The sequence below is a fragment of the Spermophilus citellus genome (assembly GCF_964194105.1).
Source record: "Spermophilus citellus genome assembly, chromosome: X".
Taxonomy (NCBI): domain Eukaryota; kingdom Metazoa; phylum Chordata; class Mammalia; order Rodentia; family Sciuridae; genus Spermophilus; species Spermophilus citellus.
The window spans coordinates 104,503,661-104,647,839 of NC_138190.1; the positions used below are offsets into that span (position 1 = coordinate 104,503,661).

Below are 144,179 nucleotides of genomic sequence, written 5' to 3' on the forward strand. Positions count from 1 at the left end.
CGCCGTAGGCAGAGGGCTGAAAATGCCAAGTTCCAAATGTTGGCCCAGGTCATTCAGAGAAGGTCATCACCACGCCATCCTAATAAGACACCCCCTGGAGCTTGCTTCAAATGTGGTAAGGAGGGACATTGGGCCAAGGATTGTCCTTCGCCAAGGACACCTTCCACCCCCTGCCCAAAGTGCCACCAAAGGGGACACTGGGGGGTGGACTGCCCAACAACCCGGAAGGGAGGTTGGTCAGCCGCCCGGCAACCCCAGCCTCTCCTGGGCTTGGCAGAGGAGGATTGACGGAGCCCTGGCCTTCCCTCCCGACTATTACCATCAAGAAGCAAGAGCCTAGGGTCACCTTCCTGGTGGATGGACGCTTCATTACCTTCCTCTTAGATACTGGTGCCACTTTTTCGGTCTTGAGGGAGTATTGGGGTCCTACCACACCCTCAAAAACTCCTATTGTCGGGGTAGGAGGTAAACAGATTTTCCCTTGAAAAACCCCTCCCTTATCATGTTATATGCAGGGATCCCTTTTGTCCTTCACACACTCCTTTCTCGTTATGAGCCATTGCCCCACTCCCCTTCTGGGAAGGGACATACTCTCACTATTGAAAGTCACCATTCACATATCACCCCACACTTCTCCCACCTCTCATTTCCTCATGATGTTCCTAGGGACAGATACACCTCCTTCACACACTCTTCCACAACTATCTAAACCAGTTAACCCTGAGGTTTGGGACACAACTACACCCTCTATAGCTAAATGCATTCCTATTCATATTGTCTTACGGCATCCTTCAAGATATATTAGTCAACCACAATATCCACTCACAACCACAGCCCTCCTCGGATTAGAACCCATCATCCAAGATTTATTACGAAAGGGATATCTTAGGCCTACACACTCTCCTTTCAACACCCCCATTCTGGCAGTTAAGAAACCTAACGGGTCCTACAGGCTGGTTCAAGACCTTCGCCTTGTCAACTCCTCTGTGATCCCTATCCACCCGCTAGTGCCCAACCCTTACACCCTCCTCTCTCAGATCCCTGCCACTACTACCCACTTCTCGGGCCTAGATTTGAAAGATGCATTATTTTCTATTCCCTTGTCCTCAGAATCTCAGGATATCTTTGCTTTTACGTGGACTGACCCTCACACCTGCCATTCTCGTCAGCTTACCTGGACTGTCCTCCCACAGGGATTCAGGGATAGTCCCCATCTCTTTGGCCAAGTTCTTGCCCAGGACCTCACATCCTTTCATCCCACCTGTCCTGACTCTACTCTCCTTCAATATGTCTATGACCTTCTTCTATGTAGTCCCTCTTGGGAACACTCTCAATCCCACACCGCCCAGCTTCTTAATTTCCTAGCAGACAAGGGATATAGGGTGTCTCCCCACAAGGCCCAGATTTCCCAGTCTTCTGTCACCTATCTTGGCTTTCGCCTTACACCCGGGAAAAAGGAAATAACACTGGATAGGAGGCAACTCCTCTCTAATCTTCCAGTGCCCCATACGAATGCCGAAATACTATCATTCCTAGGACTAGCAGGTTATTTTAGGGCCTGGATCCCAAATTATTCTCTTCTAGCCAAACCCCTGTATGACCTAGCAAAGGGACCCCCTAGTGAATCTCTTGCCTCCTCCCCCAACTACCACTTCCGCAGGCTTCAGCAACTCCTCTTAAAGGCACCCGCCCTTCACCTTCCCGATCTTTCAAGACCATTTCATCTATATGTCCATGAAAAAAGGGGACAAGCACTTGGGGTCTTAGGTCAAAACTATGGGCCTACATTTGCACCTGTGGCATATTTGTCCAAGCAACTAGACCCTACCATCTGTGGGTGGGCCCCTTGCTTAAGAGCTCTGGCTGCTGGACAAATTTTACACAAAGAAGCCTCTAAGCTGACTTTTGGGGCCCCTTTAACTATCCACTCCCCACATCACTTGAAGGATCTTTTAGCTTATAAGGGCCTTCAAACCCTTCCTCCATCCAGAGTTCTGTCACTCCTCACTTCTTTTCTGGAAAACCCTAATATTACGTTCCTCCCCTGCTCTGCACTGAACCCTGCCTCACTGCTCCCAACGACTCCCACGTCTGACACGCCAACTCATAATTGTTTGGAAACCTTAGATGATTTCCTCCCCTGTCATCCTTCCATTTCTGAGGGACCACTCACCAAGCCTGACCTTATCTTGTTCACTGACGGCAGTTCCATTAGACAGAACGGCACTCATTACTCTGGATACGCTGTAGTTTCAGCCACTGAGATTATAGAGGCCAAAGCTCTGCCTTCAGGAACTACCAACCAGCATGCTGAACTCATAGCAGCCACTCGTGCCTGCCTTCTAGCTCAAGGCAAATCCCTCACCCTTTATACTGACTCAAAATATGTCTTCCATATTCTATTATCCCATGCTGCAATATGGAAGGAGCGAGGCCTACTTACCACCAAAGGTAATGCAATCACTAATTTGGCTCTTATAACCAATTTGATAGAGGCCTCCCACTTACCCACCCAGTTGGGAGTTGTCCATTGTAGGTCCCATCAGAAGGATGGCTCTCTTATCACTGAGGGCAACGCTAGGGCTGACCAGGCAGCACGCATGGCTGCTACCACTTCCAATTATGGCCCCCCTGGGGGACATATAATGGCCACCTTAGACAGCTCATCTGAAGCCCCTACTTCTTCCAGTAAGAACAAGGATCTTTTCGAGTTCCTTCATACTCTATTCCATTCCAACTCTCAGTCTTTGACCCTCTTTTTACAGAGCTTCTTTTCCCTCATCCCCTCTGACAAAGCCATGCTACAGAATATAGCCTCTAATTGTCAGATCTGTCAGCGGACCAATCCTCATACTCCTTTAAGGCCTAAACCTTTCCCCTCCCACCAAGATCGGGGACACACTCCTGCTGCTGACTGGCAGGTGGACTTCACCAACATGCCCACAGTACGGCGCACCAAGTACCTCCTTGTCTTGGTGGACACCTTCTCTGGTTGGGTTGAGGCATTTCCCACTTCCAATAAAAAAGGCTTCCACTGTAGCTTCAATCTTACTGACAGACATCATCCCTAGGTTTGGTATGCCCACTTCCCTACAATCCGACAATGGCCCTGAGTTTATCTCTAGGATCACACAAAGGGTCTCTCAAACCCTCTCCTTCAAGTGGCATTTCCACTGTCCATATCGCCCCCAGGCTTCAGGAAAAGTGGAAAGGGTAAATCGGACTCTAAAGGAAGTCCTTACCAAATTGACAATGGAATTAAACTTAGACTGGGTCAAACTCCTTCCCTTGGCTTTGCTTCGAATCAGAGCTCTCCCTAAGAAACCATCTTTACTGTCTCCCTTTGAGATAATGTATGGAAGACCCCTCATACCCCCTGGGTTGGTCGTTTCACAAGGACCTCTCACCCGAGATTTGTCTTTGCCTCTCTTGTTTCACCTCCACTCGGAACACTGGAAATATCAGGACTGGCTTCTTCCGGACCCAGTCTCCTCTCCAAACACTCCTCCCTTAACACTTGGAAGTCTAGTCTACTATAATACCCCAGAGGAGAAAGGGCCTCTTACCCCAAAATGGGAAGGCCCCTATCCTGTCATTCTCTGTACCCCCACCGCCGCCAAACTCTCCTTACCAGACAACCGTCTCACTCCCTGGATTCACATTTCTAGGTTAAAGCCATATCACCAGAAGGCCCCACCTGCTGACGACAGGACCACCCCAGAGGAACTCCAAGAATCACCTCCTGAACCTCCCCTTTACTCCTGCTCTCCACACCCATCTCACCCCTTTAAGTTGCGCCTCACACGGTGTTCCCCGCAGCCCAATTCCTCTTAAAAAAAAGGCACAATGAGGTTTCCCAACACCCCAGTCTTCTCTCTCTGCTTGTTTTTTGTGCTCTGCTTCTTTTCTGTGCTCTGTCGGGACGGGTCTTTACCCTCCTCTCCTACCATGTATCTATTCACTCTCCGGGAACGATATTCAGAACATGGCATGCTGAAGGTCCGCGAAGTGGATGCAACTACTTGCTTCATCCACAACTGCACCTCTATTTCCCTAAAATTGTCACCTTCCAGGACCTTCGTCCCTGGTAGCTGGAACTGGCCTTTCATTTGCTTCCTTTTTGATCAAACCAAAGGCTATTGCCATTGGTGGCCTGAGATATATAATGGGTGCCCCTATTGGTCATGCAGGTTCCATGATGAACGTGGTAGCTATTCTTACCACTCACTTGGTTACCCTGTAGGATGGACTTCTAGTTACCTAAAATGGCATAAAGGCTCTTCATCCGATAACCATGGATGGTATACTTTAGATATACCTGACCCCAAGGCCAAACATTGGGACTATGTTGAGTTTGCTGTCTATGCTCGGACAACCTCAGCCAAACCCACAGGGTGGATGACTGTTGGCCGCACCCTGATTACGCCACCTAAGGCAACCATCCAGGTAGTCGAACACATCAAGGAGTCAGAATCAAAACTTCGAGATCTTATCCATAGCCCATCCAAAGAGGATTCAGGGCCTTCAGCCCCCTCAGGCCTCCCTCCCACATGGCTCAATTTGCTACACCAAACTCTTCGATTATTAAACTCCACCCCTCTTTCTGTGCCTACTTCTCAGTGCTTTCTCTGTGCTTCACTTAGTCGTCCACTTCTAGCAGTGGTCCCATTAGCAGCAGGAAATATTTCAGCAAAAACCTACAATTTCTCTAAGAAAGGACAACCCCTACGCGTGACACGTATCCCACTATGGGAAAGTTATTCCACCAATACTTCTTTTCCTTTCATCTGTTTCCACCCGCCAACAATGAATCCTTTACCCATTTGTTCCTTGAGCTATAGCACCCCATGGAGCCCTGTGTTTATGCAACCTGGACATTTCCTCTGGTGTAACGGGTCTTTAAGTACCTCGACAATCAATGTCTCTGGCACCTGTTTCTTGGTTACTGTAGTTCCTCAGCTGTCTTTATATACTCCCACCAAATTCCGACAGCTGGCCCTGCCTTCCCGCACCCGTAGGACAGTCTTTCTGCCGGTTCTGGTAGGCCTCACTTTAACAACCTCAGTGGCGAGTCTTGGACTCTCTGGTGGAGCTCTAGGTCATTCTCTATGTGCATCCAATGACCTGCAACAAAAACTGCAGGAAGCACTTGATATCACTGCTGAGTCTCTGGGCTCCTTGCAGCGGCAGGCCACTTCATTGGCACAAGTGGCTTTACAGAACCGAAGAGCGATTGATCTTCTTACTGCAGAAAAAGGGGGTACATGCCTGTTCCTCAGAGAGGAATGTTGCTACTATGTTAATGAGTCTGGGCTAATAGAAAAAAAAATGTTGTTAAATTGCAGGAATTATCGACCCAATTGCTTAAACCCACCTCCCCTAATCCCATAACGGGGTTCTTCCAATCCTCTTTTGCCACGTACTTACTACCTATCTTGGGGCCCCTTATTGGGATGCTCCTTTTCTGTGCTCTCTTGCCCTGCATAATAAAGTTCCTTCAAACTCAATTGCAGAAAATTTCTAATCAAACTTTCAACCAGCTTCTGCTTAGGCACTACCAGCCTCTGATGACCGATGAACCCCCAACATCTCCAAGAGAACAGTTCACTCAGTGCTGAGGCTCCCTACCAGGCACGATGGAATGCAACGGACATCAGACAGCAGGAGACAACGAGCCCAAAGAACCTCTTAATCTGCCATCCTGGATCCATAAGTCTTTATGTCCTTTTAAGCCTCCTCATGGCCCTTGGCCTCTTCTCTGTCAGTCCCCCAACATGGAACTTCTGCCAAAAATTGACCTTTGCTTTAATTTTTATCTTCATTCTGTTTTTATTCGCTCTGATCTTCTTCAGGTGCTGATGACGCCATGTCCAGGCAACGCTTCCAGTATTTCCTAGAGTCTCTGTTACAGGACCAGTGGCTGATACCAACAATCTTCTCCATCCAGGACTGGTTCGATGCCATCGATGACTTGTGGCTTCAGGGAACTTTCATAGACTTCACCCCTACCGAAGTAGCTGTCTATAGCCACTGGGTTTTATTTCTGGCTGCCATGATATCCCCAGACCTGCCCCCCGAACATTCCTCCACTTCCCTTTCTAGGCCCTACGGCGCCCCCACCCAGCAGGAAGCAGCCGGATCTGACTAACGACGCCCCAATTCCTAAGAAAACAAAAAGGGAGGAATGTTGGGAAAAGTATAAACGGCAGCCGTACCCCAGAGAAAAAACCCCAACATGGCGCCTAAGGACTTCTTCTTCCTACCTTCTTCTTCTCTGCAGTGGCGCGAAAAGTTCCCGCCCTTGTGAACTCTCCTGCCGGCGCCAATTTCAAACCTCGCTGGCAGGGAACCTTAGCCCCAATGAGAACTAATTCCTGGGCGCAGGAGCTGATATCTGGAAGAACTTGCCAATAAACGGGTGGCCTGCCATTTATCTAAGCCCTACCATCTCCCCTTTAGTTCTATATAAGCACACAGCTTGTTGTAATAAAATTGGAATTCTCCCGGCGAAGTGTCTTTGCGTGGGGAATTCTTTCACAGAGGAACTACAAAGAAGCTAGAAACTTGTCACACTGTGTTTCTCTGCATCTAGACATGCTTAGCCTCTTCATTGAAAAAAGAAGGAACAGAATCTTATTCATGATGTTGCTAAATTTAGAAAAGAAAATATTCATACAGAATTTTCATTGTGGGAAAAACTTATATTTGTCCTCTCTTAAAAAAGTAAAGGGGTAGGTGATACAATACCTAGGAAAATTATCTGGGTAAGGGTATCAGTACAAACAAACTACAATATTTGACATGTGCATTAGGAAGAAATATTGTTGAGAGCCACAGCCAAAGGGGCCCCAGCAAACTTATAGCTGCCAGCAAACTTCCAGCTGCCGGCTGATGATTGGTTCATACTGGCCCCAGCAACATCTAGCTGATTGGCTCCTCTGCGGTGATGTTCATTGGGCTGTTTCCCTGCCCTTTCAGACCACGGAGCTGCTCATTGGGGGACTTCCTTGGCTCCGCCCACACGTGGCCTCAAGAGCAGGAGGATTGTGGGAGGTAGTGAGGCTTGTGTGGGTGAGAGGCTTGTGGAAGCCTGTGGTGGCAGTTGGGCTCTGAGGGTTTTCCTGAGGAGCTGTTTTGTTTGGTGTTTGTAGTTCTAAAAATAAAGTTAGTTTCTTTTGACAAGTGGCTCCTGAATTGTGCCCAGCCAGACTGCGGCAAATATAACCAAATTTATAACCTGTATGAGCCTAGAAAATTCTCGACACAGCATCCTGAATTTCTAGTCAATTGCCAGTGCCATTGATCTTCTGGGCTACATCAACCAGATGGCAAAACATTTTGCATTGTAGCCTGGGTCCACAGCAGAGATTTTTTTCTCTGACCACTACTCAAAACTGGTAAGCTTTTAGATTAATAATAAATAATTTATATAATGCCCTCAGAATGAAAATCCACTAAGAAGGTGTAACTGGTAGCAGGGGCCAGAAGCAACTGAAAGGATAAAAGAAACTGAAGTTAAAATGTAAAGGACCAGGTATTGTTAAGTTTCTAAGCTACACTCAAAGCCTGAAATTCCTGTAGCTGTTAAGACAATTCCCGGAACTGCCCATTAGATATGTATAGGAATTCCCCCTGACCACTTAGTTGCTTAACAACCTGGACCCAGTGCAACTCAGCACGTAGGCACCTCAGGGCCTAAACCAATCAGTTTGAATGTATACCCCACTTTAGGACTGACCTATCACCCCCCCCACCTGTTCCCGCCAATGAATGTGCTAATCATGTTTGAGAGTTGTTGTTTGATTTTCCCGTGCCTTATGATGATTTTCTCTGATGTATGCAAAGCCCCCCACCCTCCCCAAAAGGTGTACTTAAGCACTGCTTAACCCCTGCTCGGGGCTCTGGGCTGCTCTCCCTCCTTGAGTGAGCACGGAGCCCCAGCGTGCTGGATCTGCAATAAACCCCTTTTTGCTGTTGCATGAGTCGGTCTCTTGGTGGTCTCTTCCTCTGTCGTTCGCCGGTCCCTTACACAACTATTATTTTTTCCTTTTTTTCAATAGGCTATAACTTTGAACCTCTAGAATTAAATTCAACAAGGAGGGCAGTCCATGAATATTTGTGGGGTTCATTTCCTATGCTTTGCCATGAAAGTGTCTTACTAAGATGTCAAATGTAGTTACTACATTCTATTAATCAGTTCTAATCAATCATGATATCATCAATGTAATGAGAATGCATGATGTCATGTGTATTTTCATTGAAGAAATAAAGGGAACCTGAAAGAGAGAAACTTGAATTTTCCTTCTCTGTTTCTTCCATGACTTTTCTTTCCTTTCAGCCCTTCTATTTCTCCTCCAGGTTTGGGTTGCCCTCCCCAGGAATTCCAGTGCTGCCAAGATCCAACCATGTCACCTGATCTTATCACTGGTAGGACATACTTACACACCTTCCTGCTCTCTTTGTGGAAGTTCTGAAGTATATCTTTATATCTTCCTGTATGTTCCTGTCTATTCTTCTCTTTCAATGTTCTAACTTTAACTGGTGACAGCCATTGAGAAATAAACTTAGATGGCATTTATATACCCCACAAAATTATACTTAAGATTTGCTTTGCAGAAATCTCATCTCTAAGAATATGAGACAGGGATTATTCTTTTAGCAGCCAAAGAGGTTTGGTCTTCTATCCAGAACTTGGTCTGTGAATTTGAAGCCCTGAACTCATATTTTTCTTTCCCAAGTTCTTTGGAACATATAGAAGAAGACAAAAAAAAAACTCTATTATACCTACTTTAACTGAAGTTCTATGGCTTTTGGTTTGTATTTTGTGTCTGTCTTTTGCTCTCTGAATCATCTTTCAAAGATGGACATAATGAATATTTTTAGGTAAGGTAATTGGGCATATCTCAGACATGCCTTTATTCTTTCTATCTGCAAGTTTTAGGATTATTTTGCCAACTGTGTCCTTTCTCAATTTATAATTATTTATTACTAAAGATTTATTTAGATAGTATTTAAGCCACAATTAAAAGAAATTACAATGCAAACATTCTTTTTAGGAAGGAGATAGTAAACAAAAGGCTATATTAACCCTTGAATATTAAGCCAAGACACAAGTTACAAGTTTTCTGAAAAAACTCTACATGAGGGTTAAGCAACTTTTTCATTATTCCTATAGAACATGTAGGCCATCTGTTTGAAGAAGTACCCAGTTGTAGTATTTTCAAAGTTGAATTATGAAGAAGAAAAATATAAAATGTGGATCAAATATAATATAGACTTCAGATCTAATTTTTGGTTTCAATATTGAGTATTGAAAATTTATGTTGTAAAGCAGTACATAAAAGGAAGAAAGAATGTGACAGGTATGGAATGAATTTCAGAATCAAGGTGTATATGTAAATTTACCAATTTTTTAAACAATAATATTACAAAATGTCAGGGTCTAGAATCTTTAAATATAATCTATTTGAAAATTCTAGATTGTCAAAATAAATAGTATCTGCAGTCTAGTCAATAAAAACTAAAACTATCAGTCTATAAAGATTTATCTTGGGCCTAAACTCTTACATGTTCTGTATCTTTTAAACAGATGTTACTATAGCTTAAGTTTGGAAAGACACTGGGTAACTAGACACTTTTTAGAAGGCACTAACTATTCTTTCCATGGCCCACTTACCAAGTTCACTTTATCTACCAAGTTGCTTTCATTCAGTTAAATTTGTTTGGGTATTTCTTTGCTCTCTACCCAATTCTCTCTCTCTCCCATAAAATTAGCAAGTGAATTACATCTGAAAGAGAAATAAAAAGGATAATTTAAATAATCTCTTCTAGTTCTAGAGCTTTGTACACCATGTTTTTTGAATGTGTATTTTAATGCCTTTAAATGTTTTTAGAAATTCTCAACTATTTTGCTTTATTCATTTTGTATTCTCTTTCCTCCTAGGACTGAAAGTACACATCTTTTAGACCTTTGAACCAAGGCTATTATCTCTGTTTAAGAAGGAAGATCTTCATTTAGGAAGGCAATTCAAAGCTAAGATTCAATTTAGAGAAGGATGACCTATTTCCAATTCATTTTTTATTTTTAGTATCTAGCCCCTCATAATTTCTGAACTGAAATCCTTGAACTTTTCCTTTGTATCAGACCCAAAGATCCAGTTTTATTCCTCAAGCCCCATAGCACTGTAGGAACCTCTGCTCAGCTCCCCAACCTCTCTGCTGCTGCTTTCAAATTAGTAAATGTCTTATGGAGAAATACCCTGACAAATTTTTAGCCTCATCCCTTTGCTCCCCACTGCTTTGGAAATTTTTGTCTCCTAGGGTTTTAGCTGCCTCACTAGCTTGCTTGTATCTTTGAATGGGAAGTTTTTAAATCCTTTTTTCTACTTCCATATATATTTTCTTTCAAGAGATTGGTGTAAGAGAAGTCAGTTTGTCTTTTCCAAAAAACGGAAATCTAGGTGGGCTAATTTAAAATTTCTGCAAAGACTTCCAGTTTTCATTTCAAGTTGACCTATTATGTTCCCAACTTGGTAATGCAGGTTGTGCATGTACTCATTTCTCTACATCCTCATCAAGGGGTAATACAAAACTTAAAAATATTTTTTCAACCTAATGAAATGCTGTTTTAATACACATGTTTTGGGGCTGGGGTTGGAGCTCAGTGGTAGAGCACTTGCCTCGCATGTGTGAGGCCCTGGGTTCTGTACCCAGCACCACATAAAAATAAACAAATAAAGATATTGTATTTAAAAACATACACATGTTTTTATATAAATGTTTTCCAGTTACTATTACTGCTAAGAAAAACTTTTAGCATTCTTTGGGCATTTGCTTTTCCTCATTGAACATTTTTGGAAGTTTTGTCTACATGTTCTTTTAATTGTTCCAGTTCATGATCTCATGATCATACATGCTCTGCAAACAGTAATATATATATATATATATATTTTTCATGTGTATTTAAATGTTATTTTGTTACATTGCCAGGTACCCAGCCTTTAATGAATGCATTTTGTGGTTGATAATCAATTTACAAGTTGAATTCAACAATGGTAAATTGGAGAATATCAAACTTTTTACATTTAGATATATTTGTGAATGTTTTCTCAAATTTGTCTCGTCTAATACATACATATAAGAATGTATATTTTCTCTGTATAATTTCTCCTGGATGCAGAATTCTATATTTTTCTATTAGATAACACTTGGTACATGTATTTTCTACTTCTCTGTATTATTACATAATTTGTTTGTATAGTTTATTTTCTAATAAACGTATATCTTAATATTCCAAAATTATAGTGTCAATTTTTGTAGTTTTATTATTCATTGTTTTATATATTCAAAAGCTTTCATTGTAAATTCAAATATCAATATTTGCTTTTTTCTTCTTTAATCCTTTTCAATATTTGACAATCTATATTAAATTCATCTGGTGAAGTAAAGGTCCATTGAGAATCAGTAATGATAATTTAAATGGAATATTAGACTTTAGTAAAATTAAGAAATTAGCTAAATCTTATTTTTAGAAAATACTTCCCTGGAAGATCTCTGCTTTATTAAAGGCTGTAGCTCACAAGAAGTATTAAAGTAGTAATAGAAAGTTTCAGGCACTGGGATAAAGGGAGATAGAAGAAACTGATATATTGGGGTCATGATTGTATTTGGGGTTGTGATTAAGGAAAATGCAATTATTTTGTAAGAATTCATTACCATATCCTCCCTATTACCCCCATATGTAAGTTTTAAATCTAAATGGACCAAAGAGATGATAGATTGTACTTTATAATATAAGAATATAGTAAGTCTTTGATTGCAGAAGTATAAGTAATTTTTATAAGCCATGTCATTTCAAACAAAAGCTAACAGTGGCTGAGTTTATAACCATTACAGAAATTAAAAATCTTTTTTTAGAAGGGAGTAAAATTCACTTAAGCTAAAATTCACCACTTTGGCCTTCTTACAATGTACAATTTAGTGACTTCTCATGCATTAACAATGCTGTGAAATCATTATGTTTATCTAGTTCTAGAACATTTCATCAATCCCAAAGGAAACTTCGCACACAGTAAGCATCCATTACCCTTTCTTACTATTCTCAGACCATAGCAATCAGGAGTCTGCTTTCAGTCTGTGTTAATTTGTTCACATATCTTCTTATGCTTAGCAGTTTTTCAAGGACCATCCATATCATACCATGTAACAATACTTCATTTTTATAACAGATTAATATTCCATTATATATATATATATATATATATATATATATATATATATATATTTGTCACATTTTGTTCATTATCCAGTCTTGGAATCAATACTGCTACTATGAATATAATTGTACATGTTTTTATTTGGCTATATGTTTTCATTTCTTTGGGGTATATATTAAGAGTGAAATTGCTTGGTCATATGATAATTCTATGGTAAATATTTTAAGGAATCACCAAAGTGTCAAAGCAATTGTGCCATTTTATATTCATACTAGGAAATTTCAATTTTTCCTTTTCCTTGATGATGCTTGTTGTTTTCCACATTTTTTATTGTTGGCATTATACTGAATTCAAAGTGATATCTCATGGCATTTTTCCATTTCTATTTCCTTGATAATTAATTAGAGAACTTTTTCATGTGATGGTTAGTGATTGTTTAGAGAAATAAAAGTTCAAGAATTTGCTCATTTCAAAAATCGAGTGATTTTCTTTTTGTTGTTTAGCTGTATGAATTTTTTATATATTCTGGATACCAATTCCTTATCAGACATGATTTGGAAATATTTTCTCCCATTCTATAAGTTGTCTTTTAATTTTCTTGGTGGAACCTTCAGATGCTCAAATATTTTTATTTTGATGAAATATACTTTATGATTTTTTTCTTTAAACTTGTGCTTTTGGTGTCATATTTTGGAAATGTTTGCCAAATTCAAGAATATGAAGATTTGACACTATACTTTTTTCAAAGAGATTTTTTTAGTATTAGCGCTTACATTTGGGTTATTCATCCATTTTGAGTTAAATTTTGTATACAACATAAGTCAAAGACCCAACGTATTTGACATATACCTATTTAGTTGTCCCAGAATTGCTTATTTTAAAGGCTAAGCTTTACCTATGGAAACGTCTTACTATCCTTAAGAAAACTCAATCAACTGTAATGTATTACTTTAATTATGGTCTATTAATTCTCTTCCATTTATTTATAAGTATCTTTTTATTTTTATACCACACAGTTTTGATTATTGTACCTTTGTCATAAGTTTCAAGATCAAGAACTTGAGTGTCTCAACTTTGTCTTCCTTTTTCAAGATTTATTTGGCTACTCAGAACTCATTGAAATCCCTTTTGAGTTTTAAGACCAGTTTGTGCATTTCTGCAAAAAAAATAATAAAACAAAACGTTGGAATTTTGACAGGAATTGCATTGAATCTGTAGATTAATTTGGGGGTTAATGTCATATTAACAATATTATATGTTCCTATCAATGAACTAGCATATCTTCTCATTTATTTATTTATTCTTTAATTTCTTTCAGCAATATCTATAGTTTCAGTGTGCAAGTGCTACCTCTTCTGATTATATTATTTCCTAAATATGTTAACCCACTTTTATGCTTGCAGAAAAAAAACATTATGTGAGTTAGCTCTCTGCTTTATTACTCACATTAGCAGGCCAATGTGCACATAATCCTGATTGAAGGCAACAAGGCACTGTGAGTCAATGCCCCACTTTTACCTGAAAAAAAAAAATTGCAGAGTTGCAAGGAGAGTTGAACTTTTACTTTACTCATCTTTACTGAGACAGACAGTATAAATCAGAATTCTGTCCAACCCACACACTATTCTTCAGTATAGGTATTCCTAATTTTAAAAATAATATCAATAATCTAATGATTTTTAAAATCTCCAGATTGAAGAAGATCTTTTATAATAACAAAACCACAGAAAACCACAACTTGACTGAGGAAAGACTATCAAATGATGCCAAAGATGTTAGAGAAATCTGATTAAAAATTTAAAAAATGATCATAAAAGCACATCAAAATCAATTGAAATATTACTCAGCCTTAAAGAAGAATTAAATTGTAGCATTTGCAGGTAAATGGATGGAGCTGGAGAATACCGCCCTAAGCGAAATAAGCCAAAACCAAAAAACCAAAGGCCAAATATTTTCACTGCTAAGCAGATGTTGATCCATAATGGGAGGGTAGGGGAGAATGAAGGAACTTTGGATTGGGCAGAAGGGAGTGAGGGAAGGGGAGGAAGTGTGGGATGGGAAGGACAGTGGAATGAGTCAGACATTATTGCCCTATATACATGTATGATTACACTACTGGTGTGACTCTGAACCATGTACAGCCACAGTGTATTCTATTGCCGTGTATAACTAATTAAAAAAATTAAAAAATTAAAAAAATAATCAATTGGAAGTGTGGATTTTTGGCTCACTTGTCAGAGTGCTTGCCTAGGACATGTGAGGCACTGGGTTCAATCTTTATCAACCAAAAAATAAATAAATAAAGGTGTTGTGCCCATCTACTACTAAAAATATTTCAAAAATCAATTGGAATCCTTGTTAAGTAGGTGTTAGCATCCTACAATGACACACTATCAGTAGCTCTGTCTATTTTATTGCTGCATAGTCTGTCATTGTAGGATGCTAACACCTACTTCACAAGAATTCCAATTGATTTTTTTATATGTTTTTAGTAGTAGATGGGTATGGTTTTAGGGTATGGCTTCTTTTATTAAATATTATCTATGAGATTTGTGTATGGAGAGTTTATCAGTAGCTCTGTTTTTTTTAATCTCATAAATAATATTTAGTAAAAGAAGCCATACCCAAAAAGATACACATTGAATGACTCTATTAATATGAAGTTCAAGATCAGACATAACTAATCTATGTCAATACGGTTAGAAAATTTGTAGATACAGAAGGTGTGGCAATTGAAAGAAAAGAGGGAATAAACTTCCCTTAGTGGTAAAATTGTTATACATGTTAAACTATGTGGTGATTGCAGTACTATATGTATATGTAAAATGTCATTAAGCTATACAATTAATATGTATAAAGTTTAGCTTATGGAAATTGTGCCTCACTTTAGAATGCATAAATGAATTCAGCAAAGTAGCAGGATACAAAATGAACACCCATAAATCAAATGCATTCCTATACTCCAAGGATTAATCAGCTGAAAAAGAAATGAGGAAAACTATCCCATTCACAATAACCTCAAAAAAAAGGAAATACTTAGGAATCAACCTAACAAAAGAGATGAAAGACCTGTACAATGAAAACTACAGAACACTACAGAAAGAAATTAAAGAAGACCTTAGAAGATGAAATACCTCCCATGTTCTTGGATAAGCAGAATTAATATTGCCAAAATGGCCATAATACCAAAAGTGCTATGCAGATTCAATGCAATTTCCATCCAAATTCCAATGATATTCTTCAAAGAAATAGAAAAATATATCATAAATTCATTTGTAAAAATAAAAGGCCCAGAGTAGCCAAAGCAATCCATAGTGAGAAAAATGAAGCAGGGGCTATTATGATACCAGACCTTAAATTATACTACAGAGCTATAGTAACAAAAATAGCATGTTATTGACACCAAAACAGGCAAGAAGACTAATTAAACAGAATAGAAGACACAGAGACAAACTTACATGAATACAGTTACCTCATACTAGACAAAGGTGTCAAAACATACACTAGAGAAAAGATAGCCTCTTTAATAAATGGTTCTGAGAAAACTGGTGATCCATATGTAATAGAATGAAATTGAACCCCTATCTCTCACCCTGCATAAAAGTCAACTCAAAGTGAATCAAAAACCTAGAAGTTAGAGCAAAAACCCTGAACATACTCAAAGAATATGTAGACACAACACTTCAATATATTGGCTTAGGAACTTAATTCCTTAAGAAGAATATTAAAGTGCAAGTCATAAAATTTAAAAATGAATAAATGGGATGGCATAAAACAAAAAGACTTCTTTGAGCAAAGGAAATATTCAAGAACATAAAGAGAGATCCTACATAATGGGAGAAAATCTTTGCCACCTGTGTCTCAGATAAAGCATTAATCTCCAGGATATACAAAGGACTCAAAAAACAACACCAAACAAACAAACATACAACCTAATGAGACAATTGGGCAAAGAAACTGATCAGACACTTCATAGAAGAAGAAATATGAATGGTCAATTGTTGAGAGCCACAGCCAAAGGGGCCCCAGCAAACTTCCAGCTGCCAGCTGATGATTGGCTCACAGCGGCCCCAGCAACTTCTAGCTGCCAACTGATTGGCTCCTCTGCAGTGATGCTCATTGGGCTGTTTCCCCGCCCTTTCAGACCATGGAGCTGCTCATTGGGGGACTTTTTTTGGCTCCGCCCACGCGACCCAGCCAATCGGCCTCAAGAGCAGGAGGAATGGGGGAGGTGGGGAGGCTTGTGGGAAGCCGGTTGTGGCAGTTGGGCTCTGAAGGTTTTTCCTGAGGAGCTGTTTTGTTTGGTGTGTGTGGTTCTAAAAATAAAGTTCGTTTCTTTTGACAAGTGGCTCCTGAATTGTGCCCAGCCAGACTGCGGCAGTCAATAAATACATAAAATATGTTCAATATCACTAACAGAGAAATTAAAACTACACTGAGATTCCATCTCACTCCAGTCAGAATGGCAACTATCAAGAATACAAGTAACAATAAATGTTGATGAGGATGTGAGGAAAAAGGTACACTCATACATTGCTGGTGAGACGCAAATTGGTACAACCACTCTGAAAGGAGTATGGAAATTCTTCAGAAAACTTGGAATGGAACCACCATTTGACCCAGTTATCCCACTCCTTGGCATACATCCAAAAGTTTTAAAATCAGCATATTACAGTGACACAGCCACACCAATGTTTATAGAAGGACAATTCTTAATAGCTAAACAGTGGAACCAACCTAGGTGCCCTTAAATATATGAATGGATGCAGAAATTGTGATATATATATACACAATGGAATATTAGTAATTGGATGAAACTGGAGAATATTATGCTAAAAAAAAGCCAATCCCAAAGAACCAAAGGCTGAATGTTTTCTCTGATACATAGAGGCTAATTCACAATAAGGTGGGGGGGGAGGTGATAGAGGTACTTTGGATTAGAGAAAGGGGAGTGAAGGGAGGGGAAGGGGTAGGAATGATAGTAGAATGAATCAGACATTATTATCCTATGTGTATACATGATTATACAACCTGTGTAACTCTACATCATGTACAACCAGAAGAATGAGAAGTTATACTCCATTTATGTATAATATGTCAAATGCATTCTACACAGAGGCTAATTCACAATAAGCAGGGTGGGGGTGGGGGTGGATAGAGGTACTTTGGATTAGACAAAGGGGAGTGAAGGGAAAGAAGGGCTATAGGAATAGTAAAGTTTGTAGAATGAATCTAACATAATTTTCCTATATACGTATATAAAAATACGAGCTTCCCACTGTCATATACACCTGCAAGAATGGGGTCCTAATTAGAATAAGATATATTCCATGCTTGTATAACTATATCAAAATGTATTCTACTGTCATGTAGAACTTAAAAAAATAAGTGAGAAATAAAAGTGTACCTCAAGTGAGAAAGTAAAATGCAATTAAAAATATAACAAAAAATTAAGACTGCTTATTTTTAAAATAATACATTTTATATATGCATGGGGGTCAATTGTTAAGATACAAATATCTTTACTTTCTTCTCTTTTAAAAAGTGTATTGCAGAACAGAACCAAAAGTGATATATAAATACATCTAAAGTAAGAAATTATTAGTGACATAAAATCATTATAGATGCTCTTAAATTTTGAAATATATCTACTCCAAATTCATTTTAGCAATATATAACACCACCAACAATATGCCTTCATCAACATACCTTAGCTGGTCAGGGTATTAAAATTTTTGTTGTTATTGTTAGCAAAATTGATAGGTAAAAAATGCTTAAACAGGTGCAGGGGTTGTGGTTCAGTGGTAGAACTCTTGCCTCGCACATGTGAGGCACTGGATTCAATCCTCAGTACCACATAAAAATGAATAAACAAAATAAAGATATTGTGTCCATGTATAACTAAAAATATTTTTTAAATGTTTAAACATCATTTTTGGCATATGAGTATTGAGAGATTTAATGATTATGACCATCCTTCTCTATTTTTACAACTATGATACACTGGACATACAGCAAACAGGCAATGCCAACTCTGAAGGAGCTGGAAATAAGACAGAGTCACTAGAGACCTCAGAACTTGCAGAAAGCAGCAGTTAATTTTCTTAGTTTCCTTATTACTTCTATACATCCTGGAGACTGCACTGCAGAAGCTTCCAACTCATAAAAACTATCAGAAATATGAAATAAAATAAAGCTCCAAGGAAAGTCTATTTCCCATTGTCAGATGTTAGAAAAGTGTAGCTCAACAACAAAAAAAATCTTTGGACAATAATTGCCCTAAACCAATGAAACACTAATGTAAAAACTGCACATCTCTTGCAATTTCAGTAGAACTGAACAGGAGATCAATCATCCTCCCCATATACCTGCCCCAGGTAAGCAGCTGCACACTACAATTTCCCTACTAGGTGGTATCAGTGGCACTGATCAGGAAGCTCATATATGTTAAAATTGGTGAAAGCAGACAATAGTGTAATTTCCCAACCAAGTGATAGAGGGGATAGCAGGCAGCTGATCTTCCATTCCCATGCCCTGCAGAAGCAGACAATGCTTGAAATCATCTGCTATGGTACATTGACAATGGGGTCAGGTAAGGAGCATGGTCTATATCCTTATATGACATCAACAACACAGAACAAGGTGGTGCAAGTCAGAAATAGTAAGGAGTTCTCTTTTTTTCCCACCTGTGGTGTCAGTGAGGTAGAGAGTGAAGTATCCGCTTACATAGTAGCAACAAGAGTGAACAAAGAGGTTCAAAGCCAGGCTTATTGGCAATCTGATTGTTCTCCCTGGTTTCATAGGGCACAGTATGAAGCCACATCTTCCATCTTCAGTGAGGTAATGTGAAGACAGTGCCTTTTTTTTCCTAGGTGGTGTTGGTGAAATTGAGACAAAAGCAAAACAAACACACTCCCCAGGCCTTTCACTACAACTCAACAGGGGGAAAGCCTACTAAAATTAAGATTAAATAGAATACATTTTACATACTATAATATGTAAAATGTCCAAAATGTAACTAAAAATCATTCAAATCACATGATGAACCAGAAAAAAATGAAGGATAACATAAAAACTAATGCCAACTCAGAGGTAAATCCAAATTAGAATTAATGACAAGGATTTTAAAACAGTTACTATAAAATGATTCAACAAACAAGTAGGAATTCTTTTGAAACAATTGAAATAAAGAGAATTCTAGTAAAGAAATAAAAGTTATATAAGACAATGGTATGAAAATTATTTAAATGAGAAACAATAATTAAAATAAAAATCTCATTGAATAGGATCAATAGTAGAGGCAAGAGAGTAGAAAATAGAACAATTAAACTTACAGACAGTTCAATAGAATCTACACAATCTACACAATAGAGAAAAAGAAACTTAAAATGGACAAAGTCTTAATAATTTGTGATATAAAAATAAAAGTATCAATGCTCATCTCATCGAAGTCCCAGAGAGGAAAGTAGGAATATTCAAAGAAATAATAGTTTAAAGTTTCCCAAATTTGGTGAAATAGATAATCTACAGATTCAAGAAGCTAATAAAATAGCATTTGGTTTTTTTTGGATTGGCTAACTTAGCCATTATCTTCTCTAATTCCATCCATTTACCTGCAAATGTCATGATATTATTCTCTTTTATTGATGAGTAATATTCCATTGTGTATATATGCCACATTTTTTATCCATTCATCAATTGAAGGGCATCTAGTTTAGTTTCACAGTTTAGCAATTGTGAATTGTGCTTCTATAAACACTGGTGGCTGTGTCCCTTTAGTATGCTAGTTTTAAGTCCTTTGGGTATAGACCAAGGAAAGGGATAGCTGGGTCAAATGGTAGTTCTATTCCCAATTTTCCAAGAAATCTCCATATTGCTTTCCATATTGGCTACACCAATTTGCAGTCCCATCAACACTGTATGAGTGTCCCTTTTTCCCCACATCCTAGCCAACATTTATTGTTGTCTTCATAATAGCTACCATTCTGACTAGAGTGAGATGAAATCTTAGGGTAGTTTTGATTTGAATTTATCTAATGAAATTAAACTCATATCTCTCACCATGCAAAAAACTGAACTCAAAATGGATCAAGAAACTAGGAATAAAACCAGTGACCCTGTGTCTATAGAAGAAAAAGTAGGCCCTATTCTCCATCATGTGGGATTAGGCCCCAACTTCCTTAATAAGATTTCTTTGGGGCAAGATTTAAAATCAAGAATCAATAAATGGGATGAACTCAAACTAAAAAATTTCTTCTCAGCAAAAGAAACAATCTGTGAGGAAAACAGAGAGCATACATCTTGCGAGCAAATCATTACCCCTCACACGTTAGCTAGAGCACTAATCTCTAGGTTATATAAAAAACTCAAAAAGCTAAACACCAAAAAAAACCAAATAACTCAATCAATAAATGGGCCAAGGACATGAACAGACACTTTTCAGAAGAGGATGAACAATCAATCAACAAATATATGAAAAAAATACTAGTAAACTGAATCAAACAATATGTAATAAGTTCTATACTACATGACCAAGTGGAATTTATTTAAATTCTGCAAATTTATGAGAATTAATCAATATAATGTACCATATCAACAAGCCAAAATGAAAACCATAATTATACTAATCGATGCAGAAAATCCACTACTTAATCATGACAAAATTTTCAACAAATTTAAGAATACAAAGAAATTACCTCAATTTGATGAGATACCCACAAACAACTTACAACTAATATCATATTTGATCACCAAAGGCAATAATTTACCTCAAAGACAGGTTCTGCTCTCACAATTCCTATTCAATATATTACAGGAAATTCTAACTACTGCAATAAGGCAAGGGATACAAAAGCATATATATTTTAAAGGAAGAAACAAAACTAGGCCTGTTTGTAGATGACCTGATTATCAAAATAGAAATTTACAGTGAATGTATAAAATACTCCTATACTAAATCAGGTAATGTTTTAGTATAAAAATAGCATACAATGGGCTGGGGTTTTGGCTCAGTGGTAGTACGCTCACCTAGCATGTGTGAGGCCCTCTGTTCAATCCTCAGCCCCACAAATAAATAAATAAAATAAAGGTATCATGTCCACCTACAACTGAAAAAATATATACAAAAAATAGCATACAAAAATCAACACAATTTCTATGTGTTAACAATGAACATATGGAAATAAAATTTTAGAGAACAGTGTCATTTGCAACCAGTCCAAAAAATGAAATATGTAGGTATACATTCGACATACATTTGACAAATCTTTTTTTTTTTTTTTTTTTTTTTTGTGGTGCTGGGGATCAAAACCCAGGGCCTTGTGCATGCATCGACAAATCTTGTGTAGATACTGTATGCTTAAAATCACAAAATACCAAAATAAATTAAATACCTGAATACTTAAAAAGTCTTACTGTGTTTGTGGAATGGAAGTGTAAACATAATAAGATGTCATTTCTTCCAAATTAATCCATAGGTAATGAATTCCCTATCAATATCCCAGAATGATTTTGCAGACATACACCAGTTTATTCTAAAATTTGCATGAAAAGGCAAGGGAACAAAATAGTTCAGTCATTTTTTGGGCATTAATACCTATAGTACAGTAATCTAGACAGTGTGGTATTAGTGAATGGATAGACACATAGATCAATGAAACAGAATGGAGAAGACGGAAATATATCCACACAAATATACTCACCTAAATTTTGACAAGTAAAAGCAATTCAATAAAGGAAGGACAATCCTTTACAACAAATAGTCCTGGAAGTATAGGACAACCTTGAGCAACAAAGTAAAATTCACCCTAAGGCTTACATTTTATACAAAAAAATTAATTCAAAATAGGTTGTGGACTTAAAGGTAAAGTGTAAATCTAGAAAACTGTTTGAAAACATCATACTATGTATGCCCATATTCAAATATAACATGTTATACCAATAATATGTAAAACTTGTATGTTTATGTATCAGTTGAAAATTAATTTAATCTACAAATATTAAAAATAAACTTCTAGGAAAAAGTGTTCAGGATTCAGGGATAGGCAAACTTGTTAGATTTAAAACCAATGACACTCCCATCCCATCCTTATTGTCTACCCATACTACTGTGACACTTATCTCTCTCTCTCTCTCTCTCTCTCTCTCTCTCTCTCTCTCTCTCTCTCTCTCTCTCTTTGTCAAGATCATTGTATTGTCTTGAACAACTAATAAAAAAAGAAAAATAAATAAAACCAATGACACTACCTAAAAATGAAAAATATTTACTTTAAACAATTAACCACTTTGATTCTGATAAAATACACTATTAAGAGGATGCAAGGGTAAATTGTATACTTGGAGGGAAAGTTTCCAACATCACATTTGATAAAGGACTAATATCTAAAATATATAAAGGGCCATGAAAACTCAACAGTAACAGATAAGCAATTCAATTTGAAAATAGGCAAATATTTCACTAAAGAGGATTAAACATTGAAAATAAGCCTGAAAAGATTAGCCAGTAGGGAAATTCAAATTAAAACCACAATGCGATATCATTACCATTAGAACATAGGCCTAAATTTTTCTTTAAAATTAATAATACCAACTGCTGGTGAGCATGCAAAGAAACTGGACATATCGTTGTCAGGCATGTAAAATAGTACAGTCACTAAATCTGGCATAGCAGTTTTAATACTAAATGTTCAATAAACCATTGTATGTAGTCTTTGCATTTATCCCAGAGATTTGTATTTTAAAAGCCCTATACATGAATGATCATAGGAGCTTTATTTAATATACAAAAATATTGGAAATACCTAGATATCCTTCAATGGTCAAATGATTAATTGTGATACATCCCTGTCAGCATGGAATATTACCTAGTAATGTAAAAGAATGACATATTGAAATACACATAACTTTAGATGAGTCTTCAGAAAAATACTGACTAAAAAAGCGAGTCTCTGAAATGTCATATACTATGTGATTCTATTTATGTAGTAATCATTAAAAGGTGAAATTATAAAAAATGGAGTATAATTTAGTAATCTCCTGTGGTCAAGAATGGTGTGGAAGAGTGAGTTGAGTGTGGCTATGAGAAAGAACAGAATGGGGGAAAAATGGCAAGTTATGTCCTATGTCATAATCAAATTGCTTGAACTGGTGGAGTACTTAAAAGTAGCAGTAGTAGGGTTCTTCAAGCCTCTTCTAGGAACTGGAGTAAGCCCTGATGCCTTACCCAGAGTTACTGTTCTATGGTTAGGCACTGCATGATTCTGCTTGACTCTGGGGAGAATAACCACAAAGGGACCAGCCCTAGGCTCTAATGCCGTGCCAGAGTCCACCAACACTGCAATACCATGTCACATTCCCAGGCCATAGCCAGCCAAGGACAGAACAGCAATAAAAAGGGAATAAGGCCCATCTTCCTATGGGCTGCCTATTGTAGAGTTAGACTTGTGGCACAAGACCACTACAACCATCCAGGTATAAGGCTAGATGAAATAGAAATCTGATAGATCAGAGATTCTAACACTGGGCTGTTCCAGGAGTTCCATTTGAGGGCACTGGCATGGAGAGGTTTGCCATCTACACAGTGTTAGGTCTCATCAACCCAACACTGAGTTTCAAGACAAAGTCCTATACTTACTACACTGTGCTACCCTTAGTTAATGTGGTACATATAAATAATATCCAGCCATAAAAAGTTTGAAATCCTGTCATTTGTAACAACATGGATGGAAATGGAAATCACTATATTTCGTGAAATAAGTCAGACACAGAAAGATACACAGTGCCCAGATGCTATGGCACAGGCCTGTAATCCCAGTAGCTCAGGAGGCTGAGGCAAGAGGATCACAAGTTCAAAGGCAGGCTCAGCAATTTATTGAGGCCCTAAGCAACTTAGAGAATTCCTAAGCAAGACCCTGTCTCAAACTGAAAATCAAAAGGGCTGGGGATGTGGCTCAGTGGTTGAGCTCCTGTGGGTTCAATCCCTGGTAATGAAAGGAAGGAAGGAAGGGAGGGAGTGGGAGAGAGAGAGAGATAGTTCAATCACTCTAGCAATTATAGAAATGCAAATTAAATCTACACTGAGATTCCATATCACTCCAGTCAGACTGGCAACTATCAAGAATACAAGCAAAAATAAATGTTGGCAAGGAGGTGGGGAAATAAAGGCACACTCATACATTGCTGGTGGGACTGCAAATTTGTGCAACCAATATGGAAAGCAATTTAGAGATTCCTTAGAAAACTTGGAATGGAACCACCATTTGACCTGGTGATCCCACTCTTTGATTTATATTCAAAGGTCTTAAAATAAACATAGTACAGTGACACAGACACATCAATGATTATAGCTGCTCAATTCATAATAGCTAAATAGTGGAACCAACCTAGGTGCCCTTCAACAGATTAATGGATAAAGAAATTGTGATGGGCTGGAGTTTTGGCTCAGTGGTAGAGTTTTGCCTGGCATGTGTGAGGAGGCCCTGGGTTCAATCCTCAGAACCACATATAAATAAATAAATTAAATTAAAGATCCATTTACAAATAAAAAAAGAAATTGTTACATATATGCACAATGGAATATTAGTAATTGGATGGAACTGGAGAATATTATGCTAAGCAAAATAAGCCAATCACAAAGAACCAACGGCCGAATGTTTTCTCTGATACATAGAGGCTAATTCACAATAAGCGGGGGGCGGGGGGAGGTGATAGAGGTACTTTGGATTAGAGAAAGGGGAGTGAAGGGAGGGGAAGGGGTAGGAATGATAGTAGAATGAATCGGGCATTATTATCCTATGTGTATACATGATTATACAACCTGTGTAACTCTACATCATGTACAACCAGAAGAATGAGAAGTTATACTCCATCTATATATGATGTGTCAAATGCATTCTACTGCCATGTATAAAAAATTAGAACAAAGTAAAAATTTTTAAAGAAAGAAAGAAAACTACACGATCTTACATGTAGAATCTAAAAAATAGTTCATTTCATAGAAGTTGAAGTAGAATAGTGGTAATAAGAGGCTGGGGACAGTAAGGAGAGGGGCAGAGAAGGGGTGATCAATGTGTGCTAATTATAGTTAGATAGGAATGAGAAGTTCTGTTGTTATATACAATAGAATAACTATGAATAATGAAAATGTACCATGTATTTCAAAAAGCAGGAAGAAATGGTTTTGAATTTTTTCACCATAAAAATAATAAAAATTTGAGTAGATAGATACCTTGATCTGAACATTATATAATGCACATTTTGAAATGCCACATAGTATTCCATAAATAGGTATAATGTTTATGTTTTTATGTATCAGTTAAAAATCAATTTAAGTTAAATAATAGGCAATTTTTTCAATCAATTCTTCAACAAGGAAGATTTACAAATAACAAATAAGCATATAAAAGATGTTCAACATCATTAGTAATTAAGGAAATGCAAATCAAAACCACTACATACTTAACAGGGCTCTTTAAAAAAATCTTCGTATACTAATGTTGTTAAGGATGCAGAGGACTGAATATTCTTGTGCCTCTGATGGGAATGTAAAATGGTCCAACCACTGTGAAAAATAGTTTGGCAGTTTCTTAAAATGTTATACATATACCTACTGTATGATCCAGCCATTCTATTCCTAGGTAATTACACAACAGGAAAAAGGGGAGTCCCTACAAAGATTTGCACATTAATAATTGTAACAGCTTTATTTACAATAGCTCCATACTAGAAACAACCACAATGCCCATTAACTGTTGAGTGGATGAAAAATTGTGGTATATCTGTTAAATGCAAGATTGTGGAACCAACCTAGATGCCCTTCAATAGATGAATGGATAAAAAAATGTGGCATTTATACACAATGGAGTATTACTCTGCATTAAAAAATGACAAAATCATAGAATTTGGAGAGAAATGGATGGCATTAGAGCAGATTATGCTAAGTGAAGCTAGCCAATCCTTAAAAAACAAATGCCAAATGACTTCTTTGATATAAGGGGAGTAACTAAGGACAGGGTAGGGACAAAGAGCTTGAGAAGAAGATTAACATTAAACAGGGATGAGAGGTGGGAGGGAAAGGGAGTGAGAAGGGAAATCGCATGGAAATGGAAGGTGATCCTCAGGGTTTTACAAAATTACATATAAGAGGAAATGAGGGGTAAGAGAAGAATAATACAAGTGGAAGAAATGATTTACAGTAGAGGGGGTAGAGAGAGAAGAGGGGAGGGGAGGGGAGGGGAGGGGAGGGGAGGGGGGATAGTAGAGAATAGGATAGACAGCAGAATACAACATACACTAGAATGGCAATATGTAAATCAATGGAAGTGTAACTGATGTGATACAGCAATCTGTATACGGGGTAAAAATGGGAGTTCATAACCCACTTGAATCAAACTGTGAAATATGATATATTAAGAACTATGTAATATTTTGAAAGACCAACAATAAAAGAGAGAGACAGAGAGAGAGAGAGAGAGAGAGAGAGAGAGAGAGAGAGAGAGAGAAGACTTAATCAGCAATAGAAAGGAATAAACTATTGAAAGATAAAATAAGAAAAAATGAATCTCAAAATGACTATTCTTAGTAAAATAGACTGATTAAGAGATTGCTTACTGTACAAGTGCATTAACTCTAGGAAAAAACTAAACAAATCTGTAGTGACAAAAAGCAGATTGGTAGTTGACTGGAGATAGGAATTGAGTGGGGGAGGAGTATTATGAAGGGGTATGGAAAACATAATAAACTTGATTATACTGATAATTTCAATAGTTCATATATACTAACATTATTGTTAAATTATGATATTTAAATATATGCATTTTATCATATGCTATTTACATTGCAATAAAACTATTTTTAAAAAGCAAGTTATGAAACATGATTTATTTCTATGTCCTTTCCTAATGCTACAAAATAAATTTCTTAGACTGAATATTTACATATATAACTTTATTTCTCACACTCCTAATCAAGGCACAAACATATGTGTCTAGTGAGGATCTGTGCCTTCTTGCTGCAACCCCATATAGCACTAGGGGCAAAATTGACAAATCCTGTGTCCGGGTCCTTGCATGGCAAGAGAGATGTATAAAGCCATGTTTATTGTGGCACTATTCACAATAACCAAGTAATGGGCTCAGCCTAAATGCCCACCAGCAAATGGATAGACAAAGAAAATATGTAATAAATATACAATGGAGGATTATTCTGACATGAAAAACCAAATCATGTCATTTGCAAGAAATGGATGGAACTGGAAATCATCATGTTAAGCAAAATAAGTCCAACTCAGACAAGTATCACATGTTTTCTCTCATATGTGGAATATAGAAAAAAACATAAAAATATAAGGGGGATGATTAAGAAAGGGGAAGAGGACCACAAGGAGGAAATGGGTAAGAAAGAGAAATAGGGAAGGTGAAAACAATCAAAGTACATTATATGTATGTATGAAAATGTAACAAATAAATTCATTATCTTGTACAACTAATAATCTAATAATTATAATAAATGATTTTAAAATCTCAAAAAAATTATTTGAGTTATTATCAGAGCATATCTAGGTAGAAAAAACAGATAAGTTAGGGGTGGTGGTGATATAGTATTATACCAAATTACTTCTATGTTATGTAATTCTCTCACTTCATTTTTTAAAAAAATAATACATTTGTGCTACCAGAAAAAAAAGAGATATTTTTGAAACAAAAGAAATATTTTGCTCACAATCATATTTTAAATGATGAAAAGTGTTTTATATAAAAATGTTCAAATATATTGTTGAATTAAAAACCCTACCTTTCAAATAGTATTTGCATATATGTGTAAAAACATATGAAGGGTAAAATCTATACATATTAGCAGTGAATATATGTGGTGCATTACATTGCCTTCTTTATGCAAATGTTCCTTGACTCACTGTGGAGTTGGGGCCTAATAAGTGAATCATAAATTGAAAATATTGTGTCAAAATACATTTAATGAGGGCTGGGGTTGTGGCTCAGAGGTAGAGCGTTCACCTGGCATGTGCAGGACATTGGGTTCAATCCTCAGTACCACATAAAAATAAAATAAAGATATTGTGTCCAAATACAACTAAAACATAATATTTTTTAAAAATACATTTAATGCATCTGACCTACTAAACATCATAACAGCCTAGCCTACCTTAAATATGCTCCAAAATCATCTAATACAAAACTTACGCTTATAATAAAGTATTGAATATCTCATATAATGCATTGAATAATGTTCTGAAAGTGAAAAATAGCATGGTTATATGGGAACTCACCATTAATCACACAGATGAAAGCATACTAGACCTGAAGCATGTCTGATGCATTGAACTATAATTAATTGCTGTTTGATATGAATGCTACAGTGAGAGGGTCATCCATTTCTCTCTTCTGATGAAGTGTAAGAAAAGCTATTAAAAGGCACAGGGACATTAGCACTTGTTGATTGCTTAGCAGGCGTAGTGTTCTTCAGGATGTTATTTTGCTCTTACAGTGTGGTTCTTCTTTGCATTACACATTTCTGTATCTCAAGCAAAATCCTGTACATGACAGTCATCTCCTGTTAATCTCTTATAACGAACGTCCATGTCTTCCAATATCTATATGCCACTGCTGATAGTAATGTCTCTTCCAGTTTCTTTCATTTTTGGTGGGGGGCAGTATGAGGGATTGAACCCAGGGTCACTTATACAATGAACCACATCTCCATTCCTTTTTTATATGTTTTATTTTTGAGCCAGCATATCACTAAGTTGCTTAGGGCTTCACTAAATTGCTGAAGCTGGCTTTGAACTTGCAATCGTCCTGCCTCAGCCTCCCAAGTCACATGGATTACAGGTATGCACCACCATGCCTGGCACCTTCAGTTTCTTTGCTGTAAATTTTCTTTATGTAAATTATACTTCCTCTGTCTCAATTCTGTACTTCTTTCTTCCTTCAGTTTTATCAGCTACTCATTGAAAACCTTTTTAACTTCAATGCTAATAAACTCATGAATATCCTCTTCACTGATGTTAAATGCTAAATGTATTCCAAGCACTAATATCTTTTTACTTACTTAGTATTTTATCAACAGCAGTATCTTTTTAAAAGTCTTGAAATGTGTTCACTTCTTTAAAACTTTCTCCCAAATGCTATTCATGATTGCTGTGTGCCTTCTTCCCATGCTGCAGCAAAATTCCAGATAGCATTTACAATGTTAAAACCTTCCCAAATATCTAAGACGATTTGAGTAGATTCATTTATCTCAACAGCCTCCAGAAATGTTTGATGTAAATAGAACACTTTAGACATAGCCATTGTGTCTAGGTCGGTTGGTTGAATGACTGCAGTTGTGTTTGGTTGCAAATACACAACCTTTACATTGGGATGCATGCCACTGATATGCTGAGGATGTCCTGAAGCACCAAGTTCAGAAGAATCTTGAATGGGATGTTGTTTTTCCTAGAATATTCTATTTCCTATGAAATAAAACAGTTCAAAAATCAGTCTTTACATGTAAATTGACTGATTTAAAATAATTTTTCTAAATCTATCTGCTGCCTTAATTCTCAAAGAGTAAGACCCTACCTAGTGCTATTTACAAGTACCAAACTAAGATTTTAACTTACATAAAACTTATCAATTCAAATCTTTGACTGTTCAGGCATTTGCATGAGAGGAAAAAACCTACTTTGACTTATTGATAAAAGGGTATAAAGAAAAATTGAATTATGGCATTTGCAGAAAATATATGGAACTAGAGACCATCATGTCAAGCAAAATAGGTCAAACTCAGGTCAAGGGTCCTTTGTTTTCTCTCATATGCAGAAGCTAGAGAGGAGAAAGGAAAACAAAGGTGGGGTGTAACTCCTAAAATTTAAAGGGAGATCAGTATAAGAAAGGGAACAAGGGGTTGGAGACAGGGATGGAGGAGGAACTGCTGGTAAGTATTATTGGCCAAATTATATTGTTATATTTGGGGCATGTACAAATATGTAACAACAAATCCCATCAATATGTACAACATAATGCTCCAATAAGATGTAGAAATAAAAAAGTCAATCTTTAATCAATACTGATGTCATGCACACTTTCTTGTTGTGGCAATAGTAAACAGGAAGTGCATGCTAGTTCACATCATCAAATGCTCTCAAGTTCTTTGAGGGGTAGACTCAAAAATATTTTAATTAAAATCCTACAACAACAATACCTCCAGTGTTATATGGTCTTTGAATGCCTTTATCCTAAAATTTTCAGTCTTGATTAAGATATGTACACTCTGGCAAACACTTCCAGAACACTGTCTTTTCATCAACATTAAATAATTTTGATAAATAGTTCTAACTCACAATTCTTCCTTAAAATCTTCAGTTCCTTTAGTACTGGCATTTGTAGCTTCACTGCTGACTTTAAAATTCTGAAAATTGCGATGCCTTTTGAAGCACTGGAACCACACATGATACGTGTATGCATAGGATCATTGGCATACTCTTTTGGCATATTGAAAGACATTTTACTTTATCCCACATCATCAGCAGGATGAAAGGTATACACTTATGTATCTGGTTTTCATCCATGTGACAAGTAATTTTTCCACGTCATTGATTAAGCCAGCTCTTTTACTTTTGATGACCATGGATTTAACTGATGCTGACAATTTCATTGCACGTCTGATCCACTGTTTATCCTTTGGAATGGTTGAGATAATCAATTCAAGGGTCCTTGCTTGCAATGGACATTAGTGGCTTACTGCCTTCATGCTGAGCAATTACCTTGAATTTCATCTCAAGAGTGAATTGCCTTATTCTTCTCACCAGAAGCAGAGTACACAGAGGGACATTTGTAGACATGATTCTATAGCAAAACCCAAAATAATGCTGGAAACACAGTACACAGTAGAGTTGTTTACCTTGTGATCCTATGGCTGATTGGGAGATATGGCTTGCTGCTGTTGCCCAACATTGTAAGGGAGGACTGTTTCAGAAAGATTAAAATTCAAAGCTCAAAGTGAGTTTTAATCAATGAATATCAATTTCACATCATTGTAAATTGAATCATCTAAGAATCATCTTACTGTATTTTTAAATTTTCTATGCGTAATTATTTTTTAGAAAAAAATGACAATAAAGACATTACAATATTTTTTTATGTCTGGTGCTTTCAGTTTCTTTCCCATAGTTCAGTATTATAAGTAAAGGAAACCCATAGACTACTTTTCCCTGAATCCTTTGCCAGCTTGATATTTATTAGATTATTTCAATAGGAGACATTGATAGGATATTGGAAGGTGAAAGAAAGAGAAGCTATTGTTCTTTATCTTCATTCTTTGCTTTCCTTTTGTCTCAGTGCTTCCTACAATAGTGGCAACAGCAGTAAGGAGTAGACTCCTCAGTAGTGGTATAGGTTCCTTAGTAAAATTGTGGTTTCCTAGGTTCTTGCTGTGGTGGTAAGTCTCAGATGCCATGGCAGCCTAGGCAGTAGGGTGCTCCTGACTTTCACTCTAATAGAGGTAATGGGAATTCTAGCAGTCTTGGTAGCACAGCATTTGTATGATTTTATTCCCATAGCCTCAGAGAACTCATGGGCTTTGGCTCCAATGACAATACTGTAGGTGACTTTGAACATGCGGGCTTCTGTAATATCAGTGTTGCTCACACACATACGAATACAGTGTGTGTGTGTGTGTATGTGTGTGTGTGCGATATACATACTTACCAATTTGAATAAATTAACAATAATAAGAATATCTTAGTGATAAAATGATGTGATAGTACTCTTAGTTTATTTTTAAAGTATATTCCATGTAGGTGATCTCCTTTGTAAAATCCCCACTCTTTTTTCTTTATGTTTGTATTTTTACTGTATTCTCATGGACAGGATTCCTTCTTCAACATAAGACATTTCTTTGATGGTTCTTCTTTTGTCTCTTGAATATACTCTAGTATCTTTAAGAACTGTCCATTCAAAACAAGTGTGCAAATCCCCTTAAAGTTTTAGGAGGAAAAGGTGATGTCATCAAAGGTGACAGCAATTAGTAATTCAAAACCAAAAAACCTTATTAAAAACACAGCTTTCATAGAGAATCAGAAATTAAAAACAGATCAATGGCCTAAGAATTCTTTCACAGTATAGAGAATCCAGGCTAGATTTCTGGTTTATCAATGATCCAAATGTAATCTTCAAATACTCTGCGGTTCATTTGGGCTTCATTTTCCCTGTCTCCCTTTTTTTGCTATGTCTTCATTAACTGCTTGCTACATGATTAGGTAGGTTAGTAGTAAAAACTTTTAATCATTGTAACTTTGTTTTTATGGGTTCATATGTAGTAGTCCTCATTTTTCTTACTTAACACTTATTTTCAGAAACTTCTTGGAGATTCACAGAATTTTATTTCAAGTAAGCTACAGTATAGTTTTGATTACTTCTGTCAACTCTACAGGTAGACATTAAGATTTGCCACATATTAAAGATGAAGAAACTGAAGTATATAGAAGATAAGGAACTTACTTAAGATGACTCAACTAGGATAGATCTGGGAAATACATTTACATCTACTAGATTGCCTGTCATATTGAAAATATCAAATATGTAAGCATCTTGGGCATATGCATCCCTGATTTATAACAGCTAAACAGTGGGCCTTGTGAATGGTCTTCTATACATCTTTACTTGAATTTATCATGACCTCTACTAAGAGTAGATACAGGAAAAATTCTGATCCAGACTGGCCTTTCTTTTATGAGTCACCAAGGGAATAAGATGACTTTTTGCATTATAATTCCCAAGATTGATCACATAAGACCTGCTCTTTCCTTGTTAATCCTAAGAAGAACTGTTTTGCCCCGCCTCTGATCTGAGTATGGCAAGAATTAGGATGTTTTGTTAATTATCTATGCACTGTGGTGATGCAATTGTCAGGTCTTCAGCAGCCTTATTTACATTGAAAATAATCTTAGTATAATATCACTCTAAGCAGTTTAACTCATAGAATTATTACCCATTGGCAGTGTGCAGGTTTTAGTATTGACTTGGGAACACAAAATCCCCAAGTGCAGCAAACTCACACTTGTATTCCTATGGATCATGAGTTTGTGGATTCTCTATGGGAGCTCATCTCTTTCTACTGGGAGCACTTTTGCCTACTCTCCTGCTTCAATACATTTAAACAGAAATTTATTGGCCTCCTTTGACCCTGGCAGTGACACAATGATTATTTTTTTTCCTTTCTCAGTGCCCAGGCGTTCAACTCCACTGAATTATTTTTTGCTTTTGCACTTAAAGTAGGCTGACATACAGTTAATATGGCTGACATACAGTTAATATGCATTTTCATCTTCATACTGTTTGTTTATAGCCAGTTTGGAGTATTGCTCAAGGTCTTTGCCTTAGGGGTTGTTACATACTTTGTATAAAATTTTGCTTTAAACATGCTTTATCTCTAGCATGTATCAGATGTTATTAATTTACCAGCCTGGAAACCAACAAAATAACAAAAACATTTGTGTCTCAGGTCAGAAAGGATGTTGAAATGGAATGATCAGAAATTTAGAGACAAAGAATGCCTACATAAACAAGTAGGTTTTTATAGTAATTAAGAAAGTTTCCTTTCACTAGTCTTAAGCCTGTAATGTTCCTGCCAGTTGTTAAAAATGAAGATAAGGGCAGTACAGTGCATGCTAGATATCAGCTAGAAGATAAAAAAAACCAGCATATTTAAGTAGCAAATGTTAAGAATATGTCTGCTTGAGATTAAAATTTTCATTCTCCAGAAATAATGTGTAATAGGAACATCTCAGAGAAAGCATGAAACAAAGTCAATAGAGACTGGAAGCAGAGCAAAAACCAAAACCAGATTATTGCTAGTGAATATTTTTTCAAGGTGAAAAATGAAATGAGAAATATATACTTTGCCCATTTCTTAGTTTGTTTACATGTTGTTTATTTTCCTTTGACCATAGTTTTTAGTATCCTCCTTAAAATAACAATACTCATTTGCATTTTAACTTATCATTTGATTGAATATTTTTAAAAATTTTAAATATAGGGAAACTTATATACGGGCTTACTTTAAAATGAACTATTATAAGAATCACAATTACCAGCAAGGTTTTTACTAATTTACACAAATTATTTCTTAATTCTTAACATCTGGGACAAGTTTCCAAATAAAGTCACAAAGTAAATCAATCTATATATTGATATTTATATTTATATATTTAGTTGTATATGGACACAACACCTTTATTTTATTTATTTATTTTTATGTCATGCTGAGGATCAAACCCAGTGCTTTACACATGCCAGACAAGTGCTCTACCACTGAGTTACAACCGCAATCCAGTAAATCAATCTTAATGTTGTCCAGGAAGCTGTGTGTCCTTTTCCTATATATGCTGATGTATTTACATAAGTATATCAAGTGCTGCTAAATATACACACACCTCCTTAATTTATCATTAGCAGCCTTTTCATGGTGTGAAACTAGCACACCCTGATAATATTTATGGAAAAGTTATGAAAAGAATCCAAAGCTCTATTTTAAGTGGTTCTTATTCCTCCAAAAGTGTTCTTTACTATTTTATGATCTTACACTCTCCAAATCCAGAAAATAAAGACTAAGAAATACTCCTTCATCAATTTCGCATACTAATTACTGTGGGGCAATCCCACACTTTGAGAGGTTCCCACCAAATTTCCAAATTCTCTGACTTGGCAGAAAATAGGCATTGTTTACTACTTTTAAAACAGGTACTCTTTGAAAATTAGAGCAAGTATTAGATGGTTTGCTGGGAGGTCTTTTTAGGCATTGTTATCAAGTGTATTTCTTTTTCTTTGTGGTAGGCTTATCAATTTTGATTGAGAGTTGTACCTTTATATTTGATATTTTTGTTAGGATTAGTTACAAATTTGATTTCAAGTGAGCTACTACATTGCTTAGGTTACTTCTGTTCATTCTAATAGTAGGTGTTATAATTCATACATTTTACATATGAGGAAACTGAAGCACATGGTAGAAAGGGAACTTATTTAAGATTATGGAAGATCTGGGGAATAAATTAATATTCATCAGATTGCCTGTTGTATTGAATATATAAAACAACTATCTTATCATATACTTCCCTGGTAATATATAAATTTTAAGCATTAGGCCTAATGAGTAGTGTCCTACATAAGTAGAGTCATCATCTGAGTTTTTATTCCCCTTAAAATTCATATTTATAGTCTTTTTACATTAAAATTTCTTAATGCAAACATAGGAAACTTTGTGGGGCTTTGGATTCTGATGTGCGGTAACACAAGTAATATCTGAAGAATTTGCACTGTTGCATCTTAATATTAAAATGTGATGACATGAACTACACCATAATATTCTTCTTGTGAATTTGAGGGGGATCACTTAAATTTTAAACTATGTCAAAGGCAATATATTCCTTTTACTCTGTGATTTTGAGAGTTAGCGTTTAAAAAGGAAGAGGAAGAAGAATTGGAGGGTAAATGGTTAAAGAGAAAAGCTTCATGGCATAAAATTGTCAAAATAAAGAATGCTATGCACAATACCTTAAACATACCAATGTAAACAATCACAATCAGATTTTTCTCATTCCTTTCATTCAGTCTCCTTTAGTCACATGTAACCAATTCTTGTTCAATTTGTCTTGAGATTAACAGTTGAATTCTTGAAGTTCTCTGATTCTGGACTGAAATGGCCAGGGAAATTTTGAATCTCAGATCCTGTGTTCAATCTGTTTCTCTGAGGCTCTAAGACTGAGTTTCTTATGACTTTCTTCCATGAAGCCTACACCCTGACCTGTCAGTGATGACAGGTGACATTAAGCTTATATGGGGTGAGGGATGCAAAGTAAATGGGCATGGGTTAACTTAGTAAAATAATTAAATATATCAGAATGGAGGAGCACTGACTTCCCTGATGGGTATACACATAAACACATGGGCCCAACATGACCTTTTGTTAAGGGCTTAGACAACAATTGTTATAAGCAAGTATAAGAAAACTTTATGAATTTGATTGCCAAATCTCTAGGCTTTCAAAATATTCCCATAAAGTGTGGCTCACAATTATCATAAACAATAACCCAAAATGAAATCTTGTACATAAATTTATGTTATTGTACCTTCCTGCACACATGAATAATAGCATGCTTTTAACTATTCTAAAAAGATACAGTCATTGAAACACACACACACACACACACACACACACACACACACACACACAAACATACATGCCCAGGGGTGATATACCAGTAAGCTATGTTTCCAACCCCTTTTAAAAAATTATTTTTTATTTTGAGATAGGGTTTCGCTAAGTTGCTGAGGCTGGCTTTGAACTTGTGGTCCTCCTCCCTCAGCCTCTCTAGTTGGAATTACAAGTTTGTGACACCACACAAGACATACTGAAATATCTTTATATCAATATCCAGTTAGCTATACAAAATTAATGTAGGAGAGCTCTATTTTCTCTTTTTTGATTTGACCATTTTCCACAACATGTATCTGAAAAATAATAGTTCTTCCAGTATTGCGGACTGCATCATAAAATATGGTGCACATTAAATATGCTTAGTTTCCATTCTTCCTTTTATAATGTGAGGGAGCATGCTTTTTCTATTATTTTCTAGCCATCTGAAAGCTGCCAAAAATAATTTCAGTGTACAAGATACCTTGATGGTTTTATTATTCTAAATTTAGGGTCAGATTTGGGGGAAGAAAATAAAAGAGGCTATCAGGGAAAACTGACTGCTCCAATAAAATTAGAAAATAGGCTCCTTATAGCAAGGAACAGTTATATCCGTGGATACTTAATTACTTGTAGAGACAATGCAATATTTAAAACAAACTCAACAGAATGAAGTACAACAAATAAAAATTGCAACTTTTGTTAAAATGAAGAATCTAATAGCAACATAAAGAATACAAGTTACCTTTTTAAACTTAATTTTATTCTTTCCAATTTTGTAAAAATATCTTAATTTGTTCTAATTAGTTGTACATGACACATTGTACACAAATGGAGCACACCTTCTCATTCCGATAACCCTAACCCACCCCTAACCCTAACCCTAACCCTAACCCACCCCTCGCTTACTTCCCTCTGCACAATCCAAAGTTCCTCATTCTTCCCTACCCTCCCCACACTATGAATCAGCATCCCCTTTTCAGAGAAAATGTTAGGCCTTTAATTTTTTGTTATTGGCTTATTTCACTTAGCATAATATCCTCCAGTTCTATCCATTTACTTGCAGATGCCCTAATTTCATTCTTCTTTAAGGCTGAGTAATATTCCATTGTGTATATGTACCACGTTTTCTTTATCCATTCATTTGTTGAAGGGCATCTAGTTTGGTTCCATAGTTTAGCTATTGTGAATTAAGCTATTATAAACATTGATGTGGCTGAGTCACTGTAATATGCTGATTTTAAGTCCTTTGGTTATAAACCAAGAAGTGGGATGGCTGGCTCAAATGGTGATTCCATTCCAAGTTTTCTAAGGAATCTCTATACTGCTTTCCATAGTGGTTGCACCAATTTGCAGTCCTACCAACAATGTATAAGTGTACCTTTCTTCCCACATTCTCACCAAAACTTACTATTGTTTGTATTCTTGATAATTGCCATTCTCACTGGAGTGAGATGAAATCTTAGAGTAGTTTTTATTTGCATTTCTCCAGCTGCTCAAGATGATGAACTTTTTTTCATGTTTGTTGATTCATTGTATTTCTTCTTCTGTGAAGTGTCTGTTCAGTTCCTTAGCCCATTTATTGATTGGATTATTTCAGTTTTTTATATATCCTAGAGATGAGTGCTCTATCTGAGCATGTGGTAAAGATTTTCTCCCCTTCTGTAAGCTCTCTCTTCATGTAATTGATTGTTTCCTTTTGCTGAGAAGAATCTTTTCAGTTTGTTGCATATTCTAAGATTATTTTTCAGTTTAATTATTTAACTATTTTTATTGCTCCTAAACTACTATTTAAATTAACATCACATTGTATATTGTATTGACATATACAGAACCACATAAATATATGGACATACATAAACACATATGAGAAAGGTTTAATTGAAACTAAATATAGTTAACCTCTTAACATTAGAATATAATACACATACAATATTTATTTTATAATTTTATTTTTATCTTTAAAAAATAAATAATTTCATGTTTAAGTAAGAATTTAAACAAAGATTTTTGTGCCAAAACTTGATATGCTTGATACTTTGTCTTCACAGATTCAGATTTTCTTAGGAATTTTTCAGGCATTCAAACATAAATTGTGTGTGTGTGTGTGGTGCTGGGGATGGAACCCAGGGTCCTGTGAATGTGAGGCAAGCACTATACCTCTCAGTTATATCCATTATTTTCAATATGTATATCCATTATTTTCAATATGTCAAATTCTGAGGTATATCCATTATTTTCAATATATCAAATTCAAATACAGAACATAAAAATTAAATTTAGGTTGATATTTTAAAAATTTCAATTATTGTTTTTTATTATTACTGCAGTCCAAATAGAGTAACTGTATGTCCACATATTCTGTAGCTTGTTCTAAACTGCAAGGACCAATCCTTTTGTAAAAACATGGCTTATTCTAATTCAATTTCTCATTATTATCTTAAATATTTAATGGGAGTAATGTTAGCTTCTCTGAGCAATAGGAAATTTAGTACATTTAGACTAATTATTCTTTTTTATAAGACGATAATGCCAAACCATGCAAATCATGGAGAAGTGGGAGAGCCATGTGGGTTGTAAATCTTACTTTGCCACATATTAACTACCATGACTTGAAAAATATTGATATTCACCCCAATTGTTTGATTGTTCCAACATGTATAATGTGTCATAGTACGAATACTTTATTGTGTGCATTTAAGAACGTGTTTAAGCAGATTTTTATAAAATAAATCAAAATGAAAAACAAAGAATTTAGAACATTGACTTCCTATGTACACTGGATGGTCTTATATATGCCCTGAAGTATTCATAGCCTTCTCTGGGAAGTATTTCTCTACTGTCAATTTAGACATGCTGCTCTTCTAATTAAACCTCTAAATGGTTCTCTTTGTCCTCCATAATGTTCAGCTTTAGGCAATAAGATCAAAACATTTCCTGAAATATTAGTATCAATTTACAATCTTATCACCATTTTATAAACCTTCCAAATGCTCTTCATCTTTATCAACATTTGCATTGTCAATATTTTATATTTTGACATGTTTATGTTTGCTGCTTTTAAAGTAGTTTTTAAATAGCAAAGAAAATAAAAATAATAACAATAATAAAAAGAAACACATCAGAGAAGAATCTTTTTGTTCTAAATAGCAACATTTCTGAAAGTCTTGTTGATTTAAGTTCTCTGTTCTTGAAGACTATGTTTTAATAAACAATCATCCCTAGTCTTATGTCCTTGATACACATGAGAAGAACTACTTTGACAATCTTGTAGAGATTGCTGTGAATACAAAATGTTTCATAGAATTTCAGTATTGAGAAGCTTTCATTTTTTAAAATTATATCAAAGTTCTTGAGGGAACTTATAAGTCATAAGAATGAACAAGTGGGACTATATGAAACTAAAGAGTTTTTGCACAGCAAAGGAAATGATCAATCAGATGAAAAGACAACCGTAGGAGGAAATATTTGCAAGCTATATATTTGATGAAATATCAATACCCCAAATATATAGGTATTCATAAAATTAAATAGTAAAAAAATCAAACAAGTTACACAATATATAAATGGACAAAGGTGCTTGATATCAGTAATCATCAGGTAAACATAAAGTAAGTCAAAACCACCTTATCATCTCAGGGCCAGCGTTGTGGCTCAGTGGTAGAACACTTGCCTTGTATGCATGAGGCACTGGGTTCAATCCTCAGCACCACATAAAAGTAAACAAATAAAGATATTGTATCCATCTACAACTAAAAAACATATTTAAAGAAACGTATCATTTCATACCTGTTAGGATGGCTATTATCTAAAATACAAATGGTAAAAAGTTTTGACAAGGATGTGGAGAAAAGGGAACCATTATTCATAGTTGATGTGAATATAAATTGGTACATCTCTTTCATGAGTTTCCTCAAAAAAATTAAAAACAAAACTAATATATAATTGGGAAATCCCACTACTGGGTATATATATCCATAGATAATGAAATCAGTATGCTGAAGAGACATCTGTACTCACAGGTTTACTGCAGTGCTATTCAAATAGTCAAGAAATTTAAGGAATCTAAGTGTCCATCCATGATGAATGAATACAGTAAAAGTGATATATGTATAATGGAATATTATTAAGCCTTAAAGAAGAAGGAAATCTTGCCATTTTCATCAATACAGATGATGTGAATATCATGCTAAGTAAAATAAGCCAAACACAGAAAGGTAAATATTACATGTCCTCACTTATATGCGAGGTCTAAAAAACTTAAAGTCACTAAAATGGAGTAGAATGGTGTTACCAGGAATCAAGGTTGAGGAAAACAGGGAGTTTTTTGGTCAAAGGGTACAAACTTTCAGTTATAAGATGAATTAATTCTGGAAGGTTAATATACAATATGGTGGATGTTTTTAATAATAATATAGTATATATTTGAAATTTGTTAAGAGAGGAAGGAAAATTGCAGGATAGAACTTATTGTGAGAGTGAAATCAGACTAACAGAACTCCGCAGACTATAGATCTTAGTATTATTACCATACCACACACACACAACAGGAACTATGTAAGGTCATGGATATGTTCATTGCCTTGTGATAATCACTTCAAATTCTATACATATAACAAATCATCAGATTGTACATCTTGAATATATAAACTTTTGTGTATTACACTTCAATAAGATGGGGGAAATAAATTATAGTAGACAATACGAGAGGAGAAAAATAAATAGACTTTCTTTTTTTTTCTTTTTTATTAGCTCTAACGAAAGTTGTGTGAAATAGTGGTCAGTTCCTCCTGAGGCTCTTTCATCTGGGAGAATCAAAATGCTTTGTATGTTAAAAGAGCCTCAGGAGGAACTGACCACTATTTCACACAACTTAGAGCTAATTAAACTTTTCTTGTCAAATGATTTATTTCTATTCATTGTTTTTGTTATCACATTTTGAGGTAATTTAGTGGGAACATAAAATTGTTCAGTGATCAAAAATGATGAACATTTTGAGGTAATTTAGTGGGAACATAAAATTGTACAGTGATCAAAAAATGACGAACAAGTTGGAATAAAACAAACCAAATATTGGCTTTATGAATCCATTAAGTTTCAAGTTCTCAACTCTGTGAATATTGCAATGACACTGACACAAGTATGTTAAAATAGGCTGAAAATAATCTAGAGCTTCATATATAATTTATTATCAACATGTAATTTGTAATATTAATGAATATTATCAGAAATCATTCATCTATTACTTTTCTCAGAAGTACAGTACTCCAAATCCTAACTATTTTAAAGTTACCCTAAATGGTATATTTGTTGTTCAATTTAAGTTTTATAGGTGTTCCATAAATGTGATGACAGGACATAATGGGTTAAGAGAGGAAGGGAAATTTCAGGATATATCTTATTGTGGGAGTGAAATGAGAGTAACAGAACTCCACATTTAAGCAAAATAATTCATTAATGAAGAAACCTCTCTCTAGTGTAGTAGCCGAGAATCTTAAAGTTGCACAAGAATAAGGAAGAAAGTTAGGAATTGTGTGCTTGAGTCACTGCAGACTTTCTCCCCTTTCTTCCCAGACTTTTTGCCACTTTCTTCCCTATTCTGTGAATTTCTTTCTTATTGAAATGAAGCAACTAGCTCAGTGATATTTTTACTGTATCCAATCATTTGCATTGAAAAGGAGTTCCATATTTATTGATTTTTTACTTTGGCTTATTATGGTCTTACAGATACATATAATGTTTTTAGGATTCAGTATAATCAGCCTTTGAGGGTTTTTCTTTAGAAATGACCAAGGGAATTGTTTTTTAAAAACTTCAACAAAAAGATATACTGTGTCCCAGGCTCAAATTAAAAAGTGTAAAGAATCTATTGTACCTAAAATAAGTATTAATTCACTAAAATCCCAAGATCCTTAGCATCCTTTGGTGGGTAGTTTAACCAATAGATCTTACATTTACCAAAAATAAAGGGCGAAAGGGTCACAAAAAACGTTAGGAATATTTTAATGGCTTCTGTAAAATATAAGTAAGAGACATGCAATCTCTCCCCCTCCCCCAAGGAAATCACTCGCTGTAGGGGGTCTGAATTGATACTGAACAGACATATCTTGTGATTGCACTTTAAAGTTCCTTTTAAACAACATTTCTTTCTTTTAGCTGTGTTTTGGTTTGACTTAATGACTCTCCCCACTCTGAATGAACGACCTCCCGCTTTTCCCATCACAGGGAGGGGGCGGAGCCTCTTCTAGAGGCTTGGAAGCAAGCGGAGCCTGGCCAGTCATGGGGGAGGAGCCGAGTTACATACAGGCTTCGCAGGCTTCCGTTGAAGAGAAGGAGCTTGGAGGTAACGGCTGTCGTAAAAGCTGGTTATTTTCAGAGACTTCTAGAAGATTTGGTGTAAAGGTGAAAAGAGAAGAGTGTTGATGTGGCGTAATGGGAAAGGAGAGTCGGTTTTTGTGTGAGTCGTTGATTCTGTAAGGGAATCACTACCTCGTGTGAGTCGTTATTTCTGTGAGGGAATTAATATCTGGATTTTGTATTCCTTAAAATATTTTAGAAGTCCACAGTGGGGGAGGTAGTGATCAGATTACACCTGCGGGGGGAAAATTTTTTTTCATGCGGTTGCCAAACCTAACTTTTGAAGAAGGCATTTTGTTTCAATTAAAAACCGGTACTGGCTAGAATAAACGATGAAACAAAACTTGGGAAATCAATTTTCCTTATTTTGAAAAAAAAAAAAAAAACAGTTATGATAATCCTAAATGAAAATGAAGTTGTTTGTTAGGGATGTTTTGTTTTTTATATGTCTTTGATCGTGTTGATTGTGTTTCAAGCAAATCATTGTTTTGTCAGAGTTTGTATAGTGACCTGAAGTAACGTATAATTGCGCAGTTTCAAGTACCTGAGAGAATTGGGAGTTCGGTTATTTGTTCAGTGGATACACAGTATTTTAAGAGTGTTTTGTTTAATGATGTGCAAAAGGTGATCTTTGTCTACATCTCTACCTATGGAGAGAATGGTATGTTCCTATTTGTATGGTAATACAAAACATACCTGAGAGACCATAAGTAATTCATATATCTGAATACAATAAAGCAAATTATATTTAGTAATAAAGGATGTCTAGTAATAAAGGCTATCAAGGGGGGAAACAATAAATTTTCTCCTTCACTATTTCACTAAATGTGTAGTATCTGTATCAGCATAAAAAAAACTGCAGTGAGGATTTAAAGTCTTGGGGGGGGGGCTACCTTCTCCAAAATGGTATAAATTTATTTTAAAAAATGAAAAGATGTTAAAATTTGTAATTGAATAAAGAACCTTGAATATTTGTATATGTGTGTGATGAAGGAAAAAAATCAAAGGGATTAAGTTAAAATATAAGTAGTGTATAATGCAGGGACTGGAGTTCTGAAGAAGTGTATTTTCTTATTTAAATTTTATGAACTTCCAGACTCTCTGTGTATATCAATGGAGCTGAAAGGGAAATAATAAATTATGTTAAAATACCTGAAGAAATACCCACACACATTCCACTGTGTTTAACTGAAGTTTGGTTTTTCTGTGGATCTGAGAAGGCTAGTTACCTGGTTGTTGTTCTGTTGTTACAATTTAAATGTTAGACTATTCATTCAAGCAGAAGCTATTCATCTATATACTATTGAGAATTAAGAAAAATTTTAAAGTGTACTGTGGAATAGTGATGTAGGATAGTAAACCCTTAATGTTTAATACTACTTACCCATAAAAAGAAAGAACTATATCTAAATTCAATGAAGAAAAGGTATCCAGTGTATATTTTTTAAAAGCAAATTGCAGAATGGCCTGCATCATACAATCCCACCTTTTTCAAAAAAGAATACATACAGTGTATGCAAGCGAAATCTGGAAATATAATGCTACTTTTTAAATTGTAAATATAAGTGGAGTTGGAGAGACAGAACACTTTAGGCTTATTTCTTCATTTTTAAAAAACAAGCTTGAGGAGTTGCGGCTGTGGCTCAGAGGCAGTGTACTTGCCTGTCACGTGTGAGGCACTGGGTTTGATTCTCAGCACCACATATAAATAAAGGACTATCAAAAACTAAAAAATAAAACTAAATTTTAAAAAAAAATCTGGAATTATTTGCATAATGAGAAAATGAGATAATATTTTAGAAATATAGAAAATTATTGTAAAGTAATTCATAAAAAGATAATAAAATAGCTATTTTTTTGAGAGAGAGAGTGAGAGAGAATTTTTAATATTTATTTTTTAGTATTCGGCGGACACAACATCTTTGTTTGTATGTGGTGCTGAGGATCGAACCCGGGCCCCACGCATGCCAGAGGAGCGTGCTACCGCTTGAGCCACATCCCCATCCCCTAAAATAGCTATTGATATTGAAGATGACCAGATATATTATTGAAGGAATACAAGTTCTGGTTTCAAAAACCATAAACATTTATAAGTATTTGTAGGAAAAATATAGAAATTATATAGAGAGTTTCCATACATATTTTAACCATTTTATAGGGATTTGCATTTGTCTTTGGAAATTCAAAAGATGGAAGATATGCAATGTGCACAAGAGATATCACAATGATAGATACTAAAATTATGACGTTATGATCCTATTTTTGTATAACACATGCACACAACTTCTTAAGCTGAATGAAAAATTCCAGAAGCCAGAGAAGGCTACTGTCTAGATGACTATAGTTCCCTTTCTAAGGACCTAAGAGTCTGCAGTTCTTGTTCTGGCCACAAGATGGCGCTTGCCTGGTTTCCTAAACTTTCTCCAGGCAACCATTTTTATGGAATGGATAAACAAAGCTGTGAAGCATATTTTGTTTTAGCCTACTTTGAGACAGTATGTAGAGTGTGATTGAAAATCTGTTGAAAGTTATTTGTGTATACTAGAAAAACCTCCACACAAGGACTGATGTGAGGAATCACACATAATATATTAAAAGTAGCTACACAGCATTTTGCTCATAGTAGACACAAAGAAGTTTTTACTTCCCTTCTGTCATGTATCCACCTCCTAATTTTCCTGAGGGAGATGACTTTAGCATGAATTTAATAATAAATGTGTAACAGAAAGAATTTCACACACTCAAACAGCACAAAGGAAAATAAACATGACATCTACATCAGAGATTCTGTGTTTCATAATGACTACCTGTTAGAGTTTTGGTAAGCAAATTTTCTTATGCTTTTCCCTTCTTATGCTTTTCCCATTTATTGTTTACTGTCTTTCTTTTGGACAGTCTAGGTTAATACCAGAGGTGTACACAACTTGAACAATCTGCCTGTGAATCCAGTTAAGCCCCAGAAAAGCATCAGGGCAACCAAAGTGCCCAGCAGGGTAAAAGCTCTGCTGTGTAAGCAGTTAGAGTGAAAATCAGGCAGCTGGATCACAGGACCAGACCAACTAGGATCCAGGTGACAGAGGGTAAGTCTCTTCCCATTTCATAAAACAGTGCAATGAAAACATTTTGAGATCATGAAGGATAATTTATTTTGCTTCCTGCTTTGCAGTTGTAGCATCTTTTTTGTGTATGTGTGGAGCTGGGAATCCAACACTGGGCCTTGCACATATTAGCAAGTGCTCTACCACTGAGCTATACTCCCAACCCACAGTCATAGCATCTTAAATTTGAAATATCATTTTATATTTAAATTATGCTTGATTGAGAATTTGAGGTATAATTCATTTGGCTCCCCATTCTGCATCCACAGTGTTTTTAATTAAAAGTTATAACTTCTCATTTTGAGAATGTATTAAACCACTATGAAGAAATCATGCAAGAGGCTTTTGAGGTGTCTACTTGAGGTTCCAGCCCATGGCTTACTCTCAGAACCTTAACAACTATACTAGATTGTCATCACCAAGTACTAGATAATGTAGTTACAGAGATTTCCTAAGACTTCTTAAAGTCTTATGACCTTCCCTAGATATCTGTGTACTCTCTAGAATAACATTTGCAATGGTTTAACACATTTAATTATTTCCCAGAAACCATCATAAAACTCTGACTCCTAAGGTCAGGTCATGCTTTTATTGACGTTGTTGGTATTGAATACCACTGTCTGGTTGCCTTGGAAAAACGGGAAGCAGTAGCAGCTTGCAAAACATTAAAATCCAGCATTACTTATGGTAACTCAGAGAGATCCAAAAGGATCTGATATCCCAGGCACACAAATAACATTCCTAATTGCCAAAGACTCTCCTATACACATTCTCTTCTTCTTATACAAGAGAAAAAATAAACATAGGGTATGGGTTTGTGTTGTGTAGTGCTTAACTGTTTTTGTTTCTGGCCCCCAAAGTATGTCTCAAAACTCTTTTGTCAATTCAATGTATTGTTCTGACTTGTATCTTATCTCTATTCCCCATTGTTGGTCAGCCTTCTTTATGCATAGCCAAGTAAACATTTTATCTCATCTTTTTTCCCCCCTGCCATGTTTTAATCTAATCCAGTTATCATTCACTGAAAACACCTCATTCAAGCTATTGTGAAGTTTCAGGAGAATAATAAAAAGGCTACAGCAAGTAAGAACCATTTACTTACTCTAAAGGCTCTTAAGTAAGATGTCTTCAAAAAACACTGCTTTCTAGAAAACCAGGTATCTACAGTTTTTTATTACTATATCATAAATGTAGTTTAATATTTGATATTTCCATAACCTAGGTTAATATCAGAGATGCACATTACCTATGAATCTTTGTGTCCATGCATCTTTGTAATAGAATGTAAATATGACCACCTAAATAGTTGTCAGGGATTTAGAAGTTTTCTTTCTACAGCGCTAATAAAGGTTTCAAATCCACAACTGTCTGACTTCTTGCCTGACTGTTTAAAGAACCCTCGATGTCCCTTTTAGAGTGGTTATAGAATAATGTTGTCCCAGCCTGACCCTTCTGTTACAGAACTCTGGAAAAATGATGGCTTCTTCTTTCTTTAGAGTCCCCAGTGCAAATAGGTTTTTTTTTTATGTCATAATACAACCGTTTCTCTAAATTGAATTGGTAGAATGTGGCAGGAGATACATTTATCTGTTCACTGTGATCATGGATGGGGTTGTTTGAAAATTTTAGAATTTATGTTTTGAAATTTAGCAAGCATTTTCTTAAGAGACCTAAGCCTCAGAATCATCAGTGTGTAAGTTTTAGCATTTCCTAGGAAATAACCTTAAAGTTAAAGGAATAAAAATCTTAATTTTTGTCTTAATCTCAAGGATTTTGTGGAAAAGCTCAGCAAAAGATGATGGAAACAATAGGAAAAGTAGCAGAATACAACAGTCACTATTATGGCAGTATGTAAAAATGTGATGTGTAACCGATGTGATTCTGCAATCTGTATTTGGGAAAAAATGGGAGTTCATAACCCAACTGATTCTAATTTATGAAATATGATTTGTCATGAGCTTTGTAAAGTTGTGAACATCCAATAAAAAAAAAAAAAGAAACACAGTTTCCCATATTGAATCGGTAATTATAAACAACAAAGCACAGGAACAAAGAATTGCCAATTGTTAATAAGGGTGAAATGAAATGGGCACTTTATTGCATGAAAAATGATTTTCATTGCTTGTCCAGGAATAGGCATATCTAAAAAGGAAGTTATTGCCAAGACCAAGCAACAGAGAAAAAGACATGTCATGACTGTTCTAAGGCCAAGTGAGTGCTGTCATGTAGATATACTCACTGCAGAAGCATAGTCCACCAAAATATTTTTAAGTTTGTGTGAGAATGTAAGAGATGGAAAGAGTTCATGAATGACTATGGTAAGTTACTGAAGATGGTCATAGTTCACCATGTGTTACCCAGCAGGAACATTAAATTAAGCCGCACTCACTCTGGGGTTATATTCACCATTTTCCTCACAATCTCAAAGTAAATAACATAATCTTTGATTTTGCTGAAGAGACAGAATTCCAGGCCCAGGAGATGGTGACTACTGGTGAAGAAAGTGAACATCCTCATGTTTGGGGGTCAGACTTTGGCTCTGATTTTATCTTGCCTTCTTCCCAGATTTGTTATCTTGGGCATGAGTGTGAAAGCGTCCCATTTTCTTGCTGACTGTTCACTGTGTCATTTCTTTGCTTCTTTTCAGTCAAACTAGGCAGAAAAATGACATCTCAGGTCTACTTAAGGTCTATTTACATTTACATCTCTTTATTAGGGAAAGTGAATACCTTTTATATATTGGTCAGTTTTAATTTTTATTTTGAATTTTGAGAAGCCATAATAAACAGCATCTCCTTTTCTCTACTGAACAAATTGATATAAAGTAAATGGAATTGTAAATGGAAGACAAATGCCAGTTTTAGTACAAGGGAAAAGTTGCAGGGCATTGACTATTATAAAAATCAGTTGGGCTTTATAAACCTGTAATTTAAGCACATCTAATCAAACAGCTTGCAGACTTGTAACTACGCAAGAAGGACAGAGATACCTGTGGTTGCATTGGATTATCTTGCTCACAAAAAAGTAAACAGAATTATTCCCTCAAAATATTGTTCTTTGCCCATTTTCTTTGCTATTTATTTCTTAGTAATATGTAAAAACTGCTTTAGGATAGTGATATTTTTGCATTGAAAACAGTCTTAGAAAGCTATTCTGTTTTCAACATTGTTTTATTGTGTTTTACCCTAGCATTTTTTTAAAAAAAATTCAGTTATGTTCAGATATATACCTCATTAAGGACTTCTGGTTGATTATTTATATCTAGAATTCATTATAGTTGTAAAATCTATGAAATTTTCTGAAAGATAAATAGGAAGACCTGAATAAAAAAGAGAAGTAGCATAGCCCAGTACAAAAAGAATTTGTAGAGAATTAATTCTCCACAAAATAATGTGTTAATTTACTGCAATCAGAAATAAGGACCTAGTGGGTCTTATAAATGGAGCTTGACCAGCTGGGTCTTAAAATCATTTGTAGAAATTAGGTGCCAAACTAATCAGATAATACACAAAACATATTCTTTGCTAGGTCTTTATTATATGCTAAAGACATTTCTACTTTTTTTAAAGGAAATCACCCACCCTTGTGGTTTGAATGTAAATTACAGAGACACGTGTTGCCATTCCGCTTTCAAGTGCTTTCAAAATGAACATTTTTCCCTTTAAGTGAATTTCAGTTTAACTTGGCGATTCTCTTCCCTCTAATTGAGGGAAAGGCCCCTTGCTTTCCCCATCACAGGAGGGGGTGGAGCCTTCTCCAAGCAGCTGGGAAGTGAGCTGTGCCTGGCCAGTCTTGGGGGAGGGGCTGCATTTCAGGAGGCTGCAGCTGACAAGAAGCTTCAAGGTAATGGCTGTCTTTAAGCTAGTTATTTTCTGGGAATTTCTCGGGCCTTGGTGTTAAGGTGAAAAAAAAAAGAGAGATTGTTGCCTGGGAGAGGTGGGAATGAAACATGGTTTTGGTCGAATTGCTGTTACTGGCACAGAATTAATCCTCTGGAATTTTTGTTTCTCCCGATATTTTTAAAGTCCACAGTGTGGGAATAGGTGATCAGATTACAGCTTCTAAAATTAAGACTTCAGTGAGGCATACTGTACATGTTAATTTTTTACATGGAATTTCATGTTTCTGTCTTTGTTATACATTTTATTACATTTTTAAACATTAATATTCTACCCAAAAATAACTGATAGAAAAATGTAAACATTGAAAATGAATGACATATACAAACACAAAGATAAATGTACATATACATGGAAAGGGATTCAGATGTGCTTTTGAGTGATAACACTTGTAAAAATCTGCATTTTTATTGGGGGGACTAGGCTCTAGTGTTAACAGCATCTCTCAATGTTCAGATTGCTAAGTTTTTAAAAATGTATTTTAATTTGTTTCAGCATTTTTTAGAATTGCTTTTTTCTATGATCATTTTTATAATTAGAAGAACAAAATTTTGCTGAAACAACATACACATTATGTGTCAGACACATAAATATTCACAGGTACCCAGATATGTTCTCCTTTCTGACTCCCCCCCTTTTTTTTGCCATTAGTGGAATTTTTCCTGGACCTGGTCAAATAGGTATCCTGGTTGCTGTTTCAAGTCCTGCCTGTGTCCTCACTGCAAATCATCCTTTCAGGCCACAGGTATAGCTGTGGTCAACAAGAATCATTTTTTCTTATATCATCTAAGTTTAAAAGTGAGATTGAAAGAGGATTTGGTTTATTTCTATTAGCAGTTTTAAAAGTTACTATGTAGCATGATACTTCCATTGAATGGTACATTATATAGACAAAAAATAAACGTATGAACTCAGTGATTCTAGAAGATGTCTGTGGCCAGGCATGGTATGGCACTCCTATAATCCCAGCAGCTCCAGAGGATGAGGCAGGAGGAGCACAAGTTCAAAGCCAGCATCAACAAAAGCGAGGCACTACGCAACTCAGTGAAACCCTGTCTCTAAATGCCTCTAAATAAAGTACAGAATAGGGCTGGGGATGTGTTTCAGTGGTCAGGTGCCCCTGAGTTCAACCCCCCCCCCAAAAAAAAAGGAAGAAGAAAAGATGTCTGTGAAGTAGTATTAAGCGAAACAAATTAAATTTCAAAATGGAAAGCAGCATTGAATGTTGTTTAAGGAGAAAAAACTAAGTCAATAAAGTATGCATAAGCAAATCAGAAAAAAAATATATAAGGCATAGCTCCGAGGCTGAGGCAGAAAGATGGCAAGTTCTAAAGCCAGCTTCAGCAACTTAACAAGACCCTGTTTCAAAATTTTAAAAAGAGCTGGGGATGTGGGTCAGTGGTTAAATGTCCCTGGGTTAAATTCCTGATACTATACACACACACACACACACACACACACACACACACACGGAAAATGCAGTGTTCATGTGAGTGTGCATAGACAAGCAACTAACTTATGGAGTTATTTGTGTAGTTGAGGAGATATAACAAGCTTTACTATCTCTGTTTTTAAATGATTTTTAATATATATTTAGACATTTTCCAACAATAACCATAAAAAAAGATTGAGATAAAATGCTTCAAAGTTGGGAGGGGAGAATTGCATTTGAACTGATTCACTGAAGAATCATGTTGAGAATACTTACTAATATGGAAAAATGTTCAAACTGTGAGCTTAAGCAGGGTAAAAAAACTGGCTTGAAATGATATGCATTAATGTACATATGTAATGAAAACTCTGGAAAGATATACAAGAAATAATAGTGTTCTTTCTCAAAGTATAATTTTTATATTTTTCTCATTTTCAGTAAGCATTCAGTGTTTCTTTTTTAAAAAAAATAAGACCATTGCAGGTGAAGATATTTGGATTCTGTTTTTGTGTAGTGAATAATAAAGCTCTAAGTTTGAACATAGTATATTCTAGAAGCCTGAGAAATCTGCTGGCTAGCGGGATATAATTCCCACCCCTCTCCCACAAGTATGTGTTAGTGATAGTTCTGGTTTTGGTCACAAGATGGCGCTTATCAGATAGCCTAAATTTTCTCCAGACAACTGTTTTTATGAAAGTGAGCCAACAGAGTAATGAAACATATTTTGTATTAGTGGACTATAAGCATGTAGAGTATGATTGAAATTACATTGAAAAATGTGTGTGTGTCTAAGAGATAAAGCCGCAACCCAAGGATTCAAACAGAAAACAATAACCAAAAAATGCTGCTTCATAAAGTCTGGCCAAAATATACATAAGGCAGATGTTATTTTCCTTCTCTTCTGTCTTCACCTCATTATTTTCCAAAGGGAGATGATTTCAGCATAACATAACTGTGTCACTGAGAGCATTTCATATTATAAGAATATGAGAGAAAAATAGATATAACATCTACATCAGGAATAGGATTTCACTTCATCCCTGTGTTTCAGAATAATATACCTGCTAGTGTTTTTGTTAGGGAAATTTCCTTATACTTTCTCCATTTTATTGCCTTAATTCACTCTCTTTCTGTTGTACAGCTGAGGTTAATATCAGGGTTGCATAGGACCTGAGAATCTGCATGTGATACCAGTTGAGCCCCATAAAGGCAGTACAACCAAAGAAATACCCAGCAGGGTGAAGACTGTGCTGGACAAGCAGTTGGAGTGAGAATCAAGACAGCTGGATCACAGTGCCAGACCCACCACAATCCTTGTGACAGAGAGTAAGACTATTCCCCATTTTATAAAAGTTTTTATATTAAAAATATATTGAGAATATGGAATAAAATGTACTTTGTTTCTGGTTTAGTGCCATAACATTCTAAGGTAAAACTACACATTCTAATGCTGGTCCTCAGCTTGCAATGCTTCAACTTATAATTTTTCACCTTTATAAGGAGCAAGGGTAGAAAACTAACTTTATCAGATAGTAGGACCTATAGTGAAGCTGTAACAATGAAAGAGTGTGGTATTGGTACAGTGCCCAGATTGGAAGAGAAAGAAGTAAATTATCTCTATTCAGACATAACATCATCTTGTATACAGAAAATCCTATGGAACACACACACACACAACCACATACAAACCACCCCACCCCCTATTAGAACAGTGCAAAATCCATTGATATTCAGTAGAATCCGTACTTTGAATTTTGAATTTGGGTATTTTCCAGGCTTGAATGTGAAGTACAACATACTTTCTTTCTTTTTAATTATTCTTTTCCTTTTTAAATTAATTTTAAAATTTATTTTAATTATACATGAGAGTCAAATGCATTTATGTACTTTTATATATCATACATAGATGGGATATAATTTCTTATTTTTCTGAGTATACATATTGCAGAATCATATTGATCATGTAGTCACATATATACATAAATAATGTCCTATCCCCATATCCCCTACCTTCCCCTCCCATCACTTCCTTCTACCTAATCTAAGGTAAGGCTATTCTTTAGTGCCCCCCTCCATCTTATTGTGAATTAGCATCTGCATATTAGAGGAAATATTCGGCCTTTGGTTTTGTGAGATTTGCTTATTTCACTTAGCATGATATTCTCCAACTCCATCCATTTACTGGCGAATGTCATAATTTCATTCTTCTTTAAAGCTGAGTAATATTCCATTGAGTATACATACCACATTTTCTTTATCCATTCATCTATTGAGGGACACCTAGGATGGTTCCATAGTTGAGCTATTGTGAATTGAGCTGCTATAAACATTGACATGGTTGCATTAATGCAGTATGCTGATTTTAAGTTCTTTGAGTATAAACTGAGGAGTGGGATAGCTGGGTCAAATGGTGGTTCCATTCCCAGTTTTCTGAGGAATCTCCATACTACTTTCCATAGTGGTTGCACCAATTTGCAGTCCCACCAGCATTGTATGAGTGTACCTTTTTCACCACATCCTCGCCAACATCTATTGTTTTCTGTATTCTTGATGATTGCCATTTTGACAGGAGTGAGATGAAATTTTAGTATACTTTTGATTTGCATTTCTCTAATTGCTAGAGATATTGAATACTTTTTCATATATTTGTTGACTGATTGTATTTCTTCTTCTGTGAAGCGTCTGTTCAGTTCATTAGCCCATTTATTGATTGGGTTATTTGTTTTGTTGGTGTTAAGTGTTTTGAGTTCTTTATATATCATAGAGATTAATGCTTTATCGGAGGTGCTTTGGGTAAGGATTTTCTCCCAATCTGTAGGCTGTATACTCAACATTGTTGATTATTTCCTTTGCTGAGAAAAACTTTTTAATTTGAATCCATTCCATTTATTGATTCTTGATTTTACTTCTTGTGCTTTCGGAGTCTTGTTAAGGAAGTCAGATCCTAGGCTGACATGGTGAAGATTTGGGCCTATTTTTTTTTTCTCTCTTAGGTTCAGGATCTCTATTCTAGTGTCTAAGTCTTTGATCCACTTTGAGTTGATTTTTGTGCAGGGTGAGTGACACAGGTTTAATTTTATTTTGCTGCATACGGATTTCCAGTTTTGGCAGCACCATTTGTTGAATAGGCTATCTTTTCTCTAGTGAATGTTTTTGGCACCTTTGTCTAGTATGACATAACTGTATTTATGTGGGTTTGTCACTGTGTCCTCTAATTGGTACCATTGGTCTACAAGTCTATTTTGGTACCAATACCATGCCATTTTTGTTACTATTGCTTTATAGTATATGGTTTTTGTCTGGTATTGTGATGCTTCCTGCTTCACTTTTCTTGCTAAGGATTTCTTTGGCATTTCTGGGTCTATTATTTTTTCCACATAAATTTCATGATTGCTTTTTTATTTCTATGAATATGTAATTGGGATTTTAATAGGAATTGCATTAAATCTGTATAATGCTTTTGGTAATATGGCCATTTTGACAATATTAATTCTGCCTATCCAGGAGCATGGGAGATCTTTCTTCTGAGGTTTCTTTCAATTTCTTTAGTGTTCTGTAGTTTTCATTGTAGAAGTCTTTCACTTTTTTTGTTAGATTGATTCCCAGGTATTTTATTTTTATTTTCTTTGAGGCTATTGTGAATGGGATAGTTTTCCTCATTTCTTTTTCAGAGGATTAATTGCTGATGTATAAGAATGCATTTGATTTATGGGTGTTGATTTTATATCCTGCTACTTTGCTAAATTCATTTACTAGTTCTAGGAATTGTCTGGTGGAATTTTTTGGAACTTCTAGATATAGAATCATGTCATCAGCAAATAGTGATAGTTTGAGTTCTTCTTTACCTATTTGTATCCCTTTCATTTCTTTCTTTTGTCTAATTGCTCTGGCTAGAGTTTCAAGGATGATGTTGAATAGAAGTGGTGAAAAAGGACATCCTTGTCTTGTTCCAGTTTTTAGAGGGAATGTTTTCAATTTTTCTCCATTAAGAATGATGCTGGCCTCGGGCTTAGCATATATAGCTTTTATAATATTGAGGTATGTTCCTACTATCCCTATTTTTTGTAGTTTTTTTGAACATGAAGGTGTGCTGCATTTTGTCAAATGCTTTTACTGCATCTACTGAGATGATCATATGATTCTTGTTTTTAAATATGTTAATATGATAAATAATGATTATTGATTTCCACATGTTGAACCAACCCTGTATCCCTGGGATTAACCCCACTTGACTGTGGTGCACTATCTTTTTAATATGTTTTTGTATGCGATTTTCCAGAATATTATTGAAAATTTTGCATCTGTGTTCATCAGTGATATTGGTCTGAAGTTTTCTTTCCTTGATGTGTCTTTGGTTTTGGTTTCAGGATGATATTAGTCTCATAGAATGAGTTTGGAAGGAATCCCTCCTTTTCTATTTCATGGAATACTTTGAGGAGTATTAGTATTATTTCTTCTTTGAAAGTCTTGTAGAACTAGGATGCAATCAATCTGGTCCTGGGCTTTTCTTGCTTGGTAGTCTTTGATGGAATTTTCTATTTCTTTACTTGAAATTTATCTGTTTAAATCATGTATAACCTCCTCATTCAGTTTGGGAAGGTCATGTCTCTAGAAATTGGTCTATGTCTTCGATATTGTCTATTTTATTGGAATATAAATTTTCAAAAATAGTTTCCATTATCTTCTGTATTTCAGACATGTCTGTTGTGATATTTCCTTATTCATCTTGTAGTAATTTGAGTTTTCTCTCTTTTTCTCCTCATTAGCATGGTCAGGGGTTTATCTATTTTATTTATTGTTCAAAGAACCAACTTTTTGTTTTGTCAATTTTTTTTCAATTGTTTCTTTTATTTCAATGTCATTGATTGCAGCTCTGATTTAAATTATTTCCTGTCTTCTATTGCTTTTGGTATTGATTTGTTCTCCTTTTTCTAGGGCTTTTAGATGTAGTGTTAGGTCATTAATTTGTTGACTTTTTATTCTTTTAATGAATGCACTTAATACAATAAACTTTCCTCTTAGTACTGTTTTCATAGTGTCCCAGAGATTTTGATATGTTATATCAGTGTTCTCATTTACCTCTAAGGATTTTTTATTTCATCCTTGATTTCTTCTACTATCCACTCACTAGTGTATTAGTTAGTCTCCATTTGTTACAGTAGCTTGTATTTTCTTATTTTGTAATTGATTTCTAATTTCATTCCATTTTGGTTTGATAGAATGAAGGGTATTATCTCTGTTTTTTGTACTTATTGAGAGTTGCTTTGTGGCATAGATATGGTTTATTTTATAGAAGGAGCCATGTGCTGCTGAGAAGAAAGTATATTTGCTTGTGGATGGATGAAATATTCTATATATGTCTATTAAGTCTAAATTATTGATTGTATTATTTAGTTCTATAGTTTCCTTATTTAGCTCTGGTTTGGAAGATCTGTCCAGTAGTGAGAGATGTGTGATAAAGTCACCCAGTATTATTGTATTATGGTCTATTTGATTCTTGAAATTAAGAAAGTTTTTTTTTTTTTGTACATAGATGCTTCTTTATTTGGGGCATAAATATTTATAATTGTTGTGTCCTCCTTATATATACTTCCCTTAAGAAGTATGAAATGTCCTTCTTTGTCTCTTCTGATTAACTTTGGTTTGAAGTCTACTTTATCTGAGATGAGAATGGGAACCCCTGCTTGTTTACACAATCCATATGAGTGATAAGTTTTTTCCCATCCTTTTACCTTCAGCCTGTAGATGTCTTTGCCCATGAGATAAGACTTTTGAAGACAGCCTAATGTTAGGTCTTGCTTTTTAATGCAGTCTGCCAATCTAGGTCTTTTGATTGATGAGTTTAGGCTGTTAACATTCAATGTTATTATTGAGATATGATTTGTATTCCCTGTCATTTTTATTTATTTCTGTTTTTTTATTTTTCTTAATTTCTCATTTGGTTGAATGTCCCTTTAGTGTAGATCCTCCCTTTGCTGGTTTCCACTTCATCCTCATGGAATATTTTGTTGACAATGTTCTGTAGTATAGGCTTTCTAGTTGTGAATTCTTTTAATTTTTGTTTGTCATGGGAGGTTTTAATTTCATCTTCAAATCTTAAAACTCAATTTTGCTGGATATAAAATTCTTGATTGTCATCCCTTTTCTTTCAGAGCTTGAAATATATTATTCCTGGACCTCCTAGCTTTGAGGGTCTGGGTTGAGAAATCAGTTGAGATCCAAATTGGTTTCCCCCTATATGTAATTTTTTTTTCTCTCACAGCCTTTAAGATTTTATCTTTATCCTGGTGTTAGTCATTCTCATTATAATGTGTCTTTGTGTGGGTCTGCTTTAATTTTGTACTTTTGGGGTCTTGAAAGGCTCTTGTATTTGATTTTCCATTCCATTCTTTAGGTTTGGGAAATTGTTTGCTATTATATCATTGAAAAGATTGTGCATTCCTTATTTTGTATCTCTGCTCCTTCATCTATTCCAATAACTCTTAAATTTGGTCTTTTCATATTATCCCATAATTTGTGGATGTTCTGATCATGGTTTCTTACCACCTTCTTTGCAAAGTCAACTCTACTTTCAAGATTATATATTTTGTCTTCATTGTCTGAGGTTCTGTCTTCCAAGTGATCTGATCTGTTGGTGATGCTTTCTATTTAATTTATAATTTGGATTACTGAATCTTTCATTTCAAGGATTTCTGCTTGTTCCTTTTTTTTTTTACGATCTCTATTGAAGTGGTCCTTCACTTCCTGTATTTTTTTCTTTGATTTCTTGACTTATATTATCCTTTACTTCACATATCAATTTAACTATGTACAATGTGAACTCATTCTTGGGCATTTCTTCTACGGTTATCAGTGGCTTCTCTTGTTAAAGCATCTGATTGGTTTGTTTGGGGCACTTTATTCCCTTGTTTTTTCATGTTGTTAGTGTGTTTTCCCATCTAAAAGTATGAATCTAAGGCAGCACAAATCCTACCCTATAGAACTATAGTGTCCCTGAAGGTTTCCAGTGCTTTGCCTTTAATGTTGAAACCAATATCAACAGCACCCAATATATACAATATATAGCCTTGATCCTAATAGCTCCCACTAAGGCGTCTACTGCTTTCTCATATTAAACCAAAATAATGAGTTCAATAACTACCTATAGTACAAACAGAAAATTTGTTTAAATGTTTTATAATTTCAAATGGTGGATGACAGAACAGAGGTAGTATAGTATGTGATATTCATATTTACCAAAATAATGAGTTCAATAACTATCTATAGTACAAACATACAATTTGTTTAAATGTCTTATAATTTCAAATGGTGACAGAACAGAGGTAGTGTAGCATGTGATATTTGCAAGGGAGGAAGAGAGAAGCTAGAAGTAAAAATTCATAGGAAGAGTAAGGAGCCAACAGAGATTGGCTGTTGGTTGGAGAAACGTTGCAAAGAAAATCCAAGAAAATAGATGAGAGAGGAAGAATACGAACAAAGAGAAAAAAATAAAGACATAAGAATACAACAAAAATGCAAAAAAAACATTCATAGATCATTGTCCTCCACATACTGATGCATAAAATAACATCCTGTTCCAAATATGTTAGAAAGATTAGCAAATCAAAAAAATAAAATAAAATAAATCTTGCTGGAAAGTCGAACTGTCTCTGAAAGTGTTCAACAGTTTCTCATCCCTGTCTCTAACATCTCTCGGGATCACTGAACCCAGATCAGCCCTTGCAGACCCAGTCTCTATCCCACCAATCTAGGTTTCAGATACCTCAGGCTCAGCCACACTGCAGTCCCAAGATTTCAGTGTTGTTCCTACTTGCAGAGAGACCACCAGGGATACACTCATGCAAAGTAGCAACCCCAAGATGCAGCAGCAAGACAAGGGCCACCAGAACTCCCAGCAGGAAGACCCCATGCTCCTCCAAACCAACAGTCCCCCCACCCCCGCCACTGGACTTGCAGGCCCCGGCTGGAGTCCCCAGACAGAGGCTTTTGTGGTGGTAAACCTGCTAGCACCTGGACCCCAGGCTCTGGCTGATGTCCCAAAATGGGTGCATCCATGTGCAACCAAACCTGGGGTCTCCCCCAAAGCAGTCTTCTAGGATATCAGCAGTAGTGGGGGTGGTTGTTGTCAGCAGGCAGAGTGGCAGCTGCAGCAGCAGCTGCAGCTGTGCTGCTGCTGCAGCCGTGGGGGCAGCGTCACCAGGCAATCTCCAGGTGTCAGCAGCAGTGTCGGCTTCAGTTGCATCCAGGGGAGTGGTGTCTTCTGTGGCAGCAGCACCCAGAAAGAAGACCCCCAGGCGACCTCAGGCTGGTAGCAGTGGAATCAGAGGGAGCAGCAAAGGCGGTAGCAGTGCAGGCAGCAGTTGATTGACAGGATATTTCCAGTTCAGCGGCAGAGACCATGGAGGTAGCCTTGGAAGTAGCATCTGAGGTAACCAAGGCAACTGGGTACCCAGAGAAGAGACCTCCGGGCACTGCAGCGGTGTCTTTGGCAGCAGTGTCTTGCATCTGCCAACTAACTGACTCTCAATAAGTCCTTGACAACAATCCTGACAATACACAGCAATGACAGCCATCCAAAATTTCTCATTTCTTAATGAAGTTATTGTGTTGTTACCTGGGCTAGTCTAGGAGACACAGATCCAAGTATCTATGTTTGGCTGTCTTGAGTAGGTAGAGCAGCACTGGCAGCTTAGACAAGTTAAAATAGGATTCCCATAGAATAAACTTTGAGACACTTCACAGTACCTCACAGTACCAAAATACTCAGTATCAGAAATGGTGTCCCTGATGTATTTTCCAATTTTTTTTATTAACTTCTACTCTTGAATTTGTAATATATTCTTTCTGTATTCCAGGGAATATTTTACACATAATTTGTGGTTACCCACAGCCTTCTTTGGCAGTCATTGATCCAAAGTACAAATCAAAATATCTGTATGTATTCCCATTATGCTCAGAAAAAAATACTAGTCTTTTTTATAGGTCCTGTTCTAATTAGATGCCTTTTTAAGACTCGGGTTTATTGAGGTATGATTTAGATACAGTTAAATTCACTAGCTTATTCAGTGCATAGTTTGTTGAGCTTTGACAGTCATGTAACTACTAATGCAATTGAGAAAATATTTCCTTAACTCAAAAATGTTCTTTCCTGCCCCACTGTAGTCAGCACCCTCTCTCCACCCCAATTCCTTGACAACTACTGATGTGATTTTTGTCCCTGTGGTTTTTCATTTTCCAGGATATCATATGTATGGGATAATAAATTATGTAGGCTTTTGCATCTGGATTTATGTGTGTGTGTGTGTGGGGGGGGGTTACTCTTCACCCACACTATTGCATGTATCAGTAGCTGATTCCGTAGTGTAGCTGAGAAGTATGGATGTTCTAGAATTTGTGTATCTACTTATCAGTAGCTTTATCATTTTTGGTGATTGTGATTAAAGTTTTTAAGCATTCCCAAAACAGATCTTTGTGGGTACCTAATTTTCATTTCTTTTGGGTAAATACCTAGTAGTGGGATTCTGGATGGATGGTAAATATATATTTAACTACATTAACAACTGCCAAACTATTTTATAAAGTGGAAGTTTGACATTTTCACATTTCCACCAGAAATTTTATAAGAGTTTTAGTTGCTCTGCATCATTTCCAGAAGTTGATACTGTCAGGTTTTCTTTTCTCTTTAATATCAGCTGTTCTTATAAAGTTGTTAATGATGTTTCATTCTGGTTTTACTTGAATGTCCTTAATTACTCACAGTGTTAAACATTTTTTCATATGTTTCATGTTTCATATTTTTTCATACATCATCTTTGATGAAGTGTCTAAATAGAATATAAATACATTATTTTCTATTTTTAATTGAGCTTCTAATCTTACTGAATTTTAAGAGTACTTTACATATCCTGGATACATGTGCTTTATCAGAAATATGTTTTGCACATATTGTCTTCCATCCACTCTGTGATATTCATTTAATTTTTTTGAAAAGCAGTTTTCAAGTTTGATTTGTCTGTTTTTAAATAGTTCATGCTTTTTGTATCAGTAAGCCTTTGCTTCATCTAAGGTCTCAAAGACTTTCTACCTTGTTCTCTTTTGTAAATTTTATAGATTTGGGGCTTGCATTTGGTTCGGTAATCCATTTTTGAGTTAATTTTTATCTGTGGTCTTAGTTAAGGGGTCAAGTTGAATATTTGTGCTTATAATGTTCAGTTTTTCCTGTACCAATTATGGAAAAGACCACCATTTCTTCATTTAACTACCATTTTCAAAAGTTGATTGACCATATTTGCTGATCTGTGTTCTGTTGATCTGTATGTCAATCTTATGCTAATTAACAACACTGTCTTTAATACTGTAGTCTTAGTGTGAGTCTTCTACCTTTTGTATTTCCTTCTAGAATTTGTTTGGCTCCTATAGTTCCTCTGTTTTCCATATATATTTTATTTATCTTTTCAATTTTTACAAAAAAATTGCTGGGGTTTTGATTGATATTGCAGTGACTCTGTAGGTAAGATGTATTTAGAGAGCCAGGTCCCAGCAGCACACACCTGTAAACCCAGCAGCTGGGAAGGCTGAGTCAGGAGGATCTCGAGTTCAAAGCCAGCCTTAGCAATGATAAATTGCTAAGCAACTCAGTGAGACCCTGTTGCTAAATAAAATATAAACTAGGGCTGGGGATGTGGCTCAGTGGTTGAGTGTCCCTGAGATCAATCTCTGGTACGAAAAAATATATTTAGAGGGTGGAAAAACATCTTAAAATTTGTGAGTATTTTAGTCTGTGAACATAACATACTTCTATGTTTATTTAGATGTTTAATTTCATTCATTGGTATATTAAGTTTTCTACATATAAGTCTGGCACATATTTGCTGGATTTTTTTTCTTCCTTAGCATTTCCTGTTTTGAAGAAATTATAATTGGTACATTTTTTTAAACTTTAACTTTCAGATTTTATTGTAAAAATATAAAATTAGTTGTTTTATATTGAACTTATATTTGGTGATACTATTAAACTTATTTATTAGGTCTAGTAGCTTTTATCTTTTTTTCTTTTTTGATAGATTCATTAGGATTTTCTACATAGATCATCATATTGTCTACAAATAGTTTTACTTCTGCCTTTCCAATCTTTTTTTTTTTTTTAATTTCAGGCCTTTTTTATTGGCTAGGATCTTAAATATAATGTCAAAGAAAGTTGTAGAAGCAGAAATTCTTGCCATATTCTTGATTTTATTAAGAAGCATTCCATGTTTCACCATTAAATACAATGTTAATTACAGAGATTTTTTGTAGATACTTTTGATCAGGTTGAGGAAGATCCTTATATTTCATGGTGTGTTTAGTGTGTTTATCATAAACATGTACCAAATGTTATTAGATGTTTTTTTTTCATCAAATGAGATGCCTTTTCCTCTTTTTTAGTATACTAATAATTGTGAGATATATCAGTTGATTTGTTTTTGATAAACTGTCCTTACATTTCCAGGGTAAACTCCATTTAGTTATACTGTCCTTTTTCTGTATCATTGGCTTTGATTAATAGCACTTTGTTAACAATTTCTCTATGTTTATGAAAGATAATGGTATGTAGTTCTATACTTGTCATATGAGGTTATTTTTTCTGGTTTTGTATCATCTTGATGTTGGTTTTATAAAGTATTCTGGAGTTTTTTTCCTTCCTTTTCTCACTTCTTTATCATCTGGCTTACGTAACAGTTATTTTTTTTTTCAAGTAGAGCTTGGAGTGACAGAGGTTATTTCTCCATGATTTTCCATCCTAAATTTTCAGCAATTCCTTCACACCTATGCCACCAGAGAAGGGTCTGTCTTCATCCTCTTGCCCATTTCTCAGCAATAGGCTGCTGAGAGTATTAGGCACTAGGTGCATGGTAAGGCAGGGAGTTTTGTATCTTGTCCTGTCCAGCCTCAAATTTACAGAGACCTGTGCACCTGGACCTTGAGAATTGGGACTACCTTGGCATCTGTCTTTCCCCCCATGGCAGCTAACCTCTGATTTGTATCTTTTGTAAGATGTATTTTCTTGCCTCTGCCTCAGCAATAGCTGACCACTTATTTTTATTCTTGTAACATCCTGGATCCAAGAGGATTTCCTGCTGTTCCTTAAGAGTAGAGGGGTTTTGCTTCTGCTTTTTTTTTCCCAGCAGCAATGGATATCTGCTTTTGTCCTGGGGATGAGAAAGTTTCCTGTTATTTCCCTCCCCAGGCAGATGAGTTTTGTCCCCACTGCTCCCCCAGAAGCACTAGATTTTTGCTTTTGTCCAGGAAGAGATTTGCTGCTTCTCCTCAACTGGTTTAACACTTTTGCTCTCTGTAGAAGGGTTTGAGTTTAAGTGTTTGAGATATCTGTCTCTTCACAACAGCAGCTTGTGTCTCACAAACCTGAATCAGTGGACACTTGAGAGAATGTTTGGAGGTTCTACCAAGGGGAGCACATCTACTCATTTGCACTTGACCAAAAAATGGTCCTTCTCTATCAGAGAAGGTTGTCCTTTTCCATCAAAGGCACAGGTTCAGGAAGGATGCACATGGTTCAGTGAAGGAGGATGGGACCTACCTAGCCAACCACATCAGCCATATCAACCCTGGTGATCAGTGGGGTGACAGATGTGACAACCAGATCACCTTCATAGTGGAGTCATTAGGCTTCTTGTTTATTCCCTAATCATCATTTTGAGTTTCTGGTTAAAAAACATAAAAAAGAACCAGGCAATGAGTGAATAAGTGTTGGAGACTTCAGATATTCCAAACTGAAAAGCTAGCCCATGCTTCATCTCTAAAAATTCACCAAGCACCAAGATTTTAAGTGATATCCTTTTACCTGCTTGTATGGCAGATACCTTTTGTCTCCATGCTCTGGCAAAGATGAAAGGCATCTTGCTTCTCTTTAAAGGGCTGGTTATTCTTTGGTATTCAGTTTAATTAAGTTCTCTGGTAAGCTGAAAGAAAATTATGCTTTTGTAAGTTATCTAGAGATTTATAATTATTAAGTTATTGGTGAGATTTTCTTAAACCTTTTTATATACCAAATGAAAGTGGGACTAGTGATTTTCAATAGTGTATACATGGGTGTTACTTTTGTTTCTACTAAATATGCTTTAGGAAAAACAGATGATTTCTAAAGTTTATATATAAAAGGTTTATATAATGGTTATTATTCCATATTTCTAATTATTTTTTATTTTTTGAATATAATATAGTAAAATCATACTTGAAAGTATCATATACTATACTCAAACATTTTGTATGCAATTTTCTGGATTTTAACATGTCTATGTTTATATAAACATATCGTAATCAGAAGACAAAAGTTTCATCACCCTCACAACTTCTTTTTGCTGTCCTTCTATAGCTACACCCTTCCCCACATATACACCAGGGAAAACTAAACTTTTACTTTTGCTATACTTTTATCGTTTTTTTTTTTTTTTTTTTTTTTTTTGTACTGGTGATTGAACTCAGAGGCAATCGACCACTGAGCCACATCTCCAGCCTTATTTTGTATTTTATTTAGAGACAAGGTCTCACTGAGTTGCTTAGCACCTCACTTTTGCTGATGCTGGCTTGAACTCATGTCCTCCTGCTTTAGCCTCCCAAGCCTCTGGCATGTGCCACTGCACGCGGCTACTTTTATCATTTTTAAAATGTCATATAAATGCAGTCATAGAGCATTGTGGCAGACAAACCTTAAAAGACCCACCCCCTTGTATAATCTCTTCTGCTTGAGTGTGGATAGAACCTGCACCTTGATTCTTTTTAAATTTTTTTCTTTAATTTGTAGATGGACACAATACCTTTAATTCATTTATTTGTTTCTATGTGGTGCTGAGGATCCAACCCAGTGCCTCACATGTGTGAGGCAAGTGCTTTACCACTGAGCCACAACCCCAGCCCTATGCCTTGCTAATCAATAGAATTTCACAAAGATGATATAATGCCACTCATTCCATTGATTGTTAGGTTATATTAAACTCTGTAATAGCTAAATGTATAGAGAAATAGGAGAGAATAAGAGAAAGGGAGGAGGGAGGCAGGTTAGATGCAGAATCAGGGACAGCATTTTCTAAGTTCCATTGACTCCTGGCATATAACTATTTTAAATACATGTGTTCCTTCATCCATTCATCTCATACATTTTCACAGAGTATTTTCCATTTACGAGGAGGAAGATACAAGTATCTTAGTGATTAAGAGCATAGAACCTGGAGTCAAAGCAGCATGGATGTCAAAGAATTTGACATGTGCCAAATACTCTCTGGATATCCTTGTAAAAATTCATTAACCTCTCCAATTCCTCATCTCCAAAACGAGGATACTCATAATACCCGCTATTTTATTCCATTTTGTGCTGCTATAATGTAATAGTTGAGGCTGTATCATTTATAAACAATAGATATTTGTTTAGCTAACAGTTCTGGAGGCTGGAAAGTCCACAACAAAGAAGTGCATCTGGTAATGGTCTTGCTGTGTCACTGCATGGCAGATAGTATCACATGGTGAAGGAGCACACAGAAAGGGAGAAGGGCGCCAAACTCATGCTTTTATCACCAACCCACACCTATAATCACTAACCCACTCTTGTAGTAATAGAATCAATATATTCATGAGGTGATAGCCCTCATGACTTGACTACCTCTTAAAGGTTCCACATCTCAACTTTTACATTGGGAATTATTTCCAAAACATGAAGTTTGGGGGAATACATTCAAACAGATTTTGTGAGAATCAAGCTGGGTGAGGTATATTGAGTACAAGCAGAGTGCCTGGCATATGGTAAGAAAACATTAATGTTTTTAATATTACTGTTGTTGTGAAGAATGAATCACTTATGGGACTGTCCTCCATGAAATAATCATGTGATAATTAAATGAAATCATATATCAAGTACTGAGAATAGAACCCAGAACTTTTTTGGGTATTAGGTTTTATATATCGATATTATGTATCTTTATTTCTATAATATTAGCATTTATTATTATTGGTTATAATTCTTCTCCAACTCCTTCTCCTAACAATTAAATATAAAATATTAAACATGGAATTCGTCTTTCACTTTTTCTGGAAAATCACCTTTCCTCACTTATGTGCAAAATGGAAAATGAAAATAACAAACACAAGAAAGTAATGTATTAAATTTAATGACCATACATTGTGTGCATTTGGATTTTTCCAAATATTTGAAATGAGAAAACAAAAAATATATATAATGAAACATAAAATCAATTAACTATCTTCCTTTAAATAAACCCAATGAATCTCTACATCATGTACACCCACAAGACTGGGATCCTAATTAGAATAAGATATACTCCATGTTTGCATAAATAAGTCAAGTTATACTCTACTATCATGTATAACTTAAAAGAACAAAAATAAAGCAATAATAAATAAAAATAAATAAATCCATATTCACATTGGCCCAATAATCCTACTTAAATTACATAGAAATACTTAGAAAGGATTAATTCTACAATAATAATGACTTTTTTGTTTGTGGTGATTATGAGATCAAGTACTTCATTCTACTATTAGAAACAGACTGGAAAACACAGTGAATTAAGTAACACAGAAGTTCATTGTTCCACCACATCAAGATTGAAATGAGGTGGTCCCATTATTCAGGGGCTCAAGATCATCCATCCCTAGTGAGTTACATCCTTTTTCTAAGTCACTTCTTGGTTTAGAATGGTTGTCCTAACTGTATCTATCATGAGCAATTTCTAGAAAGCAAGAAAATGGGAGAAAGTGAAAAAAATTAAAAATATAAATATAAAATTTAAAAAAAAATTTATTCCCCTTTGATTAGAATCTAATCTTCACAACAATATTTGTTTGTATTTGTAAACAAGAAACTCCATGGTGTACAGTGAGAAAGTCTGGAAAAAAATAATATTTTAGGAGCTCATACTGCCACCTAGAATATAACTAGGGTTCTGCTCATGAGGAAGAATGAAAAAAGTGGATATTAAGTAGGCAACTAGCAATTTATGCCCAGTTCATTATAAATATGATACCTGATTGTAGAAAAGCATTAAACAGATAACAGAAATATATTTTTTAAAATGTAAGAGAAAATGTCCTGTGGCAGAGAAAACCAAACTGTTAAATTATATATTTCCCAGCCTTTAAGGCAGTTGGTCCTTCATACCTGAGTTCTGGCTAGTGGACTGTGGCCAGCAGTGATGTTTGCCAGACCTGTCCCTTCAAACCATCCATAAGACTCTCCATCCTCTCTTTGTTGACTGCTAGCCAGTTAAAAAGAATGCACTGAAGGACTTCATGGCAAAAGAAGATGGTAGAGCCATAAAGATGGAAGATAATTGGGTCCCTTAGTGACTACTTAGAACAGTCCCCTCTGGCCATTTGATTACATACATTGAACTTTGACATCAGCAAAATACACTTTTTGATGATTGAGCCTCTGTGATTTAAGGATTATTTATAGCACAAACATTACCTACTCTAATTGTTAGAGCCAAAAAAATATATACCAGCCGAGAGATCACCTTCATTAATTCATTTCTATTTATTGTTCTAACATTAATGTTTATATAAATGTAGATTTTAAAATAATAATATAAATATGAGTAATACTATGTATTATGTGAAACACAGTCCAAATAAAATACTTTATCCCCCCAAATTATCGATAATGTTACTTAAAACTTGAATTTCTACTTTAAATCAGAAATATAAATTTAATGCAGGAGATTTTGATGAATAGATGCATAACATATATTTCAGGGGTTGTGGCTCAGCAGTAGAGTGATCTCCTAGCACATGCAAAGCCCTAGGTTCAATTCTCAGCACCACATAAAAATAAATAAAGGTATTGTGTTCAACTACAACTAAAAACAAATACTAAAAAAATGTTTCAGATATAGAAACAAGTAAAGACATGTAAATTTAAACAAAATTAGTTCACCTCACATTGAAATGCTCAAATGAAAAACAACAACAAAATAGAAAGGAGAAATTTCCAGTTATTGATGAGGAAATATGAAATGGGTATTTTCCTGCCAAAACAATGATGTTCAACCTCTTATCAAAAATGAACATGTATGCTGGGGGCTTAGCTCAATGGTAGAGTACTTGCCTAGCATGTGTGAGGCACTGGGTTCAATCCTCAGCACTGCATAAAAAATAAATAGAATAAAAGTACAGTGTCTGTCTACAACCATTTTTTTTAAATGAGCATGTATGTGAAGAATTTGTTGAAACCTCCATGAAGGGTTCCAGAGGAGAACTGAGTAAAAGGGGAAACATAATATGTCATGAAATAATAAAATATTAATAAAAATAATAATTTTTAAGAAGTAGATTCTCCCATAAATAGTGGACAGTTTTAATACAATCCCTACCAATTGTAGGTGTCCTGTGTTTGGGATTGGGGTCTCTGATAAACATAGTGATTGTGGCATGCTTGGTGGCTAGGAAGTTTCTGTGCAAAGGCACAGAATGCCTGGCTTCTGGGAACTTGCATGTAAAAGACACGGGATGCCTGGCATGGTAGCAATGTTCTTTACAAGGAAGCTCTGTGTTAAGGGTTTTATCAATTTCGACCTTGATCTTAGGCACATAACTCCTGGGAATAGAGAAACTTGCTTGCTAGATAACTACAATGTTTCACCAAGCTCCGGTGCTCCTGGATCTGTGTGCTTAACAGTAATTTTAGACAATGAACTTTCTTAAGAGCATCACAAAGCTCCTGACATTGCATTTTGTAACTGGAATGGAACTGCAAATAGGCAACCTTACTGATACTCTAACCTTACTGATACAATAACGTAGTTATGGTACTAATGACCAAATGTAGCCTACAGGTATAAATAAATCAGGCTGCTTGGTCAAGCATCCACTTTTCTGCCTCTGCACCTTGTCTCTCTGTCTCCCTTTTTATTTTCCTCACAATCAATACCTTAGCAGTCGTTTTTAGTGCAGTTTGACAAAGCTGGGTTTTAAATTTACCTGTAGCAGTAAGATGCTAGAGAAGGCAAGAAAAAAAATGTAAAAAATATTTAACTGGGTTTTTATCATATGGTAAAGTGATTTGCTGCCTCTTTTCTTCGAGAAATCACCCACTGAAGCATTTGAATGGAAATTAAACAGACACTTGTTGCCATTTCACTTTAAAGTTCTTTTAAAAGGAACATTTCCATACTTCAACATTTCAGCAGTTTGTCTTGGCGTTTCTGTCCTTTAATTCAGGGAGGGGCCTTCTGCTCTTCATCTCAGCCAGTGGGTGGAGCCTTCTCTGAGCTGCTTGGCAGTGAGCTGTGCCTGGCCAGTCTTGGGGGAGGAGCTGCATTTCTCCAGGCTGCAGCTGACAAGAAGCTTCAAGGTAATGGCTGTCTTAAATTTAGCTATTTTCCAGTGACTTCTGAGGGCCCTAGAGTATGGATGTGAAAAATAGGGATGATGGTCTTGGAGTGGTAGGAACGGAGTGTGGTTTTGCGAGAATTACAGGCATTTTGAAGGAATTAGTCCTCTGGAATTTTTGTATCTCCCAATGTTTATAAGTCCACAGTGGGAGAAGGGGTGATCAGATTACAGCCTCTAAATTAAGGCTTCAGTCAGTGCAGCGTGGCCGTTCATACTAATTTATTGAGTTAGCATTCCATGTGTATATTGCTAGACATTATGTTTCTGTTTGGAAGTTTTAAACATTTATTGATTTACACAAAAATTTAACTGACAAATGTTTTGACAGCATGCATGGAAATACTTCTGTAGATTGATTGATACATAAGAAGACTGTGTGTCACATATACATGAGCATGGAAAGGAGATCAAATATGTAGTTGAGTGAAGATACTCACACATAATATATACATGTATATATGGGTGATTAGAAAGAAATCTGTGAGAAAATAAGCTCTTTTTAACATTCAGCATTCCTGGGTCAGTAGGTTACTTACTATTTAAATACTATTTTATAACCTATTTCCATATTTTAAGAAAGGATTTCTTCATGATTGTTTTTATACTTATAAAAGAAAACTTAAGCTAGAACATAATATCCATTTTGTTTCAGACACATAAACATTCATAGACAAACACACAGACATGCTCCCATAATCCCCCGCCTTTTGCCAATAGTGGAAATTTTCCTGGACCTGATCAAATAGTTAGTCTGGTTGCTGTGTTGACTATATTCCTGTGTGTATCCTCCTTGCAGCTCATTATTTCATGCCACAGATACAGTTATGGTCAGCAAGAACCATTTTTCTGTATCACCTAAGTTAATAGTGAGACACAATATTTGGTTTATTTGTATAAACAATTTAAAATATTATATGGGATGGTAAATCCACATAATGGAATATTATGTATCTGGTGAATACAAACATGAATCTGTACACGTGAGTTGAAAATGCCTGAGAAATAGTTTAAGATGAAAAATTAAGTTATAGAATAGCATATATCATATGATCTCTCCTCAGAATAAATATACTAGTTTATATGTATATATGTTACTGTCATCTATGTAACCAAATCTGGAATTGCATATCTGCCAAATTACTAATAGGATTATTTGTATAGTTGGAGAAACAGAGATTGCTTTACTGTTCTCTATTTTAAAAATTAATAATATATACTTATTTATTTTTCACATCTTAAAGGAAATGTTGAGCTAAAATATAGTAGTCTTGAGAAAATTTAACTTAAAATAATTTATAAAACATCATGTGGAAAATATTTATGCTCTTGAGTGAAATCTAAGGCTAGTTTGAAGCGATACTTATCTATATATGTAAAATAATTCTAGAATGATACATGAAGAATAGTCATAGAGGTTGTTTGTATAGTATTATAATTTCTTTGGTATGTATATTTTTGCATCTTTGCAATTTTAAGAGTTTCTGGGTGTTTTTTATAATAAGGAACATTATGTTTGAAGACACATATTCCTATTATAATCCCATACAACAGAACCCTTAAGTTTAGAATAGAGAAGTCTAGAAGCACTGGCAGGCTCCTGGCTGGCTACAGTAAGTAGTTCCCATACTCTTCCCATAAGAAAGATCTAGTAGTGATTCAGGTCCTGCCTATACCTTATGGGCAGGCTGCAGTTCTGGTTCTGGTCACAAGATGTCGCTTGTCAAACAGCCTAAATTTCTTCCAGGCAATCATTTTTTTGAAGTAGGCAAAAAAGCAATGAAATTATTTTGTATTAATAGATAGCATATACAGTGTAACTGTGATTCCATTGAAAATTTTGTGTATCAAAAAGAAAGAAGGATACATGATAACTGATATGGATTCAATAGAAAATCTATACTCTGACTTGTAGAACAAGGTAATTATTACTTCCTTCTTTCCTATTCTGACCTCACACTTTTCCTGAGAGACATGATTTCATCATGAACCAAATAATATAAATGTGTCTCAAAGAACATTTCATATTATAAGGACATGACATCTACATCAGGGATAAGATTTCACTTTGTCTCTGTGTTTCAGAATGACATACTTGATAGTGTTTTGGTAGAGAAATTTCCTTACATTTTTTTCCATTTTATTGCCTTGATCCCCTGTCTTCCTTTTGGATATCCTAGGTTAATATCAGAGTTCCATGAGACCTGGGCAATCTGCATGTGATTCCAGGTGAGCCCCAGAAAGACAGTACAACAACAGAAGTGCCCAGCAGGGTGAAGGCTGTGCTAGACAAACAGTCGGAGTAAGAATCAAGACAGCTGTATTACAGGACCAGACTATCACAATTCTTGTGGCAGGGTAAGACTATTCCCATCTCATGAAATATTTCACATTAAACACTTATTGAGATCATGAAGAATATTTTGCTTCATGCTTTGCAGCTATGGACTTTAAACTCAAAAATACATTTCATATTAAAATCACATTCAGTTGAAAATCTGAGGTATAATTCAACTTGATCCTTGTTCTCTAGCCATAATATTTGTAATTAATGTAAGAAGTTAAAATGTCTCAACTTCTCATTTTGAGAATCTTACGTATAAAACCACTAAGCAAAAATTATGCAAGAGGCTTTTCAGGTGTCTACCCAAGTTTTCAGACAATGATCTGGCTCTCAAATACTTGAAACAACTAGGTCCAGTAAGTGTCCATAGTAGCCATTCTGAGTCTCTGTCTTCTGCTTATGATTTTTAGAAAGTCAGTATGTTGTTATGTAGATGCAGTAGGTACAGACCTTGTTTTGTTTGTCTGGATGCTTTGGTAGAACAGCAAAGCACTTACAACTTAAAAATTATAATGCTGTGTATTTGGCTAGTATGCTAGTTCTCAACAAGTTCCTCTTGGACATGTAGCATTGAAATCATTTGAGAACTTATTAGAAATATGAATTTTTGAGCTCAACCCAGACATTCTGATTAAGACCTTTCAGGAGGGTGCCTAGAAATCTAAGTCTTCCAGATGATTCTGATACATATTAAGTTTGGAGGCCCACTGCCATAGGTCAAATAGTAGAGGGATAAAAATATCAGAGTCTAATAATATAGGTTCCCTGAAACACCACCATAAGCCCTCCCCCTATGCCTACATGTATACACATAACTCCTTAATAAATATGTGCAAGTTCTTGAATTTGACATATTGTAAAACAATTTTCCATTTCCTATCTCCCCTTAAATTATGCTGCATTATTCACTGTCTGATCTTGTATTGAGCATTCTCATCTCTAGTTTATTTCTTATTGGTTTGCAATTGCTCATATTCTATTTTGACAAAATAATTTTGTTTGCTGATACTTTTTTCCCCCCATTTCAGTATCTTCGGTATTGTCCTATTCAAACAACGTGTTCACGCATCCTGGGGTTATTGTAGTGGAGAAGACAAAACACAAGCTATAAACTCTTTGTAGTCCTAAAACAAAAGAGACTTTGTTGAGAGTATTGTTTTGGTAGGAACTGTGTTTGCAGTAACAAGGACAGCAAGCCACCTCAACCTCTGATAAGAGCTCCTTGGCACACAACTCAAAATCATCATGGAAGTTGAGTATGTCCTGTGCAATTGGAAAGACCAGTTATGGCCAGCGAAAGTTTTGTCCAGATCTGAAACTTCATCAGACAGTAAGAGACAAAAGACAATTTCCCTAGAAGTTCAAATACTCTCACTAGATGAGAAGATTGAAGTGGATATCACAGAAACAAAGATTCTTGAGAAATCTCAAGTTGAAGCCATTGCCTCCTCTCTTGTGCTACAGTCAGAGGACAATGCCCCACCTCAAGAGGAAACAGCTTACAGAAGATCACTAAAAGTGGCACTGGATATCCTGAATGAGAGAAAAAAAATGAGTCAAGCAAGCATTTCACATGAAGAAGAGACCATTGTGATATCTGACAACGAACCACAAAAGCTGTCTGATTCACCCCCTCGTAAAAAGTATCGGAGGCATGAAGAGGACTTACAGGAGTCTCTTGAGGAAAATAAAAACCCAACATCCCTGATAATATCTTCAGAGAGTGGTAATTCCCTGCCTGATGATAAATTACAGGTGAACACAACTATTGATACTCCGAGTGAAATGGAAACAAAGTCATCACAGAACCCCATTTGCCAGACTTTCCCTTCACTTTCAGAAGATGATGATGAAAAAGAGAAGAAAAAGATTGACACATCAGCAATTTTATCTGTAAGTTCCACAGTCAAAGAAGAGAATGCACATGTTAAAGATGAAAAGGTTGTTCCATCTTTGTCATCAGATATTGTCACTATGCCCAAAGCTTTGAAAGAAGAAGAAAAAGACATATGCTCAGAGACCACTGCTGTTTCCTCTGAATGTTCTACGTTCTCAGAGAATATTGAAGATCCTGGAGAAGGTCCTTCAAATCCAAACCCATGCACAGATGCCACCCAGGATCAACCTTCTGTGGAATCAGAGATAAATGCTGCAACATCCTCTGCAAGTTGTTCAGGGGAATGCCAGGCTTCAGTTAGTGCCTCTAACCCTGTCCTGGATTATTCACTTCTTGTGAATAATGAAAGAAGTTTTCAGAGGCTGGATTTAGAGGAACTTGAGGAAGACATTCAAGCTTCTGACAAGTCACCGAACCTAAATCCTGTTAGTGCTTCTGCACTAGATGACAATGAGGAAGATGAAGAACTCCCACGCTTCATTTTAAATTATGAGCCACGTTCATTTGAAACAGGAATGATAGTCTGGTTTAAATATCAAAAATACCCATTTTGGCCAGCAGTGGTAAAAAGCGTCAGGCGTAAAGAGAGAAAAGCAAGTGTGCTTTTTGTTGAGGCAAACATAAATCCTGAGAAGAAAGGCATTAGAGTACCATTCAGAAGACTAAAAAAGTTTGATTGTAAGGAGAAACAAGCACTAGTGGATAAAGCCAGGGAGGAGTATAGTGAAAGTATCGACTGGTGCATTTCATTGATTTGTGACTACAGAGTTAGAATAGGTTGTGGATCTTTTACAGGCTCTTTCCTTGAGTACTATGCTGCTGACATTAGTTATCCAATCAGGAAAGCAATCAAACAGGATACCTTCAGGAATCTATTTCCAAAGCTCCAGAGTGATGATACTGTGGAACAAATGGTTGTGACTTCCCAGACCAAGAAAATGGCCTTCCAGAAAATTCTCCCTGACCGGATGAAGGCTGCTCGGGACCGAGCCAACAAGAACCTGGTGGACTTTATTGTGAATGCAAAGGGAACAGAAAACCATCTTTTGGCCATTTTAAAAGGCACCAAAGCATCCAGATGGCTGAAATCATTTTTGAATGCAAATAGGTTCACACCCTGTATTGAAACATACTTTGAAGATGATGATCAGTTGGATGAAGTAGTGAAATATTTACAGGAAATCTACAAACAAATAGATGAAAGCATGCTGACTCGGATAAAACATGACAAAATTAAATTCATCCTGGAAGTTCTCCTGCCAGAAGCAATTATTTTCTCAATTTCCGCTGTTGATGGATTAGATTATGAAGCAGCTGAAGCAAAGTATCTAAAAGGGCCTTCTCTCGGCTATAGGGAAAGAGAATTATTTGATGCAAAAATCATATTTGAAAAGAGACGGAAACCATTAACAAATGAAGCTCATTAAATATCCCAAGAGTCAAAACCATAACAAGGAGCTTTTACAGATGTTAGTTTAAAAAAAAATCTCATTTTAACAGTTCTCTCTACAATGTAAATATTTTCTGAAAAGGAAAGACTTTGAGCAACATGTTCACTTTTTTTTTTAAAGATCTCTAGGATCTGCAGAGATCACTACATGTTTATTTTCTTATGCTTCTTCAGAGTCAATTTCATCAGCATATTTCAGAATTTTTACTTTCAAATACATTTTTTTAGAATGCATAATTCCTAAATGATTTTTAAAAGAAAGGACTCTTTGGTTTTATGACATTTTTGTGTGTATGCTGTATAGGAAAATGCAGTATGCACAATCATTTCAATATTAAAATTGCACTGGTGTTAGATATTAAGCAAGATAGTTAGAAAAGAAGTCTAAAAGAAACATGATTATATTTTTTGCTTAATTTTTTATAAAATACTGGGTTTTCTCTTAAAATAGTTGAATTATTTTTCCTGCCATGCCTATTTATTTTTGGAAAAAAAGTATCTCTAAGACGTAGAACCAAAGATAGATGATAGATAAGCTTTGCTGCATATTATAACTAACCACAGTTGCTTTTGCAAAATAGTCTAAAGTTAAAAAATAAAGTAAATGGATTATCTGCATGCAGTCTATATTTGTGTGAATAACATTTCAGCATGCAGAAAAATATTTCAGCAGCCTTGAACAGGATAACCAATTCTATACTTCCATGAAATTCAGTTTTGTTCAGTGTCTGTCCTTAAAATGGTTGAATAGTTTGTTAAAACAGACAGGCTTTTGGCTGTCTTCATAACTAACCAAGAGTGGATCTTCTTATTATAGCTGTCTGACCACATGTAAAAGGCAGCTACAGTCATTGTATCCACAGTCTGGTCACTCTAAAGTCCAGACTTACTGCTTAAGAGCCCATGTAGTTTGATGCAAACTGTAGAAAAAGCAAGCACTACATTCTGAGTCTTATTTCAAAATATGTAGTCATTTGTCTCAAATTAAGCAAACTTTAGCATCCGGCTTATTTGTACAGAAGTTCCCATTGATTCCAGTACTAATATGTCAACTAGTAAGTCATTCCAAACTATCAGAAGGAGTAGATGGACCAAAACCTGGGAATTTGGAAATGGATCACAGAAAAAGCCCCCATTGGTTAAATATGGCAATTACCGAAATATGGTTAAATATAGACAATCGATAGGATGAAGCGGATAAATATATTCTAACTCAAAACAAGATTTTTGTGAGACTACATCTTAGAAAAACTAGTTTATTGTTTTTAAAAACTTGTTATGATAAGAAGTGCTGAAGACTTAACATGAACCTGTCTACAATTTTACATCTTCAAGTAAGACAGCTGTTATTCTTGGGCTCTTGTTATATGTTCACAGAGCTACATGTGTATCTAAAATTTTTAAAAATTTGGTATTTTGATTTGTAATAAAACCATTATTTCCTTCACTTTGGATATTTACTCCAAACTCCAGATTATATAGCTACATAAGTGATGTGATGTGGGTTTTTTTGGAATTTTTGCTTTTTGTAGGTGCCATCATTTTAATGTTTGTTATAAGTTATGATTCTGAATAAATATTCATTTCCATGGTTGATTTTGTGTTATTTTAGAAAAAAGCCTTCCCAATTTTATGTGCTGCAGATCCTACAAAATCTTCTATGGATCCAGCCTGAACTAATCCAAATAGTTTCCTCATGGCCTTGAAAAGTATTTGAAGACATACCATCACCACACAATATGTGGACTTTATAATCTAGGAAAACACCCTTATTCATGCTATAATACTGTGTCCCTCTGATTCCAATGTATTACCTACTTCAGTATTTTCATTGAGCTATCTATCTCCTGGTTGTAATATTTTACTACCTAATTTAATATTTACTACCTCATTTATAGCCTTATGAGGAGAGAAAGTGATAATGTGGTTTAATGCTGTGCCCTGAGGTTAGATTACAGGGCACACAGAAGATATTATTCCTGTAAATATTCATGTAATTTTTAAGATGATTACAATGTGCAACCTCATCACAAGGAGAAATATTTTATTAACCTTGTGGACTGATTGCCTGTATGCAAAAACCAAAGACCCTTGTTTCACCCTATTTGAGAGTTCCTGGGTATCTGATTTGGGGTAAAGAATGAGTATCGGATCTCTCTTGATATGTCATTTATCTTGTGGCATATGTTCAGGTGAGGCAGGTGTGCCTCAGACACATATATACTCTTTGAGTAGGTGACTGAATGGTATTTGGGTTATGGAAGAAGATGGGTTTGGCGTCCAACTGAATGTGGACTCTGATTACTTCTAGCCTGAGTAGTTGTTAAGGAAGGCTCTAAGATTGCCCTAAGCTGGGTCTCTAGCATAGGTTTGTATCTCTGATGGGAAAGACTGACCCATCATCCACCCTAACCGGATTTAGAAGACTCTCATTTTCAGTTATAAAGCAGACTGCTGAATATGAGGCCCAGAATCTGTTTGTAAGGTCTGTAGGACTTCAGGGAGACAGCATCCATAATATTTATAGGTATCTCTATCCATTTGTCTAGGTACCTATCATCTATCTATGACGAGTAGAACTCTGAGACCTGGAATATAAATTAATGTAAGAATCTTGAATACTTAAAATCCCCTGATCCCTCAGCCTGGCATTTGCAGCCACCTAAACCCATGCTATCAGAGGACAGCCTCTTTCTGGAGAAAATGCAATAAACTCATCAGATACAGTTACCTCAAAAGATGTTACCTGTATTAGTCAACAACCAGTGCTGATATTTTTCATTGCCTCCAGCTCATAACAAAGATAAGGTATCATCACAGCACAGGGGGCAAATTGCAGTCTCTAATTAGGTGGAGAAGAACTTTATATTCAGAAAGAACTAGTAGGAATGGGCTAATATATACTATAATAAAATAGGATAATATATGGTGGAATGCATTTTGAGGATGTCAAACTAGTATGGAAGGAGAGCAGGACCTAAGTGAATATAGAGGAGAACTTAGCAACATGGGATCACACACCTATAAATTGGTTCAAAGATCTGGAGTTGGCCTAATATGCTACTGGTGTGGCATCTTTTAAGCTTGGACCAAAACAGCCTACTGGAACATTTTTGCCAGAGTACTGAGGAATTGGTGAGATCGCCAAGGGGATAGGAGTATGAGAAATGATTTACTGTGTGAGAAGACAGAACCTATCTCTGAACTATTTTCCCTAGGAGGGAAGAGAAGGCACAGTAATCATAAGAAATGTGTTGATGAGAAACACTTGACATTTTTTAGTATCTCAAGTGTTGGCTCTCATTGGCAAACCATGGTTGGAAATAAACTATATTGCAATGAGGATGATGAGATTCCAGAATTGTAGGGCCTAAGTGGCAGCACAAACCCCGAGAGGCAAGGTAAGTATCTTTTCCCTAATGGGAAGCAAGATCAGATTAGAATCAGGTAATTTGGATTGACTAAAATCTGTAGCAATGACTGGTAGATAGTAGTATTCCAGGGCTAGGTGTATGGACAGGTGGCTGGTATATTACTTATGTACAAAAACAAGATGTGACCTACTCAGCCAAATCTGATGTTAGCTGCAGTGGAAAATTATGGTCCCCTACCAAGTTGAAGATACACAGTACAAGTTGTCCTACCACTAAAGCCATATGACTCAGCATATCTGATAGTGCTAAGATCTTTTCCAGTATTATCTATAAGGATTAGAATGTTTTGCAACACAGAATTCTGAGGCTCTGAGGAAAAACTGTGTCCTATAAACTAAGTGCCATTTAAAAAATAACTCCTTGTATAATATTAAGTCTTAATAAATAATAGTCTAACCCAATAGACAGCAAGTGACTATATGATAGAACCTGCCAATCATAAGCTGTACATTAAAATTCACCAAGTGTTAAGGTCCAACAGGCTAAACAGCAGTCCACCCCATGTTGGAAATGATACTATTGGTATCCAGCCTGATATAGCACAAGAAAATCATCAGGTTGCACAAATCTCTGTGACACTAATAATTATTATTTTTTTATTTTTTTTCAGTTGTCGATGGACTTTTATTTATTTATTAATTTATATGTGGTGCTAAGAATTGAACCCAGTGCCTCACTCATGCTAGGCAAGCGCTCTACCACTGAGCCACAACCTCAGCCCCCACACTGACAATTATTGCAATGATGTCCCTCCCTTCAGTTCTATGGGCTCATGGAGTAGAAGGTGACCTATGACCAACAAATGGAAGAGGCAAATATCAAACCTGATGCACAGATGTCAGCATTAAATGTTAATAATAGATGTAAATTGACTGTTGCCATACTTCAGTATCAGTTAAAGTAGCCCTAAGGAATAGTGTTGATGGGAAAACTCCTAATTGGCTGAATTGTGAGCAGTACACTTGGTACTGTACTTTGTATGCAGGGGATCTAATGAAGTGGTATTCTGGACTGTGGAGATTAATTTGGCTGGTCTGATCAAAGTATTGGAAGGAGGAGAAGGATTAGAAATTGAATAGATGAAAGTCTAGATAAGAAGCATGTGAATGGAACTATGGGAATGGAAGCAAGTCACATACGTACCTGTGCTTCATATTAATTGTCAAGAGAATGACTATATAGAAAAAGCACTCAAAAATTAGTGGATCTAAGGACTCATGTTATGGGTGTTGAAAAACTTCTCTCTTGAAATAAGTTATCAATATCAGGAATGAAAGTTGTGATATTACTACTAATCCCATGGACAATAAAGGATAATAAAATGCTATCAACATCATCAAACACATTATTTTCATTTCTTAGATGAAATGGACCAACACTTCAAATAAAATTAAAGGTAAATAAATACCATTTTGTTTTATAGTGTTTCTCTTAAGTACATTTGATATTTAAACAGAGTTCACATTTTGATATGAAAAGGCACTAGTGTCATATATTAAGCAACAGTAATTCTAAAAATTAATGTTTTTCAGAAATATCAATTGAATTTTTTGCTTTATTGATAAAAACTTGGATTTTTCTTAAGCTAATTACTGAATTTTCCTTATGTTGGGTATTTACTTTTGGAAGAAGGACTGAAATGTCAAACAAATGACAGAGATACTTTCTGTGCTTTCTTATATATTATCACCAACTTCATTTGCTTCTGCAAGAAAACTTTCTGTAATTAAAAGAAAGTTAATACATTAGCTTTATTCAGTCTATATGAGAATAAAATCTCAGTATGCAATAATTAATTTTGTCAGCCTTGAACAAGATTGTTCCCTCTATACAATCCCTGAATTTCCTTGCATTTATTAGAGTACCCATTTATCAGTGGTGTGGTTGGATGGTTTCTTGAAATACCGAGGCTTTTCATAACTAACATTGAGTGACTCTTCATAATATAGCCATGTGTTCTCATGTGGAAAGCAGCTGGAATCACTGAATTCAGGAACTGGCTACTCTAGACTTTTGGAGTCTATACTTACTGCTTTCTATGGTTTGGATGAGTGTTCCCCAAATGTCCATATGTAGAGGCTTGGTCCCTAGGGTGGCAGGATTATTAGGAGTTTCTGTGTGGTTTTAAGTAGTAAATCCTAGTGGGAAGTCCTTAGGTCATTGGGGGTGTATCCCCAAAATAGAGTGGGACCCTGGCCTGTCCTCTCTCTCTCTGCTTCCTGGTATGAGATGTTAACACATCTGACACATGTTCACAACGTGATGCTGCTCTTACCAAAGGCCCAAACCAATGGGGCTCTCCAAGTTTAAACTTGAACCTCCAGAACAATGAGTCAAAATAAACCTCTCTTTTTTTTCATAAGTAGCCTGTGACAAGTTGTTTCATAACAGTGACACAAAGCTGAAAAATGCCGAATTCATCCAGTTTGTTATAAACTGAAGAAAAAGCAAGAACTCTTTTCTGAGACTTTTATCTCAAATACATAGTCATTTGTCTTAAATCAAGCAAGCTTTAACATCTGATTTCATAGAATAGTTCCAGTTGGTCCCAATAATACAAATGCTGACTGGTAAGTGATCATTCCAATCTGCTAGAAGGGGTAAATGTACAAAAATCTGAGAATTTGGAAATGGGACATAGGGGGAAAACCCTCCATTTGGCTAAATAAGATGATTATCCAAATATGGTTAATATACACTGTTCAAAGTTCAAATATGAAGCCAAAAATGCTTATCATAAATTGAAACGAGACTTTTGTGAGAAGGACTATTTGAAAAGCTAGTAAAATGATGTGAAAATGAATGCTCAGTGCTTATTTTGGACTTGACTGCATTTTTACCTCTTTTGTGATTCAACTGCAGCTCATTTGTGATAGAATTATATTTTTCATAGTAATAACTATGGTAGTTGATGTTATATCATCCTGGCTTTATGGGGAGAATGATATCTATGTCTTGATCCCCCCCTCATTTTTATAAGCTCTTTTAATCAAAATTATTTTGTATTTTCTATCAGATGGAGTTTTAGTTAGCTTTTGCATTGCTGTGACCAAAATACCTAACAAGAACAACTTAAAGGAGGAAATTTTTATTTGGAGCTCACAGTTTCATGGGTCTCAGTCCAAATATGGCCAATTCCATTGCTCTGAACCCAAGTTGAGGCAGCACATCAAGTAGGAAGGGTGCAGCAGAGGAAAGTTGCTCAGTTCATAGTGGGGTCAGGAAGCAGAGAGAAAAAGGGAAAGGAGAGCCATATGAAGATATACCATTCTAGGGCCTTCCCCCATGGACCCAACTTCTTCAGCCACACCCCACATGGCTATAGTTAACCCAGTTGATTTAAACTAGGATGGACTGATTAAGTAACAGCTCTCATAATCTAATCATTTACCTATGATCATTCCTGCATTAACAGGACCTTTTGGGGTACACCTCATATCCAAACCATAACAGATGGGTAACTACCCGTTTTCATTTAGTAAGTTAATTTTTTAAGAGGAAGACATACATTAAGCCAAGATATTTGCAATTAAAAATTATAACACTGAAAAATTATAGTACATTATGCATACTTAAAATGTTGATTTCACCATTAAATATATGTTAAAAATATATTTATTAGAGTGGAGTCACTCTAATTATAGAGTTGAGAATTTTAAGGATATGTCAATCCACTAATGCAACAAACAAGTTGGCAAAGAGAGTCAGAATTAACTTATTTGGAACTCTGGAATCTAATGAAAATTGGCAACAGTAAATAGGATGCCCATGGAAGAATGAATAGAAAACCAATATGTGATATATAAAATCATACTTCATTTAGCAATGGGTATGCCTTCTGAGAAATACACCATCAGGCAATTTCATTATTGTGTAAACATTGTAGAGAGTGTACTTATTCAAATCTAGATAGATACTACATACCTAGGATACATGTATAGCCTATTGCTTCTAGGCCTTGGTTATTACTGTACACTACTGCACTACAGATGATGGGAACAGAGGTGAAAGAGGGAGAGTTCAGTGAGCACCACTAGCACAGGAAGCAGCAACTGCTAGAAAATAGGCCTGCATAGCAAACTGGCTTTGGAGAAGTTCTCTGAACTTCCCAGAGTAGTCTCAGAGTACTGTAACACGGAACCATCTTGAGAAGCTCTTGTCTGAGTTTAGTGCTCTGGGAATCAAAGGCCCTTGCATTTTCTTGTTTCCATGCCCCTGTGGCAATGCTGACACACTGGTTTACCAGTCAGTGTAGCTTTCGGAGAGAGCTTCTGACACAAACCTACTGAGAATTCTGTGTGTTGGGAAACTAGACTGTGACGTGTAAGGGAATAGAGGACACTTTCCCTATAAAACTTGTGATTTGGGAAGATAGTTGCAGGAGTCTGGGGTAAGAAGAAGGAGTTATGTCTCAGAAGACTGAAGTCATGGGTGTTGGCTAGCACAGAGCTATCACCACTCCCTCTGCACAGATAATTGTGACTCCATAGTATCTTCTAGTCCTCAGCATAAGCAATCCAAAAAAGCACCAAAGTAGTTGACACAAAGTAGGACCCTATATCAGCCCTGCCATTGGAATGCACAGCACAAAAACTCAGGAGGCAACCAGTGCTAGCCAAGTTCCACATTCCATGCTACAATGTTGGAATATGACCTGCTCTCAGAATATATAACCAAAATAAATCCAGAGTAAAACTATATGGGGAGCTCTGAATTCTGTCCTAGCTCATTCTGGTGTGCAAGGGAGCTGAGATGCATTCCAACTGGTTCCAGCTACAAACTATTCCCTTTAGTCACCTGGTAAGCCACACAAAGGAAAGAAGTGGGCAAATAATCCCCAGAATTTGCTCTCTCCAAGGGTTGCTTAGCCTAAGAAAACAATGAAAAAAAAAAAAAAAGCTCTGATCAGAATCAGTTGCAAACACTTTGATGCACAATCCAGCATGTTGGTGGAAAGGTAAATTATATCTTTTGTTGCTTTTTATGTTAACACTGTTTTATTTATTTACTTGATGTTTTTAGATATACATGACATTAGGGTGTCTTTTAACATACATACATACATGGGGTGGAACTCATTATGATTTTGATCCCATTCTTGTGATTGCACATGATGGGGAGTTACACTGGTCATATATCCATATATAAGCATAACAAAGTTTTTTTTAAAATATTTAACATTTAACCTTTCAATATTTAATATCTAACATTTTCTTCTCTTTTCATTCCACTTTTCATATTTCTCCTGCCTTGTTCTATTTTTTATTTCTCTTTATGACTTTTTAATTTTCCTTCTTAAATTATTTTTTCATATTTTAACCTTTTAGTTTATTCTATATTATTTTCCCCATTTTTTCTGTTGTTTGTGGTGTTGTGGTTGATGTTGTTTTTACTTGATTTTTACATATTTCTGTATCTGCTTTTTTGTTTTGTTTTGTTGTTTTCATATTCCTATGCAATTCTGAGTTTGAGCCTGGCCCCTTGAGCACATTAGATGGGTACTGTCACTGAGCTACACTCCCAGCACAGCTCAGAGAATCTGGACCATTTTACTCTAAATATGACCTATACCTGCTCAAACCTTGATGGATACTTCAACTTAAAGAAAAGGGGAAATAAAATCCACAAACCATAGACCTGGCCCCAAATAGATTATAGCTAGAGAGGACCTAAAATACTACTCCTGGACATTCACCACCATATGGCAAAAGCAGAGAGAAATGACAGTACTGTTTCAGACTTTGCATTTCTGAGGATCCTCAGAATAGGTTGCTCCCATACCCTCTCAGACCAAACACTGGTGACAAGACTGGAGGAATAATCAGAGAGGGTTCACTATATATATTCTGTTGGCTACACCACAGACTTGCCTGAACTACTAGAGGTACCCCACTCTTGCAAGACCTACAGAGAAAGAAATTCTCTCAGGCCTCAGCACAGTATATATAAAAGTGAAGAAATTTCCATTACAACTGATACACAAATATAAACAGAAACATAAGAAATATGAAAAAACAAGGCAATGTGACACCTCCTAACCTCTCTAGTAACTGATTCCAAAGATAGCAACATATATGAAATGCTAGAAAAATAGTTTAAAATAATGATTTTTAAAAGCTCAATGAATTCCAAGAGGATACAAATAAAGGGGTAGATAAACTAAGGAATATAATGCAGGATATGAATGAGCAATTAGATAAGGAGATAGAGATTTTGAAAAAAAATCAAACAGAAATATTGGAAATGAAAAGCTTAATAATCATATTAACACCTCAGTCAAAAACCTAACCAACAGTCTAGAGTAGTAAAAGAAAGAATAACCAGGTTGAAGACAAAGTTAAGGAATAATCATATTCAGACAGTAGTAAATAAAAATATAGTAATACCAGCAACTTGGGATTCTGAGGCAGGAGGAGCTCAAATTTGAAGCCATCTCTGCAATTTAGCAAGACCGTCAGCAATTAAGTGATACCATGATGATGATGATGATGAGGATGAGGAGGAGGAGGAGCAGGAGCAGCAGCAGCAGCAGCAGCTAGAGTCAATATAGCTCAGTGGTTAAAAAAATAAACCCTTGGGTTCAGTCCCCCATATCAATAAATAAATAAATGGGAAAGTATGAACAGAACCTACAAGATCTCTGAGTCACCGACCACACCTCTGATAATAAGAATAGACAAGGTAGAAGAACTACAGGTTGAAAGCATAGAAAAATTATTCAGCCAAATAATAGCAGAAAGCTTCATGAATTTTGGAAAAGACAGACATCTATGAAGAGGAGGTTTGAGAACCCAAAATAGACATGGCCCCAAAAGAACCTTTCCATGACAGTAAACTGTCAAAAGTACAGAACAAAGAAAAAATATTAAAATCTGCAAGAGAGGAATGCCAAGTCACATTTAAAGGTAAACCTATCAAAATGGGCTTCTTGGCATTATAAATAATGCTTTGAACCTGGGAGTACAGATATCTCTTTGAAAGTGATTTTATGTTTATTGGGTATTTACTATGAAATAAGATTGCTGAATCATAGAGTAGTTCTATTTTTAATGATTTTGAGGAAATCTCATACCATTTTTCATAATGGTTTACACTAATTTACATTCCCACCAACAGTGTATAAGTGTCATCTTTTCTTCATATTAACATATGGTATTTCCTCAAAAAAATTAAAAATAGAACTACCATATGATTCAGCCAAGAAAGAATGGAATGATGTATTTCAAGTTCTAAAAGAAATCAACAACTGACAACCTAGATTACTATCTCAGTCAAGTTATCCTTCAGAATTAAAGAAATAAAGATCCTCCAAATCAAGTGTAAACTAAGGGAATTCATAACCACTAAACAAGCAATATACATAAGGGAATTGTACAACAAGAGGAAGAAACTGCCTAGAAATGCACAGAAAAGTAAACAATCAGCAGAGTCAATGGACAACTCATGGAATGGAAGAAAATATTTGTGAACCATACATCTAATAAGGGTTAATATCCAAAATTTATATAGAACTCAATAGCAAGAAAACAAATAACTCTATTTAAAAATGGGCAGATGACCTGAACAGATATGTCTTAAAAGAAGACATACAAATGGCCAATGGGTATATGAAAAGAAGGCTCAGGTCTGGGGCTGTAGCTCAGTGGAAGACTGCTTGCCTAGCATGTGTGAGGCACTGAGTTCAATCCTCAGCACCACATAAAAATAAACAAAGGTATGCTGTCCATTTATAACTACAATTTCTTCACCAAAGATCAGGAAGATCAGGAAGATGCAAATTAAAGCCATAAAGCTATATCATCTGATACTTATTAGTATGACAATTAACAAAAACACAGAATCTAACAAATTCTGGTGAAGATGCAAAGAAAAGATAACACTTATACACTGTTGGTAGGAATATAAATTAGTATAAACCATTATGAAAAACAGTGGGATTTCCTCAAAAAACTTAAAAATATTACTACCAAATGATTCAGCAATCTTATTTCATAGTAAATACTCAAAGAACATAAAATTACTTTCAAAGAGATATCTGCACTCCCAGGTTCACTGAAGTATTATTTATAATGCCAATAAATGTAAACAATATAAAAGTGCATTTATGATGAATGGGTAAAGAAAATTTGGTACATGTACACAATGGAATACTATTCAGCCATAGAAGAGAACAAAATCCTATCATTTTTGTGACAACATGGATGAGCCTGGAGGACATTTTGATAAGTGGAATAAATTAGGCACAGCAAGAGAAATACTGCATTAACTCACTTTCATGGAAAAACTAAAATAATTGACTCAAAAAAGTAAAGAATAGAATGGAGGTTACCAGAGTTTGGGGCTGAGGCATGCAAAGGGAAGATGTTGATCAAAGATCACAAAGTTTCAGTTATGCAGAATGAATAAATTCTGGAGATCTATCGAATAACATAGTGATTATACTTAACACAATGTATTTTATACTTGGAACTTTCTAAAAAACTACCTTAAATGTTCTCATCACAAAAAAATATTTCTGAGGTGATGAATATATGTACTACCTTGATTTAATCATTTCACAATATATACATGTGTCAAAACATCACATCATACACTGGAAATATATACAATTTCTATTTGTGAACCATACCTTAATGAAGCTAGGGGAGAAAAATAAAAAAGGGAGGCATAAAAATGAGTCTGAATGATTCAATGTAAGAAACACTATCCACTATTGCTGGTTTGAAAGTGTAGGAAGAGGAAGTTAAGAAGTACAGTGAATCTGGAGAAGGCAAAGAAATTAATTTCCTCTAGAATCTACAGAAAAGAGCAAAACCCTACCTATATCTTGATTTAGTTCAGTGAGACACTTATCAGACTTCTGAATGATGGAACTGTAAGATAATAAATTCATATTGTTTTAAAAATGATCCAGGAATAGAAAAGAACTTCCTCACCCTGACAAAAGGCATCTAAGGAAAACTCAGAGCTAATATCATACACACTAGTGAAAGACTGAAATATTTCCCTCTAATATCAGTAACCAGACAATAATGTTTGCTTCTATCAATTCTATACAACAATTTACTGAAAATTCTAGCCACACCAATTAGGTAAGAAAAAGGGAAAAAATGGATTCATAAGTGGGTCTCCCCCATTAATCCATACATTTACATAATATGGTTCCATAATTGACCCTTGAAATGAGATTTTTCCCTTTCAGTTATTGATTAGGCATTATCATCTGAGCAAGTTACATTAAATGATTGACAATAGTAAGACAAGATTTTGTCCACGTACCTTCCTTTCATCAAATATCATTCAATCATTTATATGGACGTTGGCAACACCATATACTCTGTTACAGGAACATAATTGGACAGGATAATTGTCTTAAAATTTGAAGTTGCTTTTATCTTATATTCATGCCCATGAAAACTTCCTAGAATATGGAAGCTTAGGACCCCATATGATTTTTGCTTCTCTTTTTTTCTGCTCTATCTCTAGTGCCTTAAACAAAGTATCCAGTATTTATTGAATGAACTAAATGAAAGAGAATGATGGAAATCAAATCTATTAAGTACAGCTCTTTCTTTACATGGAAAAATAGTAAGAGTTATAAAATATTGACATTCAACTCTTATTATTTCTGAGGCTTTGAAAGTACTGTACTCAATCTACATCCTAGAAGGTAGCTGCTGAAATAAGCTCAGTACTATCCAGGCATCAGGAACCCCTTTGGCCAAAATTAAAAAGAAAAGAAAGCATTGGGCAGGACTTTACATTTTGGGAATTTTAATTTAGTTTGACACAAGAGCAAAATAATTGTATTTATTTCTTTTATCATTTATTTGAGATTCATAAAGGAAAAGGAGGGTTTTGCTTCTAAATTTAAAGCATCTCTATATTATTGCTAATGGTATATCTTATATTGTGATATTCTTAGAACCTGTGACGTACTATATTGAGCAACATAGATGGATATTATGGGATGAGAAATAAAAGAGATAGTAAACTTACAGCAGAGGGCTAGGACTACAGAGAAAGCAAGGCTATGTTTGTAAGTGAACACTTGGCTGCCACATATGTGCGGAATCTTGCTTATGAGAGCAGGTGGCTAGATAAAGTCCACAGTCAGTTTATGACTCTTGTGACGGAAACAGGGCTCAATTGGCAAGTAAAATGTTTAAATATACTAGATGGGAAGAAAAGTACCTCTAATAAAATCTGATGAGAGAATGATGCAGCTACACACTTGGTTTTCCATACATTAAATTCATGGTGTTAAGAGAACAAAATCCTAGTGGAACATAAGAATGGGTTGGAGATAATCCATTTCTCTGGAAGCTTATTTCCAGAGTGACACTCATGATCTCTCTCCTAGGCCTTCCCTTCCTTGGGTTGGACGTCTGATGACCTTGGTAAGCTTAGAGGAAAAAAAAAATTAAGTGAAACCGGATCAGTCTTTTCTCCTCCTCCTTCCTTTCTAGGTATTGAAGCCAGGACCTCACATATGGTAGGGCCAGCATTCTACCACCCAGCCCACTCCCAGCCCCTTATTTCGTCTTTGGATCTTAATATCCAAAATGGGGATTTAAACTTGCTTTCTGTATGCCACAAGTTAAAATAAACATGAACTGTGGTGCTGGAAGATGGTGAGGGCTGTGATTTTCTAGCAATGTCAGACTAGATAAATAAACCTCTCTACTTCTGGATAAAGTATTTGGAAAGCAGTTTGGTTAAATATTATCAAGGATTAGGCTAATGATTTGTTGCCAATCTCTCTGCTACCCAATTCTCATTTTTCAGTTGATTCCGATCTAGGAAACACAAAGAAATATTTAATACATCTATTGTGTTTATCTCATAAACAAAAAAATGTAGTTAAATCTCAGGTTTTCCAGGAGGGTTTAATATAAATGTAAATAATAAGCCTAAGAAAAATGTGGGAAATAAATGTTTGGGCTGTCCATTTCTGAAACTTTGGGAAATATTTCAGACAAAGTTTGAAATTTGAAAATTATTAAACAACAAGAGTATGTTGCTCTTATGCATGATTTTCCTTGAAAGGCTGTTGACACTTCTGTTCTTTGATGAGTAATATGAAACAAGGGCTGCAATCTGAGATATTTCTAATCCCAAAGCATATTTCAAGAGCAACTGAATTAATCTAATTGTTCATCAATGGATGAATGATAAAGAAAATTTGTATGCATACATACATACACATATGGAATAACATTCAGCCATAACAACAAATAAAATGTTGTCACTCGTGACAACACAAATGAACCTAAAGAACATTATGTTGGTTGAAAAATGACAAGCACAAAAAGACAAACAAATACAAGATGTCACTCATATGTAGAATCTAGAAAGTAGAGTTGAATGATAGTTATCAGAGGTTTGGGTGTTTAGAGGACAGGGAGGGAGAAAGAGATGATGGTCAATGGCTATGTAATTATAATTAGATAGTAGGAATAGAGACAGTAAATAGATGATTACTAGGAGTTGGTGGAAGGTACGTGGATAGATGGTGGGAGAGAAAGGGGGAATGATAATTAATAATTTTTGAGTTTCATCTTGGGTGGCAAAAATATTCTAAAATTGTTATGACCACTATACAACTCTTTGAACAAAACAAAAACCACCATTGGAGATATATATATATATATATATATATATACACACACACACATACATATATATGTATATGTATATATATTTATATATATTTATGTATGTATATACATTAAATAGGTAAATTGTATTATCTGTGAATTGTATCTCAATAAAGCCATTTTATTAAAAGTGATTTTCTTCAAATAAAGTTTCTTTTAATTAGTATCTTGTGGATATATATGGTGATTATTTATATATTGTTTTATATAAATAAGCCTATATATTAAAAGAAAACTTTCCATTTTATTTGGCACTTTAGGATACAAAGAGATATTATACTAAATAAAATGTTTAAAATTCTTCCTTTAAAATGGGGAGTTTAAACCAGGAGCGGTGGCACATGCCTGTAATCCCAGTGGCTTGGGAGGTTCAGACAGGAAGATTGAGAGTTCAAAGCCAGCCTGAGCAATGGCGAGGCACTAAGCAACTCAGTGAGACCCTGTCTCTAAAGAAAATACAAAATAAAGCTGGAGATGTGGCTAAGTGGTTGAATGCCCCTGAGTTCAATCTCCATACCCCCCCAAAATAAAAATAAAATGGTGAGTTTGGGATAAGTTATTGGCACAGAACTCTGCACAATGAGAAAACATTTTGCTTATCTGTATTGAGAGTCAAGCTGAGAAATATGTAATTGAATTATTTATCACAATAAAATACTGTTTTTTTATTTTTTTAAAGGAAAGGAGAGTTTTATGTGGCACAACTGTGAGAACCAAATTCTTCCACTGCATTATTAGGAGATTAATATGCACAGGTGTTGTTCATTGAATGAAGAATATTTTATACATCTTACTTGCCAGTGCTGATGTCATCTAATGCCAGCCATGGTTATTAGTTTCTGGGTATTTCCAACACTGATATTTGTGTCTCTTAGGAAAAAAAATGGCATTAGTTTCTGGGTTATCTGTGTATTTGTAAGGTAAAAATAGTAGTAAAAATCTATGAGAGTAGGAACATTAGTCTGGTTCCAAATTATATAAAATAAGCACATTTCACTGATCTCTTCCACTGAATACAACCATAAAATTTGAACAGAATGCATGGAGTAGCTATGTAAAGACTCTTAAATGTAAACAGCAGCAGGCGAATTGGGAAAGAGCATCCAAATTTAAAGTATCACTGAACTGGGAGAGGTTTTAACATTTACTTCTTTTGGCATCCTCTGACTTGAATAAAATGTATTCTGAAAACCACATGTGAGCATTGTGGCACAAGAAGTGAAAGCTCCAGGGAAAGCCATCTAGTTCTGTCTCAAAGAATTGGAAGTGACTATCATTCTGAGAAAATTTATATATCTCCATTTTTATTTAAGTATTTGATACATGATACCATATTTAAAATTTTGTTAAAATGCACCATACATCCAGAATATATTTTTCAAATGTTGGAACTCAATAAAAAATAAATAACCTAACATAAAATAAAATCTAAAAAGCTGATAATAATACAACAAAAATTACAGGAAAATATTTTTAACCAACATTTGTTAAATAGGACATAAAGATGTTAATTTGGCACATCAAGAGTTGTCTGACATCACTAATTATTAAGAAAATTAAAAATTAAATTAAACTTAAAAGTTTTTTTCTCAGCAAGAGAAACAATAAGAGAGGTAAATAGGGAGCCTACATCCTGGGAACAAATTTTTACTCCTCACACTTCAGATAGAGCCCTAATATCCAGAATGTACAAAGAACTCAAAAAATTAGACAATAAGATAACAAATAACCCAATCAACAAATGGGCCAAGGACCTGAACAGACACTTCTCAGAGGAGGATATACAATCAATCAACAAGTACATGAAAAAATGTTCTCCATCTCTAGCAGTCAGAGAAATGATTTTACATAATGCCCTATTAGTAATTGTTGTATTCTGCTACCTTTCCTATCCCCTACTATCCCCCCTCCCCTCCCCTCCCATCTTCTCTCTCTACCCCATCTACTGTAATTCATTTCTCTCCTTGTTTATTTTCCCATTCCCCTCACAACCTCTTATATGTAATTTTGTATAGCAATGAGGGTCTCCCTTCATTTCCATGCAATTTCCCTTTTCTCTCCCTTTCCCTCCCATCTCATGTCTCTGTTTAATGTTAATCTTTTCTTCCTACTCTTCCTCCCTGCTCTGTTCATAGTTGCTCTCATTATATCAAAGAAGACATTTGGTATTTGTTTTTTAGGGATTGGCTAGCTTCACTAAGCATAATCTGCTCTAGTGCCATCCATTTCCCTGCAAGCTGCTTTGCTACTGGAGCCAATTGGAGGAGAAATGATTGGTTTAAGGCTCTCATAATCCAATTGCTTGTCCTTTAAAACTTCTTGCATTGTCTCACTCATGAGCTTTTTGGGGACACCTCCCATTGAAATCACAGACATAATTCTTTCTTACTCAACATTTTGTTCTATATAGGCCTTCAGTAGATTGAAGACGGCCCATTCACACTCAAGGAAATCTGCTTAAACTAGTCTTCCTTACCTCCATTGTGAAAGTAGGTGTCTAATTTCAATCTCCTCAGCACATTAAGGTCCTTTGATTATTGATTCAGTGTCATAAGGAGTTGAAAGTGGTCTGGTGGTAGTCTTTTTTCCTCTGGGCTTTATTGAGGTGCATTTGATAAAACATATATATGGCCATACATGATGTACACCATGATGTTTGATATATTTATTATTGAGAAGTGATTACTGAAATCAAGTTAAGTAACATACCTGTCATCTCCATAATTACCTTTTCTTTTCCTGGAGTAAGAAAACTTACAATCTGCTGTTAATAAATTTGAAGTATGTAATACATTATTATTAACTATAGTCACCATTAGAACTTCAGAATTCATTCCCCTATAACTGAAATCGTCTACCCCTTGGCCAACATCTCCCCATTTCCTTCAATCTGACCCTGCTAACCACGAGTCAACTCTGTGTATCAATGTTTGACTACTTTAGTTCCAAATATAAGCACAAATATGCAGTACTTGCCTTCCTGAAGCTGGCTTGTTTCATTTAGCATAATGTAATTTAAGTTCATCATTGTTGTCAGAAATCAGTCTTTCCTCATTTTTAAGTCTGAATAAAATTTTTATTTGTGTATGTGTGTGCACGTGTGCATCTGTGCATGTGTTATGTGTTTAATTTATGCATTCATCTATCAATAGATACTTAAGTGGTTTCCATTCTTGGTTATTATGAATAAGGCTGAATGGAACATGGAAGTACATTAGAGATAGTGATTTTATTTCCTTTGAGTATTTACCCAGAGATGGGATTTCTGGGATTGCTGGATCATATGGTACTTTCATAATAACTGTAGAATTTACATTAGCACCACAATGTGAAAGAGTTCCCTTTTCTCCATAGGGCTCACCAACAGTTCTTATCTTTTAGTATTTTGATATTATCTATCCTAATAGGTATGAGGTAATAGCTCATTATGGTTTCAATTTGCATTTCTCCAATTATTAGTGATGCTGTGCACATTTTCATATAACTATTAGCCATTTCTATGTATTCTTTGGAAAAAATGTCTGTTCAGATCCTCTGCCCATTTTTTAGTGGGTTTATGTGTAATTTTTATGGGGGGGAGAATTTTGGACTTATTAAAACTGAATTATAAACCAGACACAGAGGTGCACACCTGTAAGGCTGAGGCAGGAGGCTTGCGAAGTAACTCTGTAAGACCTTGTCTCTAAAAAAAATATAAAAAAGAGCTGGGGATGTGGCTCAGTGGTTAAGTGCCCCTGTGTTCAATCCCTGGCACCAAAAACACCCCACTAAATTAAATGATTCCTTATATATTTTGGGTATTAACCTCTTTAAAAAAAAAAAATATATATATATATATATATATATATATATATATATATATATATATATATATATTGTTGTTGTTGTCGTTGTTTTGAATTGAACCCAGGCCCTTGTGTATGCAAGGCAAACACTCTACCAACTGAGCTATATGCCTAGCCCTCCTTCGTTCCATTTATTTATTTTTATATGGTGATGAGAATCAAACCCAGGGCCTTGCACCTGCAAGATGAGCACTCTACTGCTGAGCCACAACCCAAGCCAGGGTATTAACCTCTTATTAGATACCTTGTTTACAAATATTTTATCTAATTCTTTCCTTTGCTGTGCAGAAGTCTGATGTAGTTCCATTTATTAGTTTTGCATTCAGTGCCTATGATTTTAGTGTCATATGTTAAAAAAAATCATTGCAAACTAGGGGTGTGGCTCAGTAGTTGAATTCTTACCTAGCATGCATGAGACCTGGGTTTGATACCTAGCACCCCGAGAGAGAGAGAGAGAGAGAGAGAGAGAGAGAGAGAGAGAGAGAGAGAGAAGAAAACTTTTAAATCATTGCCAAGATCAATGTCATGATGGAATTCGCCTAGGATTTTATATTTCAAGTGTTACATTCAAGTCTTTAATCCGTTTGGAGTTGATTTTTGTGTCTGGTGTAAAATATGGATCCTCTGTGTGTGTGCACACATATAAATATATTTTTCTAACATGTAGATATCCAGATTTCCCCAGCACCATTTACCAATGAGATTATCATTTCTCCAAGGTGTGTTCCTGATTACCTTGTCAAAGATTATTTGATCAAGCCGCATTGATGCCACACACCTTGTGATAACAGCAATTTGGGAAGCTGAGACAGGAGGATCACAAGTTTGAGACCAGCCTAGGAAACTAAGCAAGACAATGTCTCAAAATAAATAAAAGAGCTGAGAATATAGCATAGTGGTAGAGCACCCCTGAGCTCAATCCCCAGTCTCTACACACACACACACACACACACACACACACACATACACACACAATTATTTGCCTATACATGCATGAGTTTATTTCTCGATCTATCTTTTTTCCATTGGCCCATGTATCCATATTTTTATTGCTGTACCATACTATTTTAACTACTATAGATTTGTAATCTTATTTGACATCAGAAAGTACAATGCCTCCAGGTTTGTACTTCTTGCTCAAAATTGTTTTAAGTAGCTGGACATGGTGATGCATGCCTGTAATCCCTGTAATTGGGAGGCTGAGGCAAGAGGATAACAAGGTCAAGGCTAGGCTCAAAACTTAGTGAGACTCTGTCTCAAAATTTTAACAAAAAAAATTTTAAAAGTTGCTTTAACTATTCTGTTTCTTTTGTGGTTTCATATGAATTTTGGGTATCACTTTTTCTGTATCTTTGAAAAGCACCATTGAAATTTTGATAGAATTTATAATGGATTTGCAGATCACTTTGGATAGTATGGACATTTTGACAATATTGATTCTTCCAACAAACATGAGATATATTTCCATTGATTTGTATTTTCTTAATTTCTTTTATCAATGCTTTATAGCTTTTAGTATACAAGCTTTCACTTCCTTAGTGAAATTTACTCCTAATATCTTGTTAGTTTTTACACTTTTATAAATGGGAATGTTTTCTTAGTTTGTATCTTAAATAGTTTGATGTTAGTGTACAGAAATGCAATTCAATTTGTATGTTGATTTTCAATCCTTCAATTTTACTCAATTTGTTTATTAGGTCTAATAGGTTTATTTTTTGTGGAGTCATTAGGATTTTATGAATATAGAATCAAGTTGGAATACCCATAAGTAATTTTAGTTCTTCCTTTCTGACTTACATGCTTTATTTCTTTTACTTTCCTAATTGCTCTGGCTAGGACTTCCAGTGCTGTGTTGAATAGAAGTGGCAAAAGTGGGCATCCTTATCTTGTTCCTTATCTTAGAGGAAAAGCATTTAATTTTTCACCATTGAAGAAATTAGCATATTAGCAAATTTCAAAAATGGCCTTTATTGTGTTTGGTTATATTTCTTCTTTAATTTGTTGAAAACTGTTATCACGAAAGGCTATTGAACTTTGTCAAATACTTTCCTGAACATATATTTTTCCTTTCATTCTATCACTGTGGTGTATCACTTATTGATTTACATATATTGATCTTCCTTAATATCTTAAAGATAGATCTTATATAATCACAATGTGTAATCCTTTAGTATGTTATTGAATTCCATTTGCTAGGGACTGAAACCAGGGCTTTGCACACACTAGGCAAACACTTTACCACTAAGCTATATCCCCAAACCCATTTGCTAGTATTTTGCTGATTTTTGTATCTATGTTAATAAGGGATATTGATCTGAAATTTGCTTTACTCCCTTTTCAGGTTTTGGTATCAGGATAACTCTAACCTTGTAAAAATAAGTTTGGAAGTATTTCCTCCTATTCCATTTTTTGGAGTGTTTGAAGAGTATTGGTATCAATCCTTACTTAAATATTTGACAGATTTAACCAGTTTATGACCTGGGGTTTTCTTTTGTGAGAGATTTTTGATTATTGATTCAATGTCCTTATTCACTATTAGTCTGTTTATTTTCTCTAATTTTTCATGATGTAGTCTTTGCAAGTTGTATGTTTCTGGCAATTTACCTGTTTTAGGTTAATCATTTTTTTAGCATATAATTGCTCATAGTAGTCTCTTATGATCCTTTATGTTTCTGTGGTATCAGTTGTAATGTGTCTTTCATATGTAATTCTATTTATTTGAATATTGTTTCTTGTCATGTATTAGATTTAAGGTGTCCTTCCAAAGCTCTTGTGTTTCAGCAGGAATATTCAGAGGTGAAGTGAACTCAATCAATCCATCCTAGTTTGAATGGACTGGGTGGTAACTATACACAGGTGGGGTGTGGCTGGAGGAGAAGAGCCACAAAGGCATGCTCTGAAAGGGTTGCTTTCCCTATAATGTCTCCCCAGCCCCACCCAACCATCTCTGTCTCTTCTTTGTATATGTGTTTCCTTGTTGCCATGAGGAAAGCAACTTCCCTCCATGATGTGCTGCCTCACCTTGGGACCACAGCAATGCAGTAATGCAGTCCACAATCTAGGGACTGTGACCTCTGAGACCATGATCTCCAAATAAACTTTTCATCCTCTAAGTTGTTCTTATCATGTATTTTGGTCACAGCAACAAAAAGCTAACTGTAACATTTATTTTTTTCTTAATTCATCTAGCTAAATTTTGCCAGTTTTATCTTTTCACAAAACCAACTCCTAGATTCATCTTTTTTATTTTTCTACTATCTATTTTGTTTAGTCCTACTACAATATTAGTTATTTCTTTCATTCTACTAAATTTGGGCTGATTTTATCCTTTTTTGGTTTGTCTCCTTGAAATATAAGGTTAGTTTGTGTGAATTCTTTCTCTTCTTTTGTTCATGTAGGCATTTATCATTATAAACTTCTTTCTTAAAACTGTTTTTGCTGTATTTCATAATTATGTCATGTTTCTTCTTTAATATGTGTCAAGATATGTTCTAATTTTCTCTTTTCTTTGACCCATTAATTGCTCAAAAGTGTGTTGTTTGATTTCCACACATTTATGAATTTTCTATTTTCCTCCACTATTGAATTCCAGTTTCATAACACTGTGACAAGATGGTTGATATGATTCCATTCTTGTTAAATTTGTTAAGATTTATTTTGTGAGAAATATATGATTGATATTGGAGATCGTTCTGTGTATGATTGAGAAGAATATGTTTTCTGCTGTTGTTGAATAAAATATGTTTTATATCTCTGTCAGACCCCTTTTTTTCAAAATTTCAGTTCAAGTACAATGTTTCCTTATTGATTTTCTGTCAGAAAGATCTATTCTTTGTTGAAAGTGAGGTATTGAAGCCCCTGCTGTTATAGCATTGATGTCTATTTTTCCCCTTTAGATCTGTCAATGTTTACTTTATATATTTAGGTGATGTGATGTTAGGTGCATGTACGCTTATAATTATTATATTTTCTTGATAATTTGACCATTTTATCATTATATAATGACCTTTGTCTTTTATTATAGTTTGGGGCTGCAATCTTAGCTTTCATTTCAGTAGAATCATTGTATCTCCTGGTGGAAGCATTCCTCTGTTTGGAGCTGTTATTTAGGCCATCAGAGAATAAGAACAGAGGAACAAGAAGCAAAAATTTTGCTAGTGAGTCATTAGTGATAACAGTGAATGATGGCAACTTATATTTCCATCCTCTGATTCCTAGACATTTGAATCCTGGTTGTGGGACTAAGAGCATCATATATTGGATACTTATATAGACCATGCACTGCCTTCTATAGAGACATTCTGTAGCCCTGAATGATATTGCTACCTAGCTCACATGCAACTGAATCTTTTTTTTTATTATTTTTTTTATTTTATTGTTGGTTGTTCAAAACATTACATAGTTCTTAATATACCATATTTCACAGATGATTCAAGTGGGTTATGAACTCCCATTTTTACCCCTTATACAGATTGCTGTGTCACATCAGTTACATTTCCATTGATTTACAAATTGCCTTTCTAGTGACTGATGTATTCTGCTGTCTATCCCATTCTCCACTGTCCCCTCACCCCTCCCCTCCCCTCCCCTCCCCTTCTCTCTCTCCATCCCCTCTACTATAAATCGTTTCTTCAAAAGGCCATTCCACTATTCTGTCAATCCAGAGGCTTCCAGGTGGTGGACCATATGCTCATTCTTTTCTTCTTTTGCTCTAAAGACAGTTGCTTGATAAGAAATAATGTTGTGAGGAATGCCATGATGGTAGAAAAGGAATTCTATAAGTCCATGAATGTTAACTTTGGCAGAAGCATTTCTTGAGGGCAAATTACATATCTAGATTAAGTGTCCATTCCAGAAAGAACAAAATAATGTCCCTGTCATAATGGAAGCAGTTTGTAATCAACTTAACACCATGTAGCTGGCTGATCACTTCAGGGAATGGAGCCATATCGAGGGCACAGAGTTAGTCATTGATATTGACAGATTAGGCACTTGGCAGTGGCTGTAGCCAAGTCAACCTTGTAGAATGGAAGTCTGTGTTCCTGAACCCAAGCATAACCTCCCTCTTTGACACCATGGCCATTTGATTCATGAGCCTTTTTGGCAATGACAGGTTTGACTGGGAAAAAAAGACTGACTGGTATCCTCATATTAGGTCATACTATTGGGATAATTATTAAAATTCTCCTCTGCTGAGGCCAGCCTTGGTGAGCATTCATATGGGACACAAATATCCTCATGGAATTTTTTGTTATTATTTTGTTTTGCATTTTGAATTTATGTTTTCTATCCAGGGAGTTCTATCCACATACCTGTTCCCTAAATGTCCTTGTCATCAATTTTCCAATTATGTTTACTCCAAGTATCTGACCATCCAACCAAACTATTGTCCATGTTCCATGAATTGGTATATAATTACATTTCTTATTATTTTTCTTTCCAAGCAAAGTGAACAACCAGGTACACTACTCAAAATTCTGTCCAACTGGAGGATTTCCCTTTACCATTGTCTGTAAATAATGTCCCAGAAAGGGGATATAGTTTAATAGCTATTCACCTTTGGGTAGTGCCTGCATATTATGAAAAACCATTTATAAATTAGGCCCAACTCTTCTCTTCTTCTGCCAACTGATTATAGGGAACACCACATGAGGCCATATGTATGGACTAGGAGAAAGATAGCAATATAGCCCAAGTAGTGATGCAGTGACTATGGGCATTTGGACCACTTCTTCATAGAACTTACACATGTATTTATGGACTTGTGCTGAGGCACAATCATACACACACATACACATACACACGTACACAACATGCATGCATACCATTTCATGATGAAGTATTGCTCTATGTGGACCAGTTTTATTTGCTTTGTGGGTCAAACAACAGTCTATGAAGGAAAGCTCAGGCTGCATGGTAATTTGGTAGCCCACATTTAAGCTTCAGACATTACTATGGTCCAAGATCAGGTCAAGAGCTACTTTTCAAAAAAAAAAAAAAAAGAGTAATTTACTGTGAAGGATAGGGGGGCTTCGTTTCCAAAATTCTGAAGGCCTGTGTTACAATTCACATATAGGGGACTGCCAAAGGCTCCAAATAGCATCCTTATCTTTCACAGACATTTCAATAGCTATTATCTACTGGATCATATGGCTCCAGTAGCAAAGCAGCTTGCAGAGCAACTTGAACCTCCTTCACAGACTTCTCTTGTTCTGGGCCACATTCAAAACTAGTAGCATTTCAGGTCACTTTGTAATGGGACCAGAGTAACACATCCAAAGAAGTAATACGTTACCTCTAAAATTCAGTGGGACTCAGTGGGTATTATGACTCCTTTTTCATTGGAGGAGGGTGTCAGATGCAATAATTATTCTTCACTTTAGAAAGGGCAATTTGACATTTTCCATACCATTAGAAATTTCACTGAGTCAAAGGTCCCTGAATTTTTTTCAGTTGTATTTCCTACCTTATGATGTGCAAATTTTTAGAATTAATCTAAAGTGGTAGCTACTGCCTGCTCCAATCATCATAAGGTCATAAATATAATGGACTTGAATGATGTGGAAGAGAAAGTTAATCAAGATCCCCATGAACTAAATTAGCGCTGAAGAGCTGACATGTTTCTGAGATTGCACAGTGAAGTTGTACTCCCAGCTAAAAGAAAACTTCTTCTTCTGGTGTTATTTACTAATAGCTATCAAGAAATGTCATTTACGTGATCAGTAAATATAAACTAGGGACCAAGACGTTTTGACTTGCTCAAGCAATGAAACCAGATCTGTACAGCAGCTGCAACTGGAATTGCCACCTGCTTAATCTTGAAATGATTCACTGTTATTCTCCAAGGTCCATCTGTCTTCTGTACAGGCCAAATAGGAGAGTTGAATGAGGATGTGGTAGAAATCACTACCCTTTCATCTTTCAAGTTCTTGATGATGGCGCTAATCTCTGTGATCTCTCTAGAAGTATAATATTACTTTTGGTTTATTATTTGCCTAGGTAGAGGCAGTTCTACTGACTTCTACTGAACCTTCCTACCACAACAACCCTCACTCCACAGGTCAGGGAAACATCATGGACATTTTGGCCAATTTTGAGTATGTCTATTCCAATTATGTATTCTGGAACTGGAGAAATAACCAAAAGATGGGTTTGGGAAACTGAGCTAAAACTCTATTGATCACCTGACCTTCATAATCCCCTATTCTGTTTAATAGACCACAGTGATATTGTCAGTTGCCACCCCTGTATCCAATTATTTCCATTGCATTTTGGTTTCTTAATTCAGTTACTGCAGTACCCCCTATAAGGTCTGCCAATAGATAAGAATAATTGCAGAGTTCTTTTAGAATATTGGAACTCAATTCAAAGTTAATTTCTCACAGTAATGCTGACAGCTATGTCTTATGGACCCTCCCAGTGTGTGTAAGAGAGTCTTAAATGATAAAACCATTCTCAAGTTCCAAACTCCCTAACCTTTGAACCTATTTGTCTACATTAAACAAAGGTAAATCTGGATTTCTAATTCACTCACTCACTATGGACCATATTTTGGCCCATGTTTCATCCAACCAAATGAAAGTGTTAGAGTTCTTCTTAAATCCCTAAGCTGTAACACTAAATGAAGAATCTCTACTTACCAAGCCTGTGTCAATAAATTCAGCCTGATACAATCTTATATCCCTTCCATCATTATTCTACACCCTTGATATCCATTCACATGCATGTTCCTCAGATTTCTATACATATAAATTTTAAAGTACAGGTAGTTCTTTGGAGTGCAGTGCTTGGGTCACAGTTTGTACCTCCCATTTAGAGGTCTGTTGGGACTTGGATCTACTTATGGGTCTAGAAGAAAAGAGGGATGTTCAAGATGAATCAGGAAGAGAATCATCATTGTCTTGCATAGCAACAGCCTCAGAAGTCATTATAATTTCCTCAGGTGCTGGTCAACCTTCTTGGATAGGGATATAAAGGCCACCACCACAGGAGGTGGAGAGACCTCTTCTACTGGCAAGGAAGACTCATTAGGATTTAGGGACTCAAGGTCCCCAGTTTCATCAGCATCTTTACACACATCCCCATTTCAACTTAGAGGATCCCATTCTTTTCTAATCAATGCTTTCTTTTTAACAGTAAACACCCAGAGAGTCTGGGGATTCAGCTTTCATTATAATTCAGCAATCACAGGAAGAGATTTTGCATTTGAATTTCATCAAACTAGCCCTGCAGGTATAGGAAATAAGGATCTACTTAGGTCACACATAGAAGCTTTCATGTCCTTTATATTGTACTTGAACTTGGGATTCAAATCTCAAAACTCAACTTTTCCTTTCAATACTTTCTCCAGCAATATTAAATTTCCAAAAAATATTCAAAAACATATGCACAAACACCCAGATCCTTGCTCCTTACATGTGGTTGATTAGGGACTTTCAATGGAAATATTTTGTATTTCTCTATTGCCAGGTCATGCAATAGACTGTTGGTGCTCTCTTTATTACTGGGAATAGAGTCATTAGTATATTTAAATCTAATGAAATTAGAGATCCAATTCTAGAAACCCCAGACCAATTCAGAAAGAGAAAATTCTCTTTCTCTAGAATGGCTCTTAATATCAAAATCCTTATTAGTTTCAGTTTTCAGAGAAACAAAACCAAAAGGACTTTGGAGAAGCGCTAAATCATCTCTAAAATGCTTTACATTTCAATTGACTGGTTTACATGTCAAAGCAATCAAATTTCAAAAATTCCCACTGATTATACAAACCAATCCTAAAATTCATCTAGAGTCAGCAAGGTGGCCAAAATATTTTAACATAAATTGATTATGACTGGTTCCTGAATTATAGTAAAGTTTTCTGACATCTTCATTTTTTTATCATTTTATTTTGGTACTGGGGATTGGACTCAGGGGTGCTTAACCACTGAGCCATGTGCCCAGCCCTATTTTGTATTCTATTTAGAGACAGGGTCTCACTGAGCTGCATAGAGCCTCGCTAAGTTGCTGAGGCTGGCTTTGAAATCATGATCCTCCTGCCTCAGCCTCCGAAGCTGCTGAGATTACAGACATGTGCCACCATGCCTAGCTGACTCTTCATTTTTAATAAACAGTTCATGCATGTGGCTTTAAATTTCCAAATACAGAACCATGTAGAAAGCCCCAAGGAAATACCTTCTACATTGGCTAGAGGCTTTGGGGTAAAAAGATAAAAAATGAATTTCTCCCTAAGTATTGATGTCACTGAGGATCATTTTTGAAAATAAACCCTTATTTTACCAGAACATATCTCTGAAACTTATACATCCTATTGCATGGTAATCAATGGAATGACTGAAAACAAGTATTTTAGGGATCATATACACAATCAAATATTTTAAACAAGAAGCTTTAAAATACTCACTTATTTCTTGATGCTTTGAAACAGTAATGAAGTAAAAAGGATAGCACCTCTGGCTTTAGGAAGTTTACCTGGCACTAAGAAGCCATGTTCTTCTATCATACATAAATAATCACTGAACCAAATAAACACTGAACCAAAGTTTAAATCCTTTAAGCCCTCTCTAATACTCCTTTATTAAAACTACTGCATTTCCTATGATTAGTGTTCTTCTTTCCTGCAACAAAATAATAAACTCAACTTGTTTATGTAACTATCTGTTCCTGTGGTCTTTAGCTGATGGGAATTTAAAATGAAGTATAAATATATAGGACATGGATTTATAGCTCTAATATTTGCCTGTAAGTAAACCATTCTGGCTAGTTTGGATAGATTTGAGTTAAAGTTAAATTGAATTTTTCTGATACTTGCTTAAATTCAATGATTCTGAGAATTTGGGGGATAGATTAACATTAGTTTCATTTATTATAGATCAAATCACTGTTCCTGGTAAGTAAAGTCTATCAGCAATTACTAACTCTGTGTATGTATATAAAACAGAATGAGAAGGAAACCCAAAATGGAAGGACAGTGAGAGAGGGAAGGAAGGAGGAAAGAAAGGTAAAGGAAAGTAAGAAGATATACAGAGAACTTCTCCTTCTGCTTTCTATGTTTCATAGTCCTATTCCAGCAGAGTGGTCTTCAGGAATATCCATTTTGCTGTTTATGCTCCCCAAACTCCAGACACTCAATATGCCTATGCAGAAAGCCCTGGAAAAGCAGCCTACTAGGGTCACTCTTAGAAGTATGAGTTTAAATTGGTGTGTGGGGTGGGGTTCTCCTCTGAGATACATACACACAGGAAGCTCCCCCTCCCCAGACATAGAATTCTATGATTTGTGCTTTTCTTGCTCTGAGCTGCTATAGGAGCCACCACTAGCAGGGGAGTCTCCTTTCCTCCCAGGTCTGACCCTTAATTCTGAGAGGGTAATCTCCTCTCATATGGGTTCTCAGAATGCCCAAGTTTCCCTTGATTTGCTGGCTCCAGGAATGAGAGTTCCACCTTGCCCTTTCTTTGTCTATGACTTTAGTCTTTCATTCAGGACTTTTCCAACCTATTTAACCAACCCCCTCTACTAAATCCCCACTTTTACTAACCTCGTGTGATTTTGTTTCCTTTATAGCACCACTCTGACTGACACACTTGTGTTTATGAAGGGACCCTGATTAATATTAAATGTATTAGTTTTTCCTTTGGTGGCTATCAGTTGTCTTCTTGGCCTAAGCTTTTCCATGGTCACCTCTTCAACTTTCTGATTCATTTTTTGAATATTATTACTTCCTCTTCAATCTCTCTCACTTATCATTTACACTGTGTCCTATAAATTTCTACTGTCATTTTCTACATTTTCATGGGATTTTTGCTGCTCCATCATTATTAGTAAAATTCTTTTTTTCTCTCATTCAGTTTTTCATCTTTCACTGTCAAATTTAATATTTGAGATTCTCAATTTCTACATTTTACATTTCAATTAATTTTATACAGTGTTGAATTTGTCATTATCTCTATGCAATTATATTTCTTAAATATTAAATTAATATTTTAAAAGTAATCTTTTTTATTTAACCTATATTCATATATATATATATATATATATATATATATATATATATATATAAATTTCTTGGTGAATAGTTTCTTTGATTAATATAAACTAATTCCTATGTGCTTTTAAAAGGTATTCCCCTTTAATTCTCTTTAATATTATATTAATATTGACCCACTGATCTAATTTTAAAATATATTCTCAACATAAATATTTTATGTGTCTCTTCATGGTTTTTCAGAAGTATTAATTAGATGAATAAGACAAATAGAAACGTGTTCTGCTGGTTAAATTTTACATTATGACTATAACAACACTATAGTTAACTCTCATCATCTGGCGATCCTCCTTTCCTTTTACTTATTTCAGATCAAATCCATTTTATTAGTTTCACATATCTATTAAACACCATTTTTCTATGGATATGGATATGTCTTATGTCCTCAGAGAATACAGAGTATTGTCTCTATCTGTATGGTATTTTCACATCAATGATATCATTTTTTCTCTTTGATGTATAACCTGATTTTTGTATGTTATTTTTCTTTTTATGTTAATATAATTAGATCCAACACATCATTCACTAGAGTCATAATATTCCATTCCAATTACTTCTAGTACCTAAAATGGCACATTTTAACAGCAGTTTTCATTTTGCTTTGTCATAAAAAGAATGCAATGAATAATCTTACGGCAATAATCTGAGCACAACACAGAGAAATCAATAGATGCTGAAAGAATTACACACTCAGTTCATACCTAGAATTTGCCCATTACATATGCCCCTTCTCTAGAAAGAAGTACCCCTGGCTTCTAAGCTCCAAACCCTATGCTTGAGTCATTTAAAGCATCAGGAGCTTATGATGTCTCCAGTCTCTCAGGTTATAAGGACAGAAAGGGAAGAAAGAAAATAATAATAAGAACATGGGTCTGCTAATCCAGGGACTATATTTTTGAGTTTTATGAAAAGAACTGTTAAAGTGACTATTAAATTGAGTGGATTCTCTAGGGTACTCAAAAAACAAAACAAAACAAAAAGCCTGTGTAAATGAAACCACTAAGAAGAGACTAGGAAACAGAAAGGTCATACTGAAATCAATAGAGCTAGCAAGTGGCAGAGCTGTGACTCAAACCCACACACATCTTTCTGAATAGCGCTCTGATTAGAAAATACAGCTGGGAATGACTCCAATATAAGATAGAGATAAAATACTTTACACCCAATTAAAACTGAATTTCAAATATACAATAATATTTTATTTTAAGCATATCTTGTGCAATATTTGTTGTGTATTTGAAAGTCAAATTTAACAGAGTGTCTTACAATTTTATTTACTAAATTCAGCAGTTCTATCAATATTTATCTTTTGTGACTAACTCTAACTCTAAAGTCTTGGTTTCCTCCTCCATTTTTTCTTCACTGAAAAGAATGTTGAAAACATTTACTCTGTTTGTTTAAAGGCATATTTCTGGACTTGCCTGGTACCCTGTGGATCCTAGGAAGTTTTAAATGTGTTCTTGTTTTTGAGTTCCTCAACCAACAACAGAGTAGTGGCTTCTATGCCTTGATAAGAAATAGAGCTGTGTCTCTCTAGGGTAACTCTGTCTCTCAAATAATGTGTTATAGAAAATGGATGTGTACTTCCCTATTCTGCTGATAAGCTTTTCTGGTCATCATCATGTACCTAAATTTTTAAAAATAAATCCTAACATAGCATGTTTGTGAAACACATATCTGTAATTGATTATCAATAGTATTATACAGATTTCACCATTGCTTAGGGAATGGCATAATCCCTAAAGTGACAACCTCATATTTATCATCTGTACTGTGCCAGTGCACTATAGAGTGATTTATCTATTCTTTACAAATATTTATTTGACAAATAAAGATTATATGTATTCAAGGTATAAAATATGGCAATTTGATATGAATTTTGTAATGATTACCACAACCAAATTAATACATCCATTACTACCCATGCCACTATTAGATCTCAGAATTTGTTAATCTTATATAGTTTTGTACCTTTTAACCAATGTATCAACCATTTATTTCCCCACTCCATCTCCTGCTAACCACCATTCTAATCTTGCTTCTACAAGTTCAATTTTTTTATTTCACATAAAATTAAAATCATACAATATTTGATTTCTGTGTCTCATTTCACTTAGCATATGATTCAAGTTGTTTTCCATGGTCCTTGGTCTGATGAGTGATTTTTGATAAAATCGTAGACATTTTGAACATTATGTTAGGAAGTTCTTAATCATATATAAATATTCCATGTCAATAAACCATTTCTCTAATATGTCTAACCTGTAGATACTAGCTAATTTTGTGACCTTTAAATTTATTTAACTTCTTTATTTTCATGTGGTGCTGAGGATCGAACCCAGGGCCTCGCACATGATAGGTGAGCGCTCTACGGCTGAGCCACAAACCCAGCCCCTGTGACCTTTAAATTTAGTGGTCAAAGGTTGAGTCAGTGCTATTCTGGTTGGCTTTGTTCTGATTCTGCTAGTCTCCCATTTGATGCATTCAGGTACCACCTGTGTGTCCAGTGCCACTGGGTGGGCTCATGAAAAAATAGGCCTGGCTGATAGTGCAGTGATGGACTAACTTGTAACTGCTGCATGCATGGACAGTGGGATGGATTCCTGGCTGGAGCCTGCTAACTATGCTATGATGGTGGCTACTACTGCTTTGTTTGTTGAGAAGGAAAGATCTCTCCACTACATCATTGCCAGCATTGTTTTTATAGTTCCTTTGTCTAGAAATAACAGGTTTTTCTTGTTTCCTTTTGTTTTTTTCCGATGTCTGTTGGAGCTTCTTGGTTACAGGCCTTTTGATACCCAGGCATGATTTTATAAAGATAAAAAAGATAAGCCCAATGGACTCATAGTGGTAACTCTCCTCAAGTCCTCAGTTCCCTGCAGGGTCAACTTCTTCCTTTACCTTCAGAGTCCTTTCTTGATTGTTTGCCACAATTATTCCTATGATATTATGGGTGAAGGAGAAAGAAAAATGAATCTGCATTATTTTTTTTTTCCTGGAACTAGAAATCAGTGGTATCATTGTTTTCATACTTCCATCTTCATAAATACTTGTCCAAAAATTTACCAGTGCCCTTAGCCCAGGCAGCTCTGCAGTAGCTGGTTTACCAAATTCTCTATCTGGAAGACTGATACTCACTCAATATTCTCCTTCTCCTGTCATTCCAAAATTATCAAACATCCTTGTATATATTCTTATTATAGTTCTGGGGTTGTTGTAATAAAGTAGGGACATTATTAAAAAATATCTTGGTGGAGGAAAAATCTCATTCTTAGATATTACTCAGGATCTGTGTCCTCATTTGCATTGTTTTGATGTCCAAATTCTAACAGCTTTTTGTTGTTGTTGTTGTTGTTCTGCCTCATGTATTCATTTGGTTTTAACATGATGAGTCACAAGTGAATCACTGAGCTATGATGCAAAGCTCTGACTCAGGATGAATTTAAGGTACAATAGATAGAGACTGTTAACCTTTTGAGCCACACTGTCCGGAGCTATTGAATGTTTGCACAAGCTTTGGGAATGGTTTTGAAATGTACTGATTTGATATCCCTTTCAGCAAACACATCTGTTATTTCAAATTCTATGGTGGTCCTAAACAGAGACAGAGGCTGGATTAGAGGCATCTGACAGGAAACCCATGATTAACCATCCTTTTCTTTCACTTTAATCCATTGTTTCAAAAATCCTTTTATTTCACTCGATGATTTTTTTTGGAAATTGATGGTATAATCTCTTGTAATATGATATTCATTTATTCATTCATTGCATTGAAGCTGAGGATGAATTTGTACTTCCCAGTTTCTTTGGAAAGCTAATGTAAAACTTATTGTTATGCTGATATTCTGGTTTCTATGACAACTGGGTTATGCTCCCTAATGGCTAGAGGTAGAAACAGATTGCAAGGATATTTCCAAGCATCTGTAATAAGCCTATCAGGGGTCTATCATCCTTATGACTAGTGTGTGTGTGTGTGTGTGTGTGTGTGTGTGTGTGTGTGTGTGTTTCTGTGTTTGAAGTAGTAAAATATTTTATTGGAAAACCTGGTTCTGATCTCCTCTATAACTTGAGAGATACTGTCAACTATTCACAAGGAGAGATGTAAGTAGCTGAGTCACTGGTTACTTATTTAATTCCCTTGTTTCTGTGTTCTAAAATAGCCCAACATCTGTGCAGGGAGAGCCTAGTTAGTCTTTGGTACTTGCAATTGGATTCTTTTGGTGGATATAGAATTAAATTTGGAAAAAAAAAAGAGTTCTAAGTTAAAATTATTATTTCATAAATTTCATATTTTCATTTTAACATTATATATTAAAAAACTATCCTGACAAAATAGTTATTATGAAAACAATGGAATTTTTGTGAAGGCCCAAATTTCCTCTAAATTACACTATATAGTAAATGCCAAAATAATCAGTTATCAAGAGTTCCTTTTAATTATAGAAAGTCATTCTAAAATTGATTTAGTGTCCTGAAGGTTCCAGAAGAGCCAAAACATTTGTATTATGTAAGGAGAAGCAAAATTATTTCTCTATTCTCATAGCTGGTACAAATAATTAATTTTATATAAAACAGATTAAAATGGGAAAAGCATAGAAATATATGTTTTATGTGAAATGGGAGTCCTTATAAGGAAATAAAGAACCAAAGAAGGAGCAAAACCTATATGTTTTTTATACTAGGTTGAGAGAGGCAGATAGAGAAAACTAACTTAATTATGTAGGGAGGCTAAAGGAAGATAAGAATTATTTTAGCAGGTTCTGTTTGTACAGAATTGTTTCATCTGTGACTCCCTGTTGAAGAATGTTCCTTTTTTTTTTTTTTTTTTTTTTTTTTGGTACAGGGAGAGTATATTCACATGGGAGTTTTAATTTTCTGTTTTCAGAAAAAAAAGAGTTTCAAATTCCCTTCTTGCTCCTGCTGTTTCCCAAGTGCATTCAGCTAAAAAAATAACCCTTATTTGCCATACTGTCATATTTGGGGTGACATATTCTGCCATCCTTCAATTAGATATGACCATTATGAGCTGCCCATTTATTACAAAAATAATCTCTTTACTCAATGCTTTTAATAAACACACCATTCAGGATCCTTTAAATTTCCAAAGGCACATAGTACAAGAACCTTTAAGTTAATAGCTTATAATTAAAGTGATGTAGATGTGGAATAAAAGTGACAAAAATTCAAATTTTTGTCCATAGGTGTTGCTGTTCATGTGGATCATTTTAAGAAATGTGTGTTTATTTGGAAATCCATACATCTGATTTCTTTTCCTTGAGGGATATGTTAATTAACAACCCAAGTAAGAGGCTGTCAGAATACAGATTCCCATTTGGATAACTTAAAAGTACTTTTAAACATTTTTATTGGTGCATTATAATTATACATAATAGTGGGATTCATTTTTACATATGCATATATGTACATAATATAATCTAGCAAATTTTATCCCCAAGGCCCCCTACTCCTTCCCAGTGGCCTCCTTTCTCTAATCTACTGGTCTTTATTCTATTGAAAACTACTTCTTGATTGGTGGTTATATTTCAACCTTACAGCAATGGTAGAAGATAAAATATTATCTTTGTTAAAACCATGGGAAGAAAACCTCCTATTTTTGACAAATTGTTTCTTTATCATTCTTATAAAATTGAATTTATAGGGCATGAACTGGGCAAGAGCAATATTTGCTCTTTATACTAATTCATATTTGCCTATAAAAATTATGGTAAATTTTAGAAGATCTGGATCAGGGTAAATGATGCTATATTGGTACTTGAATAATATCGAAGATGTCTGGGATTTTAGAGCTACTCTAATGTAGGTTAGGTATTGTTTAGTATCATGAACTAATGGTAAAAGATAATATGAGAAAGAGAAATAAAGAGAGGGAATAGAGAATCAAGTGAGGTAGCTATGGTTATAGAAAATGAAATGAAATGTCTGTAAGTCTATACAAACTTGGTAGTAAAAGCTATATTTAAGAGAGGACACTGAGTGATGTAATAGTACATTTGGATGTTGTTCATTTAATATATTTTCCTAGTATTTGTTTATATTAAGCATGCAACATTTTATCAGAAAAAAACACTGAAATTTATAAATCAAGGGTATGCAAACAATACATAATCAACATGATTCATACTAAGATACACAGAGATATAAACAACAAATCCATGCTCAAATGTGCTACAAACATTTTTTAAAAAATAAAGACTTTTAGCCATAGAAATAAATCTATGAAAAGCACAAAATATTGGAAGTATATATTCACACTGTCTCTTTTTTTAGTTTTTCTAATGAGCATTCATAGGGTCAGAACAAATGAGATTAAAATATTAAAACTACAGAGTGTAGTAGAACACACTTGGAATTCCAGAAGCTCAGGCGGCTGAGGCAGAAGGATCAAAAGTTCAAAGCCAGCCTCAGCAACTCAAAGAGACTCTAAGCAACTTAGTGTGACCTTGTCTCAAAATAAAAAGTAAAAAAAAAAAAAAGGCTGGGGATGTTTCTCAGTGGTTAAGCACCCCTGGATTAAATCACTGGTGCCATAAAACAAAAATAAAAATAGTATACCTTGCCCTTTTGGAAAGCACAGTCACACACACTTGTGTATACACACACACACAGACACACACGTTTATATTTAATAGAGTAGAATATTACTGTTGTTGGTTATATTTCTGTGGTTGGGTACCTAACAACTGTCATGGGTGTTTTCCCTGCCATGCTATGTAGACAAATAGTTTGGCTTGTATATGCCATTTATCTATATCTCTACATTTTCATAGAAGAGAGAGTCAAAATAATAACTTTCTCTTGTAAAGTGATGATGTTTGGTATATGATATGAACACATGTATAAGCATATACTTTGAAATATTATGCCTTATTAATAATTTCATTATTTATGAAGTAATAGGGAATAATGTCAAAATGTAAGAAGAAAATCTAAAAACATAAGCTATTAAATGATCTCTCATCTAAAAAATAAAATTAAGAAAAAACTCATTAGATTTCACACATATTCAACTTTTCTTGTCTTTTCCCAAATGTAGTTTTTTTTTTGTGCTCAATTAAGAGTATATACAGACATAAGGCCTATAGTTGGTTGGAAATCCAGGATCTGTTTCACAATAATTGTATGTTCTAACTTTAAAACTGACCTATATTTTCTACTTTAAAAAAATAAGATTATGATCTATGCATTGGGGTGCATGCCTGTAATTCCAGCAACTCAGGAGGCTGAGGCAAGAGGATTGTGAGTTCAAAACCAGCCTCAGCAACTAAGTGAGGCCCTAAGCTACTGAGCAAGATGCAGTCTCAAAATAAATAAATAAATAAATAAATATTGTAGCTCAGTGGATTTAGGGTTTGGATGTGAGGTGTCCCCCAAAAGCTCATGAGTTAGAAAATGCAATAAAGTTAGAGGAGAAATGATTGTATTAGAGAGCCTTAACCCAAATAGTGAATTAACTCCCTATTGGGATTAACTCTGATAACTAAAGGCAGGTAGGGTATGGCTGGAAGAGGTGGATCATTGGTGGCATGCCTTTGGGGTATATATTTTGTATCTGGAAAGTGGAGTCTCCTTTCCTGCCTGATCATCATGTGAACTGCTTTCTGCCATTCTCTTTTGTCATGATGTTCTGCCTAACCTTGAGCCCTGAGTAATGGAGCCTGCTGTCCATCAACTGAGACCTCTTAAACCCTCAGCCTTCAATATTTTCCCCTACAATTGTTCTGGTCAGGTCTTTTAGTCACTGCAGTGAAAAAGCTGACTAAAACAGTGGTATGGCACACCTAGCTTTGATCCCCAGTAATAAAGAAAAAAAGATATTGAAATGTAGTGACATAATAATCTTAAATAAAATAATGAGACAAGAGTAGTCAAAGATTTTTTATTTTTTATTTGTTCTAATTAGTTATACATGATAGCCGAATGTATTTTGACATACTGTACACAAATGGAGTCCAACTTCTCATTCCTCTGGTTGTACACAAAGCTGAATCACACCGGCTGTGCAATCATACATGTACATAGGGTAATAATGTCTGTCTCATTCCACTGTCCTTCCCAATCCCAAACCCCCTCCACTCTGCTCAATCCAAGTTTCCTCCATTACTCCTTAGCCTCCCCTACATTGTGGGTCAGCATCACCATACCAGAGAAAACATTTGGCCTTTGGTTTCTTTGGATTAGCTTATTTTGCTTAGCATGATATTCTCCAGCTCCATCTATTTACCAGCAAATGCAATAATTTCATTCTTTTTTAACACTGAGTAATATTCCATTGTGTGTATATATAGCACATTTTCTTTATCCATTCAACTGTTGAAGGGTATCTAGCTATTATGAACTACTGCACTGCTATAAATATTAATGTGTCTTCATCACTGTAGTATGCTGATTTTAAGTCCTTTAGGTATAAACTGAGGAGTGGATAGCTGGGCCAAATGGTGGTTCCATTCAGGTTTTCTGAGGAATCTCCATACTGCTTTCTATAGTGGTTACATCAATTTGCAGTTCCACCAGCAATGTATGAGTGTACCTTTTCCCCCAAATCCCCACCAACAATTATTGTTCCTTGTGTTCTCGATAATTGCCATTCTGATTGGAGTGAAATGAAATCTTAGAGTAGTTTTAATTTGCATTTCTCTAAGTAGTCAGAGATTTACAACAAAACAAGAAGTGATGAAACAGAGAGAGAAAAGTGTCAGATTTGGTCATACAGAAAACCAGTAATGATCTGACTTTTCCAATTCAAACCTGTGTGATGTTCAGCAACAGCACAAGTTCCTTCCCAGCATTTAGTCAAAATATAAACAATCTTGGTAATTTTTCCCACTAAAATGGCCAAAAATAAAGAATCCCTATGACACTGAGGTTCTTTCATTATTATTGTTAAAGGTAGCATTCACATATTCACTGCCCATTGACTTGGTTTTCCTATTTTTGACTTGCTCCCTTTACAGCCTGAACCAATTAACCGCTCATTATACAAACCTACTGCACTCCACTACGAAAAGGTCACAATATTGATGCCAAACATAGTGAAGAAAACCTACCAGCATAGCACAATATGGGCCAGATTTACTGGGCTTAAGCAATGATCCTAAGGTTCCTGAGTACTGGAACTACAGGCTTACCATGACAATCAACCGTTTCCCTATTTTTGATTTGTGGTTGCTTAATAAATTTCATTTCTCTTCCCAATACAATAGGAGGCAAAGTTTAGAAAAATATGTATCTGCTGGCAACTTAAATGCTGAAAAATAGAGGTTATAATGCTTATGCTAAAATCTGATGCTCCCAGGAACGAGGTGTGGCTCCCTATTATTTAGTATTACCTTGATTTTTTGATGCTGCTATTTATCCTTCACATGCCAAATAAAACACAATGCACTTTTGTGTCCTCCTACCATTCCTAGGATTGAAGATGGCATTTTGACTCTGTCAGAAAAGGAGACTAAGAGTCAGAGCATACCACTGAAGAAGCTGAGACACACACAAATTTTCTGAAGGACTCTCAAGTTAGAAAAGTTACCCTCAGAGCTATACCAGTATTTCACAATCAAGAGAAATGATGACAGATAGGATGGGGGCCATGGTATATGTCTTGTTGCTCACCTCACAGAGAAACAGATGAAAACTTTATTTTGTATATGGGCATGATACTGTCCCAGCTTGATGGTACAAAGAACACGGTGGCTTCTTTAGTAGGAATCCCTGAGGAGAACCATGAAGGATATCTTCTCTTTGCTTCTAAAATATGAGAATAACTGCTTCTTAACTCTGAGACAAATTCTGTCCCCTTGAAATATGTATACAGGTCCTTACTAATAAATATGAATATTCCCCTTCAACTCAAAATCTTCATTCTACAACTGTCCATGGATCATGGTCTGTAATAGCCATGAGGCCATGTAGGGTCTTACCTTGGAAGTGAGCAAATTGCTGTATTTCCTCAAGGGAAAAATCAGGTTCCAAGTGTCAGAGGTCCAGATTGACTTGTCAATGACTGGAAAAAAACCAGGAACTCTGTGGGAGTTAATCACTTGTCAGACACCTTTCTTTCTCCTTTCATTGCACATATGTGTTTCCAAACAATGACCCGTGTGTCATCGCACAGGCAGAACTCGTTATGTGGCTTGCCTTCCTCTGTACGTGGAAGTTTTGATATCTCCAGGTTCTGCAATAGTGATATTTCTCCAAAGCGTCCTGAGAGTTCATGGGCACCCTAGCCACACCAATCAACTTATCCTCCTGACAGCCCAGAGGAATCTGGTAACAAGAGCATGTCAGATCAGATCTTATGCATTGTTCAGGGGCAAAAGAAATCTATTCCCGTACATGGCCTTAGCTCTGTGTTGTGAATGAAGTCATCACATTTTGGGTGTTAGCATTTTCTGTGCATCTTCATTCGCTCAGCTATAGCAGTGTGAATCAGAGGTGAGCCTTTTTGATCTGGTTCAATGCCGATGTGGTAATGACAAATGTAATGTGTCATGGAAATGACACGCATCTTGTGACTCAAGAGCCAAAGAACTTTCTCTATTGACTACCATTGAAGTAATAACTTGTGGCTGGATTGAGATTTAAAAAAAAGCAGTGCTAGGGATTGACTAGGCCTTCCATGCATCAGGAATGCCTCTCAGAGTTTCCCCTGATGGGTTAGTCAGATTGGGTGTGGGTTCTTGATGGCCAATGATGGCAAATGTCAGAACCCTCATGAAACCAAACGAAGTCCTGAAATACACAGGAAAGAGCATCTCAGAGATATTTCTCATCCTTGAGTCTGTGGTTCAAATGCAGCAGCTTGGGAGCTCAGAGATTTTGGTGTTCCTTCACAGCCAAGCAGGCAATAAGTCGACCCCAAACAAATCCTCACTGTGACTGTGGTGGCAATCAGAATCCTTCATCAATTGTAAGCTTTCTCCATCATCTATTCCTTGAACAGTTTGTTCCACACAGTACCATTAATATAAAGGTAGCTAAGTATGTCCCTTAAGCATTTGTTCATCCATTACCCTTGTGATTGGTATAACTTGCAGAGCTGACGCTCCAGTGATGAATAGAACTCTGGGAGTGAGAGACATAGAGACACAGATTGCATATATGTTTATATATATATGCATGTGTGTGTGTGTGTGTTTCATATATGTTTCCAATACATATGTATATGTGCGTGCGTGCGTGCGTGTGTGTGTGTGTATTTCACACTGTAGGCAGTGCTATTTCTATACAGGGAATATGACATTTTGTTTTTTTATGAGAAGCATCTATGTGATTGAGTCCTAGGACTTGGATCAGATATAATTACAGGCAGGAAAGGCTGAAACTGTGAATCAATTACAAGCCTGTGCAAAGTCTATCATGACGGTGTGTTTGTGTGAGTCTGTCTGGGTCTCTGTGTATTTCTTAGAGGGAGAGGGTGTTGGGTTCTTCCTGTTGTGTGGGAGATGCTGGCAGCTCTTGCTGAGAGGAGCCTGAAGAGGCTGAGTCACCAGTCAGTGTTTTTCCTTCATTGATTCTGTGAGGGCGACTATGCTAGCTGGGCCTTTTGATGTCTGGTTTCATAAAGCAGAGCTCTCTGACCTTTTCTAAGTAAGCACGGTGCTGAGGACAGCTTTTCCCTCAGTATTTTCAAGACGTGTGGCACATGTCATAAAAACCCTCGGGGTAATAATATTGAAGGTACGTTAGAAACAGACACAATCAATGTTGGCAAGATTTTTCAGTGAAGTGCCAGATATTAGAAATTTCATTTTGGATATTCATAGGTCTTTGTTCCAGACCAATATCAGCTCTGCCATTCTCTCAGAGAAGAAGCCACGGAAATCAAAGGGCTGTTGTGTTCCAATAAAATTGATTAGAAAGAAAAGGAGACGTGGCAGGACAGATACTACTCTCAGGCCATCATTTCTTAGCCCCTGATAGAAAAGATTAGATACCTAAGTGTTTGCAGGTGCCTCATGCTATCCTTCTGGGCCGTAATACATCATCATTTTGCTCATCACAGACATACCTGAGGCTGAGTTTGGACACAAACTGTCTAAAGGTAAAGCTGTGTCTTTTCTAGCCACTAATTCAAATCTCTGTGTGGCTGTCCTGTACTTGTGGCATAAGGCCCAGGCTCCCTAGAAAGACTCCTTGAGGAAAGTGTGGGTGCCTGCCAATAGATATCGATTTTGATGGAGTTAATAGGAACACTTTGAAAGAAATGTGTTGTCTCTTTAGTCCTTCTTCCTGATATTCATTCAGGATATCTGCTGAGAGAAGAGCCAGATGGTAGATTAGAGGTATCTAAATATGTCAGTTCCACATTTCTTCAATGCCCTGATTTTGTGGTCTGGCCTCTGAGATCAGTGTTCCTCCTTTCCCACTGTTGCCCCTTCCTTCTGATCATTGGCAATGCCCCGGGGAGAAGGAAACCTAGGGGAGCAAGGAGCAGGTGCAATTCCCATTCTGCTTCCTCATGCTTGCAATGTCACCCAACAAAGGCCCTTCACCCAGCAGTGCCTTGTTGTTGCTTTAGGGCAGGAAGGTCCAGAGGAGATTTTCTTTCAACTTCAGGGACACAGGAGAAGGAACCGTCTCAGAAAGTTCAACTAGCAGCGGCATGCTGCTGGCCTTTCCCTCCTCAATATCTGAATCCCAGAACAGAGTTAGCCCTCCTCCCATACTTTGCTTCCACTCAGGCCAATTTGCTTTTCTCTCTCCTTATGCTCTCTGGAAGTTACTTTAAAGGCACTGGAAAAACAACCAGATGCACTGCTTTTAACATGAAACAATGGACTGAACACTGAAGTTGAAGGTCATTGTTCACTACAAGCAGTGATCCTGGTTTTCCCAGTTTTCACATGAGTCCCATTTCCTCAGCTTTGGATATGGCACTCGGGTTGCTTTTTCTATGGGTTCTTAGGTTATTTTGTTCCAAGGGATAACTGTGTAATGGTGTTCCAAAAGTATGGGCATTTCACACAAATTAAGCAGTGTTGATTTAAAGGCTCATATTTTCACCTGGTATTTTTCTTCTGTGCAAAATATCTACCTTTGTGTGTCTACTTTTCCCTTTTATAAAAGCACTTGGCAACCTGGGGCCAGGGGAGAGGCTTTTCCTTCAATCTAAGAAAGGCTGTCACCAAAACAAACTGCTATTAACATCAGGGTTCCTGATGACAGACTAATCTTCAACCTAACATCAAAAGACCAGGAGGTTGGCTCTGGCCACTTCTTTGACTCAAGAACTACTCATATACAAATAATTTAAAGCCTTTCCCATTAAGCCGTGAGGTACTGGCATTGCTTGCTGTAGGGCTAAATATGTGTAAATTGAAAAGATTAGTGTGGCATTATTGTTTGTTTGCTACAATTCAGCTTCTCTCCTTCACAGACTGGTCAAGTCACCTAATCAATCAAGGACAGTGAAAGAGGCTTACCTTGCAGCAAGAGATAATCCAAGAAGCCCCACTGGCCCATGCTCAGCATTCCACAGACTCTACCCCAGCCCCCTAACAGCTCATACCATTTCACCAAGTAATTGACATGTTCAGTAAACATGCTATTTTACCACTTGCCATTATCTAAGGGAACTCCAAGCCTAGAATCTTGTTCTCCTTCTATAAATGTTCAAAGCCACCACTTGGGAAATGTGGGAATCTAAATTCCTACTTAATATATTATGAAAGCATGGATGTTTATTGCAAGACTTTCCTTTCAAGTAAAGTGGCAAAATTCACTGTAATAAAAATACCTGAGAAAATGTGAAGGACTTACGTGGCAATATTACTTCTTTATCATTCTCAGTTCACTACAAGCAGTGATCCCGTGAAAGTAGAGTGTGGAGAAATCCCCTTAGTAATATTTGCCTTTCATATTCATTTGATTACGAATCCTAACCTTTTAGACTTAAACGGGTTTTTCCCCAGGTCTTTCGCAAGTACTGGATATGTATGTAAATGCAAGGTCCTCTGAGAAATTGAGGGGAGATTAAAAGAGTTAGGGTGATCATCAGCCTCTTTTACTGCTGGAGAGGTCCTGTGGGGCAGGAGCCAGAGAACACAGTGACGGGGCAGCTTCATGGCTTTCCCTGAGGATATCTACATATTTTTTTTACATATTTAGTTTTTTTTTCATACACTATGAACCAAATTATTACTTTTATGTTTCTGGGGTGAACCCCATCCAAGCCAGTCACAGTAAAATGCACACAAATGAGAACCCTGATGGATGTATTTGCTTATAAAGGCTATTCATGAAATCCACAAAATACACATGTGGGCAGAATAAAAATTTGAAATCCAGACACATTTGTTTACACCAAACCTTTAAATCGACTGTTACAACTTTCAAGGGGGATTCCTATGATGGGGGGAGAAGAGGTGAATATCCTTATATGACATGACCCACTCCTTCGTGGGGAACACACACAGACCTGCAGGCAGGCCTTGTCCTCAGGTGATGGTGGAATATCTGAGGCCTGGAGAGTGTTACCTGAGTGCCTTGTCCCTGGTTGCCCAAGTGTCCTGGGTTATTTCCCTTTCAGTGTCCCTGTGCAGAATTCTAGCTCTGGTCAGCAGGTGGCACCTTTCTATACTCCTGTGACTCCTCAGAAGGAAGTTTGTGGGAAGGATGCTTATGGTACAACATGGAGCACACAATACAAATGTACAGAAATCTATGCATGCATTGGGGTGACAAAGCTGCATTCGCCAAATGAGGGAGACTGGAATGTAATGACTTGGAATGATGTGCAGTTGCATGAGCAAAGTAAATTCAAGAATGACGTGCATTGGATAGTTCTTTGTCTGGGAAAAGTGCCACTGAAATAAGGTAGACATGCCAGCATTCCACCTTCTCCTTAGCTCAGGTGGAGGGATTCTGTGGGTTGCACCCAGACCTGAGGGCTGCAGAGTCCTGGAGTTCCACCCTCTGATTTCTCCTCCTGTGCAATGTTGTCTGCACTTCCCTTTCTGACCCAGGAATGTGTTATAAGTGTTGGAGAGACAGGTGAGAGAAGTTGTTGTTTTGAAAGTCAGCTTGTTGTTGGACTCTTACGAAGCAGTCATATGACCATCTTCCTTAATTCTACAATCCAAACTGCTCTTTTTGATTTTAATCCATTTTTATTCTGAAACAACTTATGGAGACTATGAAATATAAATAATATTATCTTAAGAGTATAGCACATTAGGGCTGGGGTTGTAGTTCAGTGGTAGAGTGCTGTCCTAGCATGTGTAAGGTACTAGGTTCAATGCTCAGCACCACATAAAATAAATTTAATGAAAGGTATTGTGAGGCTGAGATTTGTGGCTCAGTGGTAGAATGCTTGCCTAGCATGTGAGAGACACTGGGTTTGATTCTCAGCACTTCATATAAATAAACAAAATAAAGTCCATTGACAACAAAAGAACTTTAAAAATAAGTATTGTATCCATCTACAACTTAAAAAAACAATATAGCACATTGTAGCACTTCATGCTAACATGATGGGTTTTTTGATTCCTACAGTTTTTTCATGCAATCATAGATACTTACATGCAGATTATAGAAAACATTTTTCACTCAATATTGTATTTAAGCCACTTTTCATGAAAATAAATATTTGTCAAAGTTCTTTGTGATTTTTAAAGCAATTTGTTTCTAATATTCACCTTTAGAAATTTCAAGCAATGAAAAAAATATATAACATGGAAGATGAATTTTTTTCTCAATCTTCTTTTCTTAATCCAAAATTCTTTTGCTGTTTTTGTATATATTTTCCCATTTTCTGTATAGATTTTAGAAATATATATTACAATACATTTGTATATTTTATCACTTGTGTTGACTTCAAATTTTGTTTTCTAAATATTTTTATAATAAATACATATATTTGTTTATACATGCTCTTATATGCAATATACATATATAAGTTGTAATTTTATTTATGCATATATAGTTTGATGATAATATGCACAAATCTTTTTCTTGGAACAGTAGATTATCTCACAAATAGGAAGGATTCTACTTCAGACAACTGAGACAACTTGGCTATCAAATCATAGGTGTCATCTGAGAACACAGTAAAACTTGTAAATATCTGGTATCTGATGAGTAAGTCATCTTAATTTCTTCTCAGGAAGACTTATATACCTTTCTCACAAAATTCAGTTGATTCAGTCAGAAATAACTTCCTAAGCTCTAACACATACACACACACGCACACACACACACACACACACACACACACCATATTCACATGAATTCTGATATTAATTCATGTATACTATAATTAATGCCTATGTACATTCCTGCCAATTTTTTTTCTAATTTTGGTATTACTTTCAACTTCAATTACTCACTTATTATCAAAATTCTTGGGAAAAAATCTAGAATAATGTTTAAAATTAAAAAGAAATAGGCCTCGGTTTGTGGCACAGTGGTAGAGTGCTTGCCTAGCATGTGTGAGGCACTGGGTTTGATCCTCATCACCACATAAAAATAAATAAAATAAAGGTTCATCAACAACTAAAAAAAGAAATTAAAAAGAAAGAAATATATAAAGCATTAGTATCCCAATAATCCAGGAATACTTACTATAAATATTTCGATCCATATACCCCAGGATTTTAATCCTACTTATACATATGCTTATATAAAATATCAAAGCTATTTAAGAATGTACAGTTGGGGCTGGGGATGTGGCTCAAGCGGTAGTGCGCTCGCCTGGCATGCGTGTGGCCCGGGTTTGATCCTCAGTACCACATACAAACAAAGATGTTGTGTCTGCCAAATACTAAAAAATAAATACTAAAAAAATTCTCTCTCTCTCTCTCTCCCTCTCTCTCACTCTTTCTTTTAAAAAAAGAATGTACAGTCCATTTAGATATTTGTCAATATTCACATTTGCTAACATCTTTTTAGAGGTAAACTCCTTTTAAACAGTACTATAAATACATATTAAAGTAATGTTTATTGTTTTGTTACAAAAGAATTACATGCCTGATAGAAACAAAGATGAGGAAAATACATTAAATAAAAATATTTAGCTGTTCCTTCACAGTGCGCTTTGATCCTATAAACACACTCTTTTTTTCTCAATCTAATAAAACCTTGTGTTTTCTTTTTCTGAGTACATCAGAGTTGTATATAAAAGTTGGGTTCATTTTGATATAACCATACCTGAACAGAATTTAATTTACCTAATTTCAGTCCCTGGTACCCACTCTTTCCCATCCCTCCTCCGTTTCCCTATTGCCCTGACTACCACACATTTATTATTTATTTTAATTATTGATACACACACACACACACACACACACGAAGGTAGAATTTACTGTGGTATATTTATACATGTATTTAGCATAGTTTTATCAAATTAATTTTGCATTTACTCACCTTTCCCTCCTCCCTCCCACTAAATCTCCTTCTTCTATTCCAATAATCTTTCCTCTATGATATCCAAGCAGCTCCACTCCCCTACTTTCCCTCACTTTGCTCTATTTTCCATGTATAAGAGAAATCATTTGACCTATGATTTTCTGAGTTTGTTTTATTTCACTTAGCATGATGGTCTCCCATTCCATTCACTTGCAGGAAAATGCTATAATTTCATTATTCTTTATGAGTAAGTAAAACTCCCTTTTGTGTGTGTGTGTGTGTGTGTGTGTGTAAACAATTTCTTAATTCACTCACCTGTTGATGGGTATCTGGGCTGGTTTCATATCTTGGCTCTTTTGAGGTGCATTGTAATAAACATGGATGTGGCTGTATCACCATAACATGCTGATTTTAGTGCTTTGGGATATATTACTGAGGAGTGGGTTAGCTAGGTCATATGGTGGGTCCACTCCTAGCATTTTGAGGAATCTACACTGCTTTCCAAAGTGGTTGTACTAATTTTTAATCCCACCAACAATGTATGAGTGTACCTTTCTCCCCACACCCTTGCCAGCATTTTTATTATTTGTAATTTTGATGTTTGCAATTCTAACTGGAGTGAAATGAAATTTAAATGTAGTTTTGATTTGCATTTCCATATTTGATAGAAATGTTGGAGATTTTTTCATGTATTAGTTGGCTATTTGTATTTCTTCTTTTGAGAAATGTCTCTTTACTTATTTTGCCCATTTATTAATTGGTTTTTTTAATTTCATCAAGATTGGGTCCTTTAGAAGACGTCTATCTTGCTTTAGCTTTGGGTCCTCCCCCCAGAGGTGCTGGGAGAATGCCCAGATTCCTATAGAATTCCCACCCCTGGTTCTCTTTGTCAGTCCAGGACTCTGAGGTTGGATGTTCCAAGGGTGCTATGCTGTGTCTGCTGGCTCTTTCTATTGTGTGAAGGAGCACAGGATGCAGAGCTCAGGGCTGTTACTCTGACTGTAGTGAGATGTTGCACATCTGCTCACCTCTACAGGGTCCTCTTCCATGTGGCATAAAGTCTGGTTGCTGTCTGAAAGTGCAGGCTCTATGATTGTGGGCTCTCTGTGAGTAGTTTGTGGTATGGAAGCATCCCCTCCTGATCATTGAAGATCCCCAGTATGCTGTCTTGAGAATGAGAAAGAGACTCAGCTGGTACACATTTATCCAAGCTCTTACTATCTGTGGTTGTGAATTGGGGGTACTATTCCCCTCTGCTTACTGGGAAAGAGTTCTTCTGCCTGTACTGGAGCTCCCACTGCCCACAACTGTGAATTGTAGGTGTCATTCTCCCCACACTGCCTGGTACAGAGAAAGTTGTCTTTGAGATCTAACTGCCTACAACTGTAAATCATGGGTGTCCTCTCATATCTGCCTGAGCTCCCCTGGAGGCTTTGTGGGATGCTGAATTAGGCTAGCACGTCCCAGGAGTGACTAGCTCTCAAGTCCCACCCCACTCTCCTTGTCTGTAGTGAGGGGGAAGGGGTTTCTATAATGTTCAGCTAGCAGTGATCCTTCTACAAGTTCCATCTAGATGGATTGTTGAGGCATCCCACTGTAGAGGAATTCCCTCTGCTTTTATTTGTTGCTATCTGAATGTGGAGAGATTCTGTGTTGATTTAATATCTTCTATGGAGGATGGATAGCTATGAACTCTACAAAGTGGCTACCATGCCTAGTATGAATTTCAGTCCACAATTTGGGTTAAACTACTTATTCTCCTATTCTCCTTCACTGACTTGTTACTTTTTTCCCCTTTATTTTATTTTTGTACCAGGCATTGAACTCAGGGATGCCTAACCACTGAGCCACACCCCCAGACCTTTTTTGTATTTTATTAGGGACTGAATCTTGCTGAGTTGCTTAGGACTTTGGTAAGTTGCTGAGGCTGGCTTTGAACTCCTGATCTGTCTTTGAAACTTTGAACTGCCTCAGCCTCCTGAGCTGCTGGGATTATAGGTGTGAGGAACTGCCATGCAGACTTTGTTGCTCTTGTCACATTTTTATTCAGTCTGCTTTTTATTTTCAGTAGTTAAGAAAGTGAGCCTATGTGTTTTTCCTCACTCTCTTTCTCTCTTTATTGCCCCTGCACCCTCACCCAACCCAAGTTTGGTTTCAGGTTTAGAGAACTCTATTCTTATTTTCTATTTCAGTAACCAAACTTCAAGTCTCTCTAAATCTCAGAATGTCCAGGATTGAGTTTTAGATTTTTTTACTCTGTCACCCAACTCTGGTAAGCTCTTCTTTTGCTATCTCCTTTCTGGACTGTGGAGGTCAGGACTTACTGCCTTGTTCTGCTCTGCCATATTCATCTCCAATTTCTTATATTATGTTAAAAGTTTCTGATTTTCTGTGTGTCTATGATGGTTTTGCTATACAATGTTGAATTTCAGTGAATTCCCTTAGTCACTAAACTTGCTGAGGATCAGTGTTCCAGTTTTTTTTTTTTTTAAATCTTGAGCTGAGGAACTGCAGGGAAGTGTACCTTTTCCATACGCCACCATTTTCCCTCCATCAATATAATCTTAAAGATACTCTTCTTTTCATGTTTTGTATTAATAGGAATATCTCTTTACTCTTCTAGGTACAGAGAAATAAATATGGATGACAAACAGAGAAATAATGATATATAAATATTGATCCTCTTTTCCACACCAGTACTGATGCCAAACTCATAGAACATTGAACACCAGGCTAACTTTAAAAAAAAATAAATTTCATTGAAGACCATGGGAATAAAATGTAATCAATATCTAATTTTAGAATCAAATCAAATACTACTTGAAAATGTGAAAATAATAAGTATATGACAAAGGGGAAATACTGTAATTAGTAAATTTGAAATCCATAGCATCATAGTCAATTTTAGATTATTAAGAAATAAATTTGTCAAATTGAGTAGTTTATTTTTAAGTCCCTGTTTAACTTCTATTCTATGACATTTACTATTTTTAAAGAATGAAATAATTAGATGAAAAGTAGTGTTTCTCCAGTTAGCAACCTTAGTTTTGGAGGAAATATTTTGGAAGCTGTATTTTCTTAAATAAATTCTAAAATAATGGCTTAAATAACTTCTGAAGTAAAAAAGAAACACAACCCTCAGCAAGGATGAGGATATATTTCTTGATATAAATCCTGTCAAACCATTATCCAAAGGCAATGATTCATTTACCACAATGTTCCTTTCCTACAATTACTAGCTATTTGCTAAAGCTTCTTATAAGCAGTAAGATTTATAATTTAAAGCCTCCAACAAAGTTTCTCAAAAAATATGAGGTGAAAGTTCCCTTTATCAAAGCCACAATTTACAAAATTGCTCTCATAAAGAAAATAATCCTTGCCTATTCTTGAACATTTCCATCTCCAGAATAATTTTAGCATACATTTTCAGACAAGAATTTATACAAAAGCTTTTAAGATTTCATTGGGTCCATCATGAATTTGCAGAATGACTGAGTAAATTTTTGTATTTTTAAATTATTTTTCTCTTATGATATTCACTGATTGCAGATATTGCTTCAGAAGTTCATTATTAGAAGAGGGTTTCTAGTACATACTAGAAAATTTAAATGTACATACATAAAAATTTAGATGTCAACTATTGCAAGCAAAACTTATGAAACTGCCTTACATTTTCTAATTAGGAATAAAACTTAGACCTGTACTTGCTTTCCTAATTATATAATATTATCATAAATATAGACACATATGTTCAAATGACAAAATTTTCAGTTTTGAAGTTCTGAGTCCCAATATTTCCCTAAACAACCAACCACAAAACCTATTAATCCAGTGTACCACTTCAAGTACTATCTCCCACATAGAAAATGCAAGACACTCTTGACAAAGAGCTATATAGATTTCATGAATGATTTTAAGGAATTAGTTTAAGACTAGAGTGAAAATGTTCCCTTTTGAAGGCTATTACTCTACAAAACTTAGGTTGTTGTTGAGGAGGGCAGCTTTCTTTCAGAGATGCTCTTTTAACTTTCTAGATCCCATTACTCTGCCACAGATGGAGCATTTTATAGATCACATACAGTGTTATGGGTTAAAAGGTCAAGGGTAACCTCTTGTCCTGAAAGTGAGACCTCTTTAATTACCAATAACCAGATTTGTGAACAATATGTATTTTCCTGAACCTGTTGATTTCCTTGCATTTTGTATAAGAATAAAAAGTTTCTTGTCCTATCCAAACTGAATCAGGAGGACATAGATAATTTAAACAGATCAATTACAAGTAATGAAATAGAAAATTTCATCAAAAGCCTACCCAGAAAAGCCCATGACCAGATGGATTCTCAGCTGAGTTCTATAAGATCTTCAAAGAAGAACACTGATACTCCTCAAAGTATTCCATGAAACAGAAAAGGACGGAAATCTTCCTAACTCATTCTATGAGGCCAATATCACCCTGATACCAAAATCAGACAAAGACACATGAAAGAAATAAAACTTCAGACCAATATCCTTGAGGAACATAGACACAAAAATTCTCAATAAAACTCTGGCAAATCACATATAAAAACATATTTAAAAGATAGTGCACCACAGTCAATTAGGGTTCATCCCAGGGATGCAACATTGGTTCGATATACAGAAATAAATAAATGTAATTCATCACATCAATAGCCTTATAAACAAAAATCATATGATCATCTCAATAGATGCAGAAAAAGCATCTGACAAAATAAAACACCCCTTCATGTTCAAAACACAAGAAAAACTAGGGATAGTAGGAACACACCTCAACATCGCAAAAGCTATACATGCTAAACCCAAGGCAAATATAATTCTAAATGGAAAAAAATTAAAAGCATTCCCTCTAAAAACTGGAACAAGACAAGGATGCCCTCTTTCACCACTTATATTCGACATCATTCTTGAAACTCTAGCCAGAGCAATTAGACAGGAGAAAGAAATTAAAGGGATACAAATAGGAAAAGAAAAACTCAAACTATCATTATTTGCAGAAGACATAATTCTATATTTAGAGATCCAAAAAATTCCACCAGAAACTTGTAGAACTAATAAACAAATTCAGCCAAGTAGCAGAATATAAAATCAACACCCATAAATCAAATGCGCTCCTATACATAAGTGATGAACTACTGAAAGAGAAATTAGGAAAACTACCTCATTCACAATAGCTTAAAAAAATAAGAGAGTAAATCTAACAAAAGAGGTAAAAAAACCTCTAAAATGAAAAATACAGAACACTTAAGAAAGAAATTGAAGAAGAACTCAGAAGAACTCAGAAGATGAAAAGATCTCCCATGCTCCTGGATTGGCAGAATTAATATTGTCAAAATGGCCATACTACCAAAAGCATTATACAGATTTAATGTCATTCCAATTAAAATCCCAATGACATTCTTTATAGAACTAAAAAAAGCAATCATGAAATTCATTTGGTAAAATAAAAGAACCAGAATAGCCCAATCACTCTTAGCAAGAAGAGTGAACCAGGAGGCATCATGTATTTTAAGGTCTGGTATCTGATACCAGACCTTAAACTATACTACAGAGCCATAGTAATAAGAATGACATGGTATTAGACCCAAAACAGATACACAGACCTATTGGTACACAATAGGAGACACAGAGAGAAATCCAAATAAACATAGTTATCTCATACTAGACAAAGGTGCCAAAAACATTCAATGGAAAAAAAATAGTCTATTCAATAAATGGTGCTGGGAAAATTGGGAATCCACATGCAACAAAATGAAATTAAACCACTATCTCTCATCCTGCAGGAAACTCAACTCAAAGTGGATCAAATACTTAGCACTAGACCAGAGACCCTGCACCTAATAAAGAAAAAATAGGCCCAAATCTTCACCATGTTGGCTTAGGATCTGACTTCCTTAACAAGACTCCTAAAGCACAAAAAGTAAAATCAAGAATCAATAAATGGGATGGATTCAAACTGAAAAGCTCCTTCTCAGCAAAGGAAACAATTAATAATGTGATGAGAGAGCCTACATGGGAGAAAATCTTTACCACATGCACCTCAGATAGAGAATTAATCTCCAGGATATATAAAGAACTCAAAAAAACTTAACGCCAAGAAAAACCCACAAATAACCAGGGCTGGGGTTGTAGCTCAGTGGTAGAGCACTTGCCTCACACGTGTGAGGCCCTGGGTTCAATCCTCAGCACCACACAAAAATAAACAAATAAAAATAAAGATATTGTGTCCATTTACAACTAAAAACAAATTAAAAACAAAACAAAAAATAACATAATCAGTAAGTAGGCTAAGTAAGGAACAGAACAGACACTTCACAGAAGAAGAAATACAATTGATTAGCAAATTTATGAAAAAATGTTCAACATCTTTAACAATTAGAGAAATGCAAATCTTACCCCAGTCAGAATGAATACAAGCAGCAGTAAATGTTGCCAGGATGTGGGGGAAAAGGTACACTCATACATTTTTGGTGGGAATACAAATTGGTGCAACCATTGTGGAAAGCAAAATGGAGATTCCTCAGAAAACTTGGAATGGAACCACCATTTGACCCAGCTATCTTACTTCTTGACAGTGATGCAGCCACATCAATGTTTAGAGCAGCTCAACTCACAGTAGCTAAAGTATGGAACCAACCTAGGTGCCCTTCAACACATGAATGGAAAAAAATGTGATATATATATATATATATATATATATATATATATATATATATATATATATATACATCTATATATAGGATTATTACTCAGCTTTAAAGAAAAATGAAATTATGGCTTTTGCCATAAATGGATAGAGCTGAAGAATATCATGCTAAGTGAAATAAGAATATTCCCCAAAACCAAAGGCCAAATAATTTCTCTGATATGATAATGCTTATTCACAATAATGGGTGGGGGTTGGGAAGAATAGAGTTACTTTAGATAGAGGGGAGTGAATGAAGGGGAGGGGTATGGGGGTAGGAAGGATAGTAAAATTAAACATACATTATTTTGGTATGTACATATATGAGTAATTGACTAATGTGATTCTACAACATGTACAATGATAAATTATACTCCATTAATGTATATAAAGTGCATACATACATTCTACTGTCATATATAATTAGAACAAATATTTTTTTAAAAAAAAATTTGTAACTTAAAATAGGCCACTAAAAATAAGTTTCTTGTGTCCACAAAATAATCACCCTGATCACAAAACCAGGCAAAGACACATCAAAGAAAGAAAACTTCAGACCAATATCTCTAATTAACATAGATGCAAAAATTCTCAATAAAATTCTAGCAAATCAAATACAAAAAATATCAAGAAGATTGTGCACCATGATCAAGTGGTATTCATCCCAGGGATGCAAGGTTGGTTCAACATATGGAAATCAATAAATGTAATTCATCACATCAATAGACTTAAAGATAAGAATCATATGATCATTTCATTAGATAAAGAAAAAGCATTTGGTAAAATACAGCACCCCTTTGAGTTCAAAACACTAGAAAAACCAGGGATAACAGAAAAATATCTCAATATCGTAAAGGCTATTTATACTAAGCCTCAGGCCAACATCATTCTAAATGGAGAAAAATTGAAGGCATTCCCTCTAAAAACTGAAACAAGACAGGATGCCCTCTTTCACCCCTTCTGTTCAACATAGTTCTAGAAACACTGGCCAGAGCAATTAGACAAAAGAATTCAAAGGGATGTGTATAGGAAAAGAAGAACTTAAATTAGCACTACTTGCTGACGGTATGATTCTATACCTAGAATACCCAAAAAAACTCCACCAGAAAACTTCTAGAACTAGTTAATGAATTCAGCAAAGTAGCAGGATATAAAAATCAATACCCATAAATAAAAATCATTTCTATATATCAGTGACAAAGCCTCTGAGAAGGAAATGAGGAAAACTATCCCATTCACAATAACCTCAAAAAATAAGATACTTGGGAATCAACTTAACAAAAGAGGTGAAAGATCTATACAATGAAAACTACAGAACCCTAAAGAGAGAAATCAAAGAAGACCTTAGAAGATGGAAAGATCTACCTTGTTCTAGGATAGGCAGAATTAATATTATAAAAATGGCCATACTACCAAAAGAACTATACAGATTTAATGCAATTCCAATCAAAATCCCAATGGCATTCCTCATAGAAATAGAAAAAGCAGTCATGAAATTCATCTGGAAAAATAAGAAACCCAGAATAGCTAAAACAATCCTTAGCAGGAAGAGTGACGCAAGTGACATCGCTATACCACACCTTAAACTATACTACAGAGCAATAGTAACTAAAACAGCATGCTATTGGAACCAAAACAGACTGGTAGACCCATGGTACAGAATAGAGGGCACAGAAACTAACCCACAAATTACAACTATCTTATATTAGACAGAGGTGCCAAAAACATGCACTAGAGAAAAGATAGCATTTCAACAAATGATGCTGGGAAAACTGGAAATCCAAATGCAATAAAATGAAATTAAATCCATATCTCTCACCATGCACGAAACTTAACTCAAAATGGATCAATGACCTAGTAATTAAACCAGAGACTCTGTGTCTAATAGAAGAAAAAGTAGGCCCTAATCTTCATCATGTGGCATTAGGCCCCAACTTCCTTAACAAGATTCATATAGTTCAAGAATTAAAACCAAGAATCAATAAATGGGATGGATTCAGACGAAAAAGTTTCTTCTCAGCAAAAGAAACAATCTGTGAGGTGAACAGATAGAGCCTACATCCTGGGAGCAAATCTTCACCCCTCACACATCAGATAGAGCACCAATCTCTAGTGTATATAAAGAACTCAAAAATCTAAGCACCAAAAAAAAAAACAAAAACAAAAACAAAAAAACAACCCAATCAACAAATGGGCCAAGGACCTGAACAGACACATCTCAGAAGAGGATATACAATCAATCAACAAATATATGAAAAAATGTTCATCATCTCTAGCAATCAAAGAAATGCACCGTAGTTTATCAAAACAACAACAATGAAATTGGATATAACCAATGTGCTATGTATGGATTGAAAATCCATAGGTAGGTCAACAATGATGTGTTACTTTTCACTTACAAAAACTGATGCAGTTCTGAGTGAACTAACAGAAAAAAATACAGGTTCAAAAATATAGGCTAGTAACCAAACAACACAAATGACTCCATTTATGTAAAAAATATACATAGACAACAATGCTACATATGTTTAACTCAACATAAAAATTACAATATCTTGAATGGTCAACAGAAATCTGATGGCATGAGACATGAGAGGAACAAGGACAGAATAATGGTAAAGGTAGGACTGACTTTCCCTATCATATTATAAAAGATTATTGGGAGAATGCATTTACATGTACATATGCACTTAAGTATTACTTTATAAATACTCTAAGGAGATATGAAATAAAATATATAAGTGAACAAAAACAAATCAAACAACAAAATGGTGCCATACAAAAGAGAATGTGAAGCAAATATCTTTAAAATTGTCTTAGGCTGATAATTATCAATGTAAGGTTATATACCTAACCACATAAGAAATGTGAAACTAGAGTACCAGGAAAGGGCTTAGAGAAGTAGAATGTTCAAAGGAACAAAATAAAGGACAATATGAAGTGGAATATTGAAGATGTGCTAATCCCAAAATATACCATCTATACACACAGAGATAAATACAAACATACAACCCAGCACATACACATCTGGGCCTATCATTGTGAAATTCCTAGAAACCAAAGATAATGAAGAAATTTGGAAGAAACAAAATGAAAAACAAATAATTCACAATTCTCTACCCCTCCTTTTTTTAAGTCAGAAAGAACTTGATAGCTTTATTTTGAATCCAAATACACATATAGGAAGCGATGATTTAATAGAGATACCAGTAGTAGAGGAAGCAACATGTACTTTCTGGAAAAAGCATAGGGAAATTTTGGTGATTCTAAAATCTGTTTTACTTGTAGAAGGGGATACTGAAATCTGGGACACAGACTTCTAAAGAATTACCGATGCTTACCCAGAGTTTCTATAGATTACTGCAGGGATCCTTAAAACCCAAGACACCATACTTAATGTTACAGTTAACTATTCATCGCTAATACCAAAGCATTAGGATCTGTAAGCTGAGACCAAGAGCTCAGAGGAGAGAGAGATAAACAGTACAGTGTAACTGGTCTTTATGATCAGACTGTGTATGGAGAGTCCTTGAATATTTAGACATGAACCATATTATGGATTATTTGCCCCTACTGAGATCACCTGGCTTATTTATTTTAAAAAGGCTTTATTTATAAAGCATCTTCAGGTCAAAATTAAGAGAAACAGAAACAGAGAGGAAAGCAAATTCTGTTCCTCATTCTTCCACACTCCTTGTCTCCTGGTAAACACAAACTGCAGAGACTAACAGGAAGCAGATTGGTAAAGACAAAATTACATTGGTAGGGTGGTCCCTGAACCAGTATCATGGATTTTGAGCCACAAGACTTTTTAGATATTCTTTTTTAAAATATTATTTTAGTTGCAGATGGACACAATATCTTTATTTATTTTTATTTATTTATTTATTTTTTTTGTGGTGCTGAGGATCCAACTCAGCACGTCACCCATGCAAGGCAAGCACTCTACCACTGAGCTACAGCCCCAGCCTAAGACTTAGATATTCTTTAGTTAGCAAATGATTCTTCCTAAAGCACATATCCTGACATAAAAGTCATCAGTAAGTCTTTTAGATGCTATGCATTTATTCTGAAACATAATAAACATAGAAATAACTATAAAATCAATAATTTTCACATCCTAAAATGCAAAAACAAAAATCAGAAGCATTGCTAAGGCGCTTGTGCCTTATCCTTCTGTATAAATTAAGAGCCATTTACAGATTTCAATTAGTGTATAAATTAAGAGCCATTTACAGATTTCAATTAGTGGGGTGATAGCAGGAAATTTGTACTTTACTGAGAATGTTTATTAATTCATATGTCAGCTACATGGGTGCCACCTGCAGACCACAGTGAAATCTTTGCATATTTATGTAGGGAACAAAAGGGAAGAAAGGAAAATATTTAAAGTGAAGAATTCTCTTAAAGTTTGAGTGCTTCTCTTAATACCACCCTGTCAGGGAAACATGTCAAAGACTTGGTAATGGGCACTGGAGATTACTGAGGGTGCTTCTAGTGGAATGCCGAACATTGACTAATGGACCTTCCAGGAATTATCTCATTCTGTTGGGATATAACCCTTTCATTGTTTTTGACTGGTTAGGCTACTATATCACTCTGTAAGGGACAGTAGAAAACAGATAGCAATAGCAGCACTTCCTCTTCATAGCCATGCAAATCATTCCTATTCTTTCTAATGTATATTTTATTCTATTGGGAAAAAAAGGAAATTCAATTTGCAATTTAAAAAGTGTTTAATACTCTGCTGCTTCCCTCATTAATTATTGGGACAAATAATAACTTAGACAAGTGTTCATTCAATGATGACAGGAAAATACCAGCGTGACAGAGAAGCCTGTGAGATTTGGTGATGACAGGCAGGCAACAAAAACAAAAAGTGACAATGGGACTATATCAAACTAAAAAGCTTCTGTACAGCAAAGGAAGCGACAGAACAAAGAGGAAACCTACAGAAAGGGGGAAATATTTGCAAACTATACATCTGACAAAGGGCTAATATCCAGAATATTTAAGGAACACAAACAACTCAAAACACACACACACACACACACACACACACACACACACACACACGCCTCCTCACTGTAAAACCCACAGGTCACTGCATACTGTCCCTGATTCTTATGGGGGGCCCCAGTGCCTTCCTAGACCAGATGCTTCTGTGAAAAGGCATAAACTCTCCAGACGCCTTCCATCATTGTCCAGGTTTTTATTGCAATATCACAAATAAACACCAGCAACTTCATTAGGACAACCTCCAATGACCTGAAGACATTTATGAATGTATAAGATTTGCTATGAAGCTAAAGCGAAGAGTGGGCTTCTGTTTGGCTGAAAACAATTGAGAAAGAAATAGTACCAGGGACTGGGGATGTGGCTCAAGCGGTAGCGCGCTCGCCTGGCATGCGAGCGGCCCAGGTTCGATCCTCAGCACCACATACCAACAAAGATGTTGTGTCCGCCGAGAACAAATAAATAAATATTAAAAATTCTCTCTCTCTCACTCTCTCTCCTCTCTCACTCTCTCTCTAAAAGAAAAAAATAGTACCAAATATCAATGGGACCATGAATCTGTTCCTTAATATCATTCTGGGGACTCACAAATGGAGGCAAAACTTCATTTTTAAATATCTTAGCTGCAAGTAAGGATTCACATGGGTCCTCTGGAGATGTTTTTTAAATAAGATGATGTCATCATGGGCACACTGATAGAGAAAATTTATAGCTCACATCAACTCTTTGGCTTCCAAAAACTATGATGAATCATGAAAAAATGAGCACATTAACATGGTTATTATAGAGTTAGGGCTGGATAAATTGGCATATTAAAGGTTGGAACTCATTTTATCCCTACTGTGTCTGGAGGAAAAAGAAAAAGGACTAGTATAGGAATGGAAGTTATCACTGATCCATTCATCATTTTCCTGGGTGATCTGACAACTGGTTAAGATTAAAATTCATACTGATTTGTTCTTGAAAAGAAATTCTAAAAAGGAACAAAGAATCATCTTCTTCATTCATCAGTCTTGGCATTCCTTCTTCAAGATGTTTGACTGCCTCACTTTATTGGTCTCAGAAAATTAATGTTCCTTAGGCCTTCTCAGGAAGTTTTGGGACATTTTATATCAGTTGGTTACCACTATGATCCCAGTAACCACATTTGTACTTCCTCATGGATGTCATTACAAAGACTCTACTGCTGTGATGCTAAGCAGAGGGAAAAGACCATTAAGACAAAAAATAATGAAAAAACTTCCAAGACAGAAAAATAAATTAGTTGAGTTTTATGACAATTCCTTCAACAGAGAAACAAAAGCTGAGTTAGATCAACTCTCAGGAGGTCATAAAATGAAGAGGAGGATCTTCTTAGGGATCACCTATGTCACCTCCTTCTGGTATCAATTCAGATTGGTCACAAGACACTCATTCAAAAAATTTTTTTAAACCTTAACATATTTTGAAAGATTTAAATCAACAGAATATATTCCTTGAGTATATTGGAATTAGGTAATAAGTTAGTAACAACAGAAAAACTGGAATTTAATTTATAAATCAGTAACAGGTGTTAGGAAATTGAACAATCTCTTTAAAAATAATCTATAGATGAACGTTTTGGGTACAAATTAGAAATTATTTTGGATTAAATGAAAAAATAAACCAGTCAGAAATCCTTGAAATGAAGGATACAATAGATCATTCAAAAACTTAATGGGATTCCTTAAAAGTTTACTGCAGGGGAGGGAAGATGGCAAATTAGAGGACAGGTACATTGTCCAATTCATGCTCCACAGGTCTGTGATTCAAGCAGCAACAGTACTGCATTTGTAAGCTGTGTGTTATGTTTTAGATATTAGGTGTTCCCCAAAAGCTCATGTGTGAGACAGTGCAAGAAAGCTTAGATGTGAAATAATTGGGTTATGAGAGGTTTAATATAATCCGTGGATTAATCCCCTAATGGGGACTAGTTTGGTGGTATCTGTTGGCAGGTAGGGTGTGGCTAGTAGAGGTGGTACCTGAAGGCATGTCTTTGGGTTTCTATTTTGTCCCTGTTAAGCAAAACTCTGTCTCTGCTTCCTGATGCCGTATTCCCAGATGCTTTCCTCTGCCACACCCTTCCACCATGATATTCTGCCTCATCTTAAGCCCCAAGGAATGGAGCCAGCTTTCTATAGACTATGACCTCTGAAACTGAGAGCCCCCCCTCAATTTTTCCTCCTCTAATTGTCTTGTCACCTTTTTATCACAACAGCAACAGGCTTGCTAAAATGCTGGGTGAGTGATGGCATTCACTGAAATTCAATATTAGAGAGTAAAATAATCATAAAGATACAGAAATTCAAAAGCATTGAATACAGAATAAGAAATAATACATTAGAGAAGTGCCAGCCTTGCTGGCAGTAGCAGCATCAGTGCCACCAAATCACTGCAGAGGGAAGAGGGAACGTAGGCAGGAAGAGAGAAAAACACTGTAAATAATTTTGGCATGAAAGAATATGTGGAACACAGAGTAAGGCTTATCTTGACTGACCCAGAGATGGTAGGGCAAGTAAATGATGGAAAGTGATCAGAATCTCTCACTGGCAAGGGAAAAGCTGAAGTGAGAACTATCAGCCAGCGGCAGCATGGCAACTTGTAGAGGTGGAACATCAGGAGTTCATAAAGGGCATTCAGCTTGTACCGGCAGGTACCTATCATGGGGTCCAGAGTGTGCCTGTACTAGTGCAACTGAAACATGTGCAGAGAGCATCATTCCCAGGATAATTCAAGCTGGGGATACTGAGGGGAGAAAAACTCAAGCTCCCTTGGTTGTCCAGAGCCCATGGAAACATTTGGGAAAAGGTCAGAAACCGGTCAAACAGATACATCTGCACAGCAGTTCCAATACTGGGAAATTCACATCCATGGCAGTGGAATACAGGAGAACTATGGAGGATTAGATCTCCTACTCTAAAAGAGGAATTTGGGGGATGTCCTTGATCCCAGCAACATGAGGAATTGATGTAATCTCAAATACCTCCTGACAAAGTTCCAAAAGGACAGCCAGAAATAAACCCCAACCACTGGAACTTCCCATTTAGAACTTTGCATTAGCCTTACTCTCAGAATGCAATGACCTTTTCTGTCCAGATAGAACTCCAATTGTCATTACTCACCAATCTATCCTACCCTATAATGAGAGATAGGAAGCTAAAATCTACTAAAATCAGCTTCAGTTCCGATCACACTGAGTGGCACCTCACTAAGAATAAAAAGAGGGGGCTGGGGATGTGGCTCAAGCTGTAGCGCGCTTGCCTGGCATGCGTGCGGCCCGGGTTCGATCCTCAGCACCACATACAAACAAAGATGTTGTGTCCGCCGAGAACTAAAAAATAAATATTAAAAATTCTCTCTCTCTCTCTCTCTCTCTCTCTCTCTCTCTCTCTCTCTCTCTCTCTCTCTCTCTCTCTCTCCTCTCTCACTCTCTCTTAAAAAAAAAGAATAAAAAGAGGTTGAGTTTAACAACCCCCAGCTCTTGATCCAAGGGGTACATAACATAAAAAGAAATGCAAAGGATAGTGCATCACCATAAGCAATGAACACCCATCTTTGCCATGAGTTTTAACCACCTCAGCAGAAACAAGTCCTTCATTTATTAAGAATTTTTTCCTACTTTTTCCTTTCCTTTTTTAAAGCTTTTTCCATTCTCTGCACCTGCACTGATAGATTTGAGAATATATATATGTATACACACACATATATATGTATGTATGTGTGTGTGTGTGTATATATATATATATATATATATCCATGTATATATACACACATATACATTCCTTTTTCCTCTATTTATTTTATTATTTTTAGTTATTTTTACTCCTCCTTCTTTATAGATGTCACCTGCAACCCTCTCACCTACTGCCTGTCTGTTCACTTTTTACATATTTCAAATATTTTCTTGCCTTGCCATCTCATATTTTCTTCACTTAAGGAATTATAATTTTACTATCTGTTATAACTATTTAGTTTATATAATTACAACCACCACCATTCATGTCATTGTGATTATTAATACAGTGGATGATGTAGTTGAAACCTGCTGTTTAATGTTAGATGTAGTTCACAGCTCTTTATTGTTGACTTTAATGTTAAATGCTGTCCACACCATCCATCTTTAATGTTAAATGCTGTCCACACCATCCATCTTCATGTAGGAATTAGTGTTAGAGATGTCAAAGTAGACACAAGATATTTATTTTAAGGCTATATATTTGTTGTTACTACTGATGTCCCTTGCTCCCCCTTTTTTTAAAGATGAATTGAGAAATGACTGGGATACTATAAGTTCACAGGGCAGAGATCCTACTACTGCACTACACTCACAACTCTGCAAAGTAACAGTGAAACTCATTCCATGCACAAACTAGCTCCCATTCAACCTTCAAAACAAAGAATAGAAGAGACAAAAGTCACAAATCATTGGGCTGGGGATGTGACTCAAGCGGTAGTGCGCTCGCCTGGCATGCGTGTGGCCCGGGTTCGATCCTCAGCACCATATACAAAAACAAAGATGTTGTGTTCGCCGAAAACTAAAAAATAAATATTAAAAAATTCTTTCTCTCTCTCTCTCTCTCTCTCTCTCTCTCTCTCTCTCTCTCTCTCTCTCTAAAACAATCACAAATCAATGTGCTAGGTAAAAAGGTATGTGACTCTCTCAGCATGAAATTTTTTTCCTATTTAAATTTTTATTGGCACATAATATTTGTAAATATTTCTCAGGTATAATGTGATGTTTTGACTCATGTATAAAATAGGTGGTAATCAACCTGGGGCAATTACCATAATCAATTTACACTTTTGTCATTTCTTTATGGCAACTACATTCAAATTCCTCTCTTCTAATTTAAGATAAACTATGCACTATTGTTCATCGTACTGAATGGTGAAAATCAAATTAGTACAACCACTTTGGAAAGAAGTATAGAGATTTTTTCTAAACTATAGGAATAGACCTACTATATAACCCAGCTATCCCACTCCTTGGTATTTTTCCAAAAGAACTACAGTTAGCATACTAGAGCAATACAGCCACATCAATGTGCTTCTTTCTAAAGCAGAGATTTTGAAAAAGAATGTCATTAAGTTCATTGTGGTAATACAAAAAGAATGCCATTAAGTTTAAGTGTGGAAATAAAAAAAAAAGAAGTCAGCAAAATCCACTTCCTAAAATGCAAAACAAAAAACAGGACCTTTGTTAAGGAACTTGTACCTTATGTTTATATTAAGAAGAACCATTAACAGATTTTAAGTAGTGGCATGATGATGGGAAATTAGTCTTTTAAAAATAGGACCTTTGTTAATCTCTGTATTAGCTACTCAAAGTGAGCATAATATTAACTGAAGTTTCACAAATTCACATTAGAGCTTCCGATCTTACTCATTTGTTTCATCATATGCTGAGTTCAAATTCTATTTTTGTTCAAAGTATACATATAAAATGAATAGTATGCAGCTTTATGGATACAAACAAAAATATTTCTTAAACAGTGGTATCAGATCAGAAATAATTGGACACTTCTGCTTTAAAGAACTCAGATGATTATGCGTGCACACATCTAGTATCATCTTTAGACTCAGAAACACAAAGGATGACAGGTGACATCATCCCTTCCATAGCAACTGCTAGACACTTCAATAAAACAGGAAAGCTTATAGCTCCCAATATCCAATTAAATAACTCGCTCACCCAAAACACACGTACAGAGAGAGAGAGTCTCACAGTGATAGTAGACACCTACTATGCCAAAAAATTTTGCTGCTAGTCCTTTTTCCAGCATGTAAATATTCTTCTCATGTTCTGCCTCCAGAATAAAATGACATGTCCTAGTTGTCATAGCAACCAGAATTTCATCAAAAATGTTCTTGTTGATGTCCACTTTCTAAGGAAATCAGGAAGTACACATATATCCTCAGAAGCAGAGTGCTGATCTTGAGCTCAGTCCCTTATACCATGCCAAATTCAATGAATGAATTCATTAAATATTAGACACAATACCCAAAGTTCTTCATAGAATGAACATTTTGGGAAAAGGAGCTTTTTATACAAGGGATTATGAAAGAAAGAGAGAGAGAAAGAAAGGGAGGGAGGTTTGTTGGTTGGTTGAGAAACTTGATTCACCTATAAGAAACACAGATTCACATTACAATTTCTGTTCTAAACTACCATTCAGCTTTCCATAATACAAGATACATTCCTTCAGGCAGGAGCTTGTGGATTATAATCACTAAAAAATGAGCAGCAAAGGAGAAAAGATATGAGGATAAAGTACCTGGATGTCAGAAGAAGGCAAACCAGAAATTCTGGTTTTGCCATGGCCAACATTTGGATACATGCGTATTTGAAGGGTTCTGAGGACAAAATGGGTCCTGAGAAGATAAACAACCCCCACAAGGTACACTGTGCCCTAGGGTAACAATAGATAAATCTCATCATAAGATAAATAATCACTGAGGATCTGTTCTACTCAGGTAATTATTCTAAAACCACATTGATAGTAAATAATATACTTAGAAGTGGTTATCTTATACTCACATTAAAATTCTTAAAACAATCTATATATTGGCACACACAGATTCTGTTAAACACACACTAATTTGCAATAGGGAGCCAGAGTTACATTATCATGTAACACTTTCTGCTACAATAAGAGAGGTCCAGTCTGTGTGTTCAGTCCTAGCAAAAAACATGCAGGTAACAGGCGCTTAGGAGGAGAGGAGTGCAGTACTGATTTCTAGTGTTTCCCAGGTTTAAAACTCTCACTGTGTGGGCCTGGGGATGTGGCTCAAGCAGTAGCATGCTCGCCTGGCATGCGTGCGGCCCAGGTTCGATCCTCAGCACCACATACAAACAAAGATGTTGTGTCCACCGAAAACTAAGAAATAAATATTAAAAAATTCTCTCTCTCTCTTTAAAAAAATAAATAAAAAATAAAACTCTCACTGTGGCCTACATTTTTTTAGCTACCAAGATGCTGTCACTGAACAGTAAGTTGGCAACCTATGTAGTTTTACTGGAAGAGAAAAGACTGAAATGATTTCATGGTCAGTCTCTTCAAATCCCAGAGATTTAGAAAAAGACAGATGCAGATTTCAGTCTCAGCTGTGCAACTCAAATATATGAACTACAGCTTCTAATAAAACTCTCTGTGCCCTAGAGTCCATAAGTCAAGAAAATTGATAATATCATGAAGGAAAATTGAAACATTTCTTCCAGAAAATAAAGCTTTTTCCCATTAAACATGTGATTTTATTCAACATAAAATAGGTGTAACATTTTTATTTTAAATGAACAAATCAATGGATCTAACATGAAATAGCATTATGAATTTTCACATATTGGTTAATATAAGCTACAAACAAAAACGCTTTCTGAAGTCTTAACATAAACAATAAAAAAAAAAGCAAACACAATTCTGGTAGAATTGAGAAAGGTGGTCATGAGTCAGCTTGAAAAGAGTCTAACAAGCTGACTTTCAAAACAACAACTTCTCTCACCTGTCTCTCCAACACTTATAACACAGTCCTGGGTCAGAAAGGGAAGTGCAGACAACATTGCACAGGAGGAGAAATCAGAGGGTGGAACTCCAGGACTCTGCAGCCCTCAGGTCTGGGTGCAACCCACAGAATCCCTCCACCTGAGCTAAGGAGAAGGTGGAATGCTGGCATGTCTACCTTATTTCAGTGGCACTTTTCCCAGACAAAGAACTATCCAATGCACGTCATTCTTGAATTTACTTTGCTCATGCAACTGCACATCATTCCAAGTCATTACATTCCAGTCTCCCTCATTTGGCGAATGCAGCTTTGTCACCCCAATGCATGCATAGATTTCTGTACATTTGTATTGTGTGCTCCATGTTGTACCATAAGCATCCTTCCCACAAACTTCCTTCTGAGGAGTCACAGGAGTATAGAAAGGTGCCACCTGCTGACCAGAGCTAGAATTCTGCACAGGGACACTGAAAGGGAAATAACCCAGGACACTTGGGCAACCAGGGACAAGGCACTCAGGTAACACTCTCCAGGCCTCAGATATTCCACCATCACCTGAGGACAAGGCCTGCCTGCAGGTCTGTGTGTGTTCCCCACGAAGGAGTGGGTCATGTCATATAAGGATATTCACCTCTTCTCCCCCCATCATAGGAATCCCCCTTGAAAGTTGTAACAGTCGATTTAAAGGTTTGGTGTAAACAAATGTGTCTGGATTTCAAATTTTTATTCTGCCCACATGTGTATTTTGTGGATTTCATGAATAGCCTTTATAAGCAAATACATCCATCAGGGTTCTCATTTGTGTGCATTTTACTGTGACTGGCTTGGATGGGGTTCACCCCAGAAACATAAAAGTAATAATTTGGTTCATAGTGTATGAAAAAAAAACTAAATATGTAAAAAAAATATGTAGATATCCTCAGGGAAAGCCATGAAGCTGCCCCGTCACTGTGTTCTCTGGCTCCTGCCCCACAGGACCTCTCCAGCAGTAAAAGAGGCTGATGATCACCCTAACTCTTTTAATCTCCCCTCAATTTCTCAGAGGACCTTGCATTTACATACATATCCAGTACTTGCGAAAGACCTGGGGAAAAACCCGTTTAAGTCTAAAAGGTTAGGATTCGTAATCAAATGAATATGAAAGGCAAATATTACTAAGGGGATTTCTCCACACTCTACTTTCACGGGATCACTGCTTGTAGTGAACTGAGAATGATAAAGAAGTAATATTGCCACGTAAGTCCTTCACATTTTCTCAGGTATTTTTATTACAGTGAATTTTGCCACTTTACTTGAAAGGAAAGTCTTGCAATAAACATCCATGCTTTCATAATATATTAAGTAGGAATTTAGATTCCCACATTTCCCAAGTGGTGGCTTTGAACATTTATAGAAGGAGAACAAGATTCTAGGCTTGGAGTTCCCTTAGATAATGGCAAGTGGTAAAATAGCATGTTTACTGAACATGTCAATTACTTGGTGAAATGGTATGAGCTGTTAGGGGGCTGGGGTAGAGTCTGTGGAATGCTGAGCATGGGCCAGTGGGGCTTCTTGGATTATCTCTTGCTGCAAGGTAAGCCTCTTTCACTGTCCTTGATTGATTAGGTGACTTGACCAGTCTGTGAAGGAGAGAAGCTGAATTGTAGCAAACAAACAATAATGCCACACTAATCTTTTCAATTTACACATATTTAGCCCTACAGCAAGCAATGCCAGTACCTCACGGCTTAATGGGAAAGGCTTTAAATTATTTGTATATGAGTAGTTCTTGAGTCAAAGAAGTGGCCAGAGCCAACCTCCTGGTCTTTTGATGTTAGGTTGAAGATTAGTCTGTCATCAGGAACCCTGATGTTAATAGCAGTTTGTTTTGGTGACAGCCTTTCTTAGATTGAAGGAAAAGCCTCTCCCCTGGCCCCAGGTTGCCAAGTGCTTTTATAAAAGGGAAAAGTAGACACACAAAGGTAGATATTTTGCACAGAAGAAAAATACCAGGTGAAAATATGAGCCTTTAAATCAACACTGCTTAATTTGTGTGAAATGCCCATACTTTTGGAACACCATTACACAGTTATCCCTTGGAACAAAATAACCTAAGAACCCATAGAAAAAGCAACCCGAGTGCCATATCCAAAGCTGAGGAAATGGGACTCATGTGAAAACTGGGAAAACCAGGATCACTGCTTGTAGTGAACAATGACCTTCAACTTCAGTGTTCAGTCCATTGTTTCATGTTAAAAGCAGTGCATCTGGTTGTTTTTCCAGTGCCTTTAAAGTAACTTCCAGAGAGCATAAGGAGAGAGAAAAGCAAATTGGCCTGAGTGGAAGCA

General features: G+C 35.8%; 1 protein-coding gene across 6 annotated transcripts; it reads left to right on the plus strand.

The window, feature by feature from the left end:
• The first annotated feature begins 42,702 nt into the window (after nucleotides 1–42,702).
• Nucleotides 42,703–77,155, plus strand: PWWP3B (PWWP domain containing 3B). Of its 6 annotated transcripts, none has more exons than XM_081276493.1 (9): nucleotides 42,703–42,803; nucleotides 45,654–45,838; nucleotides 46,868–46,939; nucleotides 47,987–49,699; nucleotides 50,407–50,511; nucleotides 52,329–52,513; nucleotides 69,416–69,548; nucleotides 71,767–71,944; nucleotides 72,959–77,155. In XM_081276493.1, exon 9 carries the CDS (start codon nucleotides 73,176–73,178, stop codon nucleotides 75,252–75,254), a length of 2,079 nt encoding a protein of 692 aa, XP_081132619.1. In that variant the 5' UTR covers nucleotides 42,703–42,803; nucleotides 45,654–45,838; nucleotides 46,868–46,939; nucleotides 47,987–49,699; nucleotides 50,407–50,511; nucleotides 52,329–52,513; nucleotides 69,416–69,548; nucleotides 71,767–71,944; nucleotides 72,959–73,175; the 3' UTR covers nucleotides 75,255–77,155. The 6 variants fall into 6 exon arrangements, with proteins under 6 accessions (XP_081132619.1, XP_081132617.1, XP_081132614.1 ...); XM_081276491.1 differs by having other exon boundaries at nucleotides 42,750–42,858; XM_081276488.1 differs by having other exon boundaries at nucleotides 42,763–42,895.
• Nucleotides 77,156–144,179: the final 67,024 nt, after the last annotated feature.

Coding starts and splice junctions, on each gene's coding strand:
- PWWP3B (XM_081276493.1), top strand. CDS start 73,176: ATGGAAGTTGAGTATGTCCTGTGCAATTGGAAAGACCAGTTATGGCCA.